Source organism: Tasmannia lanceolata, unplaced genomic scaffold (assembly GCF_043159265.1).
Source record: "Tasmannia lanceolata isolate RefF3 unplaced genomic scaffold, GAP_Taslan_0.1 ptg000008l, whole genome shotgun sequence".
Classification (NCBI taxonomy): Eukaryota; Viridiplantae; Streptophyta; class Magnoliopsida; order Canellales; family Winteraceae; genus Tasmannia; species Tasmannia lanceolata.
The window spans coordinates 68,586,338-68,730,516 of record NW_027518685.1 but is presented as its reverse complement, the minus strand read 5'-3'; the positions used below and the strand labels follow the sequence as shown (position 1 = coordinate 68,730,516).

Here is a 144,179-nt window from a genome sequence, read left to right as displayed (position 1 = left end):
GCTCGGCTTAGGTGAGCCGTCTAAAGATGAGTTGCTGCTAGACTTTTCTGAAAGTAGGTGGTTTCCATAGCGTTAGGGACGTTGTCAGAATCTTAGGTCTTTTTGGTAACATAAGTACACTTGCGGAGGTTTAGACGTAGTCTTTGGGTATTCGAGGTCATACTTTAGGATACCTTTTGTTCTTTTTGGTAACATAAGAAAAATAGCTAATGATTTTTCTTTTCATAGAATTGGCGGATAGTGCCATTTTATTTTGTGATCATTTGAAGAGCCAAATGAGAATTTCATTTCATCATGATTTCCTGCTGTAGATTTCCTTTGTAGCTGATTATAGTCTTTTAATTTCCTAAAAAAAAAGGGGTAGCATTTTCATGATATGTGATGAGTGAATAATATTCTTAATTCAATAGGTTATACATTTTTGTGTCTTATTAGTTCATCAAGCCTTGAGTGAATGGGCTAAAATTGATCTGTTGTTTGTATTCCTTTTTGTTATTTCAATAGTTAACCACCGTAACCTTGGTCTTTGTAAAGCTCAAGATGAATAGAGAAGGTGTAAAATTTGTGTGCCTTGTTGATCCGTTTAACATACTACTTGTGGTGGCACGAAGTTTACAAGCTTCAGTTGGTAGGAAATAGCTATCGTTTTGATAAGTACATGAAATTGGCTTGTTCTTAAATGGATATATACTTTATTACAACAACTTTATCACATAATTTGCATGCTAACTGACCTGACTTTAAGTTCGCACTAGGTGAAATGCTTAAAACATTAACCATAATTAAGAGAGACATTTATAGAAATATTGGCTTGTGTTCTTGACTCCATATGTGTAGAGGACTACTTGAATGGATTTTAGGTTGCTTGAATGACAAATTCTTCAATTGGATAGATGGATTGATGATTTGGGAGGGTATATCTGACCTATTATATTCAATTTGTTCCATGATTGTTGTGAATTAAAATTATATGTGATTTCCTTTCTATTAACTTGTTCCAATTTAATCATCCATGGTATGTCATGATAATATGTTCATATTGTCTGTGTAAAGTATTACCCTTCTTCATTCTATAGAAATGAATGGTTTAGACCATTGATTTTATTCTATCTTATCCGCATTCTCTTTTGCAAACAGATTATGTTCAATTAGAGTTAGTTCCATTTCATTTGTTTTCTAAAACTAGTTATCATTTGTCATTTAAGGTAGATGATGTTTACATTTTTTTTGAAATCTGTATCAATATTTAAACTTTAGGGGTCTGAGGAAAATGTGTCTATTTGATGATTATTGGTCAGTTGTACATTTCATTGAAATCATGTGTTTACTTTTCTTTAGGAACTTGAGGCATGTTTTGGGTGTTCCATGTATTTCATTTTCAGGAGGTTTTTCAGAAGAATATAAAGGCATGTGTATACTCAATGGATTGGATAACAGGTGGTAGTTATCGAAATAGAGCAATATTTACTCTAACTTTCATAATGATGTTATTATATCTTAGGCAATCATATGTAATCTGTTCATCTTTTTCAAGGTAATTGTAACCTTCCTCGAATTCTTAGTTGTCCTATGAAGTCTACTTTGGTTTAGGATTTATCCAAGAAATCTGTTAGTCTTTCCAATTTGTTTAGGGCAATGAAAGAGTCATCTAGATCCCCCTCTAGGAGACATGGTTTGTCTCTATAGTAAGTTACTCTTTAGGAAACAAGCTCTGTCTCATTAGAAAAAGTACCCTCCTTTAGGAGACTATCTAAGTCTCATAACTTGCACCCCTAACTAAGTTAAAGACTAGCTTAGTCTTTTAGTTGCCCTATGCTAGTTATCATTATAAGGGCAATGATAGGGATACTTGGAGCCCATCCCTGTGTCTAGGAGACTTGTTCAGTCTCACTAGCACCCTTCTTTGTCTCCTCTTCTTCTAGGAGACTTGCTTTAGTCTAGTTAGCACTTCCTTTAGAGCTTATAGACTAGGAGTTAGCCCCATAGAATAGGAGTCTACCCTCTAGTTAGGAGTCAGTTCTTCAGTAGGATTCTGTCCTACTATCATAGAGAGTTAGGATTTTGTCCTACTTTCATAGAGTCATAGGATTCTGTCCTATTGTCATAGAGTCATAGGATTTTGTCATACCCTTGCAAAGTTTAGGAGCATGTCCTACCCTTGCAGACTTTAGGAGTCTGTCCTACCCTTGCAGAGTTTAGGAGTCTATCCTACCTTGACAGACTTTAGGAGTCTGTCCTACCCTTATAAAGTATAGGAGTCTGTCCTTTCTTTTAGGAGTCTGTTCCATGATTCAAACCTAAATTCCCAAGATCTAGAGCTTAGCCTCAATATCCAACTCTGGAATTCGAAGGATGAGGAACAATGTAAGCGAAAAAAAAATCTAAACTAGTATATGGATCTTGCCCAAGGAATTGAAATTAGAAGGAAACTCAGTTTCCTAATGTAATAATGGAAATATACTATGAAAACACGGCAAATATACTTAAAGATATAACTAAATATGAGCTTATTGTTGTAGTGACTACTCCTGAGATTTGTTTTTTCTACAATTCACAATCCAAAAATGGGGAAACATTTCTAAAGATTGAGTGTTATTTAACTCCGTTCCATAAGAACGCAGGCACTTTCTATCCTAGAAGGATGAAGGAATGCTCTTATACATTGAATTCTCTTGTACAACGTTCTGAATTTTATTGTACATGGAATTTTCTTATATATCTAATTGTATTGATTTGACTGCAATATATAGGCCTCAAATTATGGCATATGGATGGTTTTAGTCTATGTGGGACTAAACATCATATAATATATATGTAAAACAGAATCCTGAACGACATGGGGGCACCACATGGCACCCCTTCTATACCCACCTTCCTTTCTCCATAGAATTCACGATTAGAAAAAAGTAGCTATTTTTTTGCCTAAATATTCTACGGGAATAAAATACATGCAAATTGGTAGGGTTTAAGAAAATAGAAACAAAAGAGTCCTCCAGCTGTGGGATTTTAGGAAATAGAAAGAAAAAAAAAATTGATGATAGTATCCAGTTTCCATAGGGGTGAACCAACCTTTTGGGTATGTGTATTGTGTAACACTCAAATTAAGGCCCCCCCAATTACAAACACGTTAGTGGAGGATATTTCTTAAGATTTAATTTAAGATTTATCTCTAAGTTGCCATCTTAGTTGGTTTAGTATAAAAGGCCCGTGCATAGCACGGGTCCGCAACTAGTTCTACCTTAATTTCGAAATTGCATAATTTTGGAAAGTTCTGCTAGAGTTTCAACCAACTTTTGAAATTTGCAGTATAAAGAGTTTCTCACATGTAAAACCAGGTGGGTTGTCCTCATTATCAAAACATTGTCGTGGAGATATCAGTCCCACCAGTTTTAAATATGCAGTTTATAAGAAGGCTATTGATTTTGGCACTACTGTGTTTTGATATTTGCACTAAGTTACCTTGTCTTTTATTTCATAATTTGCTTCTATAGCATTTTTTGAAATTCTGATAGCCATTGACAGCTGGTTGAATAGTACAAGACAATGTGAGTTAGTGAAATTATCAAAACATTTTCCCAACATAAATCTTTCTTGTATGCATGCATTACAATATGTATATGCCATCTATCTTGTTCAATCTGGACCAAATCATCATGGCCTGGTTTGGATTGCAGGAATTTTAGGAAAAATGAAAGGAAACACTTATCCAATTTTTCCTTCTTTTCCATTGTTTGATTTTATATGAAAAAAATAACTTGAACCTGTTCAATTTTTGGTGAAAAACAAACTTTCAATTTATGATGTATTTTTCTAAATAAGCCGTAACCATATCATTTTCCTCTATTTTCCTGAAAGGAAAGAATTCCTGCAATCCGAACAGAGCCTATATTCAAACAAATCCTCACGGTCACTTTTGTGGATAATCCATTGGTAGGGTTTGACGGGATTAGTATCAAACAAATCCTAACAGCTCTGTAGTTTTTCTAGCAATTTTCATATAAGTAATATAAAACTTCGAGATTTTTCCCTCGCAGCGAGAGCAATTTATTGTTTAGTAATAAATGAAATGGGTTTTGGGTTTCTATGTCTTGTTCATTTTTCTTGTAGGTTTATGTGGCTTGAAGAGACTCACGCAACTAGATCTCAGCGATAACAATCTTCACGATCAAAGTCTTCCATCATGTCTAGGCAACCTCTCCTCCCTTCAAACCCTGGATTTATCAGAGAATAATCTGACATTCACATTTGGCATCTCAACAGGTACGGGGCAGTAGCATTTCCTCACCCAAAATGATGATGTGTGAAGTATTTTTTGACAGGATTTTGTTATTTTTTTGACATAATACTACCCGCTTTATGAAAAGTAAACTATACATTTAATAAAAAAAATGGGAAATGATATTCCCACCCCCTCTTTTAACATCTTTGGATCTCACAAGTCAAGTCACAACACAGAGACAGCCAATACAATGTATATCATCTCCACATGTTTACAGGACTAATTATGTTATTACTTTGACTGGTCATGGTTGGGCCCAGACCGGTCTGGAGAAACTTCCTCCAGCCCCTCTAATAGCAAGGGGTGTGGAAATATCAAATCCATGTCTGAAAAAAATAAACATGGCATTGATATTTACACACCCCTTGCTATTAGAGGGGCTAGAGGAAGTTCCTCCGGACCGTCTGGAGCCAAGTTTTGTTCCATGGTTAGGATCAAGCTTAGCGTCAACATTAAGTTCCACATATGGTCAGGGGTGTAATCAAGACCGTTGATCAAGTGGACCATCATGAGGCAACCCATATTGTCCAAGTCTTATTCCTAACTGAGATCCCATTTTTCAGATTAAGGCCTCTAAATATCAAAGCTTTAGCTTCTTTTAGTAGGATCCTTAAAACAAGGCTTGATTGGTTAGCATCTCCGTATTTTTTTAGCATATTCCTTCACGATTGTCTCAAACATAACAGAATGTTATTTCATTTTCCTAAGAAGAGGGATATTTTTGTCTTAAAAAATAATTATGACTGTAACCATACACACAAAACAGAGCATAGCAACCTCCCTAAATATTTTTGTTATGTTATTCTATGTTTTCCAAGGGGCGAATGCCGTTTTGTGTGGGCTACCCCATGAGGAAGTACAAGGTCAATGGTTGTATTCACATTCATGGTCATGGCCCTTTTGGATTGCAGGAATTTTCTTAAAAAGTTTGGAAAAGAAAATTTTTATAAAATTTGTTCCTTTTCCATTGATTGATTACAAAGTTTTATTTATTAGGACTTTCATTTTACAATGGTACCCCTCTAAATAAACAATAACCATATGATTGCAGTCTACATTGTGAAATAAACAAAATCAAAGAATATTTTCTGCGAGAAATGTTTTTCTACAATGGTACCCCTAAACAAATCTCACAGGATGAATACTTGGCCAAGATCAGATACATCGCACATAGGCACAAGGTTGTGCATAACCAAGGCCCTTGTGCCTTGGTTAATTATTGAATACAAATATGAAAGCGCGCTTTAGCGGCTTTTGGTGTGAGACCTCCTAAATCAAGGCTCATGATCATCTGATCAAGATTGGGAAAATGATAAAGAGCCACTTTTGTCTAGGCAACTAGATCTCGCATATAACAATCTTCACGATCAAAGTCTTGCATCATGTCTTGGCAACCTCTCCTCCCTTCAAACCCTAGATTTATCAGGGAATAATCTGACATTCACATTTGGCGCCATCTCAACAGGTAGGGGCAATAGCTTTTCCTCGCCCAAAATGATGATGTGTGGAGTATTTTTTGACAAGATTTTGTTATTTTTCTGACATAGTACCCGCTTTAAGAAAAGTAAACTATACATTTAATAAAGAAAATGGGAAATGATATTCCCACCCCCTCTTTTAAGATCTTTAGATCTCACAAGTCACGAGACAACAAATACAATGTCTGGGCCATATCTTAAGGTGGGGTCCATTGTTTGGCTATCCAATCCATTCAACTAAATATATAAAAAATATTTTTTATGAAGATAAGCAAAAAAATGAAAAAGGGAAGAAATAGCGAATGGGACCCCACGTTGGAGATTTGATGTATGAGGGCGTCATCCAGAGGAAGTTGGTGGTCTTGAGGGTCCCACCTTTGATTGATCTTATCCTTACATTTGATAGGCCTTACATTGAGTCAAGGTGTGAGAATATTATTTCCCAAATATGACTATTTACATTTACACTAATAAATTGGAAAGAAAAGAAAAATAAAATTTTATTAAAAACTTATTTTTTAGCGAAGAATTTTATCTTGCCTCATAATCATACAATGGCTTCCTCGTTATCATTTTGCAACATCAATCTAATTTTGTCACAATTTTCTCTGTCTTATTCTTACTGGGATTTGCAAACTAAGGAACCTAAGTTACTTGTATCTCATGAGCAATTCAATTGAGGGCATTCATCCATGTATGGAAGGCATGCATAACCTGTGATGGCTTTTTATCTCCGACAATCATGTTACAGGGAAGATTCCTTCATTCATTTTCAACAACCTAACGAAGATAGAGTCTATTGATCTTTCAAATAATCAGTTCACGGGTGTGTTCTCATTTTCTAGTTTTGCCAATCTCTCGAAGCTTTCAGGTGTTGACATTTCAAACAATGTCCAATTAGTGGTCGAAACCCAATACCCATATTGGGTTCCTACTTTTCAACTCCAGTGGTTGTCCTTAGAAAATTGCAACCTCAACAAACATAGCATTCGTAGCATTCCCAACTTTCTTTCTAACCAGGTTAAGTTATCTCAATTAAATTTGGGTCATAACTCTCTTAAAGGGATCATCCCATCTTGGCTATTGTACAATATGTCAAATGATTCCTTGTCGTTGACGGGTAACTTGTTCGAAGGTTCAATTCCTCAGTCTACCCACAACACTATATCATTTCTCATTGTTCTAGATATCTCTGAGAATAATCTAAGCGGGTCACTTCCTACAAACATCGGCACACTCTTCCCTCATTGGAATTACTTCAACCTATCCAAAAATATTTTGCAAGGTAGGATCCCCTCATCCATGTGTGAAATAGAACGCTTATCTATATTGGACCTATCTTCCAACAACTTTTCAGGAGAAATGCCACATCAACTCACCAAAAATTGCACTCAGTTGGTTTACCTCAATATATCAAGTAATAGATTGCAAGGAGACATTCTCCCAGTTGATGCTAACTTGATACGATTGCAATATTTATTTGTCAGCCACAATAACTTCACTGGAAAATTTCCATCTGGCCTGTTAAATAGTCCTGACTTGATGATTTTTGATATGAGAAAAATACCTTATCCGACACTATTCCTAGTTGGTTATTCTCCCTCTCAAAATTGGTATCAATTCTTTTAGGGAATAATTTATTTCGAGGAAACATTCCAATACAACTGTGTCAACTAAGTAACCTACATATCTTTGATCTCTCCAACAATTCTTTTCCTGGAAATATACCTTCTTGTCTCAACAATATAAGTTCATGGACGAAAACAGATCAAATCCAAATTTCCGATGTTGAATTCAATTTTACATCCTTTCATCCTAGGCCTTCAACTTCTTTCACCACAAAGGGTATAACTTACTTTTACGAGGGCCTTCCTTTTAGCTTGATGACTGGAATTGATTTGTCCATGAATCAATTGGAGGGTGATATTCCATTCCAAATAGGAGACTTGGGAGAGCTTCGCTCATTAAATTTTTCCAACAACCTGCTAACTGGCTATCTTCCACAATCCTTTAAAAACCTAAAAAGCTTGGAGAGTTTGGATCTTTCTCACAACAAGTTAGTTGGGAGAATCCCTTATGAATTATCTCAATTGGATGCACTTGGTGCTTTCTTTGTCGCCTACAATAACCTATCAGGTAAGATCCCTTTTGAGAATCACCTTATCACATTTGGTAATGATAGCTACGAGGGAAATCCAGATCTTTGTGGACCACCACTAGAAAGAATTTGCTCCTTGGAAATCCCTTCACAACCTCCTAGAGATGAGGGAAAAAGTTCTAGGGTTCTTGATAATCCTGTGATTTTCTACTCATTTGTGGCAATGTCATATGCTTTGGGATTTTGGGGAGTCATCGGCTTTCTCATCCTCAACCAAAATTGGAGGCATAAATACTTCAGAGCTATGGATGCATATATTGACTGGTTGACCGAGAAGCTCTCAGAATTCTGTAGTTACTTGAAAAAATGTTGTTTCAAATAATGGTACAATTTTCCTTTAGTTGTAAGCAAAATGATTTTTGGAACTATTGACCTTGGAGGCGTGTCTCACGGTTCGAAAGACCATTTTGTCATCTTCTTCTCATATAATTTTTCCTATCTTTTCATCTCCTGCAATGTGTTCGTTGCACCACCGACTACCAATGAAACCCGGAAGTGGAAGAAGAGGAGGAAATAGTAATATGTAGCCAATGGGTGCATATATCTAGTCCTAGACAATAAACAATTGACATTTAGTTTTTTTGTTTTAAAGTAGAAATTTTGAAAAAATAAAATTTGATACTTTCTTTTCATAGGGCTTTATAAACCTTATAAAAATTTATTTTGATAGAGCTCAATTTCCTCATATAAAAAGTTTCCAAGGCCAGATGTATGATCTATCATCACTCTCAAAAGTAGGGCTTTATAAACCTTGTTCTCATCATGTTCCACAAATTGCCATATCCAATGTGGATGTTGTGTGTCAGATATATCGACTGATTATATGTGGCACATCATACACACTAAAGAGAGATAATATATGGTGAAAACAAGGCCACATGTATGATCTATCATCACTCTCAAAAGTAGCTTCATATCACATAATACATATATATAACAAACAATATGGAATACCTTGCTCAAAACATTCTACTATATAGTTAATCAATATAACACAAACTCATCAAGATATATATCATTTACCTTAGTCATTGGAATATAGAAAAGGGAGATGATAAATTCGCACACCCTATAGGATGATTCGCACCCATTTAAGGTGAATTGACGTCAAAAAGTGTCAAAAAGCATAAACAAGCATCAGCCTTTAACGTTTTTTTACCTCAATTCACGTTAAAGGGTTTGAATTATCCTAAAGGGGGTGCGAATTTATCATCACCCCATAGTAAATCCATAAAATATGCCAATATGGTTGAGGTCAAACTGTTAACTATCTACAGCCATCAGAATATAGTATATCCACAATATGGTTGAGGTCGGCAGTTCAATCCCAGCTTACCTAGCGAAAAAAGGAAAGTAATAAGCTTTGCTTGCTTGTGAAAACTTTCTAAAACTTACAGAAGACTTCAAGCTCTTGCTAGCAGACTTGGAATCCTTTAGGCCCTATTTAGATGGCAAGAATTTTGAGGAAAAGTTTGGAAAGGAAAAATATTTCAAAGATTTCGTACTTGTTTTACACATGAAAAAGCTAATTGGAACCACCACTATTCAAATTTTATTAAGAGGAACTTACAATTTATAATAATATCCTTCCAAATTAACCATAATCATATCATTTCCATCTAAATTGTGGAAAGATGAAAATTTTCCAAGAAAGTTTTTTCCATCTGAATTTTTTTTCTTGCAACTCAAACAAGGCCTTAAGGTAGACCTGAAAAGGAATCTTAATGACTAGCTTAACATATTCCAAAGGAGGACTTCAAGGCACCTAAAAAATACAACACTTGCTTAATAAGACTAGCGTTAGTCTGCTAACTAATGCTGGTTGTTGAAGGGTCAAAAATGCTACACTCTCTAACACCAGACAGTATTACTGAAATGATATTCCAAACCAAACCATATGAAACGAAGAATCATGATCATGGAGAGCTCAAGATTAATATCGAAGGAGCTGGAATTGGTGGAATTCTTCAACATGACGAAAGAATGATTCTTGGTTTATTCTCCATTGAAATCATGAAAGAAAAGTTTTTTGGACTAGAGCTCTCATCCATTTTCACAAAATGGTGCAAAAATGGGGAACCCCAAATCTATAGATTAGAGCCGATTAATTATTTGCAGTAGATGTAATTACGGGGAAAATTCAAGCCCCCATGGAAAATATCCCAATGATAACCCACATTCGAAAAATCCTCAACACTTTAAGAGCCTGGTGCATAACTCACATGCCTCGGCCGCAGACTTCCTCTCAAAGTGAGGTTGCCCATGCAAGGGAGAAGATATCCCTCTTCTCCTCATCCCTCCAATGCTCATGGAAATAATCCAGTCAAATAGGGAAAGAAAATTGTACTCTTGTTTGTAATTTGTTCTCTAGTTTCATCTGTTCTTCTTGTATTCTTTCCTTCTATTCAATGCATTGGTAGGGGTTCCGCCAAACCCCAGCTTACCCATAAAAAAATCTAGTTACAATTCATTGTGGCTATCCATACCGTATCCAGCATGGTTTTCTTAGTGTGGAGATCCATACCTAAGACATACTTTCATTGTAGTTATCCACACTAGCATATATGATAGCCATCCTCACTAGCTTAGCTTTTCTCACTGAATCCATCCGCACTTTATAAAATACTCAGTGTAGGTGTCCACACTATCATAAATTTTCGGTGTGATTATCCATACTGATAACATTTTAAGTATAACTATTCACTATAGTACATATTTTCAGTATGATTATTCACATTTATGGGGTTTTCTTTTTTAAATGTAGTTTTCTACACCTATAGTGAAAGTTTTACTGCCTATAAGGTCCTACTTGTGATTGAAAATAAGCATGGGCTTTAGGATTATACTAATAAACGGCGGAAATGAAGTAATTGATCGCAAGAAAGTTATGTAAGAATCAAATGGTAAAGAAGTGACTTATTGACTGAGTTGAGGCATGAATATGGATCTGCTATCCATAAGGCAAATATTGCCCTTATAAACGACTAATCGATGGTACATATGGGATCTCCAATGTATGCCTCCAGGATACAACAACTCCGCTCCAGGATTGTGCGTTCACACAACCTGGAGGCCTTGGGAAAATGATTATGTTTGCCATGATAAAAAAAATAGAACAGAAAAGGGACCAAACTTTACATGGGAAGAAGGGAGAGAACAAATATATTCTAAAATAACTTTTACATATTCTCGATCGAATATTTCAAAAAGTTAAAGAGACGTGATTAATGAAAAGTTATGTTGAAAACTGTTTTGAAATGTTTTCATAACGATAGCTTATGCTAAATTAACCTGACCCGGCCCGGCCCGGCTCGGAAAACTCGCTACTCAAGCCCCGGAATGATATTCCAAATCAAAGTAATTTAAAACACGCTACCCAGGCCCCGAAAAACTCGCTACCCTTAGAGATGATGTGCCCCCTTCTGCACTGGGTTGATCGGCGTTCGGCTCCCAAGATACAACAATCCGTTGGGTCTCTTCCGGAATCAATCTGTGGGGACACGGGTAGAACTCACGCTTAAAAGCTAGCTGTTAAGGGGAGGTTGCCCATTCCCTTATAAAGTCCATCCACATCTATTACACTTCCGATGTGGGATCTTTGCTTTCATGTGGATCCCCCAACAATCTCCCCCTCCATGTGGAGACAACGTGGGAGCTACGAGATCTTCCCCGAGAGATATTTTAGCATACCGGGGTTACTGAGATCTTCCCTGAGGGATTTTTCGTCCTCAGAGGCACACCAGAGTTACCACGGCCTGGCATTGATACCACTGGATGTTTGACATGGTATCGGATGCAAGGGTCCTGAGTTCAAACCTCCTTGATAACAAAAATCCATATGCAATGGCCAAATCCAAAAGAGAGGACACATGTGCCCCATGTAGGCCAACCCTAAAAGAGGGGCCACAAGTGAGGGGGTGTTAAAGTATAAAAGATTAAATAATGCCATCTCCACCCGCTTAAGCTTTTGAAGCAACTGGTTGTTTGACACGATCCCTCGAACTCGTCACCACCCGTGTTACAAAAGATGATAAAAGATGTAACGAAAAATAAATCAATGGAGTTTCTGGAGAAGAAAACAATCTTCACGATCATACATTTTTCTTGATAAAAGAAGAAATCAAAAATAATTTTTCTTGTAGGTTTATGTTTCTTGAAGAGGCTAACGCAACTAGATCTCAGCTATAACAATCTTCACGATCAAAGTCTTGCATCATGTCTTGGCAACCTCTCCTCCCTTCAAACCCTGGAGTTATCAGGGAATAATCTGACATTCACATTTGGCGCCATCTCAACAGGTACGGGGCTATTAGCATTTCCTGTTTAAGAAAAGTAAACTATACATTTAATAAAGAAAATAGCATCTGATCAAGATTGGGAAAATGATAAAGAGCCCATTTTTGTGGCTGTCAGCTAAATCAACAGAATTGATCAACTTCCACATGGCACCAGTGGGCCCAGAAAGTGATCCATAGGAAAAAATTCTAAGAGTGATTTTTTTAGCATTTTTCATATAAGTAATACATCCAAACATAGCTTATATAAGTTTGTAACATGCGGGCGGTGTTTTTGCTTCTTTAACCAAGTACAGTGACATGTGATATAGTATAACTAAGGCAGACTGGCAGACCATATTTGGATAATGCCATTACTCACTTTGTTTTGCACCTTTTATGAGTGGATGTTTATAACATCTTGAATATTGTAGTGTCATTATCAAAATACGTTAGTGCAGATATCAGTCCCCCTAAAATAATCTTTTAACCTTGTGACAATAAAATTTGGCACTACTCTGTTTTCATAATTGCAGAATCTCAGCTTGTCTGTTCTTCCTTAATTGCTTTGAGTGCTTTTGGGGAACTATAATAACCTTTGACAGCTATTTAAATGATAAAAGACAAGATGAGTTAGTGCAATTATCAAAACATGGGAGTGTCAACATTAGTAGCCTAGAATATACACTAATACAATACCTAAGATGGAAGTTCAATTTTTGCACCTTTCAATTTTATTGAACAATATAAAGACAATTGCAAATTCATATTTCAAAATAAAAGATCTGTTTTTCTCAGAATAAAGTACACAAAACATAGATCAGAAAAGAATATATAACAATAATGCAGGGAAATAAACCACACTAAAAAGGGGAAAGAAGAAAAAAGAAAAAAAATGAAAGATTTTAGTTGGGCTTTTGCTGATGTACATTACACAAACACTACCCAAATCACGCACCACTCTAACTCCAAGGCTTGATGACAACAACGACAATGATAACCACGATTATGAGAAGGAGTATAATAGCAAAGCACGTCAATTTCCGTTTGTTCCTTTGCAATTTCTTAGCCTTTTGGAGAGCAACCGTCCCAGATGAAACGTGATCCACCGCGCTCGAAACCTAAGTTAAAAGTGTACTTAGCAAAATGTGGTTCGGCACCACAAAAAGGACGGGGATGGGGAAAATTCGAGTTTAATACATTATTGGTTCAAAAAATGTAGTAAAAAATGAAAACACAAAAAAATGCATTAAAAATTTTGTCATTTACAAAAATATAGTGGGGGTAATAAAGTTGGAAAGTTGGGCAAAAAATGTATTTAATACCATCTTAAACGTGCTTAAAACATTTTCCACAGAAAATGGGGGTTTTTACTATAAAAGTTTTAAACAAAGTACTAACTCCATGCCAATAAAAAGAGATTTTTTTCAAAAAAAAAAACCAAAAGAAAAAAAAAACTCTCCTTAAACAGTGTGATTTGTTCACTACGGTTAAAAGATACTGTGTATATGTAATGTAACAACAACCACCCGATAACAACAACTTTGAGATGATTTTTTAGCATTTTTTTAGCATTTTTAGTTTTTTTATTCCATTGAGAGCAATTTATTGTTTAGTAATAAATGAAATGGGTTTTGGGTGTTTATGTCTTGATCATTTTTCTTGTAGGTTTATGTGGCTTGAAGAGACTCACGTATCTACGTCTCAGAGATAACAATCTTCACGATCAAAGTCTTCCATCATGTCTAGGCAACCTCTCCTCCCTTCAAACCCTGGATTTATCAGGGAATAATCTGATATTCACATCTGGCGCCATTTCAACAGGTATTTTTTGACAGGATTTTGTTATCTTTCTGGCATAGTACCCGCTTTAAGAAAATTAAACTATACATTTAATAAAGAAAATGTGAAATGATATTCCCACCCCCTCTTTTAAGATCTTTGGATCTCACAACTCAGAGAAAACCAACACAATGACTGGGCCAAATCTTATAGTTATATCATCTCCACATGTTTACAGGACTAATTATGTTATTACTTTGAGTGGTCATGGTTAGGATGAAGCCTAGGGTCAAAATTAAGTTCCACATATGGGCAGGGGTGTAATCAAGACTGTTGATCAAGTTGACCATCATAAGTCAACCCATACTGTCCCTTCCATTGGGAGCAATTTATTGTTTAGTAATAAATGAAATGGGTTTTGGGTGTTTATGTCTTGATCATTTTTCTTGTAGGTTTATGTGGCTTGAAAAGACTCACGAATCTATATCTCAGCAATAACAATCTTGACGATCAAAGTCTTGCATCATGTCTAGGCAACCTTTCCTCCCTTCAAACCCTGGATTTATCATGGAATAATCTGACATCTACATTTGTCATCTCAACAGGTACGGGGCAGTAGGATTTCCTCACCCACAATGATGATGTGTGGAGTATTTTTTGACAGGATTTTGTTATTTTTCTGTCATAATTCACCTTTAAGAAAAGTAAACTATGAATTTTATAAAGAAAATGGGAAATGATATTCCCACCCTCTCTTTTAAGATCTTTGGATCTCACAGGTCACAACCCAGAGACAACCGATAACTGGGTCTTAAACAGTACATCACTCAAACAAAACCTCAAATGAGTCTTACGATCAAGCCTAGGGTCAACATCATGTCATACATAGGGACAGGGGTGTGAAACATGATGAGGAAAACCCATATGGTTCTAGTCCCGTACGTAATGGACATCCCATTCACCCTATTAACTACTATAAATATCAAAGCTTTAGCTTCTGATAGGGAAATCCTTAATGAAGCATAATGCTCCACAGGGCAAACAATAATGGGCCAGGTTTGTATTCGTCAGTTAGTTATCAAAACAGATCACATCCACAGGGCACAAGTGGCGGGCACAGGAAGTGATATGCCTTCATGGATGCGAAGATTGGATAATGACTATTTATCATGTAGGCTATGAAAATATAATAATACAAACTTTTTCTTTTTCGGAAACCTTAAAAATGAGGGTTATGAGTCACACCTTTGATTGATCTAATCCGTTTATTTCATCAGCATTGCTTTAGTTCTCCAAAAGAAATCTTATGAAACTATGAGGGGATAAAATAAAAATACTCTAAAGTTGCATGATCTCCTTACAAGATGGAACGGGACATGGTGTCCCTTCACGCGATCAAGTATCTCAATTTCTCAACAATGAACTCTGAAATTCTCCATGGAGAGGGAGATCTCCCATCCAGCTCATCGAGCCACCTGATAACAATAAGGGAATCAAGTTTACCCTTTTTTGGCATGCTAATTGGATAAAAAATTTATCGTTTTTTACAAAACCAATCGTATCACATGTGCAACCTGAATAGGTTTAAAGGGAACACAGTAAAAGACTGTCTTACCGGATTGTGTCCATCTATCCCAACTAGTGCAAGAGTCCTTTTGTTCCCAACAGGCTAGCCTACATAGTTATAAACAGTTTCTAAACAGTCACTAGTCACCGAGAAACCAACCCTTGCCTTCATCAATAGCAGTCATCGTAGGAAGATGGGCACCCTCTGCCCACCTGGGATGATCGTCCAACCCCAACGTCTCCTTGTACTTTCTATTGATGCCAGAATCCAGACTCGAGACTAGGGTGTTACTTCAAAATGAACGAGTACGAACACCCTTTCTTGGCTCAAGTATCAATTTTCGTTCCATTAGTCGAATAACGCACAATTTCACAGAGGGAGGTCCGCAAACTCCAAAGCGGATGCTTTGGCAAAGACCGGAGTGAACCGTAACAATACCATTATTGGGGACGTGGCTCTGGTGGGGGATCATACATTGTAAACATTATCCTGAATATCGGGTAAATTTGTAATACTTAGGGGCCGTTTGGATATACGGATTTTAGAATCCAGGTTTTAGTTTGAAAACCGTGTAAAAGAGGGTCATGATCATGCTGCTGGTATGCTGTCCTGGCAGCGTTTCTTGGATTTTTAGTAAGAAAACCAGGTTTTAGAAATCTCTCCTGCGTCCTCCGATTTCTAAAACTTGGAAACATGGGACGATCGCCAGCACTCTTGCTGTTGGAAAGAAGGGCTAGAAATCATAAAACGACGGTGCTCTCTTTCTTCTCTTGTCTCCCAACTACAATTTTGAGGAAATCTAGGATTCTAAAATAAGTGTATCCAAACTGCCCCTTAGTGTTTTGGGGAAGTCTCGTCCCCGGCACTTGTGTTTTGGGTATTAATAAAATTCATTACCTTTTCAAAAAAAAAAGTCAAATAAAAAAAATACATGGGCCACGTTTGGATACCTCATGTTTTTGTATTTGGATTTGGATTTGAGTTTTGGATACAAAATACATCAATCATCCTCATGCTCATGTTGTATGAATTCGATTGAGAGAGTTAGAGAGGGAGGGAGGGAGGGACGTATGGCTGCACCTGCAGCAATGTCGAGGAGCAGCGAGGGTGAAGGTAGCTGCCACAAATATTGATTTCCAAATAAAGTCTTGCTGAATAGATTTGAAAATCGGATTTTTTTTCATTGTTACAGCTGTTTTAGAAATCTAAGGATCTCATCCAGTTCCAAATCTCAACTGCAAATGTGAGAAATCCAAATCTAAATCTCATGGGTATCCAAACGTGGCCGTATGTCAATTGCCTTCTTTGTAAGGCGGGGTCCATTTTTTGGCTATCCAATCCATTCAACTAAATATATAAAAAATATTTTTTATGGAGAAGATAGGCAAAAAAAATAAAAAAGGGAAGAAATAGCGAAAGGGACCCCATGTTGGAGATTTGATGTATGAGGGCATCATCCAGAAGAAGTTAGTGGTCTTGAGGTCCCACCTTTGATTGATCTTATCCATACATTTGATAGGCCTTACTGAGTCAAGGTGTGAGAATATTATTTCCCAAAATTTGACTATTTACATTTACACTAATAAATTGGGAAAAAAAAAGAATTTTTTTTTTTTATGAGAAACTTATTTTTCAACGAAGAATTTTATTTTGCCTCATAATCATACAATGGGGCTTCCTCGTTATCATTTTGCGACATCAATCTAATTTTGTCTCCATTTTCTCTGTCTTATTCTTACACGGATTTGCAAACTAAGGAACTTAAGTCATTTGTATCTCATGAGCAATTCAATTGAGGGTGGTCTTCATCCATGTATGGAAGGCATGCATAACCTGCAAGTGCTTTTTCTCTCCGACAATCGCTTTACAGGGAAGATTCCTTCATTCGTTTTCAAGAACCTAACAAAGATACAATTTATTGATCTTTCAAATAATTAGTTCATGGGTGTGTTCTCATTTTCTATTTTTGCCAACCTCTCGCAGCTTTCAAACAATGTCCAATTAGAGGTCGAAACCCAACACCCACATTGGGTTCCTACTTTTCAACTCTTGTCGTTGTCCGTAGAAAATTGCAACCTCAACCAACTGAGCGCTCGTACCATTCCTAGCTTCCTTTCAACTCAGATTTATTTGCACTATTTAAATTTGGGTCATAACTCTTTTAAAGGGATCATCCCATCTTGGCTATTGTACAATACATCAGGTGAGACCTTGTTGTAAAGCGGTAACTTGTTCGAAGGCTCAATTCCTCAGTCTACCCACAACACTACATCGTTCGTCAAATTTCTAGATATCTCTGAGAACAATCTGTTTGGGCCACTTCCTACAAACATCGGCACACTCTTCCCTCATTTGAATTACTTCAACCTATCCAAAAATATTTTGCAAGGTAGGATCCCGTCATCCATGGGTGAAATAAAAAGCTTAAAGGTATTGGATCTATCTTGCAACAACCTTTCAGGAGAAATGCCACATCAACTCACCAAAAAATGCGCTCAGCTGGTTTACGTAAACGTATCAAGTAATAGATTGCTTAGGAGACATTCTCCCAATTTATGCTAACTTGGCACGATTGCAATATTTACTTGTTAGCCACAATAATTTCACTGGAGTAATTCCAACTGGCCTGTTAAATAGCCTTGATTTGATGATTCTTGATATGCGAAAAAATACCCTATCTGATACTATTCCTAGTTGGTTATTCTCCCTCTCAAAATTGGTATCAATTCTTTTAGGGCATAATTTCTTTCGAGGACACATTCCAATACAACTGTGTCAACTAAGTAACCTCCATATCTTGGATTTCTCCAACAATTATTTTTCTGGAAATATACCTTCTTATCTCGATCGCATAATTTCATGGAAGAAAGTAGATCAAATCCAAATTTTCGATCTTTTTATAAATTATACACCCTTTCATCCTAGGCCAAACGGTGTAACTTACTCGTATACTACATCATTTCTTCCTAGGCCTTCAACTTCTTTCACCACAAAGTGTGTAACTTACACTTACGAGGGTGTTCCTTTTACCTTGATGACTGGAATCGATTTGTCCATGAATCAGTTGGAGGGTGACATTCCATTCCAAATAGGAGACTTGGGAGAGCTTCTCTCATTAAATTTTTCCAACAACCTGCTAACTGACCATCTTCCACGATCCTTTCAAAACCTAAAAAGCTTGGAGAGTTTAGATCTTTCTCAGAACAAGTTAGTTGGGAAAATCCCTTATGAATTATCTCAACTGGATTTTCTTGGCGTTTTCTCCGTCGCCTACAACAACCTATCAGGTAAGATCCCTTATGAGAAACACTTCACCACATTTGGTAACGATAGCTACGAGGGAAATCCAGATCTTTGTGGACCACCACTAAAAAGAAATTGCTCCTTGGACATCCCTCCACAACCTCCTAGAGATGAGGGGGAAAATTCTAGGGTTCTTGATAATCCTGTGATTTTCTACTCATTTGTGGCAATGTCATATGCTTTGGGATTTTGGAGAGTCATCGGTTTTCTCATCCTCAACAAAAATTGGAGGCATAAATACTTCAGAGCTATGGGTGCATATATTGACCGGTCGACCGAGAAGCTCGCAGAATTCCGTAGTTACTTGAAAAATTATTGTTTCCAATAATGGTACAATTTTCCTTTAGTTGTAATGCAAAATGATTGTTGGAACTAATCATAAGCTTTATTTTGAGTTTTAAGTTAATAATTTGTTATTTTTGCAATGAATGGCTTATGACCAGAAAGATCAAACCGCCTACCCAAAGCAATGGTGTTGATCACTCCATATAAACAATTATATGGTTGGGATGGCACAAAAAAGTAACTGCTTGAACTTTTAATAAATTATTGCTAGATAATCATCACATGCATTGTGAGGATCTCCCAGATTGTGTTGGATGTTCCTAGCAATCTCTTTAGACTAGAACATCCTCTCTAAAGTGATAGCTGAGATATCTTCTATAATATATAGTCATTTTACTACGTAATTACTGTGGACCCCGATCCTGAGGACGGTGCCGAGGGACGCGAGATCCCTCCTGCGATCCTCTAAGATCTCCACAATGTGAAGGAGAGCTCTACCAAGGAACTCTCGGATGGTCTGGTATTCATCCAAAGAAGCCTACGTATCCCCGCCTCCACGAGAATCAAGGCAACGTAGTTCTTCGCGCCTATTCTAAGCTAGGATGCCTAAGACACCTAGACCTCTATCTTAGACTCGATCTAAAAGACCGGACTAGTTATTAAAGCTTCTTGAACGATTATTTAAATTCCAGTGTATTGTAGATTTTAGGACACCCTATATGCCCTAACTAAATGCACGTTAGCCCTAAGCTAATGCAGGTGGTTCCTACAACCTATGTGTAACTAGGCTGTATTTCCTAAGGAAAACAATGGGATCACTAACGCATCTTAGACCTAGTCATCAGTCGGCGATCTGAATCGCCAACTGACCGGACGGAGGCGCTCCTATAACTCTAGGACAAACCCCTAACTCTAAAACAAACACAAACAAGCACACAACACATCAAAGACGAACTCCTAACTCTAAAACTCTCTATCTAGGACAAACTCCTAACTCTAGAGGAAGATTTTGTTGAAAACAAGGTTTTGAAGAAAAAAGGTTAAAGCATTTATTTACAAAGTTTGGCTGGACTTGGGATGAAGATCCCAAGCTGCACTACGTACCTCGTAGAAGAGGATCAAGCTAACGTAGTTCGAAAATCGAACTCTCCTAACTAAAACCTAACACTCCAAATGATTTAAGGGTTTTTAATGTTTTTCAAATGTTTTTGATGCTTTTAAAATTTTCAAATGTTTTTGAGTTTCAAATTTCTAATGTTTTTGGATTTTAAAATATTCCAATGCTTTTGGATCCTAAAATGATTTCACTCTTACAGAGAACATGCAAGTAACACCACAAACTAGGGCGAAGCCCTGAATCTAAAAGGGGAAACCCCGAATAAGCAACTAGCGTCTCAAAGAGACGAACCACAACACGTAAAGAAGTGTCCCAGAAACAGCGAAAACAAATTCAAGATCCCAAACAGGAAAGCTCTAATAAGACTGAGTTAGTCTCTAATAAAGAAGAAACAACTCTAACAGACAAACTCCTAAACTAGAGGACAAACTAATAGTCCATAACATAGACTACTAAATGAACAACACAAACAACACTAAAAGAGGTGCAAGTAAATCAAAATATGACTAACAACTCTGAGAAGGGGGAATCCCTTAACTTGCGAAAACTCTAAAATAGGGAGGGAAGGGGTTGGCTCAAGAAAATTCCGTCGTAGCCTGACCCGACAAAGTGTTCCCAAAATCGAGAGAATCCCGAAACTCAAAAGGGATCCCGAGGAACGTGCAAAGAGTAGACCCGAAGAAAGGAAGTAAATCATGGATGACAGGGGTGATCCCGAATAAAAGGAACAGAATGCGAACGGAGAAGATGATCTTAAAACTTTGAATGAACAAATCTTCAAGCATACATGCACCAGACTCTGAGAATGTTAAGACACTCAACGACTATATCAAGATAACATATCTAAGCTCAAAACTCTAGGGGCTAAAATGATTTGGAAACTAATCATAAAGTTGCATAGACCAAGCACAATTAATTCATTCCTGAGCATAGCATTCTCAGACATAACAATTACTAAAGTATGATTCGAAAATCAACTCCATCAGAGGACCGAAATCACAGGCATATCACTCAACAAATCAGCTATCATGCAATCACAGATGTAATTTTAAAAAGATTTATCAATCGGATCTAGAAATTTTGCAAGGAAATGACCGATCTAACTGTAACAATATCAAACTTGAATAAACCCAAGAATGTTCTAAAGAAAAAGGAAAAAACAATGGGATCAAATAATTCCTACTCCCGCACCCTCGACATGGGGTAAAGAAACGAGATCAAATAAAGCACACAATCAAACCCTCGACACGGGGTCTCCTGTGAAATCAGATGATACTCATACTCATGACATGGAGTAGAGTTATAATCTGATTTCCTACATCAATTAAACCCACAGCCCTCTACCATCCATTCATCACCAAAATAAAAAATTGCCATCTCACATTCAAGAGCCAAATTAGCACTCAATTCATGAATTGCTGCTACAATACCAGAAAAACAAGGTGGATATCTATGCAAAATTTCAGCCATACAAAGGTTTAGAAGAGTTACCTTGCTGGGTTCAGAATAGCACTGCGAATTACCAAAATTGCTAGAAGCTCTCAACGAAGATGACCGCCATGATCACAAATGCCGACGAAGCCAACAAAGTAGATTTCAATGCTATGGATAACGATCTGAGCTCCGATTTATCAGAGCAGGGACATTTGGCCAAGAAAAATGACTGGAATCAGATCTCTACCAAAATCGAGGAAGAGAAAAAGCCGAAGCCTCTCTCTGATTTTTGGGAAATGAAAAAAAAAAAAAACCCCTCTCTCCTGCTTCGATTCTTGTTCTCTGTCTTCTCACAATCCCACGAAAAAGAAGAAGAAACCCACGCCCTTTCGGAACCAGAAGAACTCGAGCAGAAATTTAATTCCTTCTGTTGAAGGTTCTTCACCAACCATGTGCCTCTCCTCTTCCTAAAAAAGGGATTTCGAGTTTCTGCTGGGGCTTTTTCTCACGCTCGAATTCCTTTGGAGCTGAATACGAGAAAGGTCCCAGGTGGGTTTGATAATGGGTTTCAATGGGAAGAAAGAGGTGGCTGTGACAAAGAAAAAGGTCTGTTTATGGAGGCTCGTTTGGATGCTAGAAACGAAGGTGGAATAAGGTGGTGGTGGTGGGAGAGATGAGGGTTGCACGGAGGTAAAGATGGAATGGGTTTGGGAGGGGATAAAAAAAATAGGATTGGATTCAACGGTGATTTCGGTCGGATTCCGGCAATCTTGCCGGAATCAATGGAGAACGGTTTGGGCGGTTGGCTTTTAGGGTTGACTGAGATGGGTTTGGATCTAGTGATAGTGGTGTGGGGATGGAGATGGGGTTTGGGAATATAGGTGTAGAAGATGGCCGGTGGTGGAGGCGAAGATGGGTCGGAGAAAATGGGGTTGGGTGAGATGGGCTTTAAAAAATGATAGAAGGAGGAGGAGAATAAGAAGAATAAGGCGGTGGGTGTGGCTTTCTTCCCCCTTTTCTCTGCAATCTCTCCTTGCCCTCTGTTTTCTCTGCTTCTGTAAAAGAAAATTTTCTTTTATCCTCTCCCTCTGAACCCTAGCAGATGAGATGGCGGGAGGTAGGAGAAGATAGTGGCTAGTGGAGGTAGGAGGTGGTGGTTGGTGGTCGGATTGGGGGTTTCGAGGAGTGGAGGTGGGTGGTGAAATGGGTTTGAGGAGAAAATGGGAATGGGTTGAAATGGTGGTTTTCTTATAGGTGGAATCAAAAGGAAAACGATGATGGTTGGGGATGGTGGTCGGTGGTGGAGATAAGAGGTGGCTGCAAATGGCCGGCCGGAGCTTAACCGGAGCACGGCTGGAGCTCAACCGGAGAAGATGAGAGGGAGAAATGTTAGGGTGGAGATGTGGGTGTCGGCTGGAGGAGATGGTGGTGGAGGTGGAAGATGGTGGGCGGCTGGAAGACCGGATTTGGGTTTTGGGTTAAATGGGGTTTGGTGATAAAAATGGGGAGGGGAAGAAGAGGTAAGATGATGGTGATGATGAGGTGGCCGGTCGGTGGAGGTAGAGATGAAGATGAGGCGGTGGTGGTGGTCGTCGGTTCGGGGCGCAGAAATTGCAGTGGTGGTGGTGGTCGGTGGTGGTGAAAAAGAAAGTGGCGGTGGTAGTGATGGTGGCTCAAGGTGGGTGGGGATCAAGCTCTGCCCGTTCTCCCTCCCTCTCTCTGCTATTTTTCTAGAGAAACAAAAAAATGAGGCGCCTCCTCCCTCCTCCTCCTTCGCGGCTGCAGAAAACCAGCTCCCCTCTCTTCTTTTTTTTTTAGAAAATGAGATCCCCCTTCTAGCCCTAATTCGTTGGCTATTTAAGAGAAATGATAAATTTGCCTCCTTTCCATTCCATGGACAGCCCCTTTACATATGCTTGCCTTCATTTCCTTCCAATAAGATGGGGTCTAGGTAAGAACAGGGGCATACTAATAAAGGAAAGCAATATGCTTGCCTCTTTTTCTTCCTTAGACAGCCCACTCTGGGTGTATTTTCATTGCAAAAGGGGCGGTCTAGGTAGGAAGAAAGGGTGGATGTATCATTCCTCTTGAAATAATGTTGGTACAACTATGCTTTGATAATAGTACTAATTCCGCTTGTCTTTTCTTTAATTTTCTTTTGGCCCATTTTCGGCATAATTTGTCAGGGACATCTTTGAAAATGGTGATGACCTTTTGGTAGCTCTTTTACGCACGAATGGACAAGGTGAATTAGCGAAAATATCAAAATCACGTTGTAGTCAAGCATTTGGAATTCAAAGACTCAATTAGAGGAGTGTCAATGGGATTTTCGGGGTTTCTTGGGTTGCGAAGAATATTCAATAGGCCCGGCAGCAATAACATTTTTCGGATTTTTCGGGTTTACTTCGCACTTCAGGACCTTATTCAACTTCGGGATTTTATTTGAATTTGGAAAATCGGGTCAGGTCAAAATGGGGTGTCTACAATTACGCAAAGTTTCTGAATTTCTGGATGAATGGTAGTTTAAAAACTATTGACCTAGGAGGCGTGTCTCACTGTTCAAAAGACCATTTTGTCCTCTTCTTCTCACATAATCCTATATTCTATCTATAATAAAGAGGAAAGGTCTTTTTACTGTTCATGCTAACGTGTCAGCCTCCCCTTTCGTCTTAGCATCTATTTTCTAGGTTTTTGCTTATTTCAAAAAAAAAAGATACTTTGTTTTTGCTTAATTAAAAAAGAGAAACTTTGCTTACGTGTCAGCCCAACTTTGCTTCATTTTTGCTTAATTAAAATTGCACGCGATTTTTTTGAGATTTTCTCTCTATATTTGCTTACGTCTCGCCCCGATATTTTTTATATTTTAAGCTGGGGTGGGGTGTCTTCGTTTTTGCTTAATTGAAATCGCACGCGATGTTTTCGAGATTTTCTGTCGATATTTGCTTACGTCTCGCCCTGATATTTGCCTAACTAAAAGGGCTGTTTATAGTTCACGCCCACGTGACAGCCCCTCCTTCTCTCTTGAATCTACATGGCATCAATTTTTCCAACGTGGCATTTTTTCCATTGCAAATTTCAGGGTAATTAATTCCGTTTAACGTAATGAATTCCGTCGGTTTAGCATTTCTCTACAAATCGTTTCTATCATGAATGCGTGTCTACCTATCGAGAATACTTGTCTAAAGAAGCCATCTGGCAACCCTTCTTTATCTAAGAGGAATTCCAAAAGTTGAGAAAATGGCAACCCTTCTTTATCTAAGAGGAATTCCAAAAGTTGAGAAAATGGCAACCCTTCTTTATCGAGGAATTCCAAAAGTTGAAAATACCAAAAGTCTGTTCTATTCCATCTCTTTGTTCTTTGGGAAACGTTTAGTCTTCTACCTTTAAAAAAACCTCTCTCTCTCAAATTGAATCAAATAAAATAGGTGGTTGCAGAAGCTCTCCTTCTCTATCCATAAGGACTGCATATATAAGAGACGAAGAATACGAAGGCTCCAATCTCTATATTAACTATAAGATCATTAAAAATTTTATTGTTTTATTGGTTCTAAACCCTGTTTGGCTTATTTTCATTCTTCAAGGTATGGTCCAGGTCCTACACCAATATATGCTCATGAAATCTCTGTAGTAAAATTATAAATGTGGAGGAATATTCCAAGTTAAGAAACCTGTATTAGTGTTATGTATAGATTGAAGAATTATGTATGTCTCAATTTTTTTTGGGCATTTCAACACTCCCTTCAGAATTTTTTTTACTGATTTGGATCATTTTATTGCACAGCTAAGATCATCCGATCAATGTGATTTAGGTTTACCGAAAATTATTATACCAACTGCTGTATGGTCCAGGTGCTCATTTTATGCATTTGGACTTCTAGCTCCTGCCTCGGTTTGTCATTGGACCACTACTTTCCATTATGCTTTTCAATTGATTTTGAAATCATCCAATTTCTAGGCCCACTACTAATAGACTTTCACTTTCTCTTTTGATTTCTCAGAAGTACCAGCATTAGTGATAGAAGCCAGAGTTCTTCTTCTCCTTTTCCAAGAGGTAAGCACCTTTATTGATATTTGATATAGATTATACTTGATTTTTTTACCTATCGAAACAAGATTGCCGTTGCAAAGGAGACACTTTACCTGTTCATCTCTTTCCAAAATCTTTTTTTTACATCATTGTTGATGACTCCTCTAGAGTTTTGTAAACTCGGATGTAATTCTTTCCTTTTATATTTAACGCACCAATAAGTAATACTTCCAATTTGTTTCTTCTTCTCCAGATGCTATTTCGATATGATTTCTGAGATTTTCATTTTTTTTAGTTCACTTCATTTATTTAATTAGTAGTTTTTTTTGGGTCCCGTGCATCGCAGGTTGTCCCACTAGTATATATATATAATGCGGAATCCTATAAGCTGTGGTGCTACCACGTGGCAGCCCCTCCTCTATCCCGTATCTACATGCAGTCTAAGTGGCGCATAATTTCTAATGTGCAATCAGATATTCTTAATGAATATCTTTCCCCTTCATTAACGCCTTTCCCGCTTGATATGTTTTTGTAGCATCCTTTAATATAGGCGTTTTTTCTGATTGGTATTTCCGAATTTATGGCCTATAATCCCACTATTTATGCAAAATATGAAACGAAGCGTCCATTTCTCTCCATAACTTTTCCAGCCAGTTTCCATATACTCAAAAAATCCCTAATAAGCATATCATAAATCCCTTAAAATCAGATCCAACTTCATAATTTACCCAGACTCAAATCTAAACTTTCCAATAACACCATGATTTACTCAGACACATTCAATTAATTATCTATTTATGCAAATAATTTCCAGAGTTTCCGTTTCGTAAAAGGCCTACCATCAGTACGTTTCCAATTCTATCGGAGTTATTCCTTTCTGTTTCTGTTTCTTTTTCTTCATTCCATTTTTATTGCCCGAGTTAGGAAACGTAGGTGCAAACTCCATTTCCATCCACTGCTGTTTCGATTTCTTTGCTGGCAGAGGTTTCAGCCATCATAATATTCCAACATGGCACATTGTATTATTCAGCCATGATATTTTTATCACATGCAAGCCATGTTCCAAGCCGTGTTGTTTACAGGTGGGACCCGTCAGCTAAACGCATATCTTAATGTATGGTTCTTAAGGTTTTTCTTGAAAGGGATATGGGTGATTTCAGTTGCTTTTTGGAATCGGCCTTTCAGTTTTCAATTTCTCTTCTATGTCTGTTTAATGGATTTTTTGAAGTTTTTGTTACTGTTTTCATTTATCTTCCAGAATGCCCTAAATTATCTTCTGTTACCATCTTAGTTGTTTTTCTTTGCATGGTGCCACAGGATGGTCCCTAGAGAAACATCCATTTTTCCCCAATTATTTTGTTCCTATAGGACCAAATGGATCAATATTCTTCTGTTCAAACAACATGTTCTCAGCATCTATAGACTCAAAAAATATACCCTCACATAACAAGGGAGCATCAGGTTAGTTGTATTTTTTTTAGTGTTTTTCTCTTCCTTTTGATTGTTGTTTTGATTTCTCTGCTACTTGGGTTTGTGGATTTTAATTGCATATGTATACTGCTAGATTTTTGGCAATCTTGTGGAATTTCAAGTTTTTATAACAATTTTTTACATCCAATAGTTTTCAGCAAAAAGGAGCTCTCTTTATTTGTCTAACTTTTGTCTCTATTTTTCTGAATTGGGTTTACTTTTTATTCATACAGGTTGTTCTTTTTTTGTTCTCTATATGTATAGTAAAGTAATAAAGTATAGACCTAAGTAATTGAGGATAGTTTTTTTTTCCATCACAATGGGGTCGGTGGAGGAGGCTCTTTCAGCTCTACGTGATCTCGATTCATATTTTTCATTCATTTTCAATTATTTTTCCCTCTCGATTGAGTTTTTTTTCCTATGGTTTTCGTTGGTATTCAATTTAGGTATGATTTTTCTTTATTTTGATTAGAATAATATATTTGAAAAACTAGGTTCCCATCACCTACGCATTGTGTTGCAAGTTTCATTCCTACCTGTTTTTCCCACTTTCTTAGCAGTCTTTCAATCAGGATTGTTTTGTTTTTGTATGGTTTCTAGGGAAACATTGCGACATTGCGTTATTTCAAAAAAAGGATGTATTACACAGATGGTTGAAGGAACAATGTACTTTCCTACGCATCCGTGAAGAAGTAGAGGTTCTAATTTAAAGTTATGCTATCTTTTGCTCAAATTTACCTTTGCCAGAGTGCTACAAGTCCATCCCCTTTCTTTTTCCAAGGAAGTTTTTTAATCTAGGTTTGAAATGTGATGACTGATCTGCCTCTCAATTTTTCATTTTCCAAGATCAATGTCAATTTCCCACCCAAGGCCTCCAAAGTAGCAAACCATCCCCTAAAGGTATAAAAATGCTTACCCCAGGATTCTAAGTTTTAATTTATAAGAAACATCAATCTTTTCTTTTCTTTTTATATATTTTAGGGCCTACCTGCATTTCCAATTTTCATTTTTTGTACTAATGTATATCCTTTTTTTTTTAGTAATTGGACTCTTTTGATTCTAAAATATATGCTAAAATATCTCTCTTCTCTATCTGTAAACGGAACCCAACTTAAATTTACGTAATTTTGTGTTTATGTTTAATTTCGATTAAAATTCTTCTTTTTCTGAACAGTTTTGATGCATTCTTTAATTATTTTCTTTTTCTGAACTAGTTTTTCGTATATTTTCATCTCCTGCAATTGTGTTTGTTGCACCGCCGGCTAGCAATGAAACCTGGAAGTGGAAGAAGAGGAGGAAATAGTAATATGCAGCCAACGGGTGCATTTATCTAGTCCTAGACAATAAACAATTGACATTTAGTTTTTTTGTTTTAATGCAGAAATTTTGAAAAAATAAAATTTGATACTTTCTTTTGATAGTCTAAGGAAGAAAGCTATTATTTTTCTCAAATATTTGAGAAAAGAGAGCTCAATTTCCTCATATAAAAATTTTCCGAGAATGAAGAAAAGATCAATGTGTAAAATACGGCTTTATAAACCTTGTTCTCGTCATGTTCCATAGATTGCCACATCCAATGTGGATGTTATGTGTCAGATATATCGACTGATTATATCTGGCAACATCATACACACTAAAGAGAGATAATATATGATGAAAACAAGGCCCCATGTATGATCTATCATCACACCCAAAAGTAGCAAAATATCACATAATACATATCTACTATTTGCATACTCGTGCGTTGCACGGGGCGACTAAAAATGAAAATGATTCATAAAAATTTGTGGGAACCATGTTGAAAAGTTATTTTATAAATCCTAATTTTTAATATTAAAATTTCATGTGACATGTACTCTACTAATCTGCACATGGAGTTTGACCTTGCATCTCCTCAAATTGCTTTGCCAAGCCAAAGTCAGTCAGGATAGCCTGATCAGAACAAAAGCAAGTTATCAAAAAACTGCATGCATCTATGCTGGTGATCGGAAATGAGAAGCATAAACATAAAAATTCTATTTTTAACCTACTATTTCTATTGGCTCTGAAACTACTTCATGGAATACCTTTGGAAGCTCGTTCACTTAGAGAGAGAGAGAGAGAGAGAGAGAGAGAGAGATATGATAACGTCTCCTTCCAAAGCGTGTAGAGATAGAATAAATAGAAAGTCTTGTTTTTGGGTATTTATTAAGAGAAGACGTGAAGATTTTTTGAAATTGGCTTTTGAAATTCCGATTATAGGACTCTTTTCTATTTCCAACTTTTCTACTTCTGTTGTTGCAGTACCTATTTAGAGTGGAAAATATGTGTCCCTATATTTTACTTGAGACAACCCCATTTAGTGTAAAAGAGTAGTCATAAATAAACTATAGGGGGGTGTCCTAATTAAAAATAGGCCCAAATAAATACCTTCACATTAAAATACTGTGGAGAGGGAGAGATAGCGATTGAAAAAATCGGGTTATGGGTCTCTTTCCGTAGAAAATATGGTTTGCAAAGATTCGTAAAAAGCAACCTAGCTAGAGAGAAATTATAGGAGATTTATTGCCACGTTAGAGAGAGAGAGAGAGAGATTAAAAAGGATAATTAACTGGGGCGTAATAAAAAATCATTCTATCATTGCTCATGGGATACGTTTATGGTTTTTAAGAGAGAATATATGGGATACGTTTACAAAGAAAATAGGTGTAGAGGAAATTATGGAGGAATAAATACCGAAGAAAAAACGTTTGGATTTCTAATCTATCTATATAAGTAAAATTGTGCTTGTGAATGGCCACATTGTATAATTGAGCACTAGAATGCACCAAACTGTAGCATGGCCCAGTGCAAAAGGCGAATATAAGTGCATGGCATCAACCAGAACTGAACTTACATGGATATGACATCTCCTACACGAACTGCATTGGAAGTTGCATATATAACCTCTTTTGTGCAACAATCAAAGTGCAATCAAGATGTCCCAAAACTTCATTCTCCGTGCTAGAACCAAATACATCAAGATTGACTATTACCTTGTTCAAAAGTAAGTTGGTAGCAGTGGAGTGCTTCCTTTAAATGTATCTAGTCAAGATCCGCTTGGCGATGCATTCACAAAAGGGGGCAACTCAAAGTCGGCCTGTTTCGAAGTGAAAGAAAGAAGGAAAGCTTGTAAAATGGAGGGATGAGGGAAGAGGATTGGCAATGCCCTAATTGTCGCTATCATAACTTTGGATGGCGATTTAGATGCAGAAGATGCTCACAGGCTAGATCGATTTCCTCCCTTCCTTCCCTTTGGGGTAAAGGAGTATCTCTAGGGAGACCCAAGCATGTCCAAGATAAAAGGCTTGGGGCATGGCTCTGTTCTCCTTGTCAATACCTAAACTATAAATGGCGGGTTGAATGTCGATGGTGTCATTCAACCAGGTCATCATTAAAATGGATTCCTCGACCTCCTAAGGTGCAATCTAAGAATGATGAAGATAGTCTGCGGCCTGACTCGGGTAAAATCTACCGGAACAAAAATTCCGTGATTCCAACTTCATCTATTTCGGGGCAGGAATTAGATGTGTGATTAAAATCTCTTAGATCCTGTTTGATCGGGTAAAAGAAAAACCATAATGAGTCTTTACAGGAGTTGTGGAAGTGGGCACAAGTGTCTTGGGAACTCCCATCGTTGCAATGCCCTTCTTTTCTTGCAAAGGATGAAGTTATTTTTATCTTTGACTCGGAATTGCAGGCTTCACAGATTATTGCTAAGGGACCTGTGGCCTTGGGCAACCATCTGCTCTCCCTCTCACCATGGACAAAGGATTTTGTTCAAGGAGAGAAGGCGCTTTGGATTCATTTTTTTGGCATTCCTTTGCATGCCTGGGCTGTTTCTACGGTAGAGGCTTTAGGGGGCCTCTTTGGCAAGGTGGTCGAAACTAAGATGGAGGGCAACCATCAAAATTGTATGATTTTCGTATCGGCTAAGATTCTAGCCCCTCGATGGCTCTTCCCTAGTTTTGGTGTCAAACTCAAAATCTTTGACCAGGTTTACCCCATCGAGGTTAAGCTTTCAAAGGAAATTCCTGATTCCCCCGTCCAAGAATTTGGTTCCTCCCTAGCAATAGACCGATCTCCGGTGACCTCAAGGCCATTACCCGATGAACCGTTGGGCCCCATTGGGAATTCAAATTCAAATTCAAGTTCCAAATTTCTTGCTAGGAAACCTGAGATGGAGCCGTTAGCCATTCCATCAAAAGGCATGATGGGACCTGAGCAGAGGCATGAAGACTTTTTGGGACCGTCAGCAAACCCCAAGAAACCTACCCCTCACTTCAGACGGAAGTTTGCTCCACACGTCAGAAAGAACCTCATCAATCGTGCCCCTGGCGGCTTTTCAACTTTGCCTGTTAGGGGTTTCAGTTCCCAAGATCATTTAATTTTGACTAAGATCAGCTCTATCTTGAGTTCCAATCCGGGCGTTAAGAAAAGATTTAGCAGATTATTTAGACTCTTAAAGCTCTTTCCCAAGCCTCCTAGTTTTGGTCCTATTTATAAATAAATCTATAGTTGGGGTTCCCGGGGTTGGAAAAGCTATAATAATTAAAAGTAGCTGGATGTTTTGACTTCTGTATTTATGGGTGACTAGGGAGGCGAACTGTCATACTTATATCTCTACTCCCTAGGAGCGGAAGTTTCAAGGCTCTCCTCTCGTTTGCTTTAAAAAAGGACCTTTCCATCTAGCTTTGGTCACAGGATTCTTAACATAATAAGAATGGATTCCCTTGAGGATCTGGGAAGACCAACATCCCTAAGTAGTCAGCTCTCCCTCTCTATTTTGTTTTGGGACACCGCCAGGACCTTGGGGATCGTTCTTTATAATGGAGTCGGTTTCGGATGGAGACAAAATCGCTTCCATATCGAGACGGTGGGTTGCCGCTTGGTGGAGGATGTTTTGACGATCAGCGACCCTTTGGTAGTCCTGATCCTGCATTATGGGCTTGTATATCTGCTAGAGACCCAAATTCAACATATCATGGCTGAGTCTCCTCCGGTATTTATGGCTTGTATAGATCACCAAACTAAATGAATATCTAATTGGTGATGGCATGTCTGTTTTAAGGAAAGCATTGCATGAGAGGCCCCAAATATGGCACTTATTATTGGATTCGATCGGATGGAGGCCTTCGAGTAGTGCTTTGAAGGATTGGGGAGTGATGAAGGCTCTCTTGACTGTGTTTTTAGATAGTTGGGGAGGCAAATCAGATATTCGGAAGGAGGATAGTGCTTTGACGGGTGGTCCTTATTGGAGCAGATGTACTAGTAGATTTTCTCTTTGGTTTTAACTGGTCTAGGAGTATGCTCCTGATCATTCTTAATTAATTATATGTATTGCAAGCTGGGACCGACATCATAGTATCAATAAAATTGTCAATTTTAAAAAAAAGGGGGGGGTCAACTCAGACCGACATCATAACCTGATTAGCAAGCTGAGAGTGTTCAAAGGAACATTTCAGCTTGAGGAATGTAAAAAAATACCACAAAGGAGTATTTTAGATATTTTACAGAGTATTGTATATAAGTCATTGTATGTCTTATCTTCGAAATTAATGAGTCACTCTCCCCACGTGAGATGGTATCTCTCTTCTTTTCTTCTCCACAGTATCATTTTATCTAAATTTAGTATTTGACTAACCACGTGCTTTGGACTTATCACCACGTATCGCATTACCAGCTCAAGTTCTTGTACTTCTAGCAACCTTAAACAATCCAAGGGTAAAGAATACACCATCGACCACACCACTCTCAATCAACTTTCTAGGTTGTGTGTGAAATACAGAAAAATACAATGGGACCTGTGTGGCTGCCTACAAATACAAGAAAACAAGGTCATAGTCACCTATCAGCACAATTAGTTTTTTTAATATAGAAAGGTGAATGCTTTATTAAAAGAAGAAATGTGATACAGAAACTGAAATTTGTATTCTGAATTTTCAGAGAAATAGGAAGTAGAAGACAGAGATAGAGAGGGAGAGAGAAAGAAAGATAGAGAAATAGAGATTAGAAGAAGGAATTTTCTTATTCGTTCCTTTCTTTGATGGTGCTCGCTCTTATATAGAAAGATGTCACTATCAGTTTGTTACATTTGTCAGAGTTCAGGACAACTAATTGGCATTTTCCTCCCTTTTACAGGTAATGTAAACAAACTAGAATTTTAACAAGTAATTGCTAACTAATCCCTCTATTACTCCTTAAGTTTGATTACACATAATCCCTCATCCACGCTGGTTTACGTTTGGCTCTGTTTCTCTTATCAGGGACTTGATCATCATCCTTTCCGTCCATCCGATGCTCTGATTCTGAATTGTGTTCCCTGTTGCTCAAGATCGCTATCAAAATGTATAGCCCAACGACCGAGATGATTTAAAGGCACAATCCAATAATAAAGAGAACAGGAAAAGAAGGAAAGATGGTTATTTGTCACCAAACTATACACTCTCAAGCTGGTAAGTTGTATGAAAATGGGGTCTCCTCTCAGCTAACTCCCGATCGCAATAGCGAATCAGCCATAGTATCTCAGTATCAAGTCCTTCCAAAGAATCCTTAATCTCCTCTATGGCATCCACGAAGCTCCATGGGTAGTTAATCTCGTCTCTCACCTATTTGACCACATTGAGGGAGTCTCCTTCAATGATCATATGTTGAATCTGCTCCTAAGAAGCGTATTGAATCCTAAATTACCTCTTTGTTTGCATTTCTCAACAGCTCCCCAATGCATGTTAGACCAACATTACCAATACTCGAACCATCAAAAGTATAGTCTTAACCTCCCATGAGGTGGAGGGGTCCATTGGGCTTGGGGCGCTTCAAGTGAATGCTGCTTAGCCTAATCACCTCCCATGACATATGCAAAGATGTTATCAAACTCCACTGAACATAGAAAGGATTGATGCCCACAGAACAATTACCGAGAAAATTTGTCTGTGTAAACTCTGCATGCCTCTGAAAGTACCTTTAAAGAACTCTCACGTTTCTTTCCTTCCATACCAGCCAGAAAGTGGCAGCTAGGAATAGGATTTATAAAGTCCTACATCTGGAGGGTCAAGGGGCAAAACTCCATGACTCAATATGATATGGGAGAACCCAACAAACTCTAAAGAGACACGGATAAATTACCACAACTCACGAGCAAATTGACAGTGAAGAAGAAGGTGGTCAATGGAGTCGACTGAACGACAAATGGCAGAATGGTTAACTATAATATTTTGTCTATTAACAAGCTGATCCACAATGAGGATTTTATTGAAACAAGTGGACCAATAGAATACATTCATTCTCGAAGGGGTTCTAAATTCCCAAACTAGCTGCGCTAGTGATGAATTATGACTCAGGAACAAGTGTTTATAGAAAGATCTGAAGGTCAACATGCCCATCGAGGTCCATTGCCAAACTCTTTTGTTCTTCTTCCCATGTTTTATTTAGATTGAGTTAATTCTTCATTGAAAGGATGTAACTTCTCTCATTTCTTGCTCAAAGATATTCCTTCTGAATCTGAAATTACAATCTAGTATATCATTAACCCTGCACAAAGATTTAACCACCAAAATATCATTGCAAAATGCTGCCTTAAATAAAGTTGGAAAGTCCTCCATTAATGTTCCATCCGCACACAAGTTATCTAACCAAAATCTAATCATTTCCCCATCTCCTATCCTGAATCATAATCCTTTTTTAATGAAACTCGAGAATTTCATAATCTCCATATAGTGTAGTCCTGATAGATCTATACTCATCTAAGGGGCACTACTCTCTGGAGCCAGAACCATATTTTGCCTTAATAACCCTTCTCCATTGCATATCTCTGTCATTGCCAAAATTTTAGAGTCATTTCCCAATTAACACCTTGTTCATTGCTTTCAGCCTTCTAATACCAAGTATTCCCTATCTACAAGGTCTACACACCACATCCAAACTGACCAAATCATAGTTCCTACTTTCTTCCTTATTGATCTATAAAAAATTCCTTTGAAGTTGTTCAGTTCTATTATCGATGGAAGTCGGACAGAGGAGGTCAACATAAAATAGAGTGGAAGGCGAGCCATGACTCCCCCCCCCCCCCCCTAAAGACAACAATCCTTTTTTTCCAAGAAGAGAGTCTCCTTTCCACGCATTCGATCACTGTTCCCAAAGCCTTTTTGACAATCTTCATGTACATGGAGGAAGGCCTAAGTATGTATTAGGGATAGAACCCATCTTGCAACCCAATATTTTAGCCCAATACTCTAGCTATGAAATTTCCCAGCACAACTCCCATGACCAACGATTTGGCAAAGTTCACTCTTTGACCAGATATTATTTCGTAGCATCTGATCACTGCCATAAAGTTTTTAAAATTGCAGGGGTGGGTCTACGCTGCTGAATAATAATGTACTCAGGGGCGATGCCACTTGAAAGGAAAGGGGGACAATTGCCCCCCTTAATTTTTTGGAAAAAAAATATATCCCTTTATTTTTTAATAATTTTTTATACTTACCCCCTTTTTAAAAAAATATGCCCCCCTTTCCAATCATCCCTTAGATAGAAAATAAGTTTAAAATTTTAATTTTACCATTTTTATCTCCCTTGTGCAAAATTTACTATAATTTTTGCCCTCTAGTGCAAAATTTCAGATAGAAATTTTTTGTATCTTAATTTTAAGATAGATAAAAAATTACTATAATTTTTGCCCCCCTTGTGCAAAATTTCTGGCATTGCCCCTGAATGTAATAACAGCATATCAGCAATCAGCACAAGCAGATGTAGCATAATTTTGCTTGGATATTAAATTATTAATGTTAAATATTTTAGTAGATCAGATATACATATGTGATATAAACTTGTACACCTTAAAGACTACAAAAATATCAACCTTCCCAAAGAACTAAGATGAACGTCTAATACAAAGAGAAAAATGCAACACTAGCAACATAAACTCAAAAAGCACGAAGAACTTCTAGTCCATTTAGAATCTTGAAAACACCAAATTAGTGAAGGCTAAGCAGTAAGCATGGAATCAACCCACCTAAATATATTCCCAAAGCAGCTAATTGAACACTAGTTTCAAGAAGGAAACAATAATATAAATTGGCAAAGCCAAAGCAAAGAACTAGCCCACCAAATATTATAATCTTGAAGCAGCTAATTAAACAATAGTTTCTCGAAGAAAACAACAATCTAAAACAAAAGATCTTTCAAGGGAAAAATTAATTTTATACCCTTCATCAAGTAATTCACAACAAAGGCAAGTAATTCACAACAAAGGCCAAATGGGTATTCTTCAAATGAGGGTTTGAGAAATGAAAGAAAATCTGACCTGGGTCTGAAAATCTACAAGCTTAGCTTCTGTTTTATAAAGCTTATTAGCAGTCTCTTCAAATGAGGGTTTGACAGGGAGAGATTTCTCAACCCAAACCCCATTAACGAAAGAGATACGGGGCCCACTACTCTGAGATGCGTCAGTGAAGATGAGAGCAAGGAGCTGAGAAGAGAAGGGTGTTGAGTTCTTCGTTGCTTTCTGATCTTAAAAATGAAAGGAACTGTTCTAGGGTTTTTCCCTTCGACCCTGCAGAGATCAAACTCAATACGATATGGATCGATGATGGAGAAAACACGAGATTGGTCCCTTCTTTCAGCAGGATGTGCTTTGCGATTCTCAGAGAAAAATCTGTTTGGTTGCCTATTGATTTTCTTAGATCCATTGAAGGAAATTTTCAGAGGGTTTAGAATCAAAGCAAAAAGGTATTGTATTTAGCTTTCTTCTTCTTTATGTTACTATGTTTTTTGAAAGGAAAATAATGGAGTGGCAAAGGAATTCCTCCTAAATCTGAAATTACAATCTACTATATCATTAACCCTGCACAAAGATTTAACCACCAAAATATCATTGCGAGATGCTGCCTTAAATAATGTTGGAAAGTCCTCCATTAATGTTCCATCCCCACACAAGTTATCTAACCAAAATTCTAATCATTTCCCCATCGCCTATCCTGAATCACAATCCTTTTTTAATGAAACTCGAGAATTTCATAATCTCTCCATAGTGTAGTCCCGATAGATCTATACTCATGTAAAGGGGACTACTCTCTCGAGCCAGAACCATATTCTGCCTTAATAACCCTTCTCCATTGCATATCTCTATCCTTGCCAAATTTTTAGAGCCATTTTCCCAATTAACGCCTTGTTCATTGCTTTCAGCCTTCTAATCCCAAGACTTACCTAGCTACAAGGCCTACACACCACATCCAAACTGACCAAATGATAGTTCCAACTTTCTTCCTTATTGATCTATAAAAAATTCCTTTGAAGTTGTTCAGTTATATTATCGATGGAAGTGGGACAGAGGAGGTCAACATAAAATAGAGTGGAAGGCTAGCCAAGACTGCCTTGAGTAAGGTGATTCTCCCCCCTAAAGGCAACAATCCTTTTTTTCCAAGAGGAGAGTCTCCTTTCCACGCGTTCAATTATTGTTCCCAAAGCCTTTTTGACAGTCTTCATGTACATGGAGGAAGGCCTAAGTATGTATTACCCATCTTGCAACCCAATATTTTAGCCCAATACTCTAGCTATGAAATTCAGCATCTCAGCACAATAAGCAATACTAAATTGTACATGTTCGAGAATCTAGTCCAACCAGATGTGGCATAATTTTGCTTGGATATTAAATTATTAATGTTAAATATTTTAGTAGATCATATATACATATGTGATATAAACTTGTACACCTTAAAGACTACAAAAATCTTAACCTTCCAAAGAACTCAAATGAATATTTAATACAAAGGGGAAAATGCAATACTAGCAATATAGACTATAAAAGCAAAGACCTAAGCAGTAAGTATGGAATCAACCCACATAAATATAACCCCAAAGCAGCTAATTGAACACTAGTTTCAAGAAGGAAACAAACAACAATATAAATTTGCAAAGCCAAAGCAAAGAACTAGCCCACCAAATATTATAATCTTGAAGCAGCTAATTAAACAATAGTTTCTCGAAGAAAACAACAATCTAAAACAAAAGATCTTTCAAGGGAAAAATTAATTATCAAAACATAATACTGCCAATATCGTTAGCCTTCCTTTTTTCACTCACTTATTTAACTTTCAAAAAATTAGAGTGACATAGAGAAGAAAGCTACATACAATACCTTTTTGCTTTGATTCTAAACCCTATGAAAGAAGGGACCGAAGGGAAAAACCCTAGAACAGTTGCTTTCCTTTTTAAGATCAGAAAGCAACCAAGAACTCAACACCCTTATCTCTTTCGTTAATGGGGTTTGGGTTGAGAAATCTTTCCCTCTCAAACCCTCATTTGAAGAGACTGCTAATAAGCTTGTAGATTTTCAGACCCAGGTCAGATTTTCTTTCATTTCTCAAACCCTCATTTGAAGAATACCCATTTGGCCTTTGTTGTGAATTACTTGCCTTTGTTATGAATTACTTGATGAAGGGTATATAGTTCTCCATTAATGTTCCATCCCCACACAAATTATCTAAACAAAATCTAATCATTTCCCCATCTCCTATCTTGAATCATAATCCTTTTTTAATGAAGCTCGAGAATTTCATAATCTCACCGTAGTGTAGTCCCGATAGATCTATACTCATCTAAAGGGGACTACTCTCTGGAGCCAAAACCATATTTTGCCTTAATATCCCTTCTCCATTGCATATCTCTATCATTGCCAAATTTTTAGAGCCTTTTCCCAATTAACACCTTGGTCATTGCTTTCATCCTTCTAATCCCAAGACTTCCCTAGCTACAAGGCCTACACACCACATCCAAACTGACCAAATGATAGTTCCTACTTTCTTCCTTATTGATCTATAAAAAATTCCTTTGAAGTTGTACAGTTATACTATCGACGGAAGTCGGATAGAGGAGGACAACATAAAATAGAATCGAAGGCTAGATTCCTCCCTCCCCCCCCCCCCCCCCCCCGCCCCCCCCTCTCTCTCTCTCTAAAGACAACAATCCTTTTTTCCCAAGAGGAGAGTCTCCTTTCCACGCGTTCAATCACTGTTCCCAAAGCCTTTTTGACAGTCTTCATGTACATGGAGGAAGGCCTAAGTATGTATTAGGGATAGAACCCATCTCGCAACCCAATATTTTAGCCCAATACTCTAGCTATGAAATTTCCCAGCACAATTCCCATGACCACCGATTTGGCAAAGTTCACTCTTTGACTAGATATTATTTCGTAGCATCTGATCACTGCCATAAAGTTTTTAAAATTGCAGGGGTACTAACAGCATATCAGCACAGTAAGTGCTACTAAAATTGTATATGTTCGACAGTCTAGTCCAAGCAGATGTAGCATAACAAACGTGTTTAGTCCTAAATATATTCCCAAAGCAGCCAATTAAACACTAGTTTCAACAAGGAAACAGCAATATAAATTTGCAAAGCCAAAGCAAAGAACTAGCCCACCAAATATTATAACCTTAAAGCAGCTAATTAAACAATAGTTTCAAGTAGAAAACACCAATCTAAAACCAAAGATCTTTCAAGGGAAAAATTACGTTTTATACCCTTCATCAAGTAATTCACAACAAAGGCCATATGGGTATTCTTCAAATGAGGATTTGAGAAATGAAAGAAAATCTGACCTGGGTCTGAAAGTCTACTCGCTTAGCTTTTGTTTTATAAAGCTTATTAGCAGTCTCTTCAAATGAGGGTTTGAGAGGGAGATATTTCTCGACCCAAACCCCATTAACGAAAGAGATACGTCAGTGAAGATGAGAGCAACGAGCTGAGAAGAGACTCAAGACTATATGGATCAATGATGGAGAAAACACGAGATTGGTCCCTTCTTTTTGCGATTCTCAGAGAAAAATCTGTTTGGTTGCCGATTGATTTTCTTAGATCCATTGCCGGAAATTTTCAGAGGGTTTAAATCAAAGCAAAAAGGTATTGTATTTAGCTTTCTCCTTTATGTCACTCTGTTTTTGAAAGTTAAGTAAGGAAGTGAAAAAAGGAAGGCTAATGATATTGGCACTATCATGTTTTGATAGTTATACGAACTCACCTTGTCTTTTATAATTTAAGTAGCTGTCAAATGTTAAGACAGTTCCCAAAAGGCTCTCAATAGCCCATTTAAAAAAGACAAGCTGGGTTTGTGCAATTATTAAAATATGATAGTGCCGTTGTCATTAGCCAAAAAAGAAAGGAGGGTTTATCTGGAATATACTTCGAAAGTGTCCCTTTACCAAGGGGGAAGAGCTCCTCGATTGGTGGACAGTGGTCCTTATTATGGGAAGTAATTTATGCATGCATCTTCACTTGAAGTTATTTTCAAATCAATAGGGCAGTGATGTACCCCCTCCGCCTTCTACTCCACAGCCCGTACGAGTTACGGCATCACTCCAACCGGCCTTCGGCTCAACAATTAATTTGTGGAGATCTTTGAACAAGGTAGGCTCCACCCATATTTTTCAAAATGATCTGTATGTCCACACCATAGGACGATCCAACCGTCCATTTGATGGACCACAACGTAAATAGGTTGCCCCTCAAAATATCATTTCCATAGGATGATCCTAGCCCTCCGATCTAAACAAAAATGGCATATTATGAAAACCTCTATAGAGTGGAGGGTTGTGATCATCCTATGGAAATGATTTTGGGGGCACAACCTATTTTTGTTGTGGCCCATGGACGGCTTGGATCATCCTATGGTGTGGGTTCTGCAGTAACATTAAGGCCCAATTGTAGGCCCCACCCATATCTTTCAAAATGAAGTGCACGCGGTCCATACCATAGGATGTTCTGAGCTGTCCATTTGATGGGCCACAACGTAAATAGGTCGTGCTCCAAAATCATTTCCATAGGATGATCGCAACCCTCCGATCTATAGATGTTTCCATAATATGCAGTTTCTCATTTGATCAAAGGGCTAGGATCATCCTGTGGAAATGATTTTTTGGACATAACCTATTGACGGTGTGGCCCATCAAATAGACACTTTGGAGCATCCTATGGTGTGGGCTGTACGGTTCATTTTGAAAAACAAATGTGGATATCCATACCTTATCTAGTATGGTTTTCTTAGCGTGGAGATCCACACCTAGGACATATTTTCATTGTAGTTATCGACACTAGAACATATGATAGCCATCCTCACTAACTTAGCTTTTCTCAGTGAGTCTATACACACTTTATAAAATACTCAGGTGTCCACGCTACTGTAATTTTTCAGTGTGATTATCCATACTAATAACATTTTAAGTATAGCTATTCAGTATAGTACATATTATCAGTGTGATTATTTACATTTATGGTAGGGGTGCAACTCAGGCAGGCTCAAAACCCGGAAAAAAGTCGGGTTGGGTTGAGTTCAGGGCAGGTACAGGTACAGGTTGGGTTTTCGAGTTCAGGTTGGGTTCGGGTTGAGGGCTTGGGCAACCCAACCCGAGTTCAACCCGACATATTTAATATTTTTTTTATTTTTTAAGCTTAAAATCTCGGGTTGGGTCGGGTTGAACTCAGGTTCGGGTTCGGGTTGGCAAAACGGGTTCGTCAGGTCAGGTCGGATTGAGTAAATGGTTGGTCGGGTCGGGTTCGGGTTGGCCTCAACCCGACCCGAGTTGCAACCTTAATTTATGGGGTTTTCTTCTGTAAATGCAGCTTTCTACAGCTATAGTGAAAATTTTACTCCCTAGCTTAGCTTCTGGGATTTTACTAATCAATGGCGAAAATGAAGTAATTGATCGCAAGAAAGTAATGGTATATTGATGCGGGCATTCATACTAAATTGTTCTAATGCCATATGTGATCATGAATAGCTAAAAGATTGTGATCCTAACTCTAGAATGCTTTCATTCTTTATTGAATTAAGCCTAATTGAATAAAACTGACCAAATAGACATGTAATTGAACATAGAAAATCCATCATTGTACCCACCATTCTATCTATCCAATGTGAATTTAACAAATTTTTTTGGCTACATCTGATTCCATCTAAGGCTCTCCAGGCCCGTTTCCTCCGACTCAGAGCCAAATCGACCTGGCCGTCAGAAGCAGGAGAAACTTGTGTTCGTGTGGTGACTGGCTCTCTCATGTATGCACTCAAGGTGTTTGAGATAAGGCCTGTTCTACATTCTCATAATTGAAGTCTTATAGAGACCTTTGTGTTAAACTTCTTTTGAGTATAGATTAAAAACTTTGTCAGGGTTTTAATTAATATTCAGCTAGTGAGCCTTTTTACCTTCACTTTTCATGGTTGATGGCAGCTGAAATCTGCTATCTTGATATAGGAGTTGTTACAAATTGATTTTTTTTTATGTGACTTACCAAACGTGATTCGGTGTTTTAAAATCACAATCAGAATTAAAAACTAGATCAAAATCAAGAAACAGAATTAGAATTAGAATTGTTGCCAAACGCACCCTCACTTCCTAATGAAATTGGAAATTTACTATTGAAAACGCAGCAAATACACTTATAGCTAAATATGGGCTTATTGTTGTAGTGACTACTCTTGGAAGGAAGAAGGAATGCTCTCATACATTGGATTCTCTTATACAACGTTCTGAATTTTATTGTACATGGATTCATGGAATTTTCTTATATATCTAATTGTATTGATTTGAGTGCGATATATAGGCCTCAAATTATGGAATATGGATAGTTTCCTTAATTTCGAAATTGCAGAATTTTGGATAGTTTTGTTAGACTTTCAACCAACTTTTGAAATTACAATTTGCAGTAATTAGAGTTTCTCATATGCAAAAGCCAGCCGCGAAATGGGTTTCAGCGAAATTGCCTAGCCAAAAATGTACTTTTTTCAACTAAATATGGATCTTTGCTTCTTTTTCTTTTGTGGATCATCCATTTGTACTGTCTTAATTAGATGGTTAGGGTCATTGGCTCTTTGTGCTTGTGGATGGTTCCAGGCCAAGGTGGGCCTATGACAATGTGACCGTCTAGAGTGACCAAAGGTGAGTTTTAAAGTTAGTCTCCACAGTTTCTTTACATAATTATTTTGGGAAATGATATTATAACCCCCTTTTCTACCTTGGTCAAACCCCTTCTATTGTATTTAGCCATTTAGGACCTAGGACTTAAATTTCAGTTTCGGGGTTAATTTCGGTCCTCACCGAAACCGAAATTTCAGCCGAAATTTGATAAAGGAACTTGAAATTTCATTTTTTTTACAGAAATTTCGGTAATTCAGCTGAAATTTGGTAAAGAATTTAAAAATTAATATTTTATCCAAAATTTCAGCGAAATTACCGAAATTTCCAAAATTTCGGCCCTTTTGGTTTCGGTCTTGACCGCGGCCGAAATTTAAAACCTTGTTTAGGACTACTCTTTTTTCACTAGAAGGGTGTGGCCTAAGGACGAAAAGGGGGTGAAAATATCACTTCGCTTAAAAAAATATGGGATGCACCAAATGCTAGTTATTGGGACTATCATCCGTGAGGGTAAGATGAAGGCAATATAAAAAGTGATGGGGGTTGCTAGCAAGACGGGATCTTGTGCTGAAAGAAGCACAAGATCCTCTATCGTTACACGTGCGCAAGAGACAAAAAGAGAGAGCGTGCATCCCCACAAATAAAAAAAAGGATAAAAAAATCCAAATCCTTCGGTGATTCTCATCTCTTTATGTTTGGCACAGGATCCCGTTTTGAAGTGTTTTCCAAGAATGATTGAGATTGTCACTTGAGTGTGTAGCACGCCATAGAGAGATTATCTTGACTCTCTTGGTTTCTAGATCCCACACGGACAATTTTGAATTGCTAAGTAAGATACATTTCTAACATACATGCAAGTTTATCTAATTCTTTAGAAAATTCAAAAATGCTAATTAGTGGAACTATTTTCTATGAGGATTTGTTTGGTTGCATGGACTCATAGAGTAGTGGAATATGTAGCCAACATGGAGGAGACAAGCATTGGATTTGCCTAGAATTACCTTGAAGAATAGTCGTTAAAAGTTTTTGGTTACGCGGCATAGGCTCGGAGAGTAGGGGAGTAAGTAGGGGGTGTCATTACCAATGCAACGAGAGAGAGAAAGCACTGCTCCCAAGAAATTTAAAGTGAAATTCCACCTTTTTGGGTGTGTTTGGTTGCACAAAGCCAGGATAGTTTAGGGGTTTTATTTTGCATTTGGGTATCTGTACTTGAGGAGTTCTTTTATTATCTTTGATTTTGGCTTTCTTTGGACAAAATCCTCTACATTTCATTCCCAACCTTGTCTTGGATTTATTTTTGACCTAAGGGTTTTAATCTTAATGGGGTTGACAAAATTAGGTCCAAAGTTAAATATTTTAAGGCAAATTTAACTTTGGACATGGCATCCTTATACCTTCCTTATACCTTCCATGTCCCCTCCTAATAACTTTTAAGGCAAATTTCTCAGAAAAGGTGTATTTTGGCTTGGAGAATAATGCCTTCTCTCTCTCTCTCTCTCTCTCTCTCCTTTATATACTAGTAATGCCACCCACTCCCAATACTCTACAAGGTTGGAAACCAAACACTACTTATCGCTATTCTAGGAGGTAAATTCTAGGTAAATCAAAATGTTTGTCTCCTCCCTATTGGCTAGTTATTGTTGGAGAAAATGTCGGTGGTGATGGTGGGAAATAGAAAAGAAAGAGATGCTTCAAGGCGCGTTGTCGCTTTCCTTCAGATAATATTCGCCCCACTAGTTAGTGTGCAAGGGGTATCACGAATTTGCCTCCATGATACAATGAAGCAATGTGTAGTCTACATCTAATGTTTGTTAACGCTTTGCACTAAGCGGAAATAAACCCTAAATCACCTTTGGATAAACAAGTATTTAAAACACCGATTACTGTTTTTGCAGATAGATAACAGTACCCTAGAATGGAATTTATGAAAAGAAAGCAAAGAACAAAGTTGATAAACTTTCAAGAGAGTAATTTTGGCTTTAGATTTACTCAAACTCAAGTCCCACAAGTGTAATTTTCGTATTTTGTTTCAAAGGCTGTAGTCTGCCGTTTTTATAGAGTATTTGGCAACCTTTGTTTTTTATTTGCACCCTTACAAGGCACCTTTTCAATGCAAGTTGAAATTTGGCCGTTTGATCGCGCCCATCCATGATTCTACAGTCCAGATCGATTCTGGAGTGATTTGTTGATTTGTGTAAAACCTACACCCCCCCCCCCCTTTAACTGCTAGATAAATGATCCACAGTGCGGATTGCACCCTTTGGCTCTTGATCGTTGGGACGTGACTGAATAGAATCCAACAGTCCACATCACACCCGATCAGCCACTAGCTGTTACACCACGATCCAACGCTTTGGATTTCACCTGCTCAAGCATTAGCCGTTGGAGCGTGTTGGACCGACATATCGACCACCCATATGACCAAAATCATGGCCCAACCCGATCGAATGGGATCTTGACCGATCCAACGGTCCATTCGGCCACCAACGTGACCGATCCATGGTCAATCCGACCAATCAACAGAAATGATTAGACAGCCTAGATCAAATATGATAAATTTTAAGCGCTCCAAGCGCTCCTAGCAATGATGCGAAGTGCGCCAAAAAGCGCCACTAGCACCCTACAGCCCACGCCGCACGTTGCACCGTCTTGTGGGTCCACCCACTGTGTAACAAAACATTAGGGAGAAGTAAGTAACACTATATATACCTTTCAACAACTCTTTGAACTTCCAATGTGGGCACTTTTACAAACCAAAGAGACTTTTCTTTATAAAATCTTTTCAAAACACTTTCATTTTGAAAATAGACTAACATTTATACCACTAATCTACAAGGTAATTACCTGCAGCCAAACAGAGCCACATCTACAAGCAAAATTCTTGTATGTTACAATGGACAAGAATGTCATATCAATAGACATGAAATAGTTAATTCTTGTATGTTACAATGGACAAGAATGTCATATCAATAGACATGAAATAGTTACCGAGGCAGGGGCGGACCCACGTATAGTGTGGGGGTACCCCCCCCCCCCCCCCCCCTCCAAAGACTTGCAAAATTCCTTTTATGAGTACAACCTAAAAATGGTTTTACCGACGTTCATGAATGCTGCTAAAAGGAACATACATTTACCAGCGTTTAGGAACGCCGGTAATTGTAAACGGCCCACCCAAAATTATTCTGGCCCCCCAAGTGTAAATTCCTAGCTCCGACCCTGCTCAGGTAACATGCTAGAGAGTCTCCAAGGAATTCAATGCTATATTGGCAACCAAAAACGAAGAATTTTGCTGACATGGCAACCAAATGCCAAGCATAATCCCTAAGCCTCCCCGGCTTTTGTGCAACCAAACTCACTCTGAATGTAAGGAGAGACCTAGTAATGAGTGACCGAGATGGTCATATGGAGTATATGGCACAGCATAGACATTTGGTGGGGTGTTGTTCTTTTCATAAGAGGAATATACATGGAAACTGAGCAAAAGAAAGTAGATGGGTTGAAAGACAAATATATATACATAAAAGTATATATATATATAGAGAGAGAGAGAGAGAGAGAGAGAGAGAGAGAGAGAGTTTAGTGGGCAACCCATGTTGTTTGTAATTGAGAAAGTGATAAGAATAAAAAGTCGAACAAACCCCACTCCATTTGCTAAAGTGGCCTAGAAAAGCAAATTGGAAGGTAAACAAAATCACGACACCTCTTCATCATCATGCCCAAAATATCTCTCGGATTTTAGATGCCGTGGAGACTACTTTGAGTCTTGTGGTGGGACTATTATCATTGAATGCAAGGAGGGACTTCGTAACGAGTGATTGTGATGGTCATTACTCAAGGATGGGACATGAATCGTACTCCAATATTTCTTTCTACGTCTCTTCATCATATAAAAACTCTTAAATCTATATTATATCAACAAGGCTGCTTTTTCACTAGTAGACATTAAAACAGTCCGAGCCGCACTCCACACTAGACACAACCGTCTCAATTACTCATCATCTTCCATCGAAGGATGATAGGTCCCACAAATTAAGATTTCTGATCTCCTAGGAGGTGATAAATTTGCACCCCTTTTAACGTGAATTGCGGCAGACTTTACCACTTTTTTATCGTGTAAAAGTGGTGCGAATTTATCATCGCCCTTCTCTTATCCTTTTCATAGGAGTGAAAGTCGTCCACAAGAGATGTCCTTTCATTTTCAGTTGGGTCCCATATGTTTTTAATAGTCATAAGCCATCAACGAGGGAATACTTGATTGCTTATTTTATAAAATAGTACTTATGGAATTTTATTAAAAGTTAAAATTTAACCATAAAGAATTAAAAAACCTAAAATACTCTTAAGTTTTGTCATTTCGTCTAAAAAATGGCCCCGTCCTGCTGGCACTTGTTTTTGCTCTGCCCCATACAAATTTTGTATAACTCAACAAATAGGAAATTTATCATGAAACATACTTCTAAATTTTAAATATGATGTCTGTACCTAGATATGAGTATTTTTCAAAAAAAGAAAAAAAAAAGAAAATCGGTCCCACTTTGTTCAAAGATCCAAACCCTTCATTTGGATTACCATAACATAAATATGTTATGCCTCAATAATCATCTCCATGGGATGATCCTAACCCCGGATCAACAGAACGACGGCATTACAGAAATGATACAGATAGGAGGGTTAGGATCATCCTAAGGGATGCATTTTGGGACACCACCTACTTACATTAAGAAGGCTATTGATTTTGGCATTACTGTGTTTTGATATTTGCACTAAGTTACCTTGTCTTTTATTTCATAATTTGCTTCTATAGCTTTTTTTGAAATTGTGATAGCCATTGACAGCTGGTTGAATAGTACAAGACAATGGGAGTTACTGAAATTATCAAAACATTTTCCCAACCGAAATCTTTCTTGTATGCATGGATCACAATATGTATATGCCATCTACCTTGTTCAATCTGGACCAAATCATCATGGCCTGGTTTGGATTGTAGGAATTTTATGAAAAATGAAAGGAAACACTTATCCAATTTTTCCTTCTTTTCCATTGTTTGATTTTATATGAATAACTTGAAAGGAGACTTACCTGGTATTCTGCATTTGGCCATTTCATTTCTGTGTCGTTGAAGCAGTTGTGAAAAATCAAAGAGTAGATTTTTTCCATTTAGAATTAGTGATGTCGAACAGTTGAGTAGGTAATGGGTCTTAAGCTGAACAAATTTGATCTCTATGGACGGAGGTGTTTTAGGTCAAAATTCAAATTTATTTTTAGAGAAATAAATTGGTAAGATTGAGGATTTATCAATAACAACTCAGTACCGATCGACTAAAAAGAAAGTCTTAAAACAGAACGTTAACTCCAACTCGTGAAAGAACATGTTTCTATTTTTCTATTTAGTAGATGGAAGCTAATGGAGATTCCTTAATTTCTCTTCATACTTGTCATTTGAATATAAAGATAACATGAGATGGGATAGACCCTTGCAGATTCAAAGTTGATTTGAAAGAGAAATTTTACAAGCTTGGGACGATTACATTCAAAGAAATTCAAGATAAAGGAGATGAAATGGAGCACCTTACTTGGAAGGAATTGTAGAAAACAAGAGCTCAAAGAAGCAAAGCTTTGATACACTTGTTACACACAAATCCAAAGCAAGAAACAATACCCACAAAAGATACCCACAAAAGACAAAGGACAAAATATCAAAGGAGATGGAGAGAGAATTCTTGAATATTATTCAATGACAATAGCCGTACACCCACTTCATTATTCAAAACGTTAATTAACGTTTCTCCAAACACACTACTGTGCAGACGAGGCTATTCTCCTCTCTGTTATTACTGTTGTGCTCTCTATACTCACACACAACTCTCTCTCTCTACACTCTGCCACTTACGTTCCAAGAGTCTTTTATATAGACAAAAAAAAAATCAAGTCCTACTCTAATAAGAGTTCCATAGCAAGTTTCAACCGAACTCTAAAACAAAAAACTAACTCCTATTCTAACTACAATACAGCCACACATCTCTCCTAATCTAACTAGGACTCGACTACTTATGTGGGACCCCATCGTGCCGCGCCGGCCCGGCCCCTCCGGCACCGTGTTGTGAGTCAGCGATGACTTTCAACACTCCCCCTCAGCGCTGACTCTCCACTAGTCACGCAAAGTTCCTTTCGAAACTTCACAAACTTCTTGTAGTTCAGCCCTTTGGTAAATATGTCGGCAACTTGATCATCTGAACGAACCGGCATGAGAGAAATTTCTCCACGAAGCACCTTCTCTCTGACGAAGTGATGATGTACTCTTTAAGAGATGTCACTATTAGTACGCGTTTTTCCCTTATTTGTGAGCTCAGCTTCTACTTTAGACATTCGCACGGTCCATCCGAGGGAAAACCCAATTAATTTGGATCCGCTTTGAAACAGATCCGAGTGGGACAATGGGCTTGTTGACTCCCCAAAAATCAGGTTGCCAGTTTTAAGCCAAGGGAGCCAAATGGAAGAAATTTTGGGTGTGAATTTATCAGGTAGTACCCATGAAAAAAATCCAATCATCATGTATTTCCTTTTTAGGGTCAATTTGTTTTGCCATAAAATGGGCATAAAAGTTTACAGTCGTGAATTGTTTACTTTAAAATTTTGCACCTATTTGTTTTTAGCTGTGCATAACTCGTTATCTCCTTCTGAAAAATGCCCATATCTCGTAAAAATAATCATATCTCATAAAAATAACCAAAGTACAGCTCGTTAAAAAAATGTAAAACCAGGCTATTGATAAGAAACATTGTCGTCATTGTGGGTTGTCCTCATTATCAAAACATTGTCGTGATGCAGTTTATAAGAAGGCTATTGATTTTGGCACTGCTGGGTTTTGATATTTGCACTAAGTTACCTTATCTTTTATTTCATAATTTGCTTCTATAGCATTTTTTGAAATTGTGATAGCCATTGACAGATGGTTGAATAGTACAAGACAATGTGAGTTAGTGAAATTATCAAAACATTTCCCAACCAAAATCTTTCTTGCATCTTCCTTAAATAAATAGAAAATAAATAAATAAAGGTTACACAAAATGATAATGAGTGTGAGACCTACCATCCTTTAATTATTGATGAGTGATTTAGAGTGTGAGGCACGCGGTGGAAGTATTCTCTTGACTCTCAGCAAAAGGGTTAATGGTAAAAGAGTAATGCTGACGTGTAAATCCCAGATAAAAAGAAAAGAAATTTCTTTTTCCTCCCGCTATATATATATATATATATATATATATATATATATATATATATATATATATATACGTGCAACTTCTTTAAATAATTAGAAAATAAATAAAGGTTACACAAAATGATAATGAGCGTGGGACCAGTGTAGCACGCAGTGTTCTCTTGACTCTCATGTTAGATGGATAGAGAAAGAGATGACCTTCCCGGTCACGGTGGGTCTCACTCTTTAAGAGATGTCACTATTAGTACGAGTTTTTCCCTTAATTGTGGGCTCAGCTTCTACTTTAGACATTTGGACGGTCTAGATTTATGAACGGTGAGGTGGCGAAGACTGGGAAGACTTTGGATCCACCTTCCACCTTTCCTTCTCTACATATATATCTATGTTTAAGCTTAGAGTGAAACTACAACCGAGTTTTTAGTTTTGAGTTTGGAGTTTGGAGTTTGGAGATAACCTTGTTAAAAATATGAGGGGTTTACATGCGTATAGTATTGTTGGGGTGTTGTTTTTTGTGAGTGTGTGTTGCTCCTTTTACAGGGTCCAAGCATGTTTGAAGGAAGAGAGAGAAGCTCTCTTACAATTAAAAGACTACATCAACCACTATCCAAATAATGCTACTTATTCTGTCTTGGAAGATTGGGTTGGAGAGGATTGCTGTCAATGGTCATGGCGTGTATCATGCTCTAATTCTTCATCTCGCGTGATACGAATCGACCTTTCAGGTGCAAGGTATCCTTCTTGGTCTGGAGTGTGGTATCCTAATGCTACTCTGTTTGCCCAATTCAAAGAATTGGAGTCACTATATTTGAGCATTAATCAGATCGGTGGATGGGTTATGCCAGAACGTAATGCTCATTTCCTCCAATTTTATAAAATACTTCCTCAAATTGCATAAAAACCCTCAATCTCTTTTCTTAGGCAATTCAAAGATATTAATGGATGTTTAGCAAATCAGGTTTTTCTTTTAGTTCAACAAAGACCTAAAATGGATTCACTGTCTATATATTTTTCTAGAATTCTCCAAAAGGAAAAAGAACAAAAACAACAATGGACAAATGGTAATTTGAAAGCAGTGGTGTCACATTCTAACGACATGCTTTGGATGGAAATTGAATCGCGTTTATGATTTGCATGAAACATCTTCTATTCTTTTCTTCTTTGTTTTCTCATTTGTAAAAAGCTTGTTTTCACTATAATTTGCTCGTTTTTTGCATGATTATGTGGTTTGGAAAACCTACTATATTTGGATCTTAGCTACAAAAATTTTGAAGCACTTCCACCATGTCTGCTGAGCAAGTTCTCTGCATTGGAAGCATTGTTCTTATATATGAATAACCTGAAAGGAGACTTACCTGGTATTCTGCATTTTGTCATTTCATCTCTGTGTTTGCTAAAACAGTGTGAAAAATCAAAGAGTAGATTTTGTCAGTTAGAATTAGTGATGTGGAACAGTTGAGTAGGAAATGGGTCTTTAGCTGAAAAATTCAAGTTTAATTTTTAGAGAAACAACACACTATATCTTGGAAGATTGTTATGGATGAGGATTTAGCAATAACAACTCAGAATCGATCGGCTGAAAAGAAAGATTTAAAACAGAACGTTAACTCATTAAAGAACATGTTTCTAATTTTCTTAGCCCTAATTGATCGCTTAGGGAAATGATCGGATCTGGTCACTATGGATGCATAACTGATTTAGTAGGTAGAAGCTAATGGAGATTGGTAGAAGCTAATGGTGATTCCTTAATTCTTCTTCATACTTGTCATCTGAACATAGAGATGACATGAGATGGGAAAAACCCTTGCAGATTCAAAGTTAACTTGAAAGAGAAATTTTACAAGCTTAGGACTGATTACATTCAAAGAAATTCAAGATAAAGGAGATGAAATGGAGCACCTTACTTGGTAAGAATCTCTAACTTCTTTTCCTCGGAGGCAATCGTCTACTCCTTAGAGCTTGAAGCTCTTCCAACTCTCACCAAGACTTCCAATCTTACCTTGAAAACTGCAAAAAATGAAACTCCTCTCCTTTATTTATTGATGGAGAGAAGTCAACTAGAAGCTGCTGCCATCTTATGACAGCTCAAGCCAGCTGGCTTGATGAGGTGGCACACCACATGGCTTCTTGTAAGGCTCCCAATCATGTGGTCGCTTCTTGCCCAAATGGCCCCCCTTCTCTAAGCTCCCAATTGAGTGACACATGGTGTGTTCTTATGCTTTCAAAGCAGTCCCACTTCTTCATGGCACCCTCTAGTTGCCACATGGCTGCTGATGTAGCAAACTTGTGCAGCAGCCATGTGGCCTCCAAAGCCTTTCTACAATCAGTCCTCCTCCCAATCGATTATGCCCTACCATTCTTTCTACTATTTATTGCCTCTCAAACAGAAACCCGCGCTCCTCGAACTCTCCCCCTTCAAAAGAGCATTCCTCAAGCTCGCGTCTTTCTCCAGGCAGACTCGACACAAGTTCTAGGGCTTTACAGATTCCGTCCCTATTGTTCGGCCAAGGAGGCAATAAAGCCAACTCCCAGGTCAAAGACAAAGCTTTCTTTAGCAAGGCCCTTAGCCCGGGGCCGATCCGTGTCAACACCTTGCCTCGTTGTCAAGGATGTATCGCACCACCAGGCTACTTCTGATGGTGTCTTGTCTTTATCTCCATCTTGAACTTCAAGTAAGTTTTATGCCCCAAGGATATCCTCACGAATCAAATGTTTCTGCCATAATGTTCTATCATGATCTAGAAAAGGATCGTGAAAGAAAAGCTCTATTAAGTCAAAATGGTCCCTTGTCATCTCAAGATCTAGACCGTCCGCTGCCCACACCCAAGGGCACAATATGGTCATCCTCTGCAAATGCCATCGACTCTCCATTATCCTCTATGAAGTGTTCCTTGTATCTACGACGTCAGATTGACAATCCTCCCAAATCTCAACTTGTGTACCACAATTCTCAAAAATCTCACTTTGTGTGTCATACTTCCCTGTCTCCCACTCTATCATAACCTGCTCATGTACACACATCACTTGATGTAGATACTTTTAGATCAAATTGTCATGCTAGTTCCCAAAGGTTAGCGGAAAACTCTAAATATCTGATCTTCAAGACTTGGATCTAAATCCAAAGCTTTCAACAACAGTGATGAATTTCGATCTACTCACTCTTCAGAAATGAGTTTTAGAATTCTGGTCAGACTGAGGCTTCGCTATCACTGTATTCTTTGTGAAATTAATGCTTGTGAATCTCTATACTGCTGCTCAGATTAAACTCTCAGATTGAAGATTGTTCTAACCAAGGACTTTTGATTCTTTAGGATTCAGTTGTGTTTCAGTGATGGAAGCTGCAAAGCAATCTCAATTTTGCAAGCTCCAGGTTGAAAGAAACTCCCCCATTGATTGCTCCTTAGTAAACTCGATTTGGCCAGATCCAGATTAACACGATCTCGCTTGTTGTTTGACAACAGCTCGCTGGATTGGGGTTCAGCGAGCTTTGCTTCACTCTCTGAATTGGTTTGAGTTTATTGTGAAGATGAGAAGTAGATCCAGAGAAGATATTAGGAAGTACCAAATTGGTAATTGAATATCTTCAGCTCTGATTTCTCCTGTTCTAAGAAGCTCAGATCTGGCACTTGAACCCAAGTATTAGAGGGGTAAAAACAAACGAGAGAGAAGGAACAATAGGACCTAGAACTTGCAAAATTCTAGAGTGGAGAGCCGGAACTTGTAGATCCGGAATGCCTTTGTATTCAAGTGGACCGAAGCTCAGCTTCAGAAAACTATCGCTCAAACCAGGATACGATGTTTATGAGTAACAACAAGCAGATGGCAACTCAAACTCAACATAGTTGATTTCCACGATAACAGAGCACGATGTCTTTTCTCATTTCGGCTCAAAATGTATCAAAGGTTTAGTAATACCAATTCTCAAATACCAGTGTTTGGATCGAACAACCAGAAAGCATAGAATTTTCTCAAAAAACAGAGTTCTGGTGGTACTCTGTTTCTGTGTTCTTGTAGAATATAAGAAACAAAAGTTGAATGATCAATATAGGATCCACAATACTTGTTGTTAACAATTAGCACTCTGTATTCCATTAATACGAATGATGAGTTTTCCCAAAGATGAATGATCTGCCATGAAGTAGTGTAACAACACAGTGGTTTCATTGCCTCTTAGACGACTCATTTCCCCATTTCAATTCTGTTCGAGGAAGGCTTTCAAAATTTCATGAAAAACATGAACTGATTCTTGCATTTTCTATTTTATCTATTAGATCTTTATGACGAAAGATCTCAGAGATGAAGTCCAACAATGAAGGCAGAGAGGACCGAATGGATTGCACGTCTAGGACAAAGCGAAAAACAACACTCAAGGATGTGGAATCAAACAACGAGGCTCTCCTCCAATTGCTAAATCTCAATAACTAACTCTCATGAAAACAGAGAAAATTCCTCAAGTATCCTAATAATCTACAGTTCGTGTGACGGGAATAGTTTTCCGGGTATGGTCCAAGGGAAAAAACAATGGAGGCAAAGCAATGTGTGATGCTCAGTTTTTTATTTTGTGAATAAATTCAATGGAAAAGTATAAAACTCTCAATGGAGGAAATATGATCGACCAAAGAAGGTCTTTGTCACTCCTTGATGTCATGTGGCTTTCCATTTGAGTTGCTTGTGGAGTAATCTCATATTGACCTGAACTTAATCCACAGTACTAACAAGCAAATCATTAGATTATAAATTTCAATCAATTTGGGTTTGGGATCAATCAAAACAGGGGTGATCGTTGAACCATTGGGCTTACAAAATTTCCGCAAATTTGGTGGACTTTTCAACAATTTTTGTGGAAATTTTGGTTGATATCTTTAAAATTTCGATGGGAATATTTAATATTTCGGGGGAAATCTTTTAAATAAGCATGAAAATGAAATTTTAGAGTTTCAGCAAAATTTTAGAATTTCAATGAAACCGTGTAAAACAAATGACTCATTGTGAATTTTGTTTCGGTCATGGCCGAAATTCAAAATTTCGGCTGAAATTTAAACCATGCCACCAGTCTGATGCCTTGGAAAGCAGCCCTCACTTCCGCTTTGTGATTCCATGATACCAAAAGGCTTAGAGAAGGCTCGTTTAGTATCACCAGTCTCGTCTCTAATAAGGCCTCCGATGCCGGTAGGGTTCGGATTCCCAAAGCTAGAACCATTGAAATTTAGCTTCAAACAACCGGGGTGTGGGGACCATCTAGGGGCCATTAACACCTTTCGATCCAACTCATGAAAATATCCCCCCCCCCCCCCCCCCCCCCAACATCGCCTGATATTTGTGCCTGAGTATAATTTTAAGTAAGGGAAATAAATTGTAAGCAACATAATCCTCTCAAATGAGGACGTGCTTCTGACCATGATTTTGATTGCGTGAGCATTCCATTCCATCCATAATCCCCAGAATGCGACCAAGAGAATGAACTTCCATAAAAACAGCCTTTCCTAGGCCAAGACGCAAAAAACCAAGAACCGAGGAGATCAGCAGTATGACTGGGAACATCTAGATTCCAAACCTATCGAGAATTTTAGCCTAGACAGGTATAGAATACTTACAGTGGAGGAGCAAGTGATCCACAATTTCGCCTGCTCTATGCAAAGGGCAAAATCATCTATAATGAGCATGTGGAAGCGTCAATAGTCTAGATTTTGTTCTGGAAGGCTGTCGATCTGAAAGCGCAGAGTGGATGGAACCCTCCAAAATCTAGATAACTAGATGAGGCCATGAGGCCAATCATGTCGTTCTAGTCCCCAGCCTAATGGACATCTCATCCATCATATTAAGGCCTACAAATTAAATATTAAAGCTTTGGCCTCTCTTAGCAAAACCTTTAACAAGAACAAATAAATCAAGGGCTGGGATCATCTGATCAAGGTTGAACAAACAACAATGGGTCATATTTGTGTCCTTCGATTGGATCAACAGAGTTGATCATGTCAATAGGGCATAAAATAACCATTAGAGGAAAAAATTATGGGTGACATTTTTAGCATTTTTCATAGAAGTGATGCTGAAATTTGTTATAGTATCTAAGTCAAATAAGAAATGTGGAAAATTGATAGTACCTCTTGCCATGATGATCATATTGACATTGCTTTATGATATATGCTACCATTGAAAATGCTCCTATCTTCGAGTATTGTTGATCACTAGAATGATTTTGCAATATAGCCAAGTCGTGATGCTCAGATCAATAGAATCTTGGGCTTTACCTCTTCGAGTATTGTTGATCAGTGGAATGATTTTGCAATATAGCCAAGCCGTGATGCTCAGATCAATAGAATCTTTGGCCTTACCTTGGTATATCAAAGAAAAATCATAAGAAATCCTGAGATCTGAATATCTCTTGCTTCCATCAATCAGAAACCCAGATTAATAAAAGAGATTAGGGTTAATCCTCCTAGTGAAACACACCTTCCTTCCTAAAGTGGAACTTCTAATAGATTTAATGTTTAATTTATCTAAAATCCATTTTAGCAGAAATACTAAACACGGATTAGTAAAAAATCTAAGTGGCAATGTCGACTACCCTATTAGATCTCACGAGAGATTATTCCAGAATTCTCCTAGTGGTCCATATTGACACTTCTATGTTCTGGGTAAAAAAAGAACGGGCTCTGGACACTTTAAATTTCTGAAGTACGGACTTACATCATTTCCTTTAACAAATAATCTCTTTAGTCTAGTCTTTTAGGGAAAATGTACATTCATGTAAAGGGAACTAAATATATAGATCATGGCAGCAAATACCCAAATAATGAGCATTACATTCCATATAACAAAGAAATAATGATTTCCTTTTATGAGTACTTAATGTGCTGCACTCTTTATGATAAGACTAACTAATATCCATTCCATTCCAACTTTATTTTGTGCTCGTGGTTAATCTTCCGTTGACTATATCCAAAGTTATACACTTTACATATGATACAAATCACCAAATGTAGTTTCAACATTAAATTTAAAAGTATCTCGTAATCGCCATCAAACACGAAGGTCCTGTTTGTTTTAGATTTTGAGAATGGATTGTGAGTTCAAAAATGATTACTGGACTAAAAATTAAAAGTAATTTTGAGTCCAATAATCAGTTTGGGACTCACAAAAGATTCTTAAAATCCAAAACAAATAGGGCCTAAATGAACTAATCAATCCCATATGCTCTACATGCCCCTCAAGTGATATGTATGGAAGCCTTTTTTGTCACTTGGTATGCAACTATCATCACAATGTATATGTGCTTAACAGCCAACTTATGATCCCTAATGTTCTCTCTAACAATATGATAATATATGTAATTATGCCTACTTTCATTTTCACCCTTTTTTCTTCTTAGAGAAGAAACCTACTGTAGAATTATCCCAATAAATAACATATAGCCTAGAGATATGAGTGCACAACTCCAAGCCTTGTGATAAAATTCTGCAACCATAGTGCTCGTATCACAGTCTTGTAGCATGGAACAAACTCTGCCTCCATACTAGAAGAAAAGATCCGACACTAATGCTTCATGTTTTCTATGAGATGAGATTTCCCTCCTTGCACATAACTAGGAGGACATACCCTAAAGTAGACTTCATATAATCGAGGTATTGTATTTATAAAGAAAATTAGAAGGTTAGCCTTTTGTGACTGATCCTTAAACAGAACATCACTCAAGCAAAACCTCAAATGAGTCTTACGATCAAGCCTAGCGTCAACATCATGTCATACATAGGGACAAGGGTGTGGAATCAAGATCATTGATCTGGTGAAACATGATGAGGAAAACCCATATGGTTCTAGTCCCGTACCTAATGGACATCCCATTCACCCAATTAACTGCTATAAATAATCAAAGCTTTAGCTTCTGATAGAGAAAACCTTAAAGAAGCCTAATACTCAAGTGCTAGGATCATTCAATCAAGGTTGGGCAAACAATAATGTGCCAGGTTTATGTTCGCCAGTTAGTTAACGAAACACATCGAAACAGATCACGTCCACAGGGCACAAGTGGCGGGCCCAGGATGTGAACCCAGGAAGTTATATGTCTTCAAGGATGGGAAGATTTGATAATGACTATTATCTCGTAGACTATGAAAATATAATAAAACAAAGTTAACTTCTTCTTTTTTTGGAACCTTAAAACGAGGGTTGGTTAAAGAACTTAGTATCATGTCTCTTGGCGAAAGTAACAAATTTTCCTTCTTGCAATTGACTATTCCGTTTTAGCTAAAACAACACATTTTTGTTGTAAGGTGGGGTCCATTTTTTGGCTATCCATGTCATTCAACTCATGCTCACATGTTGGTAGATCAATGCTATTAAAAAGAATTTTATTCTTGGACAATGCAAAAAAAGAAAAAGAAAAAAGGGAATATAAGGGGAAGAAACGGAAATTGGGTCCATGATTAAAAACTACTATTGAGGCATTTTATGCAGGCATCATCGCAGGGAAGTTGGTGGTCATGAGAGTCACACCTTTGATTGATTTAATCCAAAAGAAAGCAGGGCCTAAGAATCACTGTTTTTTGCATTATTCTTATAAGTAATATAGAAATTTGATTTTTTTTTCCTTTGCATTGAAAGGAATTTTTTTTGGTAATAAATGAAATTTGCTCATATTTTTTTGCCTTCATCATTTTCTTGTAGGTTTATGCAGCCTGAAAAGACTCACGACTCTAGATCTCATGGAAAACCAACTTGATGATCGGAGTCTTCCATCATGTCTAGGAAACCTTTCATCCCTGGAATATTTAGATTTATCAAATATTAATCTTAGAAACCCAACAGGTACGGAGTGGCAATAGTATTTTCTCATCCGAAATGATGATGGTTGAAGTAGTTTCTCTCTTCACTTCCACTTATCTCATATTTTCAATGATAAGATGATGCATATAATACGCTTTTGGTATAGGCCTTAGAGTATTTGGGGATCTTCAGCAGCTGCACCCTTTTTCAATTTTCAGAAGGCAACTGATCACGGCACAAACTTGTTTTGACAATAGAGCAAACTCATCTTGTCCACATGGATGGGGAGATCATATAATGACTGGCATAGGCCTATGAAAAATATAATCAAAACGAGGATTGATTGATCAATAGGCGAAAGTAACAAATTTTCCTTCCTTCAATTCTTAAAATAACACATACACATTAGATTAATTGTCTATTCGGTTTTAGCAAAAACAACATATTTTTTCCTTCATTCAACTCATGCTTATATGCTGGTGGATCAATGCCATACAAAAAAGTTTTGTTTTTCTTGGATAAATTTGGCAAAAAAGAAAAGAAAAGAGAAGGGAATAAAAGGGGAAGAAATGGAAAGTAGGTCCAATGGTGCGGCGATCAGAGGGTTAGACCAAAACCGAAAGATCTTGGGTTCGATGGAGATCCAAGAACAAGGTGAACCACAAGGAGTCCGAGATCAATCCCGGAGACCTCTCAAACGCAATTATATGTACAAAATGACATTATTCCAAATCAACAGAACTTAAATCTTAGGGTTTTTAAAGATTTTTTGGATGGGATCGTAGCTTCGATCACAATTTCCGGCCTCCAAGAATGGTCTCTCCACTTTCTCCCACACGAACACGCTCCTTTAGGGCACACGAACACGCTCTTTTAGGGCTGTTGCACGATTAGATTGGGTGAAACTTTGGAAAAACAACCCAAAAGTTGTATTTTTAGGTGTTTAATATGAAGCCCTAACGCAGGTTTTGCAAATAGACAAAACCACCCTCTTAAAGCTTTAGCTTCTATTAGAGAGGCGTTAAAGGGGGCGAATGCCGAGTCCAAGGGGGGAATTTATCACCGCCCTTTCTAATGTGATCAGAACCTTATGGGCTACCCCATGAGGAAGTACAAGGTCAATGGTTGTAATCACATTCATGCTCATGGCCCTTTTGGATTGCAGGAATTTTCTTAAAAAGTTTGGAAAATAAATTTTTTATAAAATTTCTTCCTTTTCCATTGATTGATTACAAAGTCTTATTTATTAGGAATTTCATTTTACAATGGCACCCCTCTAAATAAACCGTAACCATATGATTTCAGTCTATATTGTGAAATAAACAAAATCAAAGATTGGGAAAATGATAAAGAGCCAAATCAACAGAATTGATCATGTCCACAAGACACAAGTGGGTCCAAAAAGTAATCATAGGAAAAATAATAATCTAAGGGTGATTTTTCGAGCAATTTTCATATAAGTAATATAAAACTTCGAGATTTTTCCCTTGCAGCAAGAGCAATTTATTGTTTAGTAATAAATGAAATGGGTTTTGGGTTTTTATGTCTTGATAATTTTTCTTGTAGGTTTATGTTAATTTCTTGAAGAGACTCACGCAACTAGATCTCGGATCTAACAATCTTCACGATCAAAGTCTTCCATCATGTCTAGGCAACCTCTCCTCCCTTCAAACCCTGGATTTATCAGGGAATAATCTGACATTCACATTTGCCGTCTCAACAGGTACGGGGCAATAGCATTTCCTCACCCAAACTGATGTATTTTTTGACAGGATTTTATTATTTTTCTGTCATAATATTACCCGCTTTAAGAAAAGTAAACTATAGATTTAATAAAGAAAATGGGAAATGATATTCCCACCCCCTCTTTTAAGATCTTTGGATCTCACAAGTCACAAGTCACAACACAGAGACAACCAATACAATGACTGGGCCATATCTTATAGGTCATACCATCCGAGAAAATGGAAAATGGGAAATGATATAGGTTCGTTTTGTTTAAAAAGAAACAGAACCCAGAACCCGATTGTGGACAGACTAGACACCTTGTACTAAAATATTGATAAAATATTCATCCAAAGTCCAAAAATAATAAAACTGATGCCATTTGAAAGAATACTCGATTATCTATAATTTTTTAGATTAAATTAAAATCTAATTCGTATGGTAAGACCTCCGTTTTCAGGACACGATATTCTGAAAAATCAGCACTTACGGAGAGGCAATCCGCAGAGACAGTCATTACTCACAAAAGACGAAGCTTCTAAATGATCGAACGGCTCTCCTGCCGGGATCTGGCCACAGAGATGGTTGTGACTCAGATCCAAATGCCCGATATATGAAGCAGACGATACAGATTTCGGTATCGGACCTTTCAATCGGTTATAGGACAGATCAAGAGCCGTGAAATACGATCTCGGCCCGAAAGAGTCAGGAATATTCCCATCTATCGCGTTTTTGCTTAGATTTAAGATGCTCAACCCCTGGCTTTTCAGCAATGTTGCCGGAATCCCGCCGGAGATCTGGTTGCTATCGAGATAGAGAGATGAGAGGACCTGCATTTCTCCTAGCACCGCCGGAATACAGCCTGAGATCTGATTCATGGACAGATCTAAGTCGGCAAGCCGATACAAGTTAGAGATCGAGCTCGGAATCTCGCCGGAAAGCATATTCCGGCTAAGTAGAGCTCTGCTGAGCATTTTCAGTGTTCCGAAATTCTGAGGAATCTCGCCGGAGAGTTTGTTGTTGCTTAGATCAAGATGCATAAGTCCGGCTAGATTTGGGAGCGAAGCCGGGATTTTACCGGAGATCAGATTATCTGCGACATTTAAGACAGTAAGGCGGGTAAGTTTTCCAATGTCGTAAGGGAGGGGACCGTACAATCGGTTTCCGACTAAGTCAAGGATTCGAAGGAATGGGATTGAGGTGATGCAGGCCGGAATCTGGCCGGAGATGTTTTTCCAGTCGGCAATGACGATGTTAGTTAGGCGGTCGAGTTTACAGATCTCCGGCGAGATTGTGCCGGACATGAAGCCGGTCCGGTGAGCTCGTTCGAAGATCGGGTCTTCGGACTCGCCGCGTAGGTTGAGATCGGCGACTCGGCCGTCGGTAGGGTCGCAACTAACGCCGTACCAGTTGTGGCAACAGTCGGTACCCGTCCATGTGTTTAAGATGCCAAGGTAGGGCTCGGTCATGCCAGATTTGAATGCGAGGAGAGCTGCCCGGTCTGACAGCGGGGTTGAATTCCTACGCCAACTCAAACACTCAATTTTGGTAATAGAGATAAGTATTACTTTAAAACAAATCCTTAAAATCCTCTCTCATATTCACCTCTTTGCAACACTAACAACGTCCACAAGAAAGACGAACTATTGATTCAAGTGTAATCCTCTTTCTAGGAGTCTCAGGGAATGAGAACTCCTCCTCCACCTCTTTGAATTTCAAAAAGGTAGTAATTGGGACCCACTACCATTTAGGACTTTAGAGTATTATACCTTTTTTTTTTTTTTTGATGGGTAAGTTGGGGTTAGGCAGGACCCCTACCAGATAACATAGATAATGAAAACAGATTACATCTAGGAGGGCTCAAAAGCCAACAAAGAGGGAACAAGCTCCCATTTACAGCTCAAACACCCAAAATAGGCAAGGTAGACAAGGAAAAAAAAAAAAACTACAAGCGAGGGTATACAGTCCCATTAGAATCAGCTACAATGATGGCCAGCAAATCTATAGAGAGGTCAACCACGAGGATATCCACTCCCTCAATGCAGCAAGTGGGTTTAGAGAGAAAATTAGCAGCAGTGTTAGCTTCCCTCCACACATGGGATAACTTCCAGTTAGTCAGACATAAAAGAGCATCCCGAATATCAGCAAGAACCGGGATGGCCTTCCAGGGACAGGTTCAATCATCATTGATGACATTCACAGCAGTTAGACAATCGGATTCAATCAAAGTATAAGTGAGACCCTTTTCCGCTGCAAGTCTAGCCCCCATAAGGATAGCCTTCATTTTCCAGCACATGAATTTCTTCAGCAGGTAACCTGACAGAACAGGCAGCAACCTCCTTCCCCGACGAGTCACGAATAAGCCCACCCAACCCAGCATTATCACCATGGATGGCCGCATCGGTATTCAGCTTGAAAAACTGAATGGGGGGTTTATGCCAAGAACAATATTGAACATCTTTACTAGCTTGGAAACACCCTAAACCAAAGAATTCAGTGATTTTTATATTGCTTTGAGTCCTGGGATTTTCAAGCTGGAGAAAAGAGAGCCTCGAAGTGATAATGGAGAAGATAGAATGAAGGATTTGTTGCTTATGCCGAGGCTGAGTCCCATGATATCTCTTATTCCTTTCTTCCCAAATCTTATAGATAGCAGAGCAGAATCCAACTCTTATAATAGTCGCCACCTGACCAATCCCATTGATTTTGTTACGATCCAGTGTTCTTCAACTAAAACCGATTTTTGAGGCTCTCCCCTATGACCACACCTCGAAAGGATAGATTTCCAAATCCAGGCCGAGAAAGAGCATAGGAAAAAAAGATGATCAACAGACTCTACTCCAACATGACACAGTAAGCAGTTGACCTCCCTATTAACACCGAGGAACCCAAGCCTGTCCCTGGTGTAGAGCCGATTATTGAGAGCCTGCCAAGCAATGAGACTATGTCTCGGGATGTGCCCATTGGCCCAAATAGTCTTAGCCCAAGCCGGCCGAGAATACCGAGTTCTAATTTGGTCCCAAGCCGATTTGAGGGAGAACTTCCCATCAGGAGAAGCTTTCCAAATGACCTGGTCTTCAGAATCTTTCAGGAAAATCCCCGTACTGATAATGCCCCTGAGTTGGGACAAATGAGGAAAGCTGATTATCTGGTCCCAGCTCCCATCTTCATGCATTCCCGCAATGGTAGCCTGATTCATCTGATTGAAGAACACTCCTTCAGAAGTTTGCTTACATATAGGACCATTTGGATGCCAGGGTTGAGTCAAAAAATTGATCCCCTTCCCATGCCCAATGACATAACAAACTTGAGAACTAGCAAATTCCCTGTAGTTAAAAATACTTCTAACCCCCCAAGGAGGTTTCGAAAGCATAGGCTTTTCCCAGAAATTCTTCTTCTTGAGATATTTAAGTTTAAACCAGTTAACCCACAATGATTTCCTGTTATTAACAATGTGCCAAAGAAGCTTAACCTGAGCAACTTTATTAATGTCACCTAGCCTACGAATTCCAGCACCTCCCTCTTCTTTTGGACGGCAAATAAGATCCCAGGAGATCTAATGATATTTTTTCACCTGATCTTTGCCAGCCCAGAAAAAATTCCGAAAAATCTTTTCAATGTCTTGAAGAATAGTCGCAGGGATGTTATAGGTTCCAGACCAGTACACTTGGAAAGAAGAGAGCACTGACTCAATAAGTTCCAAACGGCCCGCTCTAGACAACATTTTATTACCCCACATAGCAAGTCTTTTCTGGATCTTACTCAGCAGTGGCTGACAGTCTTGGTTAGTCAATCTGGAGGTGATAAATGGGAGGCCCAAGAATCTGATGGGAAGGCGACCTTCATCAATATTGAGCTTGGAACAAATAACCTGCCTGGGATGGTTGTGGATACCAGTAATAAAAACCTCACTTTTCAGAACATTAGCCTCCAACCCTGAAATATCTCTGAAAGAATTAAGCCAATCTAAGATCCCATCAACAGATTCTACATCTGGAGTAGCAAAAATCATTACATCATCAGCGTACATAAGGTGGGAAATAGACAGATTCCCTTTGAAAAATGAGGTTTTAAATTTACCCAAGGCCAGAGCGCTGTTAAGTGAACAGGATAACATCTCCATAACTAAGCAAAACAGAAGGGGGGAAAGAGGGTCCCCTTGTCGGAGCCCATTAGAGGAAGGAAAGAACCCCTTCGGAGAGCCATTGACTAGCACAGAAAAAAAAAACCAGAGGATATACATTGAAGAACCCAGTTACACCAACTCTGAGGGAACCCAACCTTAGTCATGAATTGAATGAGGGAATCGTGAATAACGCGATCATAAGCCTTTCGAAGATCCAATTTGATACACATAGCTTTAACTCCATTGTCTCTATGGAAATTATGGCACAATTCATGGATGAGAAGCACATTATCCTGAATAAGTCTGTCCTTGATGAAGGCAGACTGATTAGGACTAATGGTACTATTCATGACTTTAGAGAGCCGGTTGGCCATCAATTTAGTAATAACCTTGTATTGAGGACCATAATGGTGAGATTTGTACTCACCCTAGATCGGTTGAGGAGGTTTTAGTTAATCACTTTTGTGCTCTCCTGAACCACTCTCTGACTTCGAATGGGGTAATTCCTGAACCTACTCATTGTTTATCTAAAGAAGATGCTGATATGCTCATTTCTCCTGTCTCTTCTGCTGAAATCAAAGATGTGGTTTTCCATTGTGATGGCAACCGGGCTCCTGGGCCTAATGGTTTCAACGGGGCCTTTTTTAAAACATTTTGGTATTTGGTTGGTATTGATGTGATTGAGGCCATTCAGTATTTCTTCAGCTCAGGTAACCTCCTTCCTGTCCTGAACACTACTTTTATTTCTCCCATCCCTAAATGTAATGGGGCCTATAAACCGGACCAGTTTAGACCCATTTATTTGTGTAAAGCACTCTGATTTCTCCGCATAGAGATGGCGGAATGGAAAAAAGAAGTGTTAGAGTCCCCCAAATTCAGCCAGCTAACACGAGATTTCTGATGGTACAACTGCTCTTCATGCGTGGAAAGAACAATATATTCCGCTTAAATAGTCTTCTCTTCACTTCGGAGGCCAACACTAATATCAATCCTACCAAAAAAATTCTTGTTCCAATCTCTGATAGCCAATATGGCACCCTGAAGCTTTTTACAAATCCGAAAAATGGGGTTACCTTTGAGTCTAGTAGCCCAGCTTCTTTCCACAACTTCATAGAGGGAGGTATCAGACAACCACATATTATGGAACTTGAAAGGCTTACTACCTGATCCCTGAGTAGGAGAAAGGTTCACAATGATAGGAGAATGATCAGAGAGACCAGAGTTCTTATAATGAGCAAAAGAGTGCGGGAAATCAGAGAGCCAATCAACATCTACAAGAGCACAATCAAGTCTTCTCAGTTTAATGTTATCCACCCTGGAACTATTATGCCAAGATAAAACTTGACCAATAGATTTCAGATCAGTCAGAGAGCAGCTTAATAATTATACCTAGCAGCTTAATAATTACCTAGTTGAAGTATCTAGTTTCTAACTTAGCTAAGCCCAAAATGGAATACGTATTAAAAAACCCTCATAAATCTATGAGATGTGGCCCCACCATTCACCACCCAAATCATGCATAGAGCACAGCCCACCATTTACACCTCACTTTATGCGATGGGGCCCACCTATCTAAGTGATCTAACCCATTCATTTGTTCAACCGACCATAGGCCTTACCAAAAATTATAATACAAGGCATTATTTTTAAACTTCTTTTAGAGTAATCATTTTTTTTTGTGTAAAATGGTTCCTGAATAGTGTGGCATACCTAAAAGTTTGCTACACTAGTCGCATGAACACTAAAAAATAAGACAGTTGGTATTAAGCTTATATATATATATATATATATATATATATGAGGAAAGGGTTCCTGCTAACGTTAGCGTAAAACAAGGTGGGCCCAAATTGTTGGGGGGATCCAAAGCATTCATTTGGAAGGCCCTTTCATGGATAGGGTGTCCACAAGATATCAGCTCCATTGGATCATCTTAGGTTGTCCATTTGTGGGGTGAAAAAATGGCCAGATTAGTGGACAAACAGTCTCTGTCCATTTTCACCCCCACAAATGGACATCCTATGATGATCCAATGAGTTGGTACACACCCCATCCATGATGGCGCCTTTCAAATGAATGCTTAGGATCAACCCAACAATGTGGCCCACCCTTGTTTTATGCTAACGTTAGCAGCTAAGCTAGCTGCTGTTTTACGCTAACGTTAGCAGCTAAGCTAGCTGCTAAAGTTAGCAGAAACCCTTCTCTCTCTCTCTCTCTCTCTCTCTCTCTCTCTCTCTCTCTCTCTCTATATATATATATATATATATATATATATATATATATATATATATATATATATATATATATATATAAAGCTTACAATTTAAAGGGCTGTGTGGTGGCATTGGCATATGACTATAAAATTAATTTATTAGGGGACATTCCCAATACTTCCTTATTGGGAAAATTAGGGAAATGACAATTCTCTAAGGATGGAAGCTATAGCTGTCTTCGCCATTGAAAATCCATCAATGAGGGGAATGGGACTGTTGGAGAATTGAACCCATTAAACTATCAAATTTCTAAAGAAACACAGCATGCCCTTTGATTGTGTAAGATACCCTACTTCACCGACCCAAAGTGGGGTCGGGTTTTACAATAATTCTCAATAAGATCCCAAAGTGAAGAGGAGTTTCAAAGTAATTAGGAAACTGATTTATCCCTAACCTTTTAAAGATGTGTTTGCTTAATGTAAGAAAGAACACTTAACTGTAATCAAAGGTTGTTAGGGCTTTGTTTTCTCTGACGCATCCTGGATCTACCACGAACAACCAGTTATTCCATTGTGTTAGCCCAAGGGTTCAACTAATCACTTATGTTTTGATGATTAACAAACCCAAATTGGTTAGTTTTAGGGACTAATGAGTTGCCTTGAAGCGTATGTGCATAAGACGGTGTACAGTGGATATATCTCATCTTGCACTGCAGATCCTTCAAAGTTTGAGGATAAACCATGAACAATGTCACAGATCTAGACCTAAATGGAAGACACTCATCCTTGGAAGATATCCAAGAGACAAGCTCAATTGAAGTCGGTTTCAAGCAAGCAAGCATCAAGAAGAAAATCAAGTGGAAGACATGTTTTAGAGAGTGAACTTTCAACTTAGAATGTATATCCTGTCTCTTAATATTTTCCAAGGTTAAGTCACACTGAAAATATTACAAAAATGTTTTAGAAAGGATTTTAAAACCAAGTCCCCAAACTTCAAAATTCATAAAAATGGTTTTAAACAACAAATTGGAAAGTCGTTGATCCTCGGTCGATTGCGAGCCAACAAATTGTAAAATATAAAAGGAATAGAGTCTATCGGGCGGTCTACCGGACCCCGCCCAGTGGACCAAGATCGGTTGACCGAGACCCCGTGGTCGACCATGCCCGATAAGCTAGCTTTTTAAAATAGCCCAACGGCTAGTTGGGCGATCGACCGAGAGGTCTATCGCCAAAGCCGTTAGAGCCGTAAAACGGCTAGTTTTTTGTTGGTACATTATAAATACACATCCATTTGCATTTATTTCAATTCTAATGACTTACCAACACTCTTAAGCATTGATTAAACATCTGCAAACCTATTTTGGATTTAAAACCACTGTCTCCATCTCTTGTGTCTTGATTTGGCTAAAACCTTTGAGAGATTGGATTATGCTCAACTGTATTCTATTGTGAGAGATTTCTTCATCATTCTTCATCGTGCAATCAGCCCCTAAAATGAGGCAAAGCAAGATCTTTCTCTTCTTCATTAATTCTCATTGTAAAGGTGGAAGGGCACTAATATTAAACCACTTGAAGCTTCAAGCTTGTATGGGCTCGCATCCGGCCTACTAGGGAGGATAGCAATAGTAGATTGCCTCGATGAGCAAAACTTGAGAAGAGTGGAGTATGCCATGGTTTGAAGGCTGAATCACTATAAATTATCGGTGTACATTTCTATTTCCCTTATCTTCTTTTCTTCTCTTAGTTATGCTTATCGTGTTTATATTTTCATTCTACTTGGCTAACCAGTCAACTAAAGATTAATAAGCAAAAGGGTTAGGATTAAAGATCAACGTTTAAAGAGCTTAAAATTTTAATAGCCAACCAACTCCCACCCCCTGTTTCGTGGTTGTCCTACTTGGGATTCACATTGATTTAAGCATAAGGCTTTGGATAGATCTGAAGGCTACATCAAAACTAAGTTCGTCAATGAGAGTATTCAACGGTCAGATAATGTGCATCATTTGCACCTTCAATTTGATCATCATGGCAGAGGTAACGATCTTTTTCCGCTTAAGATTGATTAATTTTCTAACAAATATCATCAGTAGGCTAAATAAAAATGTATAATTTAAGAAAAAGTATAAAATAAAAAATATCATTAAATTATCATGCTATTTTCACAATGAATTATAAAAATGAAAATATCGTGATATTTCTTAAATTCTCGGGATTATTTCAGGATTTTCTCGTTTTATAAGACATCTTATTCCCCCTGCTCATTTAACATATCCTCCCTTCATTATCAATCACTGTCATAAAAAATAGAAAGAACCATAGGAGATTAGAACGGGTAGAAATATACAAACAAGTACCATGATCCGGATTTTTGAAACACCACCAAGTGATAAAAATGAATACAAAATGAAGGATACATTAATCTCTATGAATGTGTACTGAGGTTCTCGCTGTTCGTCCATCCATCTTGAACTTGAGCTGAATATTGCAAGTTCCAGAGAACATCTTCTATTGATGGACGCTCACCAATATCTTCAGATAGACAGTTTATGGTGATCTCAACTGCAGTTTTTAAGGACTCATAGGCAAAAGTACCTCTAATGGAAGGATCAGTTTCCCCCCTCAGTTTTTTCGGGCCTTCTGCTAGGCCTCTCTCTAGCTGTGAACCACAAAAAAACATACATAAACTATAAAAAAATTACTAAAATTTCAACATACTATTATGAACTAAAAATCTATTCATGATTCAATCTTGATGTCTAATGGCGTGTCACAACTCGCAATCATGGGTTCAAAATTTCCTAATATAAGGAATTCATTTCCTTAACATACTAACAAAACCTTCTTTCTCCAGTTATTAAAGGAGTTTTTTTTTTGTTTTTTGAATAATCCAAACACTTGAATCTTTTCTGAAGAGATTTCCATGTTTTTGAAAAACTAGAAATATGTTTTAGAAATAGCTGATTATTAGCTTAGAAATAGTAAAAAAAACGTTTCAATTTCTCTCTCTAAATGCATTAATAGTAAAATGGAGGAATGGGTTGTTTACCTTAAGTTTCAAGACATCCAATTCTGTCTGAGATGTGATGGGATTTCCTGTAATAATTTCTAGTAGAATAACTCCCAGCTGATAAACATCTTCTTTATCACCATGTCCAGTACTGCAGATAAAGAAAGTAAAAACCAATTCGAACTCAATTCACCGTAACATGCTTGGTGTATATACACTCCCACATGTAAGAAATATAAACGCTTTTTAGGCTGACGATGATCAAACTACACTTAATTTTGATTTGGGTTTTATATAAGACACACTCCAGCTATAAGCATTATATCAAAAAAGGTGGTTGTTTACCTGTCGAGATCGTCAAGTTCTGCTCCACTGAAAGGGCTTTCAGAACCGACCTACATTATTAAAGATGAAAATTAGCTGAAATTGAGACCTTTTGGTTCAAACAAAAAAAAAGATCAATAAAATTAGGGGTGTATTAAGTAAATGTGGATACTTCATATTAACAAAACATAAAACCTGAACTATTCACTCTAGGTGGAGCTCACCGTAGTGATCTTATTGATAAATGGTCTTGGAAGCTTATAATCACTAATTTTGGCTGTGAGATTTTCGTCCAACAAAATATTCTTTATATTAAAATTATTTCTTAAAACACCAGGCACAATTCTTGTATGCAGGAATTGGATTCCTCTCGCAATTCCCGTAGCAGCAGCTAATCTTTGTGGCCATTTCAGCATCTCTTGCTTTCGCCGTTCTGCCAAATAAATTATAAGAATTGAAATCTTATGATATTTCAGATATTAATGGCTGAAAAGCAATATAACAATGGTTATTCCCCGTACCAGTAAGATGACTCCTCAGTGTCCCATTTGAAACGTATTCGAAGACAAGAAAGATGGTATCAGTGGCATTAGGGGATTCCTCATAAGTGACAAAGTAGTGTCCAAGAATGCTGACCAAATGGCGATGTCTGAGCTTTGAAATTACTTCCATTTGCTGTTTTAAGATTTTAAGAGCATGCCTTTGCTTTAGTTTCAGACACCTCACCACGACCACTGATCCGTCACTGAGCCAGCCTTTGTACAGCTAATATTGCAAAAGAAGCCAAGATGATGTGAAATTATTCAGATGTCAACATTGAAAGAATGAAAGTGAAGCAGTCTGTGTCTAGTAGAGATGATGTTTTAACCATATTAATTTACAAAATTCTATCAAATTCATGGAGATATGATGATGGATCATCACCCAAAGTCAGAAAAGAATAATAACTTCCAGTTTTTCAAATATTTTATATTGGCCCAGTAAGACACACCATAATCAGGAAAGGTTACTGCAACATATGAAAATGGGAATATTATCCCCATTTCTGGGACATTAAATAGAACAGTCCAAATCTTTTGTCCTTATTAGGATGCCCATGTTGGAAACTCTAATGACATAGACATTACAAGAAAACTGTAATTTACTGTCCTCTTGAGATACTTTAGTTCAGGAGCTATAAGTATAACTACGCAAATTTGACTTATGTACGTAGAAAATTCACTTGGTATAACTAGTGATTGAAAGACACCATGTAGAGAGAGATATGGTAGTGCTTAAAATCTCATCATTGGTCAAGAAGTCAACCCAAAGCAAAAGTGAGTTGAATCAGGCAGTCAATGATTTAGCCAGCAAGCTGATTGCATCGGGTGGATCAACGAGTTTTACTGACTCGGTAGATCTGAAATCAAGTTGACTTGTGCAAGTCAATGATTGACCAAGTGAAGTTTCAAACGTAGAAAAAGTAAATCCAATCAACTACTGATTGTGGAAATATAAAACAGAGCATTGATGCATTTTTAAGGATCCAACTTTTCACTACATGAAATTATAAAAGTGTGAAAACTCAAAATGATCTGACAATAACAAATCATACAAGTGAAAATAAATGTTTTTCGATAGAGTTGAACACTATTACCGACTGAATTAGGCCTATAATGTATTCTAAGAACCTTTATTACTTTGAGATCTTTACCATGAGTGCATGTGATTACTTGTTTAAATTTTGAGAAAATAAAATATTCGGAAACCAGCTTAGCTATTTGGAATCTTTCAGACAGATTTACACTGTAGACACCCAAAAACATTTCTTCTTTGCTCTTGATCCATTCATAACTTGGGAGTTAGGCTGCTAAGGGAATGGAGAACTGATAAGGAGGATAACTTTATATGAAATTCACTACTTACCACTAAATAGACTGAAACTTGAGGGGATTTTTGTGTCAAACACATGAACAAAATATTTAGTGTTCAAAAGAGTTAAGTGACACAACAGGCACAGTCCAAAAATCAACAGTTAAACGGTTATTGGCAAATTATGGTGGAGACAGAGCAAATAAACAGGACTCATTGAGGTCTACCAGATCTTTAAAATCTGTCATCTATTTTCTACAGTCAGTTTTGTTTCAATGCTCACAGGCACATACGTTGGAAACATTCACTCTTGTGTCATGGTTAGAGCCACAACTTGGGTAGTCTATTCAGCTCTAGATAGAAGAAGGAAAATACAACACTATGCCCTTATCCTTTCTTTAGAGTTTATTAATATTTCGTAAATGATCTACCTATTCTGTTGCCTTCATTAATCAATGCAGTGGTTAGGATGACAAAGTCAACATCATACTGAAACATTTAATTACATGATCATTTGTCCCCGAGCATTTTAAGAACAAATACATAAGATTGTTATTATGAGTAATAGCCGATATTTTCCATCTGAAATAGATTCACTGTCATACCTGACCCTGAGATCCTTCCCCCATTAAATTCGACGGCTCGAAGTTATTTGTTGCTTCTTCGAGTTCCTCTAGAGTAAAAGCATGATATGGTGGGAGCCCAAGTGCTCCTAGCCTCATTGCCTGAGACATATGCCCTGTCATAGATAAAATTGGCTTCACAAATTTTAATCATTCCTATCAAAGAAACATTGAGAGCTCCATGCAAGAATCCATTTACAAAAGTCTATATACACTACCAAGCAGAAACGTTACAAAAGAAATTCAGAAAGATTAGGCCCTTAAACCATAGACGCAAGTCTGGAAAACTTGGGTACATTTCTACTGAAATTTTCAACGATGGTAAAGTGAAAGAAAAATCATTCATGGTCATTCTATAGACAGATAGCAATGAATAATGGTGGAAGAGAAAGAACAGCTTACTAGATTCAGTACCCAGTCTTGGGGATATCCGAACTGACGTTTTTTCTATGACAGATTTCTGAGATCTAGAGTTCCCTTCATTCTTTTTCCCCAAGCTCCTAACTATCACCCATATTAACATCATACATGCTACCAAAGATCCCACAATCCCCCCAACAATTCCAAGTAAGAGGCCTAACTTGGTTTTTGATGTTTCCTTCTGTTTACTTGGCATAACTGCAGCCAAAGCTTCTACATGGCAAAATGAGTTTGAATGTTGATACTTTGAATCCCCAGAAGACAAACAATTCCATGAATACAACACAATTCGGTCTGAAGAATTAGAACAGACGCAGGGAGGCAAACCTCCAGTCAAAAGATTATGAGAGAGATCCATAAAATTGAGTCCATTTCTGCAAGATGTATTCATTGGAAGAGCTCCACTCAATTCATTACCAGCCAAATCCAAGTACTGAATTGAAGGTAAAGAGAACAAAAGAGATGGGATTGGCCCCACAAGTTGATTGAAAGAGATATCTAATCTTTGGAGCTGATCAAAGGACTGAAGTTCAGAATTAATACTTGAGTGGAAAGAATTGTTTCTCAATACTAGACTGACAAGCTTATTCCCCAATGAGGGAAACTCCGGTCCGAGGATATTGCAACCCAAGTCCAATTCTTCAAGAACTGTTAAGCTACTAAGATCAGGAACACTTCCGTTGAACAAATTATCATGAAAAATAAGACTCTGAATGCTGGTCAATGAATAAATTTGCAATGGGATTTTCCCATAAATAAAATTTGAACTTATATTCAGTACTTGAAGAGACGAAAATCGATTGATTTTTGCAGGTAAAGGCCCCCACAAACCCAACGACACAAGTGACAGTACCTTCAAGCTTGACAACTTAGAAAGAGTGGTGAAAAGGGAGTCGATCGAAAAATTCGAAGATAGAGTTTGAGAAGAGATGGAAAAGACTTTACTGGGATAAGGGGATCCTTTGTTTCCAATGACAGTTAATTCAATTACATGGTTTCCCGAGCAGATGATTTTAAGAGACTGAGAAGGAGGAATGTAACAGAAATTAGTCCACCTGTTCCAGCCATTGAGAACAGATGGGTACTCCAAAATGCGTTGAAATCGGAACAAGGCCATGGTTTCAGAGGGAAGCAATTGAGCAAAAGAGAATGGAAGAACAAAGAAAATGAGAATAGTAAGGAAGGTAAAACTATGTGTGTTTTCCATGGTTGGGAAGAAAAGATTGGTAAATGTAGAAAGAACACAGATAAAAATATTTACATTCTAATGCGGCGATTTAGTCTCCTAATTTATACATAACTTTTACTATCTGTAAATAATCCTACTGCAAATAGAACTAAGAATTAAACCAAAAGGAAAATAAGAAATCTAAAGAAACAACAAAAAATGTCCTACATCACATAAATGAAAATTCAGCAATATAAGAAAGAAGCAAGTAAACAAGGACTCCAATTTTTCTATTACTAGAAACTAAAAGACTTGAAACTAGTCACAGAATTGAGTCTAAATCTCAGTCCTTTCCATTTATGGAAATTAATTGTGAAGGGACTGAAACCCAAGAAAACAAACAAAGCTGAAATTTGGTGCAAAATGGAGTGTAAAATCCACAGACTAAGAAAGACAATGAATTTTTTTTCCCCATTTTACCTAAAATTTTGATCTGAAAGTGAAGAACAATGCAAAATGGTTTTTGGTGCGGAGTGAGTGTGAGTTTCACTGTTGTTTCCCAGATGGAGAAATCATTGACTAGAAGATGAAAATTCTTACAAATGGGTTGTGAATTTTAAGTACTTATAAGTTATAACAAAAAAAACCCAGAAAAAAAAGAGAGTTGAAATGGAAGGATTTGAAGATGAGGAAACCCAGATGTATCATTTGTTGGAGAAATAGAAAGAGGAAAGAGAAAAAAAAAGTCCAAACATTTCAGCAATTAATGTTCAAAATAAGAGCTTCAAAAGATGGGTGGAAAATAATTTGAAGTGGGTGTCAAGAAAATAAATTGAGAAGAGAATTGCTCTAGAATGGCAGTGAATGGAACAGAAGAGTAGAGTAGTGCAGAGCAGAGAAAGGAAGAGCCGAGCTTTGTGTAGAAAAAAGAGGGGCAAATATGATAGGCTAAAAGTCCTGTAAGAAAGTGGACGTGTCGGCGGCACGTGCGTAGTGCTTGTGGGCAGACAAGAGGGCATGGATTTCAGCAAGTCTACATCTTTAGATTCCTTCCTTCCATTAAGATCCAAATCAACCCAACAGGTCCAACCACTGTATTTATCATTCCATTAAAATGGTGGGGCCCACCTTATCATAGCAAGGTGTAAAATGGTAGGCCCCACCTTATACATGAATATGAATTTGGGTGGTCGGACCCACACAACAAATACATGGTGTAAGATGGTGGGCCTGACTCTATGTATGGATTTGGGTTGAGATAGTGAGCACTGGTATTCTTGGTGTGCCCCATCCTATTCCTGTGTTTGAGGGAAATTGGTAGGACCCACCGTATCAAAACATGGTGCAAAGTAGGGGGGGGGGGGGTGGTTTATATTCTGCGGGCAAGAAGTCCATTATTTTTCAAAAAAAATACTGTAGGACTAACTTCATAGGATGATCCCAACCGTTCATATATTGGGCCACAACTTAAATAAGATGATCTTAACATTTTAGAAAAACCTCTATAGAGAGACTTCACATTTTAGAAAAACCTCTATAGATTGGGAAGTTGGGATCATCCTACAGAGATGATTTACCGGTTACCACATATTTAAGTTGTGGCTCAACAGATGAACGGTTTCGATCATCATATGAAGTGGGTCCACAGTAGTTTTTGAAAAATAAGGGATTTCACAGGCACATAGATGTTGTAATTTACATCATGGACATTTTTGTGTCATTTTACGTACCGTTGTCGGCAATGTGTGGTATCTTATGGTCCAATATTTAACGATAACAAAATTAAGATTAAGTGTGATTTAATCATTATAACAGCCAATAAAAATTCAAACTTGTAAATTTATTTTAGAGTCAATATTTTTGAATTAATTGGGCCATTTTTTCCACCTCAAACAATTTTTTTTAGAGAAAAATAAAGATTAAAATTTGCAAGATTTCAGCCCATATAGCTGACAAATCTTTACCTCCCTTAGGCCATGTTTGGATCTCAAGATAAATATTTCCGACGGAAACTTTTTCTATGGAAAATGTTTCCTTTCCTCGATTTAGAAGGGAATAATATGATTATGGTTAATTTATAGGGATATATCATGAGGTCCCTCTAAATAAAAATTGAATAGGGTGGATTCAAATTATCAAAAAAAAAAAGGTAGGAAAGTTTTTATATTTTTTCCCTTTCTAAACTTTTTCCATTAAATTGCTACACTCCAAGTTTTTGAACACGGAGACTTTGACATTGTCGTTTGTAAAGAGCCATTTTTGCTTTGATCAAAAGCCATGCTGAGTGGCTTGCCCAAATATTTTATTCCTTGAAAAATGTAAAGTTTACGGTCAAAGCAAACGAATGGGTATAGTATTTACATCCATCTGCTTTGATACGTCCACTCCTCTTTTCACTTTACTGATTAGCAGGAACTGGCTAGAATAGCCCTTGCCTATGGGCTTGGAAGAGTAGGGTCAGGCCCCAAGTCTGAAGTCTGATTCTCAGATACTTGAAACCAATTCAATCCAAACTTTACCGAAAGAACAGGTGCATAATGATAATAAGCATCTCCATCAGCACCCGAATCTTAGACTATTCCATTCCGTTTTTCAGCTGGGTTGGATACGTAGTTCGAGTCGCCGCTGTGAACTACCAGTGAAAACATTTTGAAACCGCTCGTTGTCCCCTATGTTGAAGAAAGGGGCAGAGAAGTTCAGGTAAAGCAAATCAATTGCTTGCCATTAACGATTCCTAACCACGTGCATTTGTTGTATGATCAATAGGGAAGGGGGGAGAACTGGTTAGTCAGGGAAAGGGCTCAGTGCAAGCCTCCCCTCTCTCTCAAAAAGCAAAAAGGGCAACGCACGGCGGAGACAAATGCTCCTTTCATGATCGACGCGCATTCCAGTGTCCAATGGTAAACATAATGGCAATGCATTGGACCGCTTCTCAATCTTTCCTTTCCGTCTTTCAGTAGCGGTTAGTCATTGCACATCCGAAGACGATGGCATTCGGCGATCAACAGACCGCAAAGCAAACAGAGATTGAAAGAGTCCCCTCCCACCACCTGTGAACGACCGTGCGGACTGAGAGCTAAGTCTAGATGGATGACGGAACTAGGAGAATGGACCCTGCCAGATCTTCTGATCACTAGGGCAGAGCATCTGTCTATGGTGTACGTGTGTACGGATCGGGGTGAGTGTGAGTTAACGTACTCGTACTCCTAGCTTCTCCGGTCTGTGATGAATCTTCCCCAAAGCAAAGGTCTTCCATCACGTGCCACCGAACCGAGCTCCAGGATTTACCCTTAGTGGTGGGTGGACCAGTCTTCTTAATGAGGTTAACCTAGTCGGGCCAGCTAGTAAAGGCATCAAGGCCTATGAGCTTCAGTGGAGCAGGTTACTCAACCACAGCCGCTTCCGCTGTCTAAACATGAAACCTAACGTATAAAAAAATGAATATTTATCGGTAATGCTCAGTAAGAAGGGGTCATCTTTTTCTGTTTTAGGGACAGGTAGATCTCATCCACCGGATTATTGTACATATCTATTTTCGTTCGGGATTAGGGATTTCGTGTACAAATACAAGCGATCTTTAACTACAGATACATCTGATCATATATGTATTACAATAAAGAAGGAGGATTTTCAATGCGAGATATAAAAACATATCTCTCCGTGGCACCTGTGCTAACTACTCTATGGTTCGGGTCTTTAGCAGGTCTATTGATAGAGATCAATCGTTTATTCCCAGATGCGTTGACATTCCCCCTTTTTTTTTTTTTTAGGCCCACCCAATTTCTCTGGTAGTTCGAGCTTGCTTCTAGTACCAAACAAGGGAATCTATTCCTCTCCTTACTCGCCTAAACCTTACTGACTCTTGCTCTTGAACATGAATACTTGAAGTCCCTCCGCAGCTCTGCTCTGTCTTCTAGTCGATTGTTCTGTGGGCAGTGGAGACGCTGGAGATGTTTCAGCAACTATTCCAATCTAATGATTTTTCCATTACCCGCCTTTCATTCGATGGGGGGGGGATGGGTGATGAGATTTGCAGCCCAGGTGTCTAGGTAGTGTTAAAAACTTGTTCGTGAGACCCTCGTGACATAGGCATAGAACTTGATAACTTTATAGATGTTTCATGATATTCATATCGATTAATGCATTGGCATTGCATGCAAAGTGCCCCATCACTCATTCAGATCTCGTATGCCATGATGAGGAACCTATGCTTGTCCATTTTGCTTTTTTCATGTGGGATTGAGATGAGACTATAGCGTCTTCCTCTCATCAGGAAAAAGATCATGAAAGTCTTGTTACCGTTATCATTATGTATATGTCGTGTATAGCATCGCTTGTTTGATGGTACTTTCTTAAGTCGAGACTCGCCTCGATCGGTTTCGACCAAATCCTTTGCCTCTTCTCACTTCACTCCTCCCCGTGATCATTTTCAGGTTTTGGAGTGTCCTAGACGATGCAGGGGACGATGAAGATTTGGTTTTGGAGACGTTCTTACCGGACATACCAGCTGGCATAAAATCGATAAATGAGGAATTGTCGGGAGGGGTGGCTCGACAGGATCAAGGGTCGAAACCAGAATGAAATCAATCGAATATTCACTCCCTAGACAGCTAGGCGAAAGCAAGGGAAGTCTGAAGGGAAGGTGGGATCATGCTCCTCTGCTTTTAGCGATTCTTCCTGTATCTCTTGCTCGCTTCTAGGGACTTTAGCTCGACTGCTAGTCCCTTTAGGGACTCGCCCTATAGAATGAATGGTTAAGGAGAGGGAGAAGGTTGTGTGCCTCTTATTAAGATTCATAAGAACATGGGGGAACAATATCAGATTTATTCTTGCTTCACCCGCCTAACCGTCGGATCCAATACCTTCTCCTCATTCAGGCATACCATACCCATACCCATACACAACCTTAGAGCTTAGAGCTTAGAGCAACCAGGCGATAAGGTTTCGGCTTTATGGACCAGTACTTGATCGGATCCTCGGCTGGGCCGGCTTATTCAAATACTGCCTGAAATGCTGGCTATATAACCGCATCAGCAGCTGGTGGAAGGCCAACTTGAAAAATAGGATCTCTTTCGGGTAGAAATAGAGGTGCTGAACCAGCGATCCTTTTCGTAAGAGTTATTTAGTCCGAAGGAGTCCCTAGTCCCCAGTCCGCTATCCGAAGTCCGCTATCCGGCTAGTCGCAAGTCGGAAGTCGGAAGGCAAGTCGTCCCTAGTCGCAGAAGCCTTTGATTAGTAAGGGGCAGGCAAGTCCCAAGTTCGAAGTCCGAAGTCAGGAGTCGTAAGTCCCTAGTCGCTAGTCGGAAGTCGGAAAGCTAGTCGTGCCAAGTCCGGAGTCTGCTGTCCGGAGCCTTTGATTAGTAGGGGGTGGGAAGTCCCCATTCCGCTCTCAAGTCGGAAAGCAAGTTCGGAAGTCAGGACAGAAGCCTTTGATTAGTAGGGGGTCCCAAGTTCAATCATTCCATTCGCCTTAACGCACCTACCGGACTTGCTAAGGTGCTACTAGTGGCTTCCGATCAACAAAGTATCGATCCGGAAAGATATTGATAAATTACATAAAATAGTAGTCCAAATCACCGGGCTTAACAGCCTGTCATCCTAAATAAGTTGCCCCACCAGCCCCAAATCCATCCGGGTCAGCCTTCTGATTACAGCAACTAAGAAGACCTTATTGTAGATATTTTGTTAATTGAAAAAGGACGCGGGGTCGAATCGATTCCTCATATGAGAGCAAACATACCACAATGTTCAAAGGGGATTTTGTAAAACAAAAAGATGTTGAAAATAAATTGAAGATGAACTACAATGCTACTATATTTGGAGGTGGTAGAAAAAAAGAGCAAACTAGTTGGAGCCACCATGCATGCAAAGAATTTTAGCAACTCGATCTTATCTCAAAATTCAACTAAGTACTGAATTGTGTGGCCATTAGCCATTTATATTGGGACCTATATTTCTTTCCAGCATGTAAGATTGGCAAATGGCGAAGCCAATAATAAGCTAGTTAGAGCAAGAGTGTCTAAGGAAGGCTTAGAGTTGTTTGATTTTCTCCCTCCTTAACGGCCGACTAGTAGTACTTGTGTCTGTATTTGTATACTTCTTTTCTGTCTTGTATTGACCCCTGAGACACGGATTATCCCATTATTTCCTCTTTAATAAACTTTTCTACCATTCACAACAATAGCATGGGGCCACCTAAGTTCTGCATCATATATAGTATCCAGATATGTAACATAGATATGATATTTAGTTACCATATAGTATACAGATATATAACATAGATATGACATTTAGTTACTATTAGGACAAGCATCTATAAGGTTTTAAATAGCAAGGAGCCTATCGATGGCCAGCTACAAAATTTCTCATTATTTATAGATAATAAATAGAGATTTTTATAGTAAGTTGATAAAAAGAGAGACTAGACACTTGAGCAGCCTTAAAAGTTGACGCCAAAAGTGGATATGGATGTATAGTGACCCCCTCCGTCTTTATGGACTTTTTGTACATATTTTTTCAGATAGTGGATTAGTTGAGAATCCTCACTATGATACAAAAAAATTTTGTTTCTCAAGATCTGGGTTGATTCTGGTCTTAAGATCTAATGGGAGAGGAAAGAGACAATAAAAAGAGGTTGTTCATTGAGTGAAGAAAGTGGGAAGACCCATGCATTGCCTGTCAAACAGCTAGGCTGGGTAGACATTAACTACTTTTGGTTTCATTTTTATTAATTTTATATGCCTGCCGACCTGTCGTATTTCAATTCTCTTTGTTTGATTGATTTAGCTTGTCTTATTTGTTTCATTCACCTGTTTTTTAGTTTTGTCTCCAAATATCCAGCATTCTCTTCCATTCTCCCTCATGCAATTTGGACTGTGATTCTCAATGCATTGATTCAAAACTGAAAGCCATAACTAGAGGGAGTTGATATCTGCACTGTAAATTTTGATAATGGTGCTTCACTATTTATTTTATATTTTTGTGAATAGCTGGTACAGTTGATATCTGCACTATAGCAACCATGCAACCTTTATAACAAAAACCCATAATTTATGTTTCAAATGTATACAAAACAAAAAATTAAATGATATCAATATAGTGTTGGCAATCACCACAAGAATTAAACAATGACACACAGCAATTATCACTGTTCGCCACTCAAACACAAACACTTGTTCTTTGTCTTCTGCTTAAAACCTTCAAACAAGCACACAAAAGCACATGAATACATTTATAGAATTTTAATATATGTTTAGTTTTGACTGTCTACTATTCTAGTGTCAAGCTGATGATCTCTTCAAGCTGTGAAGCTCCCTGCATAAAAAAAAGATAAAAATTCGAATGAGAATAACACTAATTAAAAATAATCTAACTCAATGCAAATGCATATGTTTACCTGCAAATACTAATACTATAAAAAAAAATTGCAAAACAGGAACAGAGCATTTAGATGACAAATTGGTGGGCATTTTTGGCTTGAAACATATTAACAGGCAAGTGTACAAGTGTGAGAAACTTATTCATAATCTCAACAATTTTACCTGTTGAAGGCAGCTATCGAGAATAGCATTTTGATTTGTGTACTTCAAAAGTGCCTCACATCAAATGATCATACTAACCTTCTGGTTTGTGTACTTCAAACAGATAGAAAATAAAACGAGAATAGCATATACATCAAATGTTCTTACTGACCTTCAAACAGATAGAAAACAAAACGAGAAGCTTATAACAACTTATAATATTAACAATAGGAGATGTAATCCACAATTTCTTATTTTGATAATCGTGCTCCTCTCAAGGGGTATAAGGGGTATGAAACTGATAAATGATCAAGGGACTATCCAATGTTGCCATTTCTTTTTTTAATTCAGTTACGGGTGTTTCTAATCCCTTCCTCTTGTGAGTAACATCGCAGTTGGGCTAGACCTCCAAAAACATACTTTTATGTTTGGATTGAGGGGATGTCAGAAATTAGAAAGGGTCGGTATTGAAGGAAAAAGGAAACCTTCAAAAGAACTGGATTACAGCCCCTCAATAGCTGAGTTAAAAACATGCATCGGATTAGAGGTATTTCAAGAACCACAAATGGATTACTGCTAATAAGTCAACCAACAATCAGCTTTCGATTGGTAAAGGAATTCAATTAAATAATTAAAATCGACTACCAGGGAAATGTTGAGCTTCGAGTCAGTACAATCAACAGTACAGATCTTGTACAGTTGAATTACTTGTGTCAAATTAGAGACAATAGCAATAACAATACACAACCGACAATCAACATTCAGTGAGTAAAATCCTTCAACTAAACGACTAAAATCATATTCTAAGGTCACTTTAGATCTCTGGATCATCACAATAAAGAAAACAAATCAAGTGTAGTTGAATACTTGAATTACTTGTTTCGGATTACAGGCAAAAACAACAAAATCATTAAAATAATGTTTTAATCTCTGTTTCAAAAGAAGCCAAATCAAATCCTAGTCACTTTGAATGCCACGATCGAGTACCTAGATGAAATAGTCATAATTATGGAGTCAAAGGATATCTTATTTACTTTGAAGGGTGAAAATGTGGATTCGGACAGGAACTCATCCAGCATAAAAGGGAGTTGACACGACAGAGTCGATGATGATGCTGAGACGTTTTAAACTATGGTTGTAATGGCAGATACCTTTCATCAGATTAGAATCGAAAAAAATAAATTGTTGGTACGAGAGGACTAAACAATAAAAAGTTGTAAGATTTATGGACCTTCTAATTGAACAGGCTCAATGCCACAAACCATCATTGCTGCTTAAAAGGTTGAACCAAAACCTTCAAAACAACAAAAACATCTCTGATGAAACCTGCTCTATAAAGGTAACAGGGAACACCATATATTGATATGAGAGTGCTGAAATAATGAAGACTAGAGGTTTGTAAGAAACAAGTTGAACAAAGTCATGCTCAGAAAAACCACTAGAGACACACCTTTTCTATCAAGGTAACAGGTAAGAGGTAACACCATATATTGAAACAAGGGGTTTGCTAGGGACCATCACAGAAAGGCATTTTGTGGCAAGCTGTTGCATTTGAGAGCAGCCACCTCAGATGAATAAAGTTCATAAAACAAAATCTGATGAAAAGTGAGCCTGTGAGGCTGCTCTCACATGCAACAGCCAGCCATGAAATGCCATCCGGGATAGTCGCTAGCAAATCCCTTGAAGCAATATATGTACCACAACCCAATCAATGTAACCATCTACTAGACACATAAGATATAATCTAGCTAAGCGAACCATGAATATGCAGTAGCCTGAAACCCTCATTAGATGAACAATCTTAATTGTCTAGTCAGAAGATTTTTGTCCTCGTTGAGTATGAACCCGTAGTTAATTTCTCATTTTCTAGCATTTGAATATAACACATCGCAATAGAGTTTTCAAATGAACAATTCAGATATGATGCCAATGTAAATTCCGTAACGGGAAGAAGTTAGGAAAAGACCTTTTCAATTCTTCAGATATGGTAGGAAGAAGTTAAGAAAAGACCTTTTCAATTCAGATGTGGCAGGAAGAAGTTAAGAAAAGACCTTTCAAATTCAGATAAGGCGCCAATGTAGAAATGAATAGTGATACAAATAGATGTGCCCATATTACCTTTTGGTAATACAGGTTTCCAACTGTAAAAAATTGCACACCCAATGGTGTTCATCCTCATCAGTCTGGTGTGCCCAGCTAGTCTAGAACATTGCCTCCAGTCCCGAGGTGATCAAGTGTTCAGCTTGATTATTAACATTATGTCCTCATTTTATGTTAAAATCATGTCTTTTATCCTACAGTCATATCCTTTTATCCAGGTGAGGATCACCCAATAATGGTGAGACTAGAGGTAATGGTGGCACGCTAAATGAGTGGAACAAATGTCTAAGTGTGCCACATGTATTATAATGTGACAAAAAAACATAACGGCAGCCCCATCCTTCTAAGAAAACAGTCAATTGAAATTCATTTTATTGAAGAAAATATCATACCAAATTTCCTTGTCATCTTGCTGTGTTTCCTCGTTAGACATAGGATTGCTTGAATCTGTAACATAACAAAAAGATAAGACGAGCAAGGCCAACTGAAGAGCACTGCTATTGACAGTTAAACCCCTTTTATCTACTCTCATTTGTGACCCTATCAAAATGGTGGGTTCTTTAAGAATTTGCCCTAAAATTAATAATTTCCATTTGTAGGCCATGACAAAGGTTGACGTTATACATTCACCATGTGTTTATCCACAAAGCATTGAATAGTAACCATGAGGTCAACTGCCACAACAACAAAAAATGAATGCCGTGCAGTTTTCCCATGAGAAAAAAGGTCTTGAGGCAAGAAAGAACACCATACACCTGATCATTTTTCAAAAAAAAAAAAAAAAAGAAAAAAAGAACAGAAAAAAAAAATCGAGATGTTTTTTTTACCTTTCTCACTAGCAAACTTAGTCTCTGAATTCTTGACCTTCCCCTTCTCTCTGTTGGTATCCTGCCTACTTGGCCGCTGAGATTTCTTTTGCAAATTATTCCTATTATCATTAACAGATGCCAAATTTGAAGAGCTTTTGCTAACTGATGCCCTGTTCTTGACTGCAGTTCTTTTTTTACCACCCTCTTTCTAAATTGCTTCTCCAACTACAGATGCTCTAATATTTTCGGAATTCAATGATTTGGGTTTCAAATTGCCAGCTCTTGCAGTAGAAGTCGAATGACCATCTTCATCAGATGACTCAGGGACCAGAGAGCATGTCTCAGAGACCTGTACCTGCTCTAAATCTTCTGAAATATTGTAGCTTCTCAGCAATTCCTTTGTGGGTTCTCCAAGTTCCAGAAGGTTATGTCGAAGTACATATGATTTCAGCTCATCACGCAATCGCTGAAAAGGCTGTGAATTCAAGCCACAACGCATTAGCAAATTAGAATTATGTGGGAAAGAAAAATCAAGACAGGCAATGTCACAAATATCGTTCTTGGGAATTTCTAGGCAACGGAAAATCTCAGAATATATTAAATTTCTTTTATTTTTTCCAGGTTTATATCAGGAAAAAAAATAAAGTTATTTAAAAATACATAAATATATAAAATTTAAGAAAAATATATAATATAAAAAAATTGTAAAAATGTCAGGATAACATCATGATATTATTGCAATATTTTATGATATTATTGCTATATTTTTAAAATCTAGGGATTATTTCGGAATTGTCGTTTTATCAAAATGTCGCCATAAAAACGTGATAATTTGAAAATATTGGAGATATTTGTGGCATAGAATACAAGCAGTGTGTGTAATGTGAAATTGAAGAATATACGGGCCTAGATACCTCACATCCAGACTCTAAGGCAAGCTTGAAAAACCCAAGTGAAATTGAATGCTTAGCGGCAGATTCAGATATCTTAATCTGTGATATCCAACAAGAGACAGATAAGAGAACACTGAATTTCCGCATGTTTGTCGACTTTGACGCATCAGAGGCAGGTGTATCACAATTTCCCTGGCTGCTAGTTGATTTCTTTGTTCTAATTTCTGATATTGGAGTAATGCTGCTAACCGGTCTCGGTAGTGGGCTGACAGAAGACTTGGCAGGAATTGAGAGGCGTCTGGGTGGTTTAGCAGTTTTTTCCTTGTCAGAAAGATCAAGAACACTCACACTTTTGCTTACATTTGAGACAGCCCGACCCCTGCGCAAGTATGAAATTAATCTCTTCATCTTCTTCTACAGAGGATGTCGTAAACATCTAAATTTGAAATACATATATATATAGAAAGAAATAAAATTTTATATTATAGCTAAAATCTGCCTGTACCAAAATATCTTTCTCCCTCCCATTTTAGAAGGAAATTATATGCTGAAAGGGCCGTATGAACACATAAAGGCGGTACGATAAAGGTACCATCCTTGAGATTTGGTCCAACAGCAGCCCGTCAAAAAGTGAGCTGCTGTAGGATCAAATATGAAGGATGGGATGCTGAGTACGTATTCATAAGACCTTTCATCATATAATTCTCTTAGAAACAAGTCATTTCTCTCATATTTTGCTACTAGACACACCATCTCTCTACCATCTTTTCTTTACACAGAGTTCAATTGTACATGCTCTTTAGAAGATCTTTTTTTCATGTATTTATTTATCCCTTGATCTCATACACCAAAGAAAACAAGATTAAAAATAAATAAAAGGTTTGAAATTTTGAATGTAGTAGGAAGAGAGGACATCAAAATTTCGAATTTAAATATAACTGTGAAGTTAGATTTCTAATGGGTCATGACTAGTTCAACATGTCGAAGTGAATATGTAAAATTTTTAACCTAAAATTTGTTTAGAAAGCTTTAAATATGTAGTTTTATCAACAAAATGATGTATTGCAAGCAAAGATTATAATTAAATAAAATAATAACTTCAAAGAAATCTATATCAAACAAATTTGATCTGGAAATTTATAAATGATAAAGTATGCATATGATCGGTTACTATAAAATGCATAAAACAATAACCAAAAGAAAAAAATTATTTAAATAAATAAAATTTAAGAATAGCTTATGCGCAATCTGTTTATGTATGGATCTAATAAATAAACAATAGAATAATAAAAGAAGAGGATTAAATCTTTCACGATGCTTGCGATTCGTGGGTCCAATCACTGATGGTGGATCTGTCATGGATGGATTGAGAAGTTGGTATTCCGTAGAAGCCCTGTGTGAAAATCAATATGAATGCCGAAGATTTGACGCTCGCATCGCCCCAATATATAAGATCGAGATTAAATAAAATGCTTTGGAAAAAAGTATAAATTCTAGTTTGTATTTGTGTATTAATGGCTTGCATGGTGAAAAAAAACAATTGTAGAAAGTCTACATTATAGTAAAGTGTGTGCAGAGAAAGAAATGACTTTTTTAAGAGAGTTCTCCTGTAACCTTTTGAGCAATAGGAGGCGGGGAAGAGAGAGAGAGAATTGCACCAGTCGAGGGAAATATCCCCACCCCACCCCCTTCTAGGATTTTGAGGGGAAGAGAGAAATGAAAGATCCTCTTGAGAGGAGAGCCTACTGTTATTTTTTTAGAAGTAGGATAGGAGTCCATTTTTTGTACTGCTATAAAAGAAAATGGAAGAAAAAAAAAGATATTTGGGGAGTGCTTAAAATAAAAATGATTATTTTTAATTGAAATAGGGTTGTATTTCAAAAAAAGAACCTTTTCTATAATAGGAAAGTTCGTCGAAAATTGTGTTATCTTTTCTGAAATGACACGTCAATGGTGTTTTATTCAATTTCGCGTACTGTGAGAAAGACTATAATGCCTCGTTCATTTTTAATTGTTCCTGTTTTTTAATCTCCACCACCACCGACGACCATCGCTGCAACTCGAAAAAAGTTGGAGAAGAGGAGAAAGAAGAGAAAGAAGACGATGAAAAAGTGGACAAATTAGATGAAGAAAAGAGCATGAAGAAGGAAACAAAAGAATCGACAATGGAAAAAGTAGAAGACTCCAGAAAAAAAAATTTTAAAAAAGAGAGAGAGGAAGCAGAAATTGGGGCCGTGTCAGTGAGAATTGCGGCCGACTTCGTGAAATGTGGCGTCACTGAGTCGGCCGAAAAATCTCACAGAGTCAACTCTAAATTTCACCAAGCTGACTTTAAAAAATACTGAGTCATTCCTAAATCTCACCGAGTAGACCCCAATTCCACCAATACGACCCCAACATTCTCTTCTTCCCCTTTTTCATTTTTTCCAATCCATTCTTTCGAGTGTCGATTCTCCTTTTTTTCCTTCTCTCTCTTCTTTTCTATTTTTCTAGCATCTTCTATTTTTCCCGACATCGATTCTTTCTGTTTTCTTCTTCCTCTGCTTCTTCTTCCTCCTTCAAGTTGCAGCAATGGTCAGCCATGGCGGTGGAGATTAAACAATAGGAAAACAAAGAAGAATGAGAATAAGGAATTTTTGTCTTTTTAATCGTACAACACCAAACATACATGAAATGTCATAATGGTTCCATTTTGAAGTAATTTCTCCAACAGAACACAGTTTTTGAGAAACTTTCTCTTCTATATTTGGATGTATGTAGTTAGAAGATTTATTAGAAAGAACAAAGATTTTAGAAATATAAGTAAAAGAAACTTTTTGGAAAAAATAAGGACTATAGCCTTTTACTAGTTATGGTAAAAGGTAATCTTTTATTGAAATAAAAAATAAAAGAACAATAGGCTACAATGAGAATTTATATTGTGGCCGACCGTGAAAATCACAAGGGTAGAGTGTCAAAACTCTGCCCCTTGATTTTTTATCCTGGTCAAAGCCCATTTTTTGACTTTCCACTTAGATAAAAAATCAAGGGGCAGAGATTTGACACTCTGCCCTTGTGATTTTCACGATCGGCCACCATATAAAAACTCGGTTACAATTACCCCTCTTTTTCATCTCTTTTCTATATAACAAGTGGCAAAGAAGCAAACACATGAATAATATGTAGGTCGTAATTTAAATAGAATAAAATTAAACTAAATAGACACCTATAGGATACCCCTCTTGTGTGCCTGATTTGAAAGTGTGGTATCCAAATAAATAAACTCAAAAATAAATGACAAAAAATAGTAAGAAAAAACTAGTGGACACAGTAAACAGATTGGGGCAACAACATACAACATCCAATGAGAACACTCTCAATGGCAGCTCGTACACGAACCTTGCTCTGAATTGTTGCCTTGAGCACACAGGACCACATAAAATGAAATTTATACAACAACCTGGCTTTGATACCAAATATGAAGTGGAGCGGAAGTGAAAACCAAGTGGATTCTAAACATCGGCAGCAGAAATCATTGAAGCTTCTAAACTTCTACAGTTATACTCTTTGATTTGGTATGCTCTGATACCAATCAAATGTAGAGTGGTCAGCAAAAGCAACTTTTAATCACAGCAGTAGAAACTCTAGAATTGGTGTGCTTTGAAGCCACTACATATTCAGTCCTTAACTTAAATCCAAAGACGGAGCAACAAATATGAAATTGAGGCGCCCACTATAAAAATCTTTACCTCCCTTAGGCCATGTTTGGATCTCAAGAAAAATATTTCCGACCGAAACTTTTTCTAGGGGAAATGTTTCCTTTCCTCGATTTAGAAGGGAATAAAATTTTCAATTAATTGGGTCATTTTTTCCATCTCAAATAATTTATTTTAGAGAAAAATAAAGATTAAAATTTGCAAGATTTCAGCCCATATAGCTGAAAAATCTTTACCTCCCTTAGGCCATGTTTGGATCTCAAGAAAAACTATGCATGGGTGTAAAAATTGTGGCCCCACCCTAATGCATAGGTTAGTCTAGATTATGGTGGGCCCCACCCTAATGCATAGGTTATTATGAATTCATGAAGGATGCTGTATATGTGAGCATCCATTGGGGTGCAGCTGTCGAGCAAAGATATATATTTTACAGTTTTGTTCTTTTGATATTTATGAAAACACCAAGGAACCAATAGTGACCAAGGGTTAAATGGAGAAGATTAAAAGAGTTGAGAAAATGGTTTTACGATGTTGACATGAATTTTCACAATGTTAGCACTGATGGAAGCTCAATTTTGATGGCAGTAGACGAAACCTTGGCTACACTGGGTTTTTTAAGTTAGGCTCCTTCATCCAGATGTACATGTGTGTGGATCATACAAACTCAAATGATAGTATTAACTATTAAACAATCCCAGAAAACATGAACACATGGTTGAAATCATGGCAATCCTAGAAAATCCAAAAGCCGTGACTGTAATAAGATAGTACAAAGCAATATAATTATTAACTGCATATTAGATCATAAACTCTTAACACAGGAGATGCATAAATTAAAAGATTAAGTGGAAAGTTTGTGAATTAATATTCAACTAACATTCAAAAAAAAAAGTAAAGAAGGAAAAGATGAAAAGAAAATCTGATCTTGCCAACAGGAGACCACTGGAGCAAAAGAAATAAAGGAAATCAAATGCTATATCTGGATGGTAAAGGGTAAAACATCAAAGATAAAGGGCAAAATGAAAGAAAAAAAAAAGGCAAAATCTGGATGTAAAGGAACATAGCTGACGTCTGAATCTCTGTTATCCCTTTGCTTTGGTTCTTGCAATGAAGAAATATAGCTAACAAAGAAAGGAGGAGGATGCAAAGATAAGAAATGAGAAAGAAGCTGAATAAACTTACCGGTGAGCAGATGGATGTATTTGTTGTTCCTTTCCATTAATCCAACAGCAGGTTGGCTGATGATAGGCATGAGAATGTTGTTGCCGGCCGCCGCTATAGAAGAAAGGGGGTTTCTTGTATTTCTTCTGTAAAAGCAGGACTCCTCTTAACCTCTTATTTCATCTACCCAAGACTTCTATTTTGTAAAAGCCGGACTCCCCTTACTCTTATTTCTTTTACCCAAAATTTTGATTTATGATGATTTGCCGAGAATCAAAAAATAAGAAACTGAAATAGTATGAGCTGATATTTTGGGTAAATTATCCCAAAAAACCTCTAATGTTAAGCTACCGTTTAGGAAAAATTGTTGATTTTAAGGGGTGGACCGGTGGTAAAATCAAATCCGAGGCAAAATCGAATTGGTTTGGGGAAATTTAAATTGATTGGCAACTATATGTAAGGGCGGCAAACGAATTCTTATAGGAGGGAAACCCAAAAAACTTTTCCAAAGAAACCTTTTTCCTAGAAAAGGTGAATGACATTTTGTAATCCTACAGGCTTAGTATATATTATAGATAGATTATAGATATATATACCCATCATGTGACCAAAATTGAACATTTTAGATTTTCGGATAATTCCTTAGTCATACTCATGTGAAGAATATTTCTTATCTTGATTGAAGTTAAATATATTTTTTAAAATGCAATAAAAGAGAGTATTCCTACTGAAACCTCTGACAGCCTAACCGAGTGTGGAACCGAGCAAATCCCTACAAGCCACATAACATAAAGGGAGTAGTTGTCCACTTGTTAAGAGCTCAAAAATGAATTGTCTAAGTACTCTTCCCTTCGGGTTTGGGTGAGTGATGATGAATATGGGCCAGTTAAAAAGAATCTCTTTTTTCTTTTTAGACTCAAAGTGAACTCTTTAATAGCTCTCCCTTTTCTGCTTTCTCATTTCCTATCTCCTCCTTCAATTCCACCCAAATTCACTCATTTTCTTCTCCAAGATTGTCAGTGGTTGGTCCTTCATTAGTAGTAGAAATTTCAAATGCACTTATGTCCTTCATTTGTAGTAGAAATTTTGCAAAAAAACCATTCCATAGCTTGCTGAACGACCAAGTTATTTATGAAGAAGCATCGACTAACCCACTAAGAGAGATTTTCTAGGCAATTTCACCAAAAAGCCATTTCGTGACTCACTTTTTAGAGAAAGAACAGCCACATAGCAGCACATTTTGTCTTATTCATTTAATTCACATGATGCATTTGTACTGTCCTGTTCAGTCTAAAATGCCAGGGCACAGTCGGTCAGTGCAACCGTGTGTGGGGAGTGTGTGTATGTGTGAGTGATGCAAGGGCGTGCCAGCCAAGGAGGTATGAAATTGGAAACTCATTTCGAGGATTCAGCAACCGAAACGTTTCCATCCCCTGAGATTGGATTTCAGGTGATTGAGATGAAGAGGAGAACGTCACTTCTTCCTCGGGCTCCTCTATCTATACACAGATGGAAAGGACATCTTCAGTACATACATAATGCCAACTGAGGAGATGTCGACACGCGCAAATTGTCAATGACATGTCGACATGCGAAGAACATGAATGACTCGCGATTGGCAAGGGAAACGTCACCGAGCGTAGAACGCAAATGTCGCTATCGATTCACGCAGAATGCAAACGACTCTCAGGGTTTACAAGCCGTTCTATTTCAACTAAATGACAAAAGAATAGAAACAAAACGCCAATGCGAGGGATAGTTGAATTAAAGGGAAGGACTCACTTGGGAAGATAAATTCATTACATCCTTAATCCGGATAAAATCTATAGCTAGGAAAAGTATAGGTACAGTGCTTGAAAGTAAAGATAAAATGTTAAAACTTGTTTGGATTTTGGTTTTGGTACCTCTTCCTTGGAGACAAATGTCTCTTTATATACCTTTATTTGGATAACTGTAAATACCCGAATTTACCCCTCCCTTTAATATTCGTCCGCTTTGTGAATCAAGGGTAATTTTGTCATTAGAAGTTGGATTAGAATTAGCGCTTCTTTAGAAAAGCCTATAAATACAACTTTAAGAGAGATTAAGAACCCTAAACTGTCTTTGTGGCCCTAAGAGAAGATCCATGAGGAGAAAGAGAGGAAGAACGTGATTCAAGAAGAGAGAACGTGAATCGAGGTAAGATCTATGTTCTACATAAGGTTTAGCATGTTGAGAACACTAAAAAATAATTAAAGTATTTAAAAGATAAGATTTGTGATCAATATGGCTTAGAATAAGAATATTTTGACTGATCTTGGATTCTTAGGGTTAGTATCGCCCTTCAACCCCCAACAAACCCAAGAATTGGCAGTTATATCATAGAATTTTAGTTTTAGAAAGCTTAACCTAAAAGATTAGATTATCTTACAATAATTACTCATACTAATTCAGAGCGTGAAATTGATTTAGATGGATTCCTCTCGTCGATATGAATCCAACGAATCCAACCACGAGCGAATCGGAGCTAAAACGGAAAAGTTATGCTCCGTTGAAGTTTTGGGAAAATCGGGACGAATCTGGAATTTTGGCAAAAACCAGTCAGGAATAGTGCTGCGGGCGTCCGATGAATAGTAAACCGAAAACCCGAAAGTGTGCAGAGGCGTCTGATGAATAGTGTTGGGCATCCGATGAATAGTGGTGCGGGCGTCCGATGAATAGTGTCGGACTTCCGAACCCATTGAAAATTTTGAAGTATTTTTCTTAATTTTGGGAGGTTTTAACCATTGCTTTGGCCACTATCCTAGGCCTATTTATTGATATGAATGCCATTGTTTGGGATAGGTATTATGCCCTAGAAATTGTTGAAGGAATATATATTCGGCATTTGAGGTACGTAATTTCGTACTACTTTAGTGCTGCGATTTACCTTTTGAATACTATGCCATTGTGAATCCCAAACTCTCTGAATCTTTGGAGCCATTGATAAACTTTAGACTTGACTTGGGTCTTGCATGCTAATTCCGTTATTTTTTGAAATCTATTGAATCTTATGGCAAAGAGACTTACATTGAATGATTTTTCCATTATATGAATTTTTTGTGAAACCCATTTGTGATTCCTTCACGCTTATGAACTTTGACCACTGTGTGACCATCTGCATTGACAACCTTATGAAAAATCTTTGTGAATTACTATCTTTGAATGTCGAATGAACTCTATTGAATTTGGTTATTTGGTGCACCTACACGGTATAATACTTTAGACTTGTGGAACCTCTTTCAGTTTTTCTAACGGTATGAATCTTTGAACTATCAGACATCCTCTACTATATGAATCCACTTTGGAACTAATGTAAAACAATCACTTTGAACTTTGAAAACATATATATATATATATATATATATATATATATATATATATATCGAAAAAGTGTTGCTACTCGGTCATGTAGCTAAGCTTATCTACTCGGTCGGGTTAAATACAGTACGGCCCACATTGTTTGGGTGATCCAAACCATTCATTTGAAAGTCCCTTACCTAGATAAGGTGTCCACAAAAAATTAGACCCATAGGATGATCCTAACCCATCCAACAGTGGAGGGGAAAATGGAAAAAAATGGACAGACACAGTGTGTCCACAAAGAGGAAGGGAAGTTTTACTGTTCACAGCACGTGTCATCCTCCCCTTCTTCCTCCTCCCGTTTATTTTGATTTTCTCAAATTCCCAAAAAATCAGCAAAAAATACAAAAAAAAAAGAAGGAAAAAAACCATTAAAATAGGGAAAACCCTCTCTTGCCGAGAATATTTCCCTCTGTATCTTTTGCTCGCCCCCAAATCCGAGATTTTCGACCCAAGATTCCCACGAAGACTCTCTCTCTCTCCAAAATCTCGGTATCGCGAGATCATTAGCAAAGCCCGAAAATCCTCACCGAACTTATCTTCTCAGGACTTGTAAATTTACAAATGAATGGTGACCAGTAATACTTTTTTTTGTAAATGTTTGACCTGTGCATCAGTAATACTTGTTTTTTTTTTTTTCATCTTGATTTGTGATTTTCGGTCTTGGGATTTGTCCGAAATTTTGTGTCTTCTTTCTACTTAGAAGCCTGATTGATGTTTTTTTTTTTTCTTCTCTCCCATATTTCTGTTGACTTTTTATGTGAAAAGAAGTCTTTTTGTAATTCAAACTTACAATGGGGTGTTTTTAGTAATTTTATGTATGCTTTTGGGCTTCCCTCCAAAAAGACTAAAGTCATGAGAAAACTTTAGTCCTAGATGGGAAGTGTGAGAGGATGAGAGTGGCCATATATATACTTTCACTCTCTTAACCTTGTAAATGATCAAGAGGTTATGGGGATCCTACGCGCACGGATCGCCCACTTGGGTCCGGTGGGCTTTTGATCTTACCACACACGCGAGCCGCCAGGCCCGGCGCGGCTCGGCCGGCCGCGCGCGTGGACCTAAGGCTTTTCTTTTTCTATTATTTATTTTTCCTTTTAACGGTCAAGAATTTATTTATTTTGTTTTAATTCTTTTTTTACCGTTTGAGATTCCTTAATCGTGGTTTAGTGACCGTTTGGAAAACGTCTCTCACGCACTAAAAGAGTGCGACGTTTCATCCTAACGGATCGATTACCTTTCTATATAAATCGGTTTTAGAGAAAACAGAAGATTATCCTTGACGGATTCTTCTTCTGCTCTTTCTCTTCTCTGCCTTTCTCTCTGGTTTTCTGCTCAAGGCTTTTGGCAAATATAAGCAAGTTCTTAGGCATCCGGGCTGAGTGAGTGCACACCCCTGGAGCGAGCGTTGTTGTATCCTGGAGGCATACGCCGAGACGCGCATCTGCACCTTTGATTCGTCATAGTGGGGGCGAGATTTGCCTTAAGGACAGCGAAGATTCTTCGTGCCTCAACTCGATAAGTGATCTAACGATTTCTTTTTCCTTTACAGATTATTATTACAGAAAATAGTATTAGTAATCTCTGTCTTCAAGTTGTGAGATTAATTTCTTATAAGGTATTTTCGAATCCTAAATTACAGATTTGCACATAAATTTTCTAACAATTTCTGCCCCTCTTCAAGAAACCCTATTTCAGGGTAAATTTTAGAAACCCTGTTTCAGGGTAAATTTTAGAAACCTTGTTTCAGGGTAATTTACCCATGTCACCTTTTAGAAACGCTACCTCTCTGTTCTTTTCTTTTTTTCATTTATGAAATTTCTTGGATTTGGGATTCTTCTGAGTTTTTCTTACTTATGATGATGATTCAAAGCTAGGTTTCTTTTTCTTTTGCTCAGTTTTTTCCTCAAGGGCAGTAGAAATGAAAAAGAGATTGGAAAAGATGGATTAAGATTGCTAGGGTTTCAGGTTTGGACAGCTTCTTTCCAGCATGTTTGTGTTTTTTTTTTTTTTTGTTTAATTTGTTGATACTTCGGAGATTATGAGGGTACTACTTTTTTCAGAGGATGTTGATGATGGCTGGCTTACTTGAATTATCTAAAATGTTCTTACAGGCAACATAGTTTAAGACCACTTGATGTTGTACTATACATGAGTTCATTGGGACTTGCTAGGCAATTTTAAGAAAAGCCACGTCACGGCTGACTTTTGCATGTGAGAAAATCCACGGAGGCTCGACAATTGTAACAGCTGAAAGTTCAACAAAAAAAATGGAAATTTAAATTAAAAGGAAAAGGGGATTATGAAAATTTGCAGAAAGTGAAATTACAAGCAAATTAATCTACTGATCTCGAACATCAAATCAATAGGAAGAAAACCCACTTGCCGTTTGTTTGATTATTTGTCAGAAAGGAGGGGTTGCAGCCGGAAAACCAACTTGAAACCCTAATTGGAATGGGTTGGATTCGAATAAAATTTGAGCGACCAAAAGTATAAATGGGGCCTCTTTTCTAGTTGCAACTTCAGTACTTGTTTTTAGCATGCGGGGGGATATATAAATGATATAATTGTCCCCTTTTCTTCCCCCGGTCCACCGTCTTGTAGTTTAAAGAGTGGGGTCACAAATACAGTAGAGGGGGTGGCCTGTGGAAGTAAGGGGGAGATAATGTATCATTTCACCCTGTTTCGATTGCAGAAATTTTCTAGAAAAGTTTGGAAAGGAAAAATATATTTAAAAGTCCCTACTGTTTTTTACACATGAAAAAAGATGACTTGAACTAACCCTATTCAATTTTTACTTAGAGGAGCCTCTTATGTATGATAGTATCCATTTAAATTAACTATAACCATATCATTTCCCTCTAAATTGTCGAAAGGAAGAAACCTTTTTCCGTCAAAAATGTTTTTCTTGTTATCCAAACAGGGGGAACCATTTATGTGAAAATGGGCAGTGATAAATTCACCCCTTCTAGGATAAATTGCCTAGCAAATGCCATATTTGTAGTTCAACTAAATTTTTTATCTAATCTCTACATGTTTTTTTTGACAATTTCAACTTTTATTTATTTTCCTAATCCCATGTATAATAGGTTTTGAAAATGGGGCCTAAAGGGTGCCTCTTTCCTATATTTTTTTCTTCACAATACACCCTCTCCTCATCTTACATCAAATGCAACCTCCTCCCCTCGAATTTCATATCAACACTCCCAAAAAATGCTGCACTCGAAAAGCTTTTCCTACCATATTCCTTTTATTTATCTGAGGTGGCGGTTCTCTGGTGCAAAAGTTAGCCACAAAATGGCTTTCGGCTAAATTGCTTAGCAAGCCCATTTATTCAACCGCTTTTCCTATTGCTTACATTTTCCCCCTTCGCTACTAGACCTATATCGTCATATGTAGAAAATCTCACGAGAAAATCGGATCGCTCTCTTTACTGGCGAGTTCTTAGGGGAGAAAATCGTGCAAAAAGAGATGGTGTGAATCTCTCTTCCACGAATTCCCTTCGGCATGTCCTGGTTTTTAAGACACCTTCTGTTGATATCTGCTGCTAAGTTTGGGTTCCAGACTTTAATTTCACCTCTCTAGCCTTTTTTTTATGGATTTATCAGCAAGGGATAAATCCTTACAATGAGGTTTCTTTGTTGAATCAATGGATATTTATGGCAGATGGACTGTTACAGCCTTGGTGCGTCATTGGGGACGATGGTACTTTTAGTGAGAAGGTGGTGATGAGCAGTTGTATTAATTTTTTTCTACTTAAAGAATGGTTTTTTGAGGGTTTTATCTATTTTGATTATGATCTTACTCTTTCTATTGTATTGCAGGTATACCATTAAAAAATAATTGTATTGCAGGTATAAACAAATCTCGCGAGATTTTCTCCTTCCCTCACCTGCAATATCTTCATGTCATTGAAGCTGGGGCACGATTTGGGTTTGGAACAGTTGCTTACTTGCTCGAGGGTTTGTAAGGTTTGTATTTGGATTTGGTGGTTGTCGTTTCGATATTTTCATGCTTCTCTTAGCCGATTAGGGTTTTTCTGATATGGAATTTCACTCCCAACTGAATCCGGGGAGAAAATTCAGGTTTGTCAAAGTGGCTTCAATCCACTCGAGGCTTAGATTTCCTTGGGAGCATTTTAGCAACTGAAGGTGAGTCCATCTATGAATCCATTTTCTTTATTCTGTTCTATGTAAACAGATTGTATGCACCCTTTTCCAATCAATTAATTAATATTATGCTTGCGCCATAAATCCAGGCTTTTGCTGATTTGATGGCGATGCAAGGGTGGTGGTAGTGCAAGGGATGGTGAGAGAGATGGGGCCGATCGAGAGAGAAAGACGGCGAGATTTTGGGTTAGCAGTGCCGTCGTCCTTGGAGAGAGAGAGACTGAGCTTGTGAGATATGACGAGCATTGCCACAAGAAAATTTGGATTCCTCTTTTGTTTCCTCTTAGTAGTTCCTTGAATTGTTCCGCATTTGGATTCCTCTTAGTAGTTCCTTTTTTGAATTGTTCCTTTTTTTATTCCTCTCTATTTCTGATTTTTTGGTCCACAACAAAGCATTACTTAGTAGTTCTGAAAGAAATTGGCACGGTAAGGGAATTTCCCGTTTTTTAATATATCCTTTCAACTGACCCATTTCCTAACAGTGAGCATGTGGTCCTTGGTTGCTTAATCATGTTTTTTCTAGGCTTTTATTGAATTTTTTACGGTGTTTTGCTGAGCCTAGCAGTCTTCTTTTGGGGTTGGTTTTGAATCTTTCCATTTTCATATGCTTGGCGTTGACGTGGAAATTGGGTTGTTTTTCCCATTTTCCATGTTTGTATTCTACTGTTCGGCCTCTAAAGGATGTTGTTTCTTGAACGATGACTCTTCTTTTTTCCCCTGTTTGTTCATTGAGATTTCTTCCGTTCACAGATTTATTGCAAAGTGATGTGCTGGAAAAGATCAGAGGTGGCGAATTGTCTCTGTCGATGATTCACTTGGGAGGAATCAATGGTAGTCACCCTCATTTCCCACAGACTTATTCTCTTGGGAGGAATCAATGGGAGTCACTCATTTATCATGGAATTTGGTACCAGCCAACGTAACAAATCTCAGATATCAAACCCTGACAATTTCCTTATGAAGTTAAACAACCAACATACCTCCTATCTCTGTTTCTATGCACATGCATTCTAATTTTCTACTAAACTGCTATTAGGACAAGGAGTTTGACTCCCTATTGGGATGCAAGATGTTGATAATTGAGCCTTTTTAGTCTGCCAAAACACCTTCCATTCACTAATAACAAGGTACTTCTGGATCGAAAATAGTGAGACCTTCTAACTCAACCTATTTCTTAGCTTTTTGGTTTCCTTTGGTTTGACCATGTGATCCAATTTGATGATTGTTCGGAATGTATTGTTTAGTGGTGAGTAGAGAAGTGCACTACTTTAGAGAAGAAATCCACGAGACAACTAGATTGTTACAACCATGTTAATGAAGCACTATCACCTGATTTGTTTTTGTGTTTCTCATTTTATGGTCTGTATGTGAGTAATTTTGACTGCAAAGTGCATATTACTTCTGTTGTTGGGTTCCTATGGCAATTTTGTTTGTTTGATGGCTTGGATCATATGCAAGTAGCCTTAGGATTTCTGGGGTTGCCTTTGTTTCTTACTTTCCCTATTTTCCGAAATTGAACATGTGTGGTGTGGGAGTTCTTAAAACGAGGTATGGGTGATAAATAAACTGCCCTAATTTACCATCTTTTTTATTATTTCCTACTATAGACCAACGTGATTCGGAATTACTGAGTCCTAAACTGAATATTGAATTCCAATAGTTTGACTCCCAATCCCTCTCAAAATCCAAAACAAACAGGGCCTAAGGTATGTTTCAATTTATGGAATGCAATGAACTAACTGTTTGGTGTTGTTTAACCACTTATAGCCATCTAATGTGTTTTTCCCTTTTACTTTGTACATAATCATTTGAGAAGGTCCCGGGCAACGATAGTTACCTTCTCTAAATCTTACAATCCATTCACTTTTGATTTGTTTTTCTGCAATGTTTTTAACTAATCTATTTGGATTTGTGGATAGATGTTGTGAACTTCAATTGCATTTTGTGTTATTTTCCTTTTATCTATCATGCTACATCATTCTGTTTAATTTCAAAAACAGTTTTCTACTTTCAGGGTTTCCCCTTCGATCGAGATCGTAATGGGTTTTCTGTAAAATTGCAGGTCAATTTCAGATTACCTACTTTTCTTTTCTTTTTTGTTGTAAATATTGACCTTTAAAATGCAGGGTCATTTGAGATTCCATCATCCCTCACCTTTCTACCAGATATTTTCAGCAGGTCTAGATCTTGAGGTAAATTGATATGGATATTTTTATAAATTAGCATATATATTTGATGAGTAAAGATTGGAAGGTGGATTTTTTTCTTCTCTTCTACTTTTCTCCCATTCCTGCTATTCGATTCAGATACTAGAGTTTCATAAATTTATGTTGTTTCCTCATATCTCTATTTACTTTAGTTTCTAATTATTTTTTCCATTTAGTTTGTAGCTGATGGACTTTTTCCCGGAACTGAAGGAGGTCTTGACCAGAGAGCTTGGAGAGGAGGGATACTCCGTCCTTGAGGTTGGGATTAGGCCAATGCTCACGGAGATCATCACGCAGGCTACTTGAACTTAGAACGTCCTTGGTAATTTACATTAAAATTAGGGTTTGATGCCTTCTTTTGCTATTTGCATTCTACAGAATAGGCTTCCAATGTGCATATATTTTTGTGTCTAACATCAATTACGTTTTACAGTTCATAGTTATGAGAATGTGCGGATATTGCTTTTGCTAGAAGCTTCTCAATTACATTTCATGGTACATTATACTTTTCAGATTTTTTCCGTTGCTTTTGCTTTTAATTTGATTTTATTTCAGTTTACATCTTTTCATCTTCTTTCTTCATTCTTTTATTCCTAAAATGAGATTATGCTTACTTTTGAAAATCAGGTTGTTTGCAAATATGCATGTGAGCTAGAACCCACATGGATTGAGTCGAGCTTATGCAAGTAAAAATTAGTTGCTAATGTTGGACAGAGAAACATATTCAGTATTGATCTAATCTTCTCAGATTTTTTTCTCATGGGGTATGAAGTGTTAGTCCCAAAGTTGTTCAATTTAAGGCTGTAAATTCCTTAAGTTTGAGGGAGGACTGCGTTTTTCTTTCAGCTGAAGGTGCGCTCTTTCTTTCAGCTGAAACTGAAAGAGTTGAATATGAAGAATACTTTCAAATCTGAAGCAGTTATGAATACGAGGCATTTATTCATATTATTGAAACATAATTTATTCAAGGATTAGGTGCAAATTCCAGGCATTCCTCCCCCCTATACCTGTTTTATTTTTCCCTAGGCAATTGTTAGTTTTCAATTCTGAGAACTTAAACTTTCCTCTACTTGGAAGGAACTGTTAACCTGCTCTTCTCATCATCTCTAGGATGACCCCTGGTTTTCTATGATCTTAGTTTGCTTGCAAGTATAAAATCGCTCGAGTAAAACTCATATCGGCGGATGCCTTCACCCTCAGGCCAACTCCATTACAATCTCACTCCCTTTCTTGATGTGTTATTTGTGCCATCCTTTGAAGTAAAAAATGTGTGTATCCTGAATTCCGAGACAAAAAATAAAAAAAATTGCATTTGTGTACTGCAGGATCAATGTTTCTTTCCTGATAATTTTCTGTGTCTCTCTTTTATAATCTCAAAAAAGGAAAAAGTGTATATCCTGGGTACCGAACAATCCAAGCATTGTATTCCCTTGCTACCTTGCAACCATTTTGTCTGTTTTAACTTGAATCCCCATTCGAATTTTCTATGGAATTTGCATTGCAGTACAACACAACAACTGGCTCTCACTGCCTGTGATAGGGTACTGGTTATTCTATGATTTTTGTGAGAGGTTATTATAAGAAGTGTTAAGGCCAGCAAGTAGCTTATTTCAAAAGGAGCTCTCCCAAGAACATTTCATTCATTTGTTATCTCCACTCCTTACTGCAGATCTCTTTTTACAACTGATTTACTTGATTATGCAATTCTACAAGTTGTAAACCCACTGCTAAATGTTGTTTACTTTTTCTTTGTCGCCCCATACATGATGCACAGGTGAAAGTAGAAAACAAAAAAAACTTCTTTATTCCTTTTATTTTTGCTTTTTATTCTTTCTTACTCTTGCTTTTCTGTTTTAGTGTGCAATCTTTTGGGATTTTCTCTAATATGTGATGACATTTTTGGATTGTTGTACATTTCTTCTTCAGTAGGTCTCATGGGTTTATATTTGTTTTGTTCTTGATGGGATTAGTTTCTCATATGTGATTTTGGTTTCTGTCCTTTATGTGCATTCTTTCTTAGATAAAATTTAGATTTTTCGTAGATAAACTTTGTAGGTGATTTTTCCTAAATATCATATGGTTTTTTGCTGCAATGAGACTTCTATCCTCCTTGGTGCAACCAAGAGGAAGAGAAAATTAAGAAGGATTAGAGCTTCAGACATTATTCTACCCTACGAGGAGATTGAGGTGATGAGAAGTAATGCTCGTGAAAATTTTGTCTTTGTGTGCTTCAAATTTAAGAAATATCTATTTCTATTTCCTTTCTGGCTGTTTAATTAATAGCTGGAAAACTATTTCCTTTCTCTTGGATCTCTTTCCTTTCTTTAGACTCTTGATGTGGTATTTTCAATTGAATGTCTATAGACTTGATTTATATATATGTGCACGTAGGTGGAGTGGTTCAAGTGTGTTCCTGATTTATACTCAGTTTTTTGGTTATTCATTTATACAGTTTCTTACTAGTATATATATATATATACTAGCAAAAAACCCCGTGCGATGCACGGGCCGACAAAGAATTGTACAAACCACATCATAGGTTGATCTAAACCGTCCATGTGATGGAACACAACATAAATAGGTTGTGCCCGTAAAATAATTTCCATAGGTTGATCCTAGCCGTCCAATCTATACAGGTTTCCATAATTGTTGTTCCTCTTAAGGTGCCCAGGATTCGTCAATATTTTTACAGGTGTCCTACATTCGTAATATCAAACTTTCCGTAATTTGACTTGCACATAGTGGATAAGGAAAAGTCGTTTTTTCGTCATCGTTAGGGGTGCAACTTGGGTCTCAACCCGACCCAACCCGAGGAACCCATGTTTTCCAACCCAACCCGACCCAACCCAATTTTCAGCCTGACTGGGTTCAACCCGACCCAACCCGATTTGCAATTCGGGTTGGGTTGGGTCGGGTTGGGTCGGATTTCCCGATTATTGCTACCAATTGTTGACCACCTCAACTCAAGCTAGGTTGTTTTGGATTTGAGAACCAATAGTGAGTCACCAATAATCAGTTTTTAACTCACAATTGGTTCTCAAAACCCAAACCAAACAGAGACTAACAATTAACAAAGGGAAATGTTATCCGCACTACTATATTTTGATGATCACACTCCTCACTTTATTGAAGTAAGGTATGGCCCGCACCATAGGATTATCCAAATCTTCCATTGTGGACTGTGGAGACTATTTCAATGTTGAAAAAGAAAAAGAAATATACAGAACTTCTTCAGATGGAACCCAAATTCGGGTTTCGGGTCGGGTCGGGTTGCCCGACAACCCAACCCGACCCGATTTCCAATTCGGGTTGATTTTTCCCAACCCAACCCAACCCAAATTCGGGTTGAACCTGTTGGGTTCGGGTTGAACCCGACCTGCGTGGGAACATCCAAGTAACAACGATGGTTTCAAATTATATATAGTGCTAATGTCCTCATTACCATATTTTATAATGGCACTACTCACGGTATTTTGATGATCGCACTCCCCACTTTATTAAAATATACAGTATGGCCCGTACCATAGGATGATCCAGACCGTCCATTAGATGGGCCACTGCCTACATAGGTTGTGCCCCAAAAATAATTTTCCTAGGTTGATCCGAACCCTCCAATCTATAGAGGGTTATTGGTTGATCCAAACCGTCCATGTGATGGAACACAACATCAATCGGTTGTGCCCGTAAAATCATTTCCCTAGGTTGATCCTAGCCCTCCAATCGATATAGGCTGATCCTAGCTCTCCAGTCGATAGAGGTTTCCATAATTGTTGTTCCTCTTAAGGTGTCCGGAATCCGTCAATATTTTGCAAGTGTCATGCATGTGTAATATAAAGTAGTTCTTTCGTCATTGTCATATGTCTTTACCTCTTCTTGGTATTTTTTTCCGTAATTGTCATAGACAGGTACCCTGTGTTAGTACTTTTCGTATGTAGATTACGATTTTTCCCTCAAATAATTTCTCATAGAGATAGATGTTAGATATCAGCAGAGGGGTTAATGGTAAAAGAGTAATGCTGACGTGTAAATCCCAGATAAAAAGAAAACAATTTTCTTTTTCCTCCTGCTAGATTGTAGTATGTGTATATATATATACTAGTTAAAAACCCCGTGCGATGCACGGACCGAAAAAGATCTGTAAGGACCGGCCTCTCCTTTCGTCTTACCGTATATTTTCTACGATTTTAAAAGACTTTGCTTACGTGTCAACCTCCTATTTCGTCTCACTTGAGAGAAAACCTCCGCCCGATATTTTAGAGATTTTCTCTCGATATTTTCTCACCCTTTTAGTTAGCGAGAGAAAATCTCCGCCCGATAGTTTCAAGATTTTCTCTCCATATTTTCTCTTTCTCTTTCTCTCTCGAGATTTCCGTGCGTCCACATCATGTAACGCGAGGCGTGTCCTCCTCCCGATGTTTCTCTTCCCACATCCCTCCATCTATCCAACCGAGCAAAACCCTAAATCGTTATTTCCAACCTTGAGAGGGTTTCTTCATCTCCCAAAAATCATCACCTCCAATTCATCTCCATCACTCCATGGCTGCCCAGATCTTTCCTTTGGCTAAGCATCCCGTCAACTGATTCTCGGTCAGATTGGTGAGGATTACAGGGCCTTCTGCAAAAATGGTGTGTAAGTTGGAATTTTCCTTATAACTTAAAAATTCTTCTATATTTTTACGAGTATTTGTTCTGTAATTTTATCTTTTTATGTTCTATATAGGGGCATTTCTAGGGCTTCTATAGGCTTTTGCTCTGATAACGGGAGGGGATTTTTTACAAAGAAGCAGCACAAACCTCTTCATCTCTCCTCAAAGACCACCGAAGGTCAGACACGTTTACTGATTCTAATTGTGAAATCTCTATTTCTATTTTATCTCCTTTTTTTAATTTTTTCCATATATGTTTGTCATTTTATTCTTTACTTTGTTATCTACTTTACTCTTACTGCCTTGAGCTTGAATTTTCTGATAGTGAGATTAGATCCTTCACCTTTTATTTAAGGAATTATCTGCTTTTATGTCGCCCTTTATTGAAGCTGAGAACAATTTGTATTTCTCTTTTAAATGGTTTACTTTTTTGCAATATCAGTAATGGATCAATTGAAGTGAGGTCCTGCAAGGATCACGAAATGCAGTTAGGTTGAGTCAGACTTTGATGCATAGGTTCAATTGTTTTTTGTACTAGAGATTTTTGGATTCTGAAGGTGATGGAAAATCAGATAATTTTAGGTTCTCTTCTATAGGCTGTACATTTCTTTCCTTTCATTTTCTTAGTATTTCACATACTAGGTTTCTCATCCGCTTCAAGGCTAAAGAATATTGCCCTCCCCTCCCTCAAAAGAAGAAACCAAAAAAGGGATAGGAGCACCAATTACCTTCCTCAAATAATTGTGATTGATATAAGTGGCAAAAAACAAAATTAATAACAAAATTTTATGTTTTTTCTCTTTCACCCACAAACACATTCTTCCAATTAATGGCACTACTCACCGTATTTTGATGATCGCACTCCTCACTTTATTAAAATGTACGGTATGGCCCGTACCATAGGATGATCCAAACCGTCCATGAGATGAGCCACTGTCTACATAGGTTGTGCCCCAAAAATAATTTTCATAGGTTGATCCGAACCCTCCGATCTATAGAGGGTTATAGGTTGATCCAAACCGTCCATGTGATGGAATACAACATCAATTGGTTGTGCCCGTAAAATCATTTCCATAGGTTGATCCTAGCCCTCCAATCGATATAGGCTGATCCTAGCCCTCCAATCGATAGAGGTTTCCATAATTGTTGTTCCTCTTCAGGTGCCCGAAATCCGTCAATATTTTGCAAGTGTCCTCCATGAGTAACATAAAGTAGTTCTTTCGTCATTGTCATATGTTTTTACCTCTTCTTGGTAGTTTTTTTCCGTAATTGTCATAGACAGGTACCCGTGTCGGTACTTTTCATATGTAGATTACGATTTTACCCTTAAATAATTTCTCATCGAGATAGATGTTAGATATTAGCAAAGGGGTTAATGGTAAAAGAGTAATGCTGACGTGTAAATCTCAGATAAAAAGAAAAGAAATTCCTTTTTTTCTCTACCTACATAGGATGATCCAAACCGTCCATTAGATGGGCCGCTGCCTACATGGGTTGTGCCCCAAAAATAATTTTCATAGGTTGATCCAAACCCTCCGATATATAGAGGGTTATAGGTTGATCCAAACCGTCCATGTGATGGAACACGACATCAATCGGTTGTGCCCGTAAAATCATTTCCATAGGTTGATCCTAGCCCTCCAATCGATATAGGCTGATCCTAGCTCTCCAATCGATAGAGGTTTCTATAATTGTTGTTCCTCTTCAGGTGCCCGGAATCCGTCAATATTTTGCAAGTGTCCTGCATGAGTAATATAGGATTTCTTACTTAAAATCCAAGATTCTAAAGAGAAGCGAAATAGATGGTCTCCTTCTCTTGTCTCCCATCTACAATTTTGAAGAAATCCAAGATTCTAAAATCCGCGTATCCAAATGCCCCCTAAGGGATTTTAGAATCTTGGATTTCTTACAAATTGTAGATGGGAGACAAGAGGCAGCCTTCTATCCAGGTTTTAGCTTGAAAACAATGTAAAAGAGGGTTCATGATCAAGCTGTTGTATGCTGTCTTGATAGCGTTTCTTTGATTTTAAGTGAGAAATCCAGGTTTTAGAAATCTCTCCCAGAAATCTCCCATCTTGAGATTTCTACAAGGGATTTTTGCTGATTAGTCTCTACATGGCAAAATAATTGCTTATTAGTCCCTAAGAAAAGCATATTTGCTTAACGGTCCTACTTTTAGAAAATATTTGCTAAAAGGTCCCTAAAACTCATGAACTTCAATTTTCTCCGTTAAAAATTTTAAAATGGCAAATTTACCCCCCAACCCATTTAATCATTTTTAGTGTTTTTGGATTTCCCTTCCAATTTTTTAGGAAAAAATCTAGGAAATAAGCAACAATATTCTCTTCCAATATTTAGTTTCCCTTTGAAATTCTCCCTTCTTCTTCTCCTAAGATTAGAAGCCAAAACCTAGTTCTTATTCCCAAAACAAAACTAAAAGCCTATCATATTGCGACTGGTGGCAGTGATCAAGAACACCGAGACCTCCAACTGTTTGAAACTGCAGCTCCTTCCTAGCAAGATGGATTAGTGCTTCTCTTACAAAATGCCTTCTACTTAAGGCCCGTTGGATTGTAGGAATTTTATTGGAAAAGTTAGGACATGAAAAAAAACCTAAAATTTCTTATTACACATAAAAAAAAGATAAGGTAAACCAACCCTATTCAAATTTTCAGTTAGGGACCTTTGGTTTATGATGTTATCCCTCTAAATTAATGAGACATAATTCCTCAATGAAAAAATTTCCATAGAAATTTTTTTCCATTAGAGATATTTTCTTGCAATCCAACCAAGATAGGATTTCTTAGAAAAATTAGAAACGAAAAATATTCATAAAATTTCTTACTTTATTTATCTATGAAGAAAAGATAACTCAAACCGACCCTATTTACTTTATTTTAGAGGGATTTTCAATTTTTTTTAATTCCTAAAACGATTTTTTTGTTGGAGTTTTTTTGGCAAGAATATTGGAAGAGATAATATTGTCGCCTATTTCCTAGTTTTTTTCCTAAAAAATTGGAGGGAAAATCCAAAAACGCTAAAACCGATTAAATGGGTTGGGGGGTAAATTTGCCATTTTAAAATTTTTAACGGAGAAAATTGAAGTTCGTGAGTTTTAGGGACCTTTTAGCAAATATTTTCTAAAAGTAGGACCGTTAAGCAAATATGCTTTTCTTAAGGACTAATAAGCAATTATTTTGCCATGTAGGGACTAATCAGCAAAAATCCCTTTCTAAAACCTGGAAATGGGACGATCTCCTGCTCTCTGGCTCGACGGAAAGAAGGGCGTCAAATCTGAAAACGACAGACGGTCTCCTTCTTCTCTCATCTTCCATCCAGGATTTTGAGAAAATCCAAGATTCTAAAATCCGCATATCCAAACAGCCCCTTGGTGTTTGTTCCGAACCTCGTAGTGGGAGGGGTTGTCATTACCAATATAGAAAACGAAGAGGGAGAGACAAGAAAGGAAGAGCATCATTCTCCAAGTCAAATTCTATGAGTTTGGTAACTGAACACTACTTATCACTATTCTACAAGGTAAATTCAAAGTAAATCAAATGTTTCTCTCCTCCCTATAGACTACTTATACCACTAATTATCAAGGTAGCTACCTGCAGCCAAACAAAGCCACATCATCAAAATCCTATTGTAAAGATACGAGATTTCAACTGGGGAGGAGCGATCTTCTCCCATTTGTATTGATAGAGAGCACGTGTCTCCCTTCATCTGTTTTCTTTTCTTCATCTTCGTTTTTCAAAATTGGAGAAAAAGGCTCTAGCCTCTCAAATTTTACACTATTCGCCACCCATAATAGTTGTAGGACCTAAATTAACTCTATAGAGATCGGTCTACACTTGGAAATGGGCTCCCGGACAGGTTATGGAATCAAACGGCATCGGCTCAGCATGATTTTATGAATTAGTCTCTACTTGAAAATATGGCTTCCATGAATAAACTTCAAAATTAAAAAAACTATTTATTCACCCTCGTGGCTTCGTCATGAATTTTTCCTCATATGATGATATATAGTGATGCAAGCATCCATACCAAATTGTTCTGATGCCATTTGTGATTGCATGATCGTATGCGATCATGAATAGCTCAAAGATTGTTATCCTGAATCATTAAAATCCTGAATCATTTGCATGGATTTGATCTCCATGTTTCTGAAATTCATAATGCAACAAATATATAGCTCTAGAATGCTTTCATTCTTTATTTAATTAAGTCTAATAGAATAAAACTGACCAAATAGACACGTAATTGAACATAGAAAACCCATCATTGTACCCACCATTCTATCTATCCAATGTGAATTATATCAAATTTTTTTTGGCTATGCTGTATAAGGCTATTCTATTGAGGAAGACCTATTTGACATTTTCACGAAACCTTGAACTCAAACATGTCCCCCATGATTCAAACCTGAATTCCTATGATCTAGAGCTTAGCCTCAATAATATCCAACTCTAGAATTGGAAGGATAAGAAACAAGGAAAGGGAAAAAAATCTCAACTAATATGGATCTTTCCTAAGGAATTGAAATTAGAAGGAAACTCAGTTTCCTAATGTAATAATGGAAATTTACTATGAAAACGCAGCAAATATACTTAGGGATATAACTAGAAATGGGCTTGTTGTTGCAGTGACTACTCCTAAGATCTTTTTTTTTTCTACAAGTCACAATCCAAAATTGGGGAAACATTTCTAAAGATCGAGTGTTATTTAACTCTGTTCCAGAAGAACTCAGGCACATTCTCTCCTGGAAGGATGAAGGAATGCTCTTATACATTGAATTCTCTTGTACAACGTTCTGAGTTTTATTGTACATGGAATTTTCTTATATATCTAAGGGTGTGTTTGGATGCTGAAAAGATTTTGATTTTGATTTCTCACATTTGCAGCCCTTTTTGCATTGTAATTTGGATCGGATCAAATTCTTGGATTTCTAATTCAGCATCTGACAGTGAAAAAAAATCAGATTTCTAAACTTGCTGTGAAAATAAGAAATTGGAAATCCACAATTCTGGCAGTTTCCTTCACCCTCTTTGCTCCTTGACCTCTCTCCTCCACTTGGGAGTACCCTCTTCTCTCTCTCTCTCTCTCTCTCTCTCTCTCTCTCTCTCTCTCTCTCTCTCTCTCTCTCTCTCTCTCTCTCTCTCTCTCTCTCTCAACATCAGTTGCCGGATCTATTCATTTTGTAGTCAAAACTCAATTCCAAATCCAAATACAAAATATGAGGTATCCCAACGGGCCCTAATTGTATTGATTTGAGTGCGATATATAGTCCTCAAATTATGGGATATGGATGGTTTTAGTCGATGTGGTACTAAACATTCTACCTTAATTTTGAAATTGCAGAATTTTGGAAAGTATTGCTAGAGTTTCAACCAACTTTTGAAATTACAATTTGCAGTGGTTAGAGTTTCTCACATGCAAAAGCCAGCCGCGAAATGGCTTTCCCCGAAATTGCCTATCCAAAAGTATACTTTTGTCAACTAAATATGGATCTTTGCTTCCTTTTCTTTTAGGAAGTGATAGTTACGCCCCTCTTGATCACCAGGGACACCCAGCGGCAGTGTATCAATGGCAAAAAGGGGACTAATGTACTTTACATCAGAAAAATTCAGTGGCTTTGATTGCTAAGTACACTAGCAAATGGGTGTCCCTGGTGATAAAAGGGGTGTAAATATCATTTCCCTTTCTTTTTTATGATCATCCATCTGTATGGTCTTAATCAGATGTTTACGTTTATTGGCTCTATCATCTATGTGGTTTTGGATGGTTACAGGCCAAGGTGACCTATGACAACGTGACCGTCTAGATTGACCAAAGGTGAGTTTTAATGTTAAGTCTCATCTATAACATGTGTGATCTTCACAGTTTTTTTACATCAGTATTTTGGTAAATGATATTATCACCCCATTGTCGTCCTTGGCCACACCCCTTCTAGTGTATTCAGGGTGAAAATATCACTTCCCTTAAAAAAATATGGGATACACCAAATGCTAGTTATTGGGACTATCCCTGTGAAGGTAAGATGAGAGGCAATATAAAAAGTGATGGGGGTTGCTCGCAAGGGGGTTCTCTAAATTAGGGCATGCTGAAAAACAGCACAGGATCCTCTATCGTTACACCTGCACAAGAGACAAAAAGAGAGAGCGTGCATCCCTACAAATCCAAAACAAAAAGGGTAAAACTATCCAAATCCTTCGGTGGTTCTCATCCCTTCTTTATTTGGCACAGGATCCCATTTTGAAGTGTTTTCCAAGTGATTGAGATTGTCACGTGGAGTGTAGGGCACGCCATACAGAGATTATCTTGAGTCTCTTGGTTTCTAGATCCCACATGGACCTCTGAATTGTTAGAGGATGGATAAGTAAAATACATTTCTAGCATACACGCAACTTTATCTAATTGTTTAGATAATTCAAAAATGCTAATTAGTGTAACTATTTTCTATGAGGGTATGTTTTGCGTGGCATGGACTAGAGAGTACATAAGCCATGTTTTGCGTGGATGTACATAAGCCATAACATCTCTGATACGGTGATAGCAAGAGCCTTGTACTCAGCTTTGGCACTTGAGCGAGTAACAATGAGTTTTTTCTTTGAGCCCCATGAGAGAAGATTGGAGCCAAGAAATACACAATATCCGGTGGTGGAGCGAAAACTAGTGGGGTAACCGGGCCAATCAGCATTAGAAAAGGATACCATAAGCGATAGATGTCCAGGTCGAAGAGTGAGGCCAAGCCCCAATGTTCCTTTGAGATAGCGAAGAATACGCTTAACGGCTTGTTCATGAATTGTTGTCGGCTTGTGCATAAACTGACAAACTTGATTAACAGCATAACAAATATTTGGTTTGGTAAGAGTAAGATATTGTAATACTCCAACAATACTGCGGTATTCATGAGGGTCTGGAAGAAGAGATCCTTCAGATATAAACATTTTAGAACCACTAGTAATAGGTGTGGAGCATGGCTTGCAGCCTATCATTCCTGTGCGGCTATGAATATCCAATGTATACTTGGTTTGAGTGAGAAGAAGGCCTGATGAAGAGCGTTTGACCTCAACACCCAAAAAATAGCGAAGATCACCAAGATCTTTCATAGCAAATTTTTCCCCAAATGGCGAATAAAGGTAGAAATAAGTGTTGTATTGTTACCAGTGAGGATAATATCATCGACATAGAGTAAGAGATCAATAGTGCCAACAGAGCAAGAAAAAACGAACATGGAAGTATCTGCCATACTATGACGAAATCCAATAGTAAGAAGAAATGCGCTAAACCGTTGAAACAATGCACGTGGGGCCTGACAATGTCCAAAGATGGCATTATGTAACTTGCAAACATATTTAGGATGAGCAGCATCAATGAAGCTAGGAGGCTGGTCCATGTAAACCTCTTCTTCAAGAAGACCATGAAGGAAGGCATTCTTAAGATCAAGTTAGCGAATAGACCAACCGTTAGAGAGAGCAACAGTTAGAATGGTTCTAATGGTGGCAGGTTTGACAACGGGGCTGAATGTTTCCGAGAAATCTATGCCAGGCTGTTGGTGAAATCCTTTAGTAACGATTCATGCTTTGTACCTCTCAATTGTACCATTACTGCAATGTTTAATCCTATAGACCCAACAACAACCAACAACATTCATAGTTGGATGAGGAGGAACAAGGGTCCACATGTTGTTCTCATGAAGGGAATTGTATTCTTCAGACACTGTAGCTACCTACTTAGGATCATGATGTGTTGTTTGTAGGTGGATGGCTCAAGGGAATTGGACTCAAGGATGGCTACATAGGCTGATTGAAGAGGATGTTCCGTGGCAAAGTACACTTTGAGCTTTCGAGTACTGTCTTGAAGATGTGTAACCATGGGATGCCGTGGTGGGGGAGGGGGTGTGAAGGTGGGGATATTCGATCAACCAAATGAGGGGACTTGGGTGGTGGTGAAGATGGGGATATGGGATCAGCCAAATGAGGTAGTTGTGGTGGTGAAGGAGGAGCCAACTGAGAGGAGTCAGTGGGTAATGTTGGTAGATCCACAATAGGGATAGGAATTGTGGGTAATGTTGGTAGATCCACAATAGGGATAGGAATTGAGGTGGTAGCAGATTTCGCTGTAGAGGGAGATTGAGACACAACATGCGAGATAGCAAATGAAAAAATGTCCTCATTAAAGACAACTCTCGAGATATAAACACGTCCTGATGTGGGTTCATAACAACGATATCCCTTTTGAGTGTCATTGTAGCACAGGAAAACACATTTTGGTGACTTTGGACTCAGTTTGTCATGCTGATATGACCTAAGATAGGGAAAACACTGACAGCCAAACACGCGAAGTAGCCCATAGTCTGGACTTTGTCCATAAAGAGTTTCATGAGGAAATTTTCCATGTAGTACAGGTGTAGGCAACTGATTAATTAAATAAACCGCAGCATAGAAAGTCTCAAGCCAGAAACATCTAGGCATGGAAGCCTGAAATAGAAGAGTGGTACCCATCTTACTATTATGTCTAATCTTGCGCTCAACTACCCCATTTTGTTTAGGGTATGGGGACAAGATATCCGCAAAACAATACCACATATATCTAAAAAAATTTAAAGTCCCCTTTAGTTAACTCATAGGCAATATCACTTTGAAAGCACTTAATAGTAGTAGAGAAGAGATTTTCAACCATCAACTTAAAGTGTCTAAAGCACTCAATGCTAGAAGACTTAACAACCAGAGGATAAATCTAAGCATAGCGACTAAAGTCATCAATAAACAAAATATAGTACTTGAAACCACTAGCAGAATTAACTGGTGCAGGTCCCCAAATGTCACAATAGACAAGTTGCAATGGAGCAGTAGACTGCCTACTAGATGAAGAGAATGAAAGTTCCCTACTTTTACCCATCTGACAAGAGTCACAAATAGTATTAACAGATAAGAAGTCTGAAAATTCTAGAGTTCTACTCATCTTAAAATCAGAAAGTATCCTTGCAACAGGATATCCATGTCGCCTATGCCGGATGCGAGCTGGAGCTTTGGTCCCATAATACACGATGAACTGCTTAGTAACTGTATCTTGACATCATGTTGGGATAGGATAGAGGTTGTCCTTAACGGGGCCCGTTAGCACCTGTATCTTGGTCCGCAGATCCTTAATAGAAAAGCCCCATTGAAAAAAAATCAATAGAACAATTATTATCCTTTGTGAGTTGTGCAACTGATAACAAGTTTTATGTAATGCCAGGTACTAGAAGAACATTTCCATGTGCCAATTTAGATTGCAGAGTGGAAATAAATGAGTGGCCAATATTCTTAGTAGGTAGTGCCTTACCATCACCAATGAAGACTTGATCCGATCCATCTTAAGCCTGTGATTGCTGAAGGAGCGATGGGTCAAAGCTCATATGACTGGTCGCTCCTGAATCGAGAATCCATTGCAAATTGCGCGGAGTATTTTGTTGTCCTTGATTTCGAGGAGTAAGATGTAAGCCTGCAAAATCATGAGATAGCCCACTATTGCTGTAAGATCCATAATGAAAAATAACACTTATCTGCCTCATGACCTATTTTTTTGCATATTTGACACCGATTTGGACCATCAGATGATTTGGAGTTGGATTGGTTGGTATTGGAGTTGTGAGGCTCATTGTTGCTGCTAGAGTCAATTTGACAAGGACCAGATCCAGAACCATAAGAAAAGCCACGATTCCAAGAGTTGTTATTCCGTCTATTGGAGTTGTTACGCTGTCCATTCTTGTGATTTTGGCTAGAGTAAAGTGTTGATTGGATGCCTAAGTCAGCGATGGCAACATGCATGCTGGTGAGTCGTTGTTCATGACTCAAAAGATGAGCATGCAGCTTATTGAAACCTGGTGCATTCGATCTACTCTCCATGGCAATGACAAAGGAATAATACTCCGGACCTAATCCATTAAGATTCGATGTGACAAGGTTGTTATCTTATAAACGGTCATCATTGGCAGCCAAGGAGTCAGAAATTGATATGATGTTTTGAAGATATTCGGTGATGGGTTTTTACCCTTTTTTGAGTTCAACGAGTTCATTTCGAAGGAAAGAACGTCTTGCTTGTGATTGTTAGATGAAGAGTTCATATAGTGTATCCCATACTTCTTTTGAGGTTGGAATACCAAGTATTTGTGCAGACAATCCTTCGGTTAGAGTTGCCAACTCTTGACATAATGGTCGGTTTTACGCCATTTTGTGTATTCCGGATTAGCAATGGTACTGGTTCCGAAGGTATTTTTCAATTGTTTTTGGTTAGGCCTCAATGGAACAGTAAACATGGCCCAAAAGATCAGAGGAGATTAGATGGAATTCATTTCATCTTCCCATAGTAGGTAGTTGGATCCATCAAGTTTTACGGAAACAAAGTTAGTGATGTTTGGAAAGGGAAAGGACGATGATGTTAAATTTTAAAGTGTAATTTTGGGTAGCTTTTATTTTGAGAGATGTAGTGAGGAGAAATATGTATTTTGTGTCCATGGGCATTTTGGTCTTTTGTTGGCCTAGCTTGCACATGTGTGAGCCACACATGTTTGGTCCATCTTTTCCCACTACTCACCTATTTCAAATTCAAACCCTACTTGAAACTCTAAACCCACCACTTCCCTAAGCAATAATGACATCACTTTCCCATACCCACTACCACTTACCTAAGCTATTTTCTCTTTACTTTCCATTGACTAAGCCTATTCTCATTAACTTCATTTTGGTAGAGATTCTCCACTATCTACCTAGACCTCCATTGAAGCTATTGAAGCTTTGTTGAGTTCAAGCTTAGGTTTGAAGCAAAAACCAACTTTCCATATTTTCTCTATGTGTTGAAGCTTTCCTCTTGAAGCTTTCTACTTGTAGTTTTGTTCTTCTCTCATATATATTGGATTACATCTTGTGGTGATTGTTCTTCTTCTCTTTTGGTTATTGTTCTTGGGCTAGTGTAAACCTCGGTTGCACTATTTGAGAAGCGGATATTCCGGTGTTGTGAAATCTGTCTTTCTCCATATGGTATCAAAGCCACAATGGTGGTAGTTGGTGCTTGTCTAGATTTCCTTGGTGAAGAAGTTCCATCGGTGCTTTGAAGATGGATATGAGTGGAAGGGTTAGTGGACTCAATATTGAGTTGCTAAATCGATCAAATTACAAGATATGGAGAACATGTATGGAGTCTTATCTTGTGAGAGAAGATTTATGGGAGGTTGTTTGTCGCAATGCCGTTGTAGTTTCGAAAGATACACAAGAGAATGCTGATGTATTGAAGGCGTGGATAATGAAGAATGCCAAGGCCGAATTTCTTTTGAAGCCGTCTATTTCACATTACTTGTTTGAGTACGTCATTGGGTGTAAATCGGCGAGTGAGATTTGGATTACCCTTAATGGATTGCTCAACAAGAAAAATATAGCTCGTGTACAAATGTTGGAGAATGAGTTGGCAAATATTATACAAGGTAGTCTCTCTATTTCTCAATTCTTTTTTAAGATCAAGAATCTTTGTTCTGAGATTTCTTTATTGGATCCGGAAGAGCCCATTTCAGAGGCACGAATGAAGCGGCATATTATTCGTGGGTTGCTTTACAAGAGAGGAGTTGATTTTGTGTTGAATGGATTTACCGATGCCGATTATGGACGGGACTTGGATGATTGAAGATCTACTTCTGGTCATGTGTTTTTTGTGTGGATCGGCAGGTGTTTCTAATGTTGGAGAATGAGTAGATATAGTTACTGATATGGTAGAATAATGGGAGTAGGCATGATACATGTACTTTGGGTAAGATAGATGATGGGCATAGGGTGTGGTGATAGGAGAGGCATGTTGATCGGATGGAGCATGGGATGGGATATGAATTAGGTGGGGATTGAATAAGGATAACAGGTGCTCGGTTGGGATTGAGATCAGGTTGGGTTGGGGCTGAACCGGGTTGGTTCTGGTTGGCTTGGGCTGGACCGGGTTGGGTGGGATTGAACCGGTTGGACCGGGTTGGGTCCGGCTGGTTTAAGGTTGAGGGATTGGGTTAGGTGTAACTTGGATCCGGTTGGGTGCGGCTCGGGTTAGACTCAGCTTGGGCGCGGCTTGGGTTAGACCGAGTGGGGACTGAACCAGGTTGAACAAGGTTGGGTCCGAGTTGGACCGGATTACGTCGGATTGGTCCGATTGGGTGGGTTCCTTGGCTAGGCCGAGTAGTGTGGGGTCCTACGGTAGGCTGAATAGGCCGGTTGAGGGTGGCCGTAGGTTTGGGTAAGGGCTGACTTGGGGTTGGACCGATCGGATTAAGCGGGACTGGGTTTGTCCGGGTTGACTTGGATTAACTTGGATTCGTCCGGGTTGGGTCTGGGTTGGACTGATCCAAGTTGGCTTGGGTGTCATGGCTCGGTTGGTTTAGGTGGGCTGGCTGGATGGAATTAAATATGAAGGGATGTGGATATGAGGCATGGGACATCAGGGCCATGGGGATTGAAGATGATGAATGTGCTTGGGCTGGGGTATGGGTGCTCAGTTGTGGGATGTAGCTTAAGCTAGGAGAGATGAGACATGGGATTAAGCTAGGTGGGTAAGATTTATTGGATAGCAATTATTTGGAATAACCATGGGTCAATGGAATTAATTGGGATGTCTGATGGAGTGAGTATTTAAATGGGTGATGAGTGATGAGATGGGATGGCTGAGAGATGATGGCATGGTAGTTATAAGATGATGGGTATGTCTGATTGGAATGATGAAGCTATGAGATGGTTGCATGGGGTAATGGTCATGAAATAAAATAGTTGGCTGATGGCCTCATGGGACATGGGGATGGAGGATGTGAGTATGTGTGTGTGGATATAGGGATAGGGGTAATGACCATGGGTGATGAGATGTGAGGCTTATGGCTATGGGTGATGGAGTATGAATTTTGACCGTGAGCTTATTGTGGTGGGGTCAGCTACTGGTGAATGGGGCATGTGGTTTGTGCATAAGTATGATGGGTAGGTTACCTAGGTTACACTACATGAGTTGCGCTACATGGGTCGAGTTAGTTCTATAGGTGAGCCGAAGTGGCTGAGTTCTAAGACATGGCTGAGTAGGGTCTAGGTTAGGGGTGCGGCTCGGACCGGGTTGAGCTTGACGGGGCTAGGTTGAGTCAAGCCAGGTTGGGTTGACTTGGGGTGGACCCGAGTGGGTCCAGTTAAGTTGAAGAGGCTTGCACAACACTTATAATCAGTGCACAATGTATGGTCTTAATTATTATTTTTGATGTGCATTACTCATACGCATGTCATAGGGCTTGGAGATATGTTCGTGTATAGCCCTTGAAGTGCACTCGGTGTATATAGAATTGACACAGTGCACATTGAAAAGAATTTGGGAGATTCAAATACTTGTACATCTCATAAGCAAATCTTTGTAATGCACAGAGTGCATGGATTTTGAAAGGACTAGCATCGTTTCGATTTTTATGGTGCAATTATCAAAAATCCGAATTCTTTTAGATGGCCTACCTCTTCCGGGACGGTTGATACAGACGGGTGGACTGTTGGGTTATAGCTATGGTCAAATAGGGTCTGCTGGGACTGAAATATGGACGGGGGGAGGTGTACTTCTATGGAGATGGAATATTGGATGTAGTATAAGAGCATGGGTTGTATGGAGTGTGTGGTTATGAAGATTTGGGCATGTTGATGATGAAATCTGTTAGGGATGTTGGGCTATGGATGTATGAATTTGGGTTTCATACATGGGATGAATCGGATGATAAATTGATTATGGGATTAAAAGAGGGTGAGCTTGGACGAACTCTATGGGAAGGGGAGATTGATTCTTTGGAGAGGGAAGCAAGGAGCTATCTGTCCCTTGAATGGTAGGGAGAGTAGGGTATTTATAGATGACCAAGAGGCAAGAGTTGCCAAATTGAGGACTCAATCGATCTGAATTGAAGGGAAAGGACGATGATGTTAAATTTTAAAGTGTATTTTTGGGTAGCTTTTATTTTGAGAGATGTAGTGAGGAGAAATATGTATTTTGTGTCCATGGGCATTTTGGTCTTTTGTTGGCCTTTGCACATGTGTGAGCCACACATGTTTGGTCCATCTTTTCCCACTACTCTCCTATTTCAAATTCAAACCCTACTTGAAACTCTAAACCCACCACTTCCCTATGTAATAATTACACCACTTTCCGATACCCACTACCACTTACCTAAGCTATTTTCTCTTTACTTTCCATTGACTAAGCCTATTCTCATTAACTTCATTTTGGTAGAGATTCTCCACTATCTACCTAGACCTCCATTGAAGCTATTGAAGCTTTGTTGTGTTCGAGCTTAGGTTTGAAGCAAAGACCAACTTTCCATATTTTCTCTATGTGTTGAAGCTTTCCTCTTGAAGCTTTCTACTTGTAGTTTTGTTCTTCTCTCATATATATTGGATTACATCTTGTGGTGATTGTTCTTCTTCTCTTTTGGTTATTGTTCTTGGGCTAGTGTAAACCTCGGTTGCACTATTTGAGAAGCAGATATTCCGGTGTTGTGAAATCTGTCTTTCTCCATATGGTATCAAAGCCACAAGGGTGGTAGTTGGTGCTTGTCTAGATTTCCTTGGTGAAGAGGTTCCATCGGTGCTTTGAAGATGGATGAGTGGAAGGGTTAGTGGACTCAATATTGAGTTGCTAAATCGATCAAATTACAAGATATGGAGAACATGTATGGAGTCTTATCTTGTGAGAGAAGATTTATGGGATGTTGTTTGTGGCAATGCCTTTGTAGTTTCGAAAGATACACAAGAGAATGCTGATGTATTGAAGGCGTGAATGATGAAGAATGCCAAGGCCGAATTTCTTTTGAAGAGGTCTATTTCACATTACTTGTTTGAGCACGTCATTGGGTGTAAATCGGCGAGTGAGATTTGGATTACCCTTAATGGATTGCTCAACAAGAAAAATATAGCTCGTTTACAAATGTTGGAGAATGAGTTGGCAAATACTATACAAGGTAGTCTCTCTATTTCTCAATTCTTTTTTAAGATCAAGAATCTTTGTTCTGAGATTTCTTTATTGGATCCGGAAGAGCCCATTTCAGAGGCACGAATGAAGCGGCATATTATTCGTGGGTTGCTTTACAAGAGAGGAGTTGATTTTGTGTTGAATGGATTTACCGATGTCGATTATGGACGGGACTTGGATGATTGAAGATCTACTTCCGGTCATGTGTTTTTGTGTGGATCGGCAGGTGTTTCTTGGTGCAGTAAGAAACAAGACTCGGTGTCTCTTTCAACAACGGAAGCGGAATATAAGGCCGCCGCTCTTGTGTCTCAAGAATGCGTTTGGTTGCAGCGATTGATTGAAGATGTTCATTTACCTATTCACAAGGCAACAACTATTTTTTGTGACAACCAAAGTGCACGCAAACTTACTACAAATCCGGTTTGTCATGCAAGAACAAAGCATATTGAGATCAAGCATCATTTCATTCGTAAAAAGGTGTTAGATGGTACAATTGGTGTAGCGGAAGTGAGAAGCAGATCGAATTATTGAGATTTTCAAAGTAAAGAGTGATCTTTTTATGGGCAGATCGAATTTATTAAATCACTAACATTATTGGGTCATGGGGAGGTGGTGGGCCCCACCTATCAAAACATGAAGTGTAAAATGGTGGGCCCAACCTGCTATAACAACCATTGTCTGCCCCTAGAGTAAATTCCTGGCTCCGCCCCAGCATATGGAGTATATTGCACGGCATAGACATTTAGTGGGGTGTTCTTTTCATAAGAGGAATATACATGGACACTGAGAAAAAGAAAGTAGATGGGTGAGAGAGAGAGAGAGAGAGAGAGAGAGACTGACTTTAGTGGGCAACCCATGTTGTTTGCAATTGAGAAAAGATGATAACAATAAAAAGTCTCCTACCTCCAATTGCTAAGTGGCCTAAAAAGCAAATTGGAAGGTAAACAAAATGACTATACCTCTTTATCATTCCCAAAATATCTCTTGGATTTTAGATTCCGTGGAGATAGACCTGGCAAACGGGCGGGCCAGGCCGGTTTTGACCCGGCTCGTAGGAGTGTGTGGTTATGAAGATTTGGGCATGTTGATGATGAAATCTGTTAGGGATGTTGGGCTATGGATGTATGAATTTGGGTTTCATACATGGGATGAATCGGATGATAAATTGATTATGGGATTAAAAGAGGGTGAGCTTGGACGAACTCTATGGGAAGGGGAGATTGATTCTTTGGAGAGGGAAGCAAGGAGCTATCTGTCCCTTGCATGGTAGGGAGAGTAGGGTATTTATAGATAACCAAGAGGCAAGAGTAGCTAAATTGAGAGGACTCAATCGCTTATTTTAGGTAATATTTTGATGGAGATTTAATGCCCAAAAGTGTGTGATATGAGAAAAAAGCAACCTTTTGGAGGGTGGGGATGATTACACATATCTTGGGATTATAAGGAAGATTAGCAACAATCTTTTTGAAAGTGAAAACGACCCAAAACGTGTAAAGGAGAGGGGATTTAATAATTTTTCATTTTGGAAACTCTTAAGGAGGTGTCTTTATAATCTTTTGTTGCCCAATTTGTTAAATGTAGAAGCTTTCCCCAATTTGTTTCCATCAGCAAGCTTTGCTTTCACTTTTTCAAAAAAATTGTTTCTAAGATGAAAAGGTTAAATAAGAAACGTTCTTATCCTTCTCTCTTTTTTAAGAGATGATAAGCTTATCTTTCCCAAAGTGGACCCTACCTATATTGACCAAATTTCACACACAATTTAAATAAGAGTGGGGTTCATTTCCAAAATGGCCCTACTTTTAAAAAAATAAAATTCGAAATTTAATGTGGATGGGCCCTTCCTAATGTGATCGAATTCCAAAGATTAAAATGATAAAGGGCCCAACTACAAGTTGGGTGAATTCTCTATTTGCCACAAAATATGATTTTTCAAAACAAAGGCGGGTTCCACAATAAAATCTGAAGATTTAAAATAATACTTGAATCCATTAGTGGAGCCCACCATAGTAGGCCGAATATCCTTGGAATTTAAATTTTAAAATGATAGGCCTCCCATAAAATTTGGCATTTTTAACAATAACGGCCCCACTAAAAATCAAAATTTAAAATGGTAGTTCCCACTAGACATTGGCCGAATTGATATTTCCTTTAAATTCGAATTATTCTTTTTCACTTTCCTCAAAGTTGGTTGGCCCCAAAAAAAAATAAGCCAAATTCTACCCTCTTTAGAATTCCAATTTTCCATGAAAAAATCCCTAAGAAAATGAGAGATAATAGATGGAGACGAACGGAAAAGGGATGCATAGCTAGGGAAAACACCAAGAATCTAACTCTAAAATGTGGGACAAAAAAAAAGAGAAAGCCTTTGTTGGCTAAAATGGAACAAAATGGGAGTGTCTACAACGGGTCACTATGCTTGGACCTAGACCCGCGGGCCACCCGGATTTTTGACATATTTTTTAAGATTTTTTTTATTTGTATAGGGATTTGCTAGCCACCTTCGCAACCCATTTATGTTCACTGTTTTGAGAGATTTGTCTTATTGTGGTTGGCAGAAGTGCCATTTGTGAAAAGGTGGCTAGCAATAAATAATAACAATAAATAATAACCATGGGTACTAAGTTTTAAATGAGAAATTACGGAAAATTGGAAGCAAAGTATAAAAATTACAAAAAAAAACCTGAAAGAATGTCCTAAAATATGACAATTACGGAAAAAAATACTTAGAAAAAGCAAATGTTATGACAATGACGGAAACAAATACATAGAAAATATCAAAGTTATGACAATTACGGAGAAAGAAGTGCCATAAGGTGCCAAAATAACTTCTCTACGGGCACCCACGGGTCCACCTGGCCCGGCCTAGTTTTGACGGGCCGGGTGGACCCGAGGGTCAATTTCAAACGGGTCAGTGATTGGTGACCCGGACCCGTAATTTACGGGCGGGCAGGGTGGACTTTTTGCCAGGTCGACGTGGAGACTACTTTGAGTCATGTGGGACACTTATCAATGAATCTAAGGAGAGACATACTAACGAGTGATTGTAATGGTCACGTGGTGTGTATGACACGACATGGTCTATTAAATTCTAGTTGTTTAAATCTCTATCAGCAAGACTGCTTTTTCACTAGTAGACATTAAAAACAGTCCGACGTGTACTCCACACTAGACACAACCGTCTCAATTACTCATCATCTTCCATCCAAGGATGATAAGTCCGACAAATTAAGATTTTTTGATCTTCTGGGAGATGATAACTTTGCACCCCCTGTAGGATGATTAGCACCCCTTTTACAGTGAATTGTGGCAGACGTTAACGCTTTTCTTAGGTGTAAAAGTCGTCCACAGGAGATGTCCTTTCATTTTCAGCTGGGTCCCATACTTTCAGATGGGCTTATCTGAGCAGAGCTCACAAACCATAGGGTGGCCGCATTTTTGGGGGATCCAAAGCATTCATTCGGAAGGCCCTTCCATGGATAGGGTGCGTACCAAAAATCAGCCCTATAGGGTCATCCTAACCCTGCAGGACGCATCTACCCCCCCCCCTGCGTATCGTGATTTGACGTAAAAAAGCATTAAGTTGCCTACTGTTCACGTTATAAGGTTAGCGAATGCAGCATTCTGCATTAAGATATTGAACAATCCAATGGATGGCCTGAGTTTGAAATTGAATGTACGATCCGAGGGGAAACCCAATTAATTTGGATCCGCTTTGAAACAGATCCGAGTGGACAGGGCGAATGGAAGAAATTTTGGGTCTGAATTTATTAGGACATACCCATGAAAAAAAAATCCAATCATCATATATTTCCGTTTTAGGGTCAATTTGTGAAAAAGGAACTTTCAATTTATGAAGGTATTCCTCTAAATAAGCCACAAGGCCCATAACCATATTATTTTCCTCTATATTCCTCCGAGAATTCCTATAATCCGATCAGAGCCTATATTGAAACAAATCCTAACGGTCACTTTTGTGGATAATCCATCGGTAGGTTTGATGGGATTAGTATCATGGACAGCTCTGTAGTTTTTTGACGGTCTAGATTGACCAAAAGTGTCTTTGATCTAATTCTCATTTTGTAATATATATACCTGCATCTTCTTTAAATAAATAGAAAATAAATAAAGAAAATGATAATGAGTGTGAGACCTACCATCCTTTAATTATTGATGAGTGATTTAGAGTGTGAAGCACGCAGTGGAAGTATTCTCTTGACTCTCATGTTAGACGGATAGAAAGCCATTAAAAGAGAAGACCTTTCCTTTCACAGTTGTGGGTCTCACTCTTTATGAGATGTCACTATTAGTACGCATTTTTCCCTTATTTGTGATCTCAGCTTCTACTTTAGACATTTGGATGGTCCAGATTTATGAACGGTGAGGTGGCGAAGACTGGAAAGACTTTGGATCCACCTTCCACCTTTCCTACTATATATCAGTTGGAGAACTAGAGAGCTCCTGATCTTTTGGTGGTTTGGCGTTTCTCTATTAGGCTGAAAATTTTGTCATGCGTTTTAAGACTCAGTGCTAAACTTAGTTTAATGCCATTACTGAAGTAGGAGTTAAAGACCAGGACTTATGAGCTTAGTCAGCTTGCATTGTTTTATATAAAGCTAGTGATGGGGTGTGAAAACACCAGCCTCTCACAGGCTGCCACCTGTCCCAGAGTAGGTGAGATCCAGCCTCTCACAGGCTGCCACCTGTCCCAGAGTAGGTGAGATCCAGCCTCTCACAGGCTGCCACCTGTCCCAGAGTAGGTGAGATCCAGCCTCTCACGGGCTGCCACCTGTCCCAGAGTAGGTGAGATCCAGCCTCTCACAGACCACCACCTGTCCTGGACACCTGTCCAGGACACCTCAACAGATCTTCCCTATAAATAGGGGACTAAAGCTCAGACTAATGGGTAATGCTAAAAACCCTCTTCTCCCTAAAAACTGACATTTCCCTTCACTCTTGCTCATACTGACTTGAGTGTCGAAGGACCTGTCCGGAGTAAAATCCGGTCTGGTCTTCTGACCTCGTTTGCCTTGTGCAGAACTAAGCACTCACCACAGGACTCATACTCAACCTCCCTCGTCACTCGCTCTCAGTTCTTACGCCACTGCTGTACCTGTTACCGATTTTTGGTCTAACAGATTGGCGCCATCCGTGGGACCAAGAACTAAAAGCTGTTCTTACATATCTCACTTACAAAAATGGCAGGGCGCAAGAGTGCGCGGTTAGCTTCTGCGCAGACCGACCAAGCCGCGCTACCTCGTAGGACCCGGAGCGGTCGAATCGCCTCGATGGTAGTGGCAGCATCTGCCGACCAAAGCCTTCCTCGCTCGGAGCATCACAATCCCGTGCCCACCTCGGAGCAAGTCCAAGCCCTCTTCCAGCAGATGACGGCCCTTGTTGGTCAGTACCAACAACTACTTCAAGCACCCCCTCCACCTCCTCCAGAGGCCCCGCGATCTGCCCAAGGAGTCCACAGGGGAGAGTCATCACGTCATGGGGAGGGCAGAACTCATCACTCCGCTAGACAAGTTTATCGCCCCATAGTGAGGCACGCCCAGACAGAACCTCATCACCGCGAAAGATCGCGGTCTCGCTCCACGCAGAGGCGCCGGCCTCACGAAGATCGTTTGCCACCGGCAAAATCTCGACCTCGTCGTAGGAGTCCGGAAAGTCAGTCCGGTTCTGCGGCAAGCCCATTTGTGGGAAGAATCAGGTCCCCAGACCGCAGAACGGATCCGCTGCTACAGAGAATGGAGGAGATGAACCACCGAATAGAGGAATTGGCGAAGGATCAGAGCCGGCCCGCCTCCAGAGCGTTCTCAAGCAGAACGCCGTTCACTAGTGATGTCCTGAGTGCTCCAGCACCCAGAGGATTTAAAATGCCTGCCGTCCCTCAGTACGACGGCACTACCGATCCCGTGGATCATTTGGAGACATTTAGAACAATGATGCTCCTCCACGGCGCCTCCGACGGCTTCATCTGCAGAGCCTTCCCAACGACGCTCACTGGCGCGGCAAGAGACTGGTACTCCAGGATCAAACCAAACTCCATCAACAATTTCGATGATTTTGGAGAGGATCTGGTCCGCCATTTCATGAGTAGCCGTAGGCCGAAGAAAACGACTGCATCCCTGATGGCCTTACGACAGGATGATAATGAACCCCTGAAGGTGTTCGTCCGCCGCTTCAACAGGGAGGCACTACAGGTGCCCAATTTAGATCCCTCAGCGGCTATGAACGCACTCCTCACCGGTGCAAGATCTGATGATTTTCGTCGAGCGGTGGCTCGGCAAAATCCGCACTCACTGGCGGATCTCATGGCCGGGGCAGAAGAGTACATAACAGTGGAAGAAACACTGGCAGCTCTTAATTCAAACCGGAGGATAACCTCTGAAGAGAAGAATCTGCCTAAACAGCGTAGGGAGGATAAACCTCCCAGGAAAGAGAAGTCTCCACCCCCTCAGAGAAGAGAAGAGAACTTCACACCTCTCAATACCTCTAGAAAGCACATACTGGCGGCAATCAGTGAGGAAGAGTTTGTGAAGTGGCCGCCTAGAATGATCTCCAAGGGAAACAGAAGAGATCCTTCAAAGTACTGTCGCTTTCACAAGGACCACGGCCATGACACAGAGGATTGCTGGCAGCTCAAGGGAGAAATTGAGCAGCTGATCAGCCGGGGTTATTTGAAAAAATACATCCAGAATGACGGCCGCACCCAAGAGCGCAAAGGAAAGAGTCCCCAGGGCCGTAGCCCTCGAAGATCACAGCAGCCCCCTCCTCAGGATAAGACTTCTCAGGTCACCGACGCGCAGCCGGAGGCACCCCGATCTCAACCAAGGGGGGTTATCAATACAATCATGGGCGGACCAGCCGCTGGGGGCACCTCCTCTGCTGCTCGAAAAGCATATGCACGGCAAGTTAACGCCGTTCACACAACCAGCAAAAAGTCAAGAACGGAGAATGAGATCTCCTTCTCGGACGCAGATCTGGACAGCCTTATTTTGCCCCACGACGATGCATTGGTGTTAACCATGCTCGTTGCTAACTGGGAGGTAAAGAAAATTCTTGTGGACAACGGGAGCTCAGCGGATATTCTATACTACCATGCCTTCGAGAAAATGATGATAGGCGACGACCGTCTAAGGCCGGCGAACTCAGATTTGTTCGGCTTCTCCGGAGAGGTCGTAAAAGTGGTAGGACAGATCGAGCTCCCTGTTCTTGTCGGAGATTCACCATGTCAAGCGTTCGCCATGGTTAACTTCCTGGTAGTGAAGGCCACCTCGGTCTATAATGCTATCTTGGGACGGCCTGGCCAGAATCTGATCCGAGCAGTCGCCTCAGCCTACCACCAAAAAATGAAATTCATAACCCCTAATGGCGTGGGGGAAGTTCGCGGAGATCAGCCTCAATCAAGGGAGTGCTATGCAATGGCACTGAAAGGAAAAAACGCAGTGGAATCACTGCCAATCGAACTGCTTGATGTAAGGGACGAACTCAGGGGTACTCAACCCGCTGAGGACCTACTCTCCATCCCACTGTGCCCGGAGGACGGTGAGAAAGTTGCTCTGATCGGTTCCTCCCTTAGTAGTAGCATTCAACATCAACTCACCGAGTTTCTCCAGGGCAATGCAGATGTCTTTGCATGGGTTCCTGCCGATATGCCCGGCATCGATCCAGAGATCAGCACTCATAGGCTTGGTGTCGATTCAACCTGCAGACCGGTGAAGCAGAAAAGGAGACACTTTGCTTTTGAAAGGCGACATGCAATAAAAGAAGAAGTGGAGAGGCTTCTGAAGGCTGACTTCATTCGTGAGATTCGATATCCGGACTGGCTAGCAAACGTAGTCCTAGTCAAGAAGACTAATGGAAAGTGGAGAACCTGCGTCGACTTTACTGATCTGAATAAGGCTTGTCCCAAGGACAGTTATCCGCTCCCGAAGATCGATCAGCTCATCGACGCCACAGCGGGTCATGAACTGTTGAGCTTCATGGACGCCTTCTCCGGATATAACCAGATCAGGATGTACGAATCGGATATACCAAAGACCTCATTCGTCACAGATCAAGGGACTTATTGCTACCGAGTCATGCCCTTCGGCCTCAAAAACGCTGGAGCTACTTACCAAAGGCTGGTGAACAGACTGTTTCAGAACCAGATCGGCCGAAACATGGAAGTTTATGTGGACGATATGCTGGTCAAAAGTCGAAGTGCACAAGACCACGTGTCTGATCTCAGAGAAACATTTCAGGTCCTAAAGAAGCACAACATGAAACTCAACCCCACCAAGTGCACTTTTGGTGTCAGTTCGGGGAAGTTCTTAGGATTCATGGTGAGCCAGTGAGGGATAGAAGCAAACCCAGAAAAGATCAGAGCCGTGATGGAGCTTATCGCCCCAAAAACCATCAGAGAAGTTCAGCGGCTCACGGGGATGATAGCGGCGTTGGGTCGCTTCATCTCCAAATCGGCGGAGAGATGCCTGCCTTTTTTCAGTGCGGTTAAGGGCCTCAAAACTGCGCCCTGGACGGAAGAATGCCAGATTGCCTTCGACGAGCTGAAAAGGTATCTGTCCTCCCCGCCATTATTAACAAAGCCGGAGCCAGGTGAGGAGTTATTTCTATATCTCTCCGTTAGCTCCACGGCACTGGCAGCTGTCCTCGTCCGCGAAGAGCACCGCCAGCAAAAACCAATCTATTATGTCAGCAAGGTTCTTCACGACGCAGAAACAAGGTACCAGCGGGTCGAGAAATTGGCTTACGCGCTGGTAATGGCTGCAAGAAAATTAAGACCGTACTTTCAAGCTCACACTGTAAAGGTCTTGACTGACCAGCCGCTTCGGCAAGTACTCCATCGACCAGATATCTCCGGACGACTTGTGAAATGGGCCGTAGAGCTGAGCGAGTTCGACATCCAGTACGCTCCAAGGCCAGCCATCAAGGCCCAAGTACTGGCAGATTTCGTAGCAGAGTGCACCATCCCCCAGCAAGTCGCCGACCCTGAAACGGTACTACTCCCAGTTGCAGAGAAAGCGGTTCCTGACGAATGCATAGCAGAAACTCAGACAGAAATCTTGCAACCGCCGGCAGAGCAGGACTCCATGACCAGCACACCAACTTGGGAAGTATATGTCGACGGTTCTTCAAATAAAAACGGCTGTGGAGCAGGCCTCATCCTCACTGGGCCTGAGGGGTTCACTGCGGATTATGCTCTGAGATTCGGATTCCGTGCGTCCAACAATGAGGCAGAATATGAAGCCCTCCTTGCCGGAATGAACCTAGCAATTCAGACCGGCGCCCGGAAATTAAAAGCATACTGCGACTCACAGCTGGTAGCAAATCAGATCCAAGGGATCTACGAAGCACGAGATGAGCGTATGGTTAAGTATCTTGCCAAGGTTCATCAACTCTCCAGTCGGTTTGCCAGTTTCGAGGTCATCAGAGTACCACGAACAGAAAATGCCAAAGCAGATGTACTGTCGAAGCTGGCTGCTTCTGGATACACCACTCTTGGAAGCATACGTATGGAATTCCTACAAAGATCTAGCATCGAAAGAGAAGCCGCAAATATAATGCAGGTGGAGAACGAGCCGTGCTGGATGGATGAGATCATTCATTACTTACGGGACGCGAAACTTCCCGAAGATAAGAAGGAAGCCCGTAAGGTGATACAGAGAGCCGCCCGATTCTCTCTCAGCAGTGACATTTTGTATAAAAGGTCCTACACTCTCCCGTACCTGAAAGTGTCTGGGACCAAGTAACGCCGCGTACGCATTGCAAGAGACTCATGAAGGAATCTGTGGAGAACATCTGGGGGGCAAAGCCCTGGCGATCAAGGTACTCCTCAGAGGATTGTATTGGCCCACCATACGACAAGACGCGCTGAATCTGGTTAAAAGTGCGAGAGGTGCCAGAAATTCTCCCCCACCATCCACCAGCCTGCTGTGGCGATGGCCCCAATTATCAGTCCACTCCCTTTTGCAGTATGGGGGATGGACATTCTGGGTCCTTTTCCACCGGCTTCCGGAAAGCGCATATTCGTAGTAGTGGCAATCGACTACTTCACCAAGTGGGTGGAGGCAGAACCTCTAGCCCAGATCACTGAGCAGAATATACAGAATTTCTTCTGGAAGGCAGTGGTCTGCAGATTTGGGATTCCCCGTGCCTTAATCACAGATAACGGCAAACAGTTCGATTGCCGGAACTTTCGGAAGTTCTGCTCTGACCTAAAGATTGAACAGAGATTCACTTCGGTTGCTCACCCCCAGACCAATGGGCAAACGGAAGTAACTAATAGGATCTTGCTTCAAGGGATAAAGAAGAGGCTGGATGAAAAAGCTGGCCGATGGGCAGATGAGCTCTACCATGTTCTGTGGGCTTACCGCACCACTCCTCGCACGACGACTGGTGAATCACCATTCAACCTCTCTTTTGGAACCGAAGCCGTGATACCTGTTGATATAGGCACCCCATCTCCCAGAGTCATCAGTTTCCATGAGCAACTGAACAGCGACGGACTCCGCGCCAATCTCGACTTACTAGAAGAAATCCGGGAGGAATCTCGAATCCGGGTCGCCGCTTATAAGCAGAAGGTGTCGAATTATCACGACTCCAAAATTCGCCCCAGAGAATTCAGGACAGGGGATCTGGTCCTGAGAAAGGCAGCCGTCTCCCAGCCGACGAAGATAGGGAAACTTTCCCCAACTTGGGAGGGACCCTATCGAGTGAAGGAAGTTATCCGGCCAGGAAGCTACAAGCTAGAGACACTGGAGGAGCACCTATTACCCCACGCATGGAACTCCAAAAACCTCAGGAAATATTATCAGTAGTCGAATTATCCGGCGTGAAAAGGTGATCTTGTAAATTTGTATATTTGTTGTTATGAATAAATAATCTTCTTGCAAATTCAGTGTCACTTTTATATCTGAAAACCCAGTTCACAAAACTTGGGTACTCACTGGAAACCCAGTTCACAAAACTTGGGTACTCACTGGAAACCCAGTTCTTAAACTTGGGTACGCACTGGAAACCCAGTTCACAAAACTTGGGTACTCACTGGAAACCCAGTTCACAAAACTTGGGTACTCACTGGAAACCCAGTTCTTAAACTTGGGTACGCACTGGAAACCCAGTTCTTAAACTTGGGTACTCACTGGAAACCCAGTTCACAAAACTTGGGTACTCACTGGAAACCCAGTTCACAAAACTTGGGTACTCACTGGAAACCCAGTTCTTAAACTTGGGTACTCACTGGAAACCCAGTTCACAAAACTTGGGTACTCACTGGAAACCCAGTTCTTAAACTTGGGTACTCACTGGAAACCCAGTTCACAAAACTTGGGTACTCACTAGAAACCCAGTTCACAAAACTTGGGTACTTGTTAAAAGACCAGTTCGTCACAATTCGACCATCAACAGCCTCATTCACAGGTTATCAAAATTAAAAAGACAAAGTCAAGCAAATCACTCAGTTGAGAAGTATCAGAGACAGACAAATGTGATTTCATTGATCAGAATATGTGGGGCCTCGAGGGCCATTACAAAATTCACTTTAAAAATGCTGGTAAGAGCTGTAGGGTCTCAAGGACCATTACAAAAAGAGGTCAAAACAAAAACAAAAAAAAAAATTCTAAGCATCTGGAAGAGAGGTGATGTCAGCAGGAGCATCAGCAGGAGTATCTGGCTCCTCATCAGTAATCTTCGGCCTGGCAGGGAGAGTCATGTTCTGCATCAATAGGTTTGGATTGCAGGCCTGGAGCTCCTGGAGGCAGTCGTAGTATCCAAGACTATAAGCCTCGCTCGACAGGCTGAAAAGTTCAGCCTCCTTTGCCTCTGTGGCCTCTTTCACTGCCTTCTCCTGCCTTTCAGTAGCTCTTTCTCTTTGAGCCTCCATGGCTTCAGCAGCCTTGGCCAGTTTCCTCTTCTCTGCGGCTAGATCCTCTTTCAACAACCTCCTCTCCTCCTCTATTCGCCCAATGCTCGTTTGAAGCTCCTGCACCTCAGCGGCCAACTTTTCGTTCACCTCTTCAGATGCAGTAATGGCTTGGGAGAACTTCTTACTCTTCTCCTTGAGGTCATTATAGTAGAGCAAGATCTGAAGAAAGAAACAGGCATCAGTATGGTGAAAGGAAGAAATGGGCAGAAAGTTAGCAAATCGAAGCACCACTTCCTTACCTGGTAAGCTGAGGATAACACAGCCTCCTCTCCTGTAGCTGGCGGCTCGTAAAGGACCTGTTGCTTGTCCTTCCGCAGCAAACACTTGCTCATGAGCTCTGCTGCTACTCGGCTCTCGCCTAGGGCAGTGTCATCCTTCAAAACGGCCCAATTGGGTCGAAAGACATGCTCACTAAGCCCCGTAGGAGGACGAGCCCCAGAACCGGTTCCGGTAGAAGCACCACCGGATTTAGAAGAGCCACCGCCCTGAGCAAAGGGGCCTATTAGCTTCACCGTAGTCTTGGGCCTCTGGGATGGGGGTGGAGTGCCCTGTGACGGGGCCGGACTCCCCAGTACAGTCGCCTTTCTCTTCTGGCGCTCCTGTTGTGCCTGTGCAGCACCCTCCTGTGCCCGTGGCTGGGCTCCTTGCCTGATTTTCTCGACGGTTGATTGTTTCTTCATCTCTGCAAGACAAATGAGCAGCCAACGGTCAGAAGCAAGTATATAAAAAATAAACAGATTGCATAGACAAGTCTAGCTACATACGTTCTGGAGTCGCGGCACTCACGCCCAGCCCGACCAGAATCGCCTCTTCAGAAAACTCCTTACAACGGATGAGGCCCGATTGCTCGATCTCCTTCCGCATCAAGGCGAATGTTATCCTGTCCTCACCTTCGAGGAGCGGCTTTCGACTCAGTTTTGAGGTATCTGGAGTGTCCCACACTAGAGGGAAGGACCAGGGCTCACTGGCCTCCTGATCCACAACATAGAAGAATCTATTCTTCCACGAGTGAATCGACGAAGGAATGCCAGTGATTATCTTCCGTTCAGGGCGCTGGCTAATGTAGATCCAGCCCCCTTCTTTATGCTTCTTCAGGTGTGCACAAGCACGGAACAGTGACAAAGTCACGCTCCTCTCTAACCGACCGTGGACGAGGTATAAAAACCCAACTAATAATCTCCATGAGTTCGGAGCTACCTGGGCCGGGGCTAGTCCGTAGTATCGTAGCACCGCTGAGAAAAAGGGGTGCAACGGAAATCGGAGTCCTGCCCTCAGTGACTCCTCATAAATACAGAGGTCCTGGCTCTCGTTGCAGGCTCTGTCTCCCTCTATAGCTGCCCTCAGTTCAAATCTCGGGGGCACACAGTATTTATCCCTGATATCTCCCAGCATAGACCTGGTGAGGTAGTTCTCCTCGACTAGAGCTCGCAAGTTGTATTTTGGATCGGCATCCATCCGCGCTCTAGCGATCACCTCCACCGCCCGGCCAGGAAGGAATGTTGTGGACGCTTCAGCAACGTCGCTCTCAACACTCCCTCCTGCTCGCGGGAGACTGCCAGTCAAGGGTGGAGTGGCATTCAGATCTAAGAACACTTCATCCCTATCCCCTCCGTCGTCACTATCTACAAGGTCTATCCTATCAGACGCCCTAGCCACTACAGGCTCCTGAGGCATCCTAAACTCCGAACTACTGCTAGTGGAGGACCCCGTACCGGACTCGGAATTGGAAGTACTACCAGACATAGTAAAAGGAAGGGCTGAGAGGAATACCGGTGAGTGGAGCTCGTAAAGATCTTGGAACGCGACTGCGAGCTACGGGCTGCGAACTGCGATCTGCGATCTGCGGACTGCGAGCTGCGAACTGAGAAGTGGAAACTCCCAGAGCAAGAAGAGAAAAAAAGATGAAAAGTAAAAAGTAAAAAGTGAAGGGGGGTAAACCTCCTTATATAGTTTTTAAGAGGCGGTGGGGCAATAAATGCGATGCACGCATCTCGAGGTCATCCGGATTGCGCCACGTGTCCCCTATTTATGACGGACACATTCTCCCACCATCAATACGATCAAGCACGCGCGTAAACATTCACGTGCCAAGAATGGATCTCCGCACTCCGCACTCCGCACTCCGCACTCCGCATTCAGTCCGGAAAAAACCGTACTGGATATAACGCGTTCTCACAAAACGACAAAAATCAGTCCGGTCCGCACTGAACTGGCCGCAAGACGACAAAACTCAGTCCGGAAAAAACCGTACTGGATATAACGCATTCTCACAAAACGACAAAAATCAGTCCGGTCCGCACCGAACTGGCCGCAAGACGACAAAACTCAGTCCGGAAAAAACCGTACTGGATATAACGCGTTCTCACAAAACGACAAAAATCAGTCCGGTCCGCACCGAACTGGCCGCAAGACGACAAAACTCAGTCCGGAAAAAACCGTACTAGATATAACGCGTTCTCACAAAAAGACAAAAATCAATCCGGTCCGCACCGAACTGGCCGCAAGACGACAAAACTCAGTCCGGAAAAAACCGTACTGGATATAACGCGTTCTCACAAAACGACAAAAATCAGTCCGGTCCGCACCGAACTGGCCGCAAGACGACAAAAAACAGTCCGGTAAAAACCGAACAGGATACGGCGCATTCTGAAAAGCATCAAGAGCCAGTCCGGTTGAAGCCGTACTCCGAACTGCGGACTGCGATCTCCGTACTGCGGACTGCGGACTGGATACGGCGCATTCTGAAAAGCGTCAAGAGCCAGTCCGGTTGAAGCCGTACTCCGAACTGCGGATTGGATACGGCGCATTCTGAAAAGCATCAAGAGCCAGTCCGGTTGAAGCCATACTCCGAACTGCGGACTGCGATCTCCGTACTGCGGACTGCGGACTGGATACGGCGCATTCTGAAAAGCGTCAAGAGCCAGTCCGGTTGAAGCCGTACTCCGAAATGCGGACTGCGATCTCCGTACTGCGACCTCCGGATGGATACGGCGCATTCTGAAAAGCGTCAAGAGCCAGTCCGGTTGAAGCCGTACTCCGAACTGCGGACTGCTATCTCCGTACTGCGACCTCCGGACTGGATACGGCGCATTCTGAAAAGCGTCAAGAGCCAGTCCGGTTGAATCCGTACTCCGAACTGCGGACTGCTATCTCCGCACTGCGACCTCCGGACTGGATACGGCGCATTCTGAAAAGCGTCAAGAGCCAGTCCGGTTGAAGCCATACTCCGAACTGCGGACTGCTATCTCCGCACTGCGACCTCCAGACTGGATACGGCGCATTCTGAAAAGCGTCAAGAGCCAGTCCGGTTGAAGCCATACTCCGAACTGCGGACTGCGATCTCCGTACTGCGGACTGCGGACTGGATACGGCGCATTCTGAAAAGCGTCAAGAGCCAGTCCGGTTGAAGCCGTACTCCGAACTGCGGACTGCGATCTCCGTACTGCGACCTCCGGATGGATACGGCGCATTCTGAAAAGCGTCAAGAGCCAGTCCGGTTGAAGCCGTACTCCGAACTGCGGACTGCTATCTCCGTACTGCGACCTCCGGACTGGATACGGCGCATTCTGAAAAGCGTCAAGAGCCAGTCCGGTTGAATCCGTACTCCGAACTGCGGACTGCTATCTCCGCATTGCGACCTCCGGACTGGATACGGCGCATTCTGAAAAGCGTCAAGAGCCAGTCCGGTTGAAGCCGTACCCCGAACTGCGGACTGCGATCTCCGAGCTGCGAGCTCCGGACTGCGAACTCCAGGCTCTCCATTTCACCTCAGAACAGCGTCCGCCCATCCAGAAAAACAACCGACTACACTTTCCCAAGTCCCTCCATGACTTGGAAAACTGGGGGGCAACTGATGGGGTGTGAAAACACCAGCCTCTCACAGGCTGCCACCTGTCCCAGAGTAGGTGAGATCCAGCCTCTCACAGGCTGCCACCTGTCCCAGAGTAGGTGAGATCCAGCCTCTCACAGGCTGCCACCTGTCCCAGAGTAGGTGAGATCCAGCCTCTCACGGGCTGCCACCTGTCCCAGAGTAGGTGAGATCCAGCCTCTCACAGACCACCACCTGTCCTGGACACCTGTCCAGGACACCTCAACAGATCTTCCCTATAAATAGGGGACTAAAGCTCAGACTAATGGGTAATGCTAAAAACCCTCTTCTCCCTAAAAACTGACATTTCCCTTCACTCTTGCTCATACTGACTTGAGTGTCGAAGGACCTGTCCGGAGTAAAATCCGGTATGGTCTTCTGACCTCGTTTGCCTTGTGCAGAACTAAGCACTCACCACAGGACTCATACTCAACCTCCCTCGTCACTCGCTCTCAGTTCTTACGCCACTGCTGTACCTGTTACCGATTTTTGGTCTAACAGCTAGTATATCATGAATCTCAGATTCTTTTCATTTCTATATTATCCATTAAAGAACTTCCTCTCTTCTTCGCTTCAAAGTTTTCCTTGCTATCATTTAATGCGGCCATGAGAGAGTGCTATGGGGAATTTATTCTTTCACTTTTCTCGTTTCCCTATCAGTTTTCGATATGATGTAATTTTAAGTGTTAAAAGAAGCATTGTTTGGAGAAAGTTCAAACACCTCTGTGTGCAAACACACCCCTGTGACCTGGATAACTTCTCATTTTTTATTAGTGTTGAAAGGTCTGTATCATTACTTCTATAACTGATCTGCTATGTCCGAAACTGTTACCGAAACGAAAAATTTAAACCATGGATGGAACACAACATCAATCGGTTGTGCCCGTAAAATCATTTCCATAGGTTGATCGTAGCCCTCCAATCGATATAGGCTGATCCTAAAGGGGTTAACGGTAAAAGAAAAAGTTAAGGGCATTATTTTTGGACGTTTACGCGTATTTATTGCCCAACATGAATGACGAGAATACCCCTAAAGTAAATCAGAAATGTCAATGCAAAGGGTATTGTGCTGGGCTGTGGGACATGAATGGAAATAACGAAAAAGTGAGGATGACTTTAACCCCTGATTCACGCTTTATATATAGTATAAGGATTTGGACAGTTACTGAAAATGATGTGATGCCATCAAGGGCCTTTTTCCAGCTCTTTATCCAAGGGCGCCCTTGCATCTATCATTATAAATAAGGCACAGCTACTCCTAACCATTATATAAAATCTCATTCCAATCTGATAATGTTAGGTCATGTGATATGAGGGTCTCCATCTTTTCCTACTTACATGTGTGCATAATCCAGTAATCCACACATAAATATTGTCCATGGGTTATCAACCTAGCATTCTGCGTTAAGATATTAAACAATCCAATGGATAGCCTGAGTTTGAACAATTTGGATCCGCTTTGAAACAGATCCGAGTGGACGATGGGCTTGTTGACTCCCCAAAAATCAGGTTGCCAATTTTGAGCCAAGCGTTATATAATAATTTTGGGCGAATGGAAGAAATTTTGGGTGTGAAAAAAATGGGTCAATTTGTTTTGCCATAAAATAGGCGTAAAAGTTTACAGTCGTGAATTGTCTACTTTAAAATTTTGCACTTATTTGTTTTTAGCTGTGCATAACTCGTCATCTCCTTTTGAAAAATGCCCAAAGCAACTCTCTCATGACAAAAATACTCATATCTCATAAAAATAACCAAAGTACAGCTCGTTAAAAAATTGTAAAACCATGTGGGTTGACCTCATTATCAAAACATTGTCGTGGAGATATCAGTCCCACCAGTTTTAAATTTGCAGTTTATAAGAAGGCTATTGATTTTGGAACTACTGGGTTTTGATATTTGCACTAAGTTACCTTGTCTTTTATTTCATAATTTGCTTCAATAGCATTTTTTGAAATTGTGATATCCATTGACAGCTGGTTGAATACAAGACAATGTGAGTTAGTGAAATTATCAAAACATTTTCCCAACAGAAATCTTTCTTGCATCTTCTTTAAATAAATAAGAAATAAATAAATAAAGGTGACACAAAATGATAATGAGTGTGAGACCTACCATCCATTAATGTAAGGTGAAGGAATTATTGATGAGTGATTTAGAGTGTGAGGCACGCAGTGGAAGTATTCTCTTGACTCTCATGTTAGATAGATGGAGAAAGAGATGACCTTTCATGTCGCGGTTGTGGGTTTCACTCTTTAAGAGATGTCACTATTAGTACGCGTTTTTTCCTTATTTGGACATTTGGACGGTCTAGATTTATGAACGGTGAGGTGGCGAAGACGGGGAACACTTTGGATCCACCTTCCACCTTTCCTTCTCTACATATATCAAATTGGAAGGTAAACAAAATAATTATACTCTCTTGATCATACCCAAAATATCACTTGGATTTTAGATACCGTGGAGACTACTTTGAGTCATGTGGGCCTGTTATCAATGAATGTAAGAAGAGACGAGTGATTGTGATGGTCATGGCGTATATGACACGACATCGACTATTAAATTTTAATTGTTTAAATCTCTATCAACAACACTGTTTTCTCATTAGTAGACATTAAAAACAGACCGAAGTTGAATCGAACGGCTTGGGAGTTGTCGAGTTGGGACGGTGGGAGTGGGAGTTGCGAGTAGTTTCCACACAAAGGAAAAAAGAACTGTGTTTTTTTTTAGTGTGAAGTTCAAGTTAGGGTTTACTTTAGGGCAGTGATATTTTCCCAATTCCTCCCCACCAGCGTGATGGATAAAATCACCCCCCTTGAGTCCTTGACATTTCCCTTTAAGTTTCAAAGGTAAAGGAAAACGTCAAAAGTGGAGAATTTATCCTCGTGCAGTGAACCAATCTCACGATTATCATTGCCCTTACTTTATTTTTATATTTTGCTACTTTTCAACTGTTGTTTTCTAGAAAGGCATAGAAAAACTTTTCCAAAACTTTTAAAACATGTAATTTATTTAGTTTTTTTTTTCAACTCATGGGGGCAGCTGCCCCTGGCCCCATACAAATTTTGTATTACTCAACCAATAGGAAATTTAATATGAAAACATGGTTCTAAATTTTAAATATGATGTTTGTGCTTGATATGAGTTTTTTTTTTAAAAAAATTGGTCCTGCTTTGTTAAAAGATCCAAACCCTTCATTTGGATTACCATAACATAAATATGTTGTGCCTCAATAATCATCTCCACGGGATGATCCTAACCCTGGATCTGTTACATTACAGAAAATGATACAGATCGGAGGGTTAGGATCATCCTAAGGGGATAAATTTTGGGGCACAGCCTACTTACATTAAGGTGACCCAAACGAATTATTTTGGGGCACGCAGTAGAAGTATTCTCTTGACTCTCATGTTAGACGGATAGAAAAAGAGCCGAACTTTCCTGTCACAGTTGTGGGTCTCACTCTTTATGAGATGTCATTATTACTACGCGTTTTTCCCTTATTTGTGAGCTCAGCTTCTACTTTAGACATTTGGACGGTCCAGATTTATGAACGGTGAGGTGGCGAAGATTGGGAAGACTTTGGATCCACCTTCCACCTTTCCTTCTCTCTCTCTCTCTCTCTCTCTCTCTCTATATATATATATATATATATATATATATATATATATATATATATATATATATATATATATATGAGGGCTTTTAGTTTGGAGATAAACTTGTTAAAAATATGAGGGGTTTACACGCGTATAGTATTGTTGGGGTGTTGTTGTCTGTGAGTGTGTTGTAAATACCCGAATTTACCCCTTCCTTTAAAATTCGTCGCCCCTGTTAATCCACACATAAATATTGTCCACGGGTTACCAACCTATCATTCTGCATTAAGATATTGAACAATCCAATGGTTGGCCTGATTTTGAACAATTATGGATTATAAAATTGAACATACGAATTGGGAGTGAAATTATCAGGAAGTACCCATGAAAAAAAATCCAATCATCATGTATTTCCTTTTTAGGGTCAATTTGTTTTGCCATAAAATGGGCGTAAAAGTTTACAGTTGTGAATTGTTTACTTTAAAATTTTGCACCTTATTTGTTTTTAGCTCGTTATCTCCGTTTGAAAAATGCCCAAAGCAACTCTCTCATGAAAAAAATATTCATATCTCATAAAAATAACCAAAGTACAGCTCGTTAAAAAAATGTAAAACCAGGTGGGTTGTCCTCATTATCAAAACATTGTCGTGGAGATATCAGTCCCACCAGTTTCATTTTCCACTATTTTCTTGAAAGGAAAGAATTCCTGCAATCCGAACACAGCCTATATTCAAACAATCCTAACAGTCCCTTTTTTGGATAATCCATTGGCAGGGTTTGATAGTTAGGATCATTGTCAGCTCTATAGTTTTTTTACGGTCTGGATTGACCAAAAGTAGCTTTGATCTAACTCTCATTTTGTACCATACCAATACCATCCTTCAATGTATTATTGAGTAGTGATTGAGATGGTCGTCTAGAGTGTGTAGCACGTAGTGGATGTATTCTCTTGACTTTACATCCTGTCAAGGTTTGTGGGTCTCACCGTTTAAGAGATGTCACTATTAGTACGCGTTTTTCCCTTGTTTGTGAGAGGAGCTTCTACTTTAGACATTTGGACGGTCTAGATTTATGAACGGTGAGGTGGTGAAGACTAGGAAGACTTTGGATCCACCTTCCACCTCTCCTTCTCTACATATATCTATGTTTAAACTGAGAGTGAAACTACAACCGAGCTTTTAGTTTGGAGATAAACTTGTTAAAAATATGAGGGGTTTACATGCGTATAGTATTGTTGGGGTGTTGTTTTTTGTGAGTGTGTGTTGCTGCTTTTACGGGGGCCAAGCATGTTTGGAGGAAGAGAGAAAAGCTCTCTTGCAATTGAAAGACTCCATCAACAACTATCCAAATAATGCTACTTATCCCGTCTTGAAAGATTGGGTTGGAGAGGATTGCTGTCAATGGGGGGGTGTATCATGCTCTAATTCTTCATCTCACGTGATAGAAATCGACCTTGAAGCTGCAAGGTTTCCTTCTTGGTTTGGAGTGTGGTATCCTAATGCTACTTTGTTTGCCCAATTCAAAGAATTGGAGTCACTATATTTGAGGTTTAATCAGATCGGTGGATGGGTTATGCCAGAAGGTAATACTTGTTTCCTCCAATTTTATAAAATCCTTCCTCAAATTGCATAAAAAGCCTCAATCTCTTTTCTTAGGCAATTCAAAGATATTGAGGGATGTTTAGCAAATCAGGTTTTTCTTTTAGTTCAACAAAGACCTAAAATGGATTCACCGTCTATATATTTTTCTGGAATTCTCCAAAAGGAAAAAAAGAACAAAAACAACAATGGACAAATGGTAATTTGAAAGCAGTGGTATCCAACAATCATTCCCGCCATGAGGCCCATATATGTTTTAGTATTATTATAAAAGGGGAGGAAATATAGTCATCAGCACCTCACTCTCTCATCGTCTCTTCCTTTGGCAGGGTTCATTCAAATGATTTGCATGAAACATCTTCTATTCTTTTCTTCTTTGTTTTCTCATTTGTAAAAAGCTTGTTTTCACTATAATTTGCTCATTTCTTGCATGATTATGTGGTTTGAAAAACCTACTATATTTGAATCCTAGCTACAACAATTTTGAAGCACTTCCACCGTGTCTGCTAACCAAGCTCTCTGTATTGCAAGCATTGTTCTTCTATACGAATAACTTGAAAGGAGACTTACCTGGTATTCTGCATTTTGCCATTTCATTTATGTGCTTGTTGAAGTAGTGTGAAAAAATCAAATAGTAGATTTTTTCCATTTAGAATTAGTGATGTGGAACAGGTGAGTAGGAAATGGGTTTTAAGCTGAAAAACTTTAATCTCTATAGACTGAGGTGTTTTAGGTCAAAATTCAAGTTTAATTTTTAGAGAAACAGCACACTCTATCTTGGAACATTGTTATGAATGAGGATTTATCAATAACAACTCAAAACCGATCAGCCGGAAAGAAACACTTAAAACAGAACGTTAACCCCAACTCATGAAAGAACATGTTTCTATTTTTCTTGGCCCACTGACCGCTTAGAGAAATGATCAGATCTGATCACTATGGATGCAGAACTGATTTAGTAGGTGGAAGTTAAAGGAGATTCCTTAATTTCTCTTCACACTTGTCATCTGAGCATAGAGATGACATGAGATGGGAAAGACCCTTGCAGATTCAAAGTTGACATGAAAGATAAATTTTACAAGCGTGGGACTGATTACATTCAAAGCAATTCAAGACAAAGGAGATGAAATGGAGCACCTTACCTTTGAAAACTGCAAAAAATGAAACTCCTCTCCTTTATTTATAGAGGAAGAGAAGTCTACTAGAAGCTGCTGCCATCTTATGACAGCTCAAGCCAGCTGGCTTGCTGAAGTGGCATGCCACATGGCTTCTTGTAAGGCTCTCAATCATGTGGTCCCTTCTTGCTCAAAGGCCCCCCTTCTCGCCTTCTCTAAGCTCCCAGTTGAGTGACACATGGTGTGTTATTGTGCTTTAGCGCTTTTTAACAATCAGTCCTCCCAACCGACTATGCCCTACCATCCTTTCTACCCGATATTGCCTCTCATATGACAACATTGACATTACAACATTTAACCCCCTGTACGCATAAAGGAAAGTAAAAATACGACTACTCTGCTAAAAAGAAACCCACGCTCCTCGAACTCTCCCCCTTCAAAAGAACATTCCCTCAAGCTCACGTCTTTCTCCAGGCAGACTCGACACAGCTTCTAGGAGGCCCTTTGCCCGTGGCCGATCCATGTCAACACCTTGCCTCGTTGTCAATGGTGTATCGCACCACCTGCCTACTTCTGATGGTGCCTTGTCTTTATCTCCATCTTGAATTTCAAGTAAGTTTTATGTCCCAAGGCTATCCTCACGAATCAAATGTTTCTGCCATAATGTTCTATCATGATCCAGAAAAGGATCGTGAATGAAAAGCTCTATTAAGTCAAAATGGTCCCTTGTCATCTCAAGACCTAGGCCGTCCACTGCCCACACCCTTGGGCACAATATGGTCGTCCTCTGCAAATGCCATCCACTCTCCATCATCCTCTATGAAGTGTTCCTTGTATCTACGACGTCTGTGGACCCCGATCCGAGAGAGAGGGCAGCGGTGAGGGACGTGTCCCCACGCACTAACAATCTCTATGGATCATCCACGTGAATGGAGAGCTCTACCAAGGAACTCTCGAAAGAAAATGCCTCTCACAGCATGAGTGGCGATATAAAAGGTGAGATACCTCTCGATTCGGGGACTAGCCCAGATTCGAGGCGTACCTTAAACAAAGAAGAGTCGCCATCCAAGGAAATGGGCCAAGGATCCCATACTATGCTCTGTTGCAACGGATAACCAGAGATTATAAAAAGAGGGTTCGTGCCTGGTTACGAATTCGGAAGGTCTGAAGAGCACCTCATCCGCCCAAGTGCAAGCACCTGGTCTCTTATGCCATTTACTTAATAATTTTGAAGAGTTTTGGACGAGAATCATATGAAATGGGAACACAAATCTTCGAGAAGACGTCTATCTAATCATGCATGTCTCGGAGGAATAATAAACACACATAAAAGAAATAAAAGTGTCACCTGAGAATAACTAGGTTATGAATGTCAAACCTAAATTGGTGTCTAAGTTCTGATGAACAAACACATGCATGACATACCAAAAAAGTATAAGGTCTGCGCAATAAAGTAAGAAAACACTGCAAAACATAGAAAATGACTCGATACCATACAACCCTAAGACTCTAATCTATACCTAGGCCCGAGTCTTTAGATGATCTGATGTTCATCCAAAGAAGCCTACGTATCCCCGCCTCCACGAGAATCAAGGCAACGTAGTTCTTCGCACCTATTCTAAGCTATGATGCCTAAGACATCTAGACCTCTATCCTAGACTCGATCTAAAAGACCGGACTAGTTCTTAAAGCTTCTTGTGTGATTATTTAAATTCCAATGGATTGTAGATTTTAGGACACCCTATATGCCTTAACTAAATGCAGGTTAGCCCTAAGCTAATGCAGGTGGTTCCTATAATCTATGTGTAGCTAGGCTGTATGCCCTAAGGGAAACAATGGGATCACTAGCGTATCCAAGACTTAATCATCAGTCGGCGATATGAATCGCCAACTGACTGGACGGAGGCGCTCCTATAACTCTAGGACAAACTCCTAACTCTAACACAAACACAAACAAACCACACAACACATCAAA

General features: G+C 39.2%; 7 protein-coding genes and 3 long non-coding RNA genes across 21 annotated transcripts; 4 read left to right on the top strand and 6 right to left on the bottom strand.

Moving 5' to 3' along the window:
• Window positions 1-6,849: 6,849 nt before the first annotated feature.
• LOC143883263 (receptor-like protein 1) lies at window positions 6,850-8,237 on the top strand. Its single transcript, XM_077386608.1, has 2 exons — window positions 6,850-7,174; window positions 7,387-8,237. The coding sequence occupies exons 1-2, from the start codon at window positions 6,850-6,852 to the stop codon at window positions 8,235-8,237; spliced, it is 1,176 nt and encodes a 391-aa protein (XP_077242723.1).
• A 6,190-nt stretch (window positions 8,238-14,427) lies between these two features.
• Window positions 14,428-34,653, top strand: LOC143883787 (uncharacterized). Of its 2 annotated transcripts, XR_013252533.1 has the most exons (6): window positions 24,953-25,258; window positions 25,459-25,566; window positions 25,676-25,728; window positions 27,022-27,165; window positions 27,775-28,074; window positions 28,389-28,461. It is a non-coding gene; the product is annotated as an uncharacterized LOC143883787 (long non-coding RNA). The 2 variants fall into 2 exon arrangements; XR_013252532.1 differs by lacking the exons at window positions 24,953-25,258; window positions 27,022-27,165; window positions 27,775-28,074; window positions 28,389-28,461 and adding exons at window positions 14,428-14,576; window positions 33,459-34,653.
• A 26,589-nt stretch (window positions 34,654-61,242) lies between these two features.
• LOC143883786 (uncharacterized) lies at window positions 61,243-62,330 on the bottom strand. Its single transcript, XM_077387096.1, has one exon. It carries the CDS (start codon window positions 62,268-62,270, stop codon window positions 61,281-61,283), a length of 990 nt encoding a protein of 329 aa, XP_077243211.1. The 5' UTR covers window positions 62,271-62,330; the 3' UTR covers window positions 61,243-61,280.
• A 729-nt stretch (window positions 62,331-63,059) lies between these two features.
• On the bottom strand, window positions 63,060-65,277 carry LOC143883262 (uncharacterized). Its single transcript, XM_077386607.1, has 4 exons — window positions 65,043-65,277; window positions 64,376-64,794; window positions 63,668-64,000; window positions 63,060-63,488 (listed from the first exon to the last, which is right to left on the bottom strand). Exons 1-4 carry the CDS (start codon window positions 65,275-65,277, stop codon window positions 63,060-63,062), a joined length of 1,416 nt encoding a protein of 471 aa, XP_077242722.1.
• Window positions 65,278-69,305: 4,028 nt separating this feature from the next.
• On the bottom strand, window positions 69,306-75,442 carry LOC143885529 (putative LRR receptor-like serine/threonine-protein kinase At1g14390). Of its 2 annotated transcripts, none has more exons than XM_077389745.1 (7): window positions 73,344-75,441; window positions 72,924-73,057; window positions 70,989-71,232; window positions 70,692-70,900; window positions 70,489-70,538; window positions 70,183-70,294; window positions 69,306-69,792 (listed from the first exon to the last, which is right to left on the bottom strand). In XM_077389745.1, the coding sequence occupies exons 1-7, from the start codon at window positions 74,566-74,568 to the stop codon at window positions 69,559-69,561; spliced, it is 2,208 nt and encodes a 735-aa protein (XP_077245860.1). In that variant the 5' UTR covers window positions 74,569-75,441; the 3' UTR covers window positions 69,306-69,558. The 2 variants fall into 2 exon arrangements, with proteins under 2 accessions (XP_077245860.1, XP_077245861.1); XM_077389746.1 differs by having other exon boundaries at window positions 69,655-69,792; window positions 70,183-70,229; window positions 73,344-75,442.
• A 6,091-nt stretch (window positions 75,443-81,533) lies between these two features.
• On the bottom strand, window positions 81,534-91,004 carry LOC143885527 (uncharacterized). 3 transcript variants are annotated; one of them, XM_077389742.1, is made up of 5 exons: window positions 90,729-91,004; window positions 85,873-86,230; window positions 84,977-85,433; window positions 84,542-84,596; window positions 81,534-81,843 (listed from the first exon to the last, which is right to left on the bottom strand). In XM_077389742.1, the coding sequence occupies exons 2-3, from the start codon at window positions 85,996-85,998 to the stop codon at window positions 85,167-85,169; spliced, it is 393 nt and encodes a 130-aa protein (XP_077245857.1). In that variant the 5' UTR covers window positions 85,999-86,230; window positions 90,729-91,004; the 3' UTR covers window positions 81,534-81,843; window positions 84,542-84,596; window positions 84,977-85,166. The 3 variants fall into 3 exon arrangements, with proteins under 3 accessions (XP_077245857.1, XP_077245859.1, XP_077245858.1); XM_077389743.1 differs by lacking the exon at window positions 81,534-81,843 and adding an exon at window positions 81,891-82,567; XM_077389744.1 differs by lacking the exon at window positions 84,542-84,596.
• Window positions 91,005-97,333: 6,329 nt separating this feature from the next.
• On the top strand, window positions 97,334-109,968 carry LOC143885526 (uncharacterized). 8 transcript variants are annotated; one of them, XR_013253387.1, is made up of 7 exons: window positions 97,334-97,810; window positions 97,913-98,059; window positions 98,174-98,239; window positions 98,347-100,449; window positions 100,641-100,786; window positions 105,185-105,288; window positions 109,757-109,968. It is a non-coding gene; the product is annotated as an uncharacterized LOC143885526 (long non-coding RNA). The 8 variants fall into 8 exon arrangements; XR_013253392.1 differs by lacking the exons at window positions 105,185-105,288; window positions 109,757-109,968 and having other exon boundaries at window positions 98,347-100,319; window positions 100,384-100,449; window positions 100,641-100,889; XR_013253386.1 differs by lacking the exon at window positions 109,757-109,968 and having other exon boundaries at window positions 97,335-97,810; window positions 105,185-105,521.
• Window positions 109,969-113,859: 3,891 nt separating this feature from the next.
• Window positions 113,860-118,625, bottom strand: LOC143883785 (uncharacterized). The gene is made up of 3 exons (XR_013252531.1): window positions 118,604-118,625; window positions 114,441-114,599; window positions 113,860-114,260 (listed from the first exon to the last, which is right to left on the bottom strand). It is a non-coding gene; the product is annotated as an uncharacterized LOC143883785 (long non-coding RNA).
• Window positions 118,626-129,469: 10,844 nt separating this feature from the next.
• LOC143883260 (uncharacterized) lies at window positions 129,470-129,853 on the top strand. Its single transcript, XM_077386603.1, has one exon. It carries the CDS (start codon window positions 129,470-129,472, stop codon window positions 129,851-129,853), a length of 384 nt encoding a protein of 127 aa, XP_077242718.1.
• Window positions 129,854-130,901: 1,048 nt separating this feature from the next.
• Window positions 130,902-132,908, bottom strand: LOC143883259 (uncharacterized). Its single transcript, XM_077386602.1, has 3 exons — window positions 132,267-132,908; window positions 131,897-132,186; window positions 130,902-131,016 (listed from the first exon to the last, which is right to left on the bottom strand). The coding sequence occupies exons 1-3, from the start codon at window positions 132,705-132,707 to the stop codon at window positions 130,902-130,904; spliced, it is 846 nt and encodes a 281-aa protein (XP_077242717.1). The 5' UTR covers window positions 132,708-132,908.
• Window positions 132,909-144,179: the final 11,271 nt, after the last annotated feature.

What these genes read in the sequence shown, in the direction of transcription:
- LOC143883263 (XM_077386608.1), top strand. Translation starts at nt 6,850, where the DNA reads ATGTCAAATGATTCCTTGTCGTTGACGGGTAACTTGTTCGAAGGTTCA. An exon ending in GGTTTACCTCAATATATCAA is followed by an intron (nt 7,175 to 7,386) that starts GTAATAGATTGC and finishes CAATTCTTTTAG; the next exon opens with GGAATAATTTATTTCGAGGA.
- LOC143883786 (XM_077387096.1), bottom strand. Translation starts at nt 62,270, where the DNA reads ATGACCGAGCCCTACCTTGGCATCTTAAACACATGGACGGGTACCGAC.
- LOC143883262 (XM_077386607.1), bottom strand. Translation starts at nt 65,277, where the DNA reads ATGAATAGTACCATTAGTCCTAATCAGTCTGCCTTCATCAAGGACAGA. An exon ending in TCTGGGCTGGCAAAGATCAG is followed by an intron (nt 64,001 to 64,375) that starts GTGAAAAAATAT and finishes TTCTTCAATCAG; the next exon opens with ATGAATCAGGCTACCATTGC. An exon ending in TCCTCGGTGTTAATAGGGAG is followed by an intron (nt 63,489 to 63,667) that starts GTCAACTGCTTA and finishes GGGATTGGTCAG; the next exon opens with GTGGCGACTATTATAAGAGT.
- LOC143885529 (XM_077389745.1), bottom strand. Translation starts at nt 74,568, where the DNA reads ATGGAAAACACACATAGTTTTACCTTCCTTACTATTCTCATTTTCTTT. An exon ending in AAGACTGGGTACTGAATCTA is followed by an intron (nt 73,058 to 73,343) that starts GTAAGCTGTTCT and finishes TATCTATGACAG; the next exon opens with GGCATATGTCTCAGGCAATG. An exon ending in TGGATGTCTTGAAACTTAAG is followed by an intron (nt 69,793 to 70,182) that starts GTAAACAACCCA and finishes TGTGGTTCACAG; the next exon opens with CTAGAGAGAGGCCTAGCAGA.
- LOC143885527 (XM_077389742.1), bottom strand. Translation starts at nt 85,998, where the DNA reads ATGCGGAAATTCAGTGTTCTCTTATCTGTCTCTTGTTGGATATCACAG. An exon ending in CCTTAGAGTCTGGATGTGAG is followed by an intron (nt 85,434 to 85,872) that starts GTATCTAGGCCC and finishes TTGAATTCACAG; the next exon opens with CCTTTTCAGCGATTGCGTGA.
- LOC143883260 (XM_077386603.1), top strand. Translation starts at nt 129,470, where the DNA reads ATGGTTAAGTATCTTGCCAAGGTTCATCAACTCTCCAGTCGGTTTGCC.
- LOC143883259 (XM_077386602.1), bottom strand. Translation starts at nt 132,707, where the DNA reads ATGAAGAAACAATCAACCGTCGAGAAAATCAGGCAAGGAGCCCAGCCA. An exon ending in TGTTATCCTCAGCTTACCAG is followed by an intron (nt 132,187 to 132,266) that starts GTAAGGAAGTGG and finishes TTCTTTCTTCAG; the next exon opens with ATCTTGCTCTACTATAATGA. An exon ending in GAGGCTGAACTTTTCAGCCT is followed by an intron (nt 131,017 to 131,896) that starts GTCGAGCGAGGC and finishes CTGGGTTTTCAG; the next exon opens with ATATAAAAGTGACACTGAAT.